Here is a 129,168-nt window from a genome sequence, read left to right as displayed (position 1 = left end):
ATATTTTTCTAAAAACAGAAAAAAATGCAATAAATTACAAAAATAATTCGTAGACCTGAAAATGGAAACATAACAAAATAAAGAAAAATTATGTAAATTTAATGCTCAATTCTGTCTCAGCCAATCATAATCGTGGAATATAATCGAGAAATTCCAAAGTGGGGAAATTGTTTCTCTTCTCAAAATCGTTTGTAGAGTTTTTTTTTGCATTTTTTCTATAAACAAGTGAGTATCAAGCTTTATCTACGCTACGTGCATGTGTAGAAGTTTTCATCTTCTCCTTTATGCATTCATTCTTATTTTATTACTAAAAAAATTGTTTCTGTGCGTGATTTTTCATTACAAACTTTTCTGGGTTTAAATTTGCATTTGAATAATTTTTTTGGGTGTAATTTAAGCAATCTTTTGGTAAAATAAGTAATTTTACTAATTTATTCGTGCCAAAAACAAGGTCCATTGGCACTTTCCAGCAAGAAATATTTAACAAACTCAAGATTCAATCTAGCAGTAATATTTGATTAATAATATATTCAACAGAAGTTTTCTAACCTCTGTACGATATGAGGAGATGAACAATAAACAAATAAGTTTGATGAAAGTAAACAACAAAACAGAAATTATGAAAATTTATTTTATCAAAAAAGTGGTAGAGAATAATAAAAGAAACTACTGAATAATTCAAACAAATTCAACACGTTGATTTCGAATGAAATTCAAATTTTTTTTACTTCATCTCGAAAATCAAACAATTGAGCATGCCTTAATGGAAGTATTTTTTGACTACAATATAATATTATATTCAGTTTTATTGATAGAGAGTCTTCATTATCAAGTTTATAAAAGACAGTAGCTCACTTTGGGTATATCTTAGTTCTTGATGCTTAGAATTGTCTCAAGAATCGGAAATTTTGTGATTTTACTCTAGTTGCTCATTTTAGCTGAATTTGTTGAATTCTGTACAATTTGCTGAACTTGCTGGATTCATCTAGATTGCTGAATTCAGCTGGTGTTGCTGAATTTAGGAAAACTTACTGAATTTTTCGATTTTAGCTTAATGTGCTGAATCTACTTTAATCTGCTGAATTTGCTAATTTCAACTTGATCTCCTGAATTCAGCTGGATTTGCTAAATTTGGTTAAGTTTGCTGTATTCAGCTAAATTTGCTGAATCTATTGATTTTAACTTAACTTGTTGAATTGACTACAATCAGCTGAATTGATTGAAATATCGATAAGCGCTTTTCTCTTCACATCCACAATCTGAGCATCTGCAACTTGATTCCTCCTTCATGCAATCGTCGTTGTCATCATCATCATCAGAGGAACGATTGTTGATTTTTTTGTATGTCGTGTTAATTGTAAATCAAAACATTACTTCACTTTATTTTTCATATTTCTTTTTATATTATTTTCATATCCAACCTTTTTCCGTCAGAGGAAGAGAAAAAGAAGTAGAAAAAAAAATTAATGAACATAAACTTATATTATATTGAATAATAAAAACAGTTATTGTTGTGTGAGGTGGCACTTTATTTTATGTCAATGACATAAGAAAAGAGAGTCTAACTTGCCCAAAAAATATGAAAATGAATTTTTTTTTATTTTAGCATTGTTAGTTGCCACTTATCCACACTACTGAATCATTAACTATAGTTAATAAATAATAAATTCATAAATTATGAAGGCGCATAAGTTGAATAAATTTCATTATATTCAAATACAGCAGTATTAAAATGGTGTGTTTGGTAGTGAAGACAATTGAAATTAATTTTGCCTATGTGCGCATAAGTAACTAATATTATTCTCCAGCTTACATATATATAATCATGTATACAGATATTTTTTATATTAATATTATAACTTGATGATGGTGTGACCCAGCATGTGTCGATTCAAACAGTAGGTGACTTGTTTTTTTTCGGTATTGTTATGTTTGTCTACATGTGCCACACACATAATAACTTTTTCATATAAAAGGAATTAATTTTTGCTACTATAGCGCATTTTTAAAGCCATAAAACTGGTATTTCATTTTAAACTTAGAACGGTTTTTTGAAATTCATATTTTTATCAAGGGGTTGAAAACAAAAAATTTTAAGCGTTGTAGTTTCTAGCCCTGCAAAAGTTATGACAATTAAATATTAAAATTAATTAAATTTTCTGTTAATTAAGCACGTTATCAACATGAATTATCAACTGTTAACTACAAAAAGATAAGAACAATAGATTAACAGCTAATGAACTTCTTCAGTCTTCAAGATTTCAAGCATTTAATCAACTATCAAGACAAATTGAATAATAAAGTGCATCAGACCATGAAAAGCAGTGATAAAAGCTCGCCTGTTTATGTGACGGTGAAATGAATGACTACTCTTTCAAGATCAGAACAAGATACATCGAGCACGAGGCAAAAATTTCATTAATTTGTTAATTTCTTTTATTTTTCATTTTTCGGATTCTTTAGAAGAATTTCATCTCATTTATTTAATCTCTGAATAAACTTTGTTGAAATGTAAAGAACTTGAGATGAGTAAGTAAGAAGAAGAAAAGTGGAGACATTAATAGCATTCTTTAAATTGCTAATGCACACTTGCTATTACTCGTGAGTAGACATGCTGCCTTCACTTATATTTACTGTTAAAATGCTTTTTCTTCTTCTTCATCTTCTCGACAAAAAAAAAGTATAAACAAAAACAGTTGGTGGATTCATGTACTAAATGTACATAGACCGAGTCTGTAAATAAGACGAGTTCAAGTTCATTGAAGTTAAAAATAGTTTTTAAACACATAAATTTTGTATATAAATATATTATATAACTTTTTTAGCTGTACATAAAGGAGTAAGACCCGCAATATTAGCTTGCTGTTTTGTGACTCACAGCGGCGTGTAAAAATCATGATTTATGCGCTTTCATTAAGTGATTTTTAAGAAAGAAAAAATAGTGAAGAAGAACCTATTTATTACTACAGTAGTAAATGTCTAAGCTATCGTACGAGACAGAGGGTCGGTGAAAAATTGCAAACAAAATTTACTAATTTCAAAAATACAAAGAACTCGACTTTTGAATGAAAAGGAAAAGTATATTTTTTGTGAAGCTACTCAGCCGGTAAATTGTCATAAAGTATTAACTGGGAGTTAAACATCTGTGAAATCAAGTGATAACTAGGCACTTGTCGTGAGACCTCACGTCTTGTGAAAGAGAAGCTCGAGCTAGACAATATCCTGACTACTACTGCTTATCACCCATTTTCGTGCATGTTTCTAACAAAAGATTGAAAAAATCAAAATTAAATTAAATCCACCGTTATATTCTAATGAAGATAATAGCTCAATTTATTCCTAGAACAACTTAGATTCATTAGCAAAAATACCAAAAAAATATTTTCGTAGAAGGCTTTGATTTTTTTTTTCACAGTTAAATTGGAGAAAAAGTTGACGTTCATTAATTTTTTGGTCGGGGCAAGGAACGATGAAGAAGTGAACTGAATTAATAGAAAAATAATAATGAAAGATGTTCCTTCAAGCATCACAGATGATCTCAATAAAATAGAAGAAGTAGCCTCAAGCATTCCTGATGGAATAATCAGCAGCTCATTTCAATTAATTGGAGATAAATACTACAAACTCAAATGTGTGGAAATTTAGAAGAGCTGATGATTAGAGCAATGAGGGAAGTAAAGTTTTTTTGTTGGCATGCCGCTTGCTTATGGCGACTTTTCAGAGCAAATTAGAGCTTTTGGGCATGAAAGTGAGTTTGGTATGCTTTTGGGGTTGTGTTAAATATGTCTTGGGCTTAAATATCCCTAATGCATTCACTAGACATACACTAGTCGATTTCGAAGTCTGCTCATAGGTAAGCTGTCTTAGTTAGAAGAACAGTCCATTTTCTAGTGCAAGCATATAACTAAGTCATCTCCTCCAAACGACATTCCATCAAAATTTATTATCCATAATCAATGAAAAAATACTCGAAATGAATGTTTGCATTAGATCTTGACGAAAAGCAATGTGACACTTGAAACCGTTATTAAGCATACATACACAGACTTATTATTTTAATTACTCTCATTGTGATTCATTTTTATGTTGGATGTACAAGCTTATTTTTCTTATAAATTTTAATATTTTTTTGGACTTAACCCGAGGGAGAAGAAAGGTAAAGCAAAGATTCAAAAGAAATATCACACATCGAGACGTGATATTGAAAGAAGAAATCAAAACACTTGTAAGAAGATCGGAGCACAGAAAAACAAAAGGGGATATGGTATAAAAAGAGAGAATTTATTTCAATATTTGCTTATAAAATATGAAATCAAGTCTCGAAAAAATATATGAAAAAAATTGTAGGCACATATAGGTATTTAATACCAAAGAAATTAATTTTGAATACACGAAAGAAAATATTAAAGATTTTGTTTAAATAAAACAACACATGAAAAATTTACATATTTTAATATTAAATAAAAGAAAAACTGGTTAACAAGGCACATCCATCTGTGATTTAGAAGCATATTTTTCTAGAATCAAATGCTTTTGTAAAAGTATATTTTCAACGGATTTTCAAATTTTGAATTTTATAGCAAATTTGAAAATTTAACGGATATTTGCTATAAAATTCAAATTATTTATGACCGTTAAATAGAAAATTTCCTAAAATTATGCTAAATTTATGTGGTCAAAGTGATCTAAATCTATCTCAATCGCATGATAAATACGCATCAAAAAATGAGAAAAGGATGGAGCGAGAAGCAATGGAATGAATTCAATAAATAAATAAATATTAAACCTGTGTCTGGACTGAAATTGATTATTAAAAATACAAATAAAACGAAATTAAGATTCGTATATCTTTATACATTAAAAATTTTCTTTCTTTCCTTTGGATTCTTGACTGAATTCATCTTGAACGTTATTTATGTTACTCATAGCTGATGAAATAATTTAAATGATGAGTAATGATTGTCATCGGACTGATTTGATTGATCAAATTAACATGTCATGAATATGGTATAACTAGGTGTGCAGTTTTGTCACTTGCCATGACTAGCTATCAAATTGTTTTGTAAATAATAAAATGTTATGGGTTATTAATAATAAAGTCAATATATTAAAAGGGTCAATAGCTTTGACGTAAGAAATGGGACATTTCCTGTCGAATCGACATTTTTTGAAGTTGTAATGCATTGCTTAGAGCTTAAAAGTATTGAAGGTGGCAAACTTTATCATCTATATCCAGTTATCGTGATGCTTTTGTCCAAAATGTTCTGATTTCTCTAAATTTTTATTCTTGTTTACAAAGTTCTAATTTTTGAACTTAAATTTTCAAATTTTGAACTTCCGTTAAACTTTAAAATCGCATAGTACTTTTACAAATTTCATCAAATGTAATGTCCTGGTCCAGAATAGTTTGAGGAGTACTGTATTTCAACATCAGAACCAAAGATGGTCTTCTTCCATAAACGAGTAGGCTTATTTAATTTCATAATTATCATCATCATCAAATAATTCTACTTCCAAACTAAATCTTGTGCTCGTTACATTACGATATGAAATCACTAATGAAGTGCTTAAAGACAAAGCTATTAAACCTTTTAAGATGATGATTTAATAAGCGACGAAAATAAGATGTCACCTGAGAGATAAAAATATAATTTAAGAGATATAAGTCATGTGGTCAAACACACAGAAATGTAAACAGCATGATATTTAATTATGAGTCATAAGCAACGAAATAATATTGAAATCACATAGAAATAACAAAAAATTTATCTCCCACATCATCAAGTATAGTTCACGAATATATAAAAATTCATCATTTTCATTCGAATCACTTGAAGTTTTTTAAATAAAGAAGACAAAATTAATTGCGACCAAGGAATCAGTAGTCAAAACATCGCACGTCAAAGATTAAATAAACACTTCATTCTCGATTACGTGATCAGCAGTGAATGATATCTTCTCTTTTTTTAATGAATTAATTGTGTTTTGATTAACACTGACTAATTGTTTATTTAATTTTTTATCTTTGGGATCTCATGTTGCTCCCTCTCCTACCTAATTTATTCACATTCTTATATTTTATTAAATGCTTTTCTGCTGTTAAAATGAAATAAGTCTATGAAATCATGGTGACTGATTGCAGGCAAGATTTTCTTTCCACAAAAAAAAAGATTTCGTTTTATATTAAAAGCAGTGCCAGTGTCTTAAAATGCTCACTGTATTTTCAGCTGTGGATAAAAATTAAATGAATTAATTTCCCTCAGTCGTTTTATTATATTCACATCCGACTGCACTGTGCTGACGATGTGTTGCATGCTTTGCACTTGAAACTCAAATTTGAAACCAGAAAATGCATGCCATCCTCATGTTAAGCTAAACCATTCAATTGGACAAGATTCTTACTTACTTACTTCGCTGGCCGTACAGATTAATTTTGATCCATGGTCTCTTTTAGATGTCTCCTGAAACTGGCTTTACTGCTGGATTCCACTTGCCATTTTCCTATTCCAAATGCAAAAATATCTCTATCAAAAGCTTCCTTAAATTAACTCTTTGGATGTCCTCATGATGACAACACTCAATATCTCAAAATCAATGTCAGTTCCTAGCGCAGTGTGAATATAATCACATCAACTTTCTAGCTTAAAAAACTAGTGTATTTTTTAATCTATTTTTTCTATAGAAATGAAAATAAACTTTCGTTGATGCGATGAACAGGAGGATTTTTTGATATAGAACTGAAAATTCATTTTCCTATATTTTTTATTAGCTTGACTCTTTCCTCTCTACTTTGAACAATCAAAACATTAATTAAAGACGATTATGTGGGATTTTTTAAGAGTTCATAAGTCAGTATTCACTGACTGTTTGTCTTTCTTGTAAGGGTTGATACTTATTGGGACACTGTTTTGACTTCTTGCGATTAATATTTGGTTTTTTAAGAATTTATCTAAGAAAATTGGATGATTTTTTATGCTGAATATTTTGAATTCACTTGATTTGCTGAATTCAGCCGAAGCTGCTGAATTGAACTAAACAAACTGCGTGAGCTGAATTATACATTTTTAGTTAATTCAGCAACCTAAGTTGAATTCAGCAAATCAAGTTTAATTCAGCAACTTTCGATAAATTCAACAAAAATTCAAATCTGTTCCTATTTATTCTGAAAAATACTAAGATTAATCAGACCTTTACCATCTAATGCCATAAATAATGCGCTCACTATTCCAACCACAACCACAGAAACTTCCCAACTCTAATTTGTTACTAATTTCCCTACAAAAACACAACAATCTCGAGAAAATCTTAATTAATGTGACTCAGATGCTCCTCTATATTGATATCGATATATATTTCTCTCACTTCAATTATCACAACATGATTTTTGTTGTTGATTTTATTATTGAATTAATCATGTTTCTCATGAACTAAAATGTCAAACGAATATATTTTGTTTTGCTGAATCAAAAAATAAAGCAAAACAAGAAACAAGACCAGGAGATAAATGATGACTTGTAGGAGGTTCACAACTGGAAGGAATTTAAAAGAAGATTTTCATCATCATCGTCGTTTAATTTTAAATGTCTGTGTATAGATCATTGATTTACATAAAAATACAACATTTTTTGGAGACACGGAGCGCTTTGTCAAATGTTTTCTTTACCAATTAATCAACGCCATTCTTCTTTAAATGTGTCTAATTTCATTTCTTTTCTTATTTCTACAGTTTCTTTTGATCCACGCGGCCGGAATAAAAAAGTTAGTTTTTTCGGTGTCATTAATAAATTAATTTTTCTTTCACTTAGTAAGCTGTTAGCGTAGAGGAGAAGCGGATTAGTGAGAATTTTCATTAAAATTTAACGAAATTTTAAGATTTGAAAATTAATTGTTTTTTAGAAATTCAAAAAAGATTTGATCAGTGAACAAAATTTTTCAATTCTTTTCTGATAATTTAGAATAAGATCTTAATTAAATTATGGTATAAGAAGCATTTGTGGATAATTCAGGAACTCATCTGACTTTTTTTTGACGAAGAAACAAATGAAATTGATAGAATTTTCACAGACATTGCTTGTTATAACGTTCATTTGAGATTTGAATAATATTTAATGTACATAGTTCAGAACCCCTTTTCGATATAAAATGCTCAGTTTATTTTTGAACTTCGATGAATAAACATCTCAATAGAAAATAGTTTTAATTAAACTACAGTCATCACAATTACTGAAGTATCGCTTAATAATCCTCATCATTCGTACTTTAATAAGTATTATCAATATTTCATCACCACCGAATTTGAAAAATGCTTCAAAATGTATTCATTTTTACAACAAATCATAAATAATTAATTTGAGTACGATACAAAATTCATAATTCAAATGATGAATGAAGAAAAGTCTCCTTAAGATCCACATAACTAAGCGTATAATTTGAATTATCTGTTTGTAAATAACAAATTCAATGTGTAACATTCAATAGAAAGTTTGAATACTATCCAACAAATATCTAATAGATGTATTGTTATATTATTTTCACATTTAATAATAATAACTCTGAATATTATATGAATTTTGTCGAAGATCAAAAGTCAGCGGAACTAAAAAATAAGATAAATGATTTTGGATTACGATTTTTGTCGTGTGTTTGACATAATTTTTTTGTCGTTGAACGAAACGTGAATGGCTTTTCATCGAGAATATTTTAAAATGATAAATTTTATTTGAGTTTACAATTTTAAAATAAACAAAAATGAAAATGTCGAAAATTAAGTTACAGGAAAGTATTTTCACATTTTTCAGGTTCCGATCCAACGATAAAGGCACATTATTGTCACAAAATTAGTATTCAATTAGCTATAATTCAAAATTATTTATCATTACATGGAGATTATTCCAATTCCCTCTGTGTGCGCACTTAATACATAATCTAAATTCATTTCTCTGAAGGTGTAAATTACTTCTAATCCAAAATTACAGTTTCGATCATCAATTAATCAAATTGCTACAATAATAGTAATAATATTATAGATATTTTTCTCTCTTTATGCCTACAATCTTCAATCAACAATCGGTGATCGTAGTTGATTTGTGTGTTGATCACTGATCACCATGACGTCTATGTAGTTGATGAATACAATTATTAATACAATAGATGAATCACGAAATTTATAAAATGATGAAATTACACGGTTCGATGTATTGCCTTTATATTTGTGCGTCTGTGGACTATTATTAATAATAATTTTTTTAATAAAAGTATCGAAAAATTTAGAATTTCTTTCACTGTTTATTGTTAAATTTGATGTGGAGAAGTAAGATCAATTTCAAATCGAAACTGTATAAGCAGTGAGGTAAGTACACAATCAGTCTATTCAGTAAGTTAATTTTATGTATGCTAACATTCATTTTACAATTTCAATTATTAGTTCAATGAATTTTTATTCTTTATTGTTATTGTGTTCAATTCTTTATACAGTTTTTATATCCATTTATCTTTAATGGAAGTAGTTATGAGGCGTTTTGTTTAACACGTATATGTATATCGCGTAATATTTAGACGACAATGAAAGTGATGAATTATTAATATTTTATAGGGAAATATTGTCACACCTAGATTTTTTAATGGATTGTCATACTGTGTAATTTAAATACTTTACAACAAACTGTGCAGTTACAAGGATTTAATTTTGCATCACCTAATAAAAATTATTAATTTTTAACGGCTTATCGAAATTCAAGTTCGCAGCTAACTTCAAGGGCAACAACATTTTAAAATTTCATAATTCGTTGGATTTTTTTAATGAATTATTAATTTTTTAACGGCTTATCAAATTTCAAATTTCTAAATCGTAGCCAACTTCAAGAGGAATATAATTTGAAATTTTCAAAGTTGTTGCATAATATTCACATACTAAAAATTAAACAATTGCAAATTAAAATCCATTTATGATAAAGAAAAATCCAATTTCATGCTCGCCTCATTCATCAAACCATGACAAACCCATATCTAATAAAGTAGCAATTGATTACTACTTGAAAAGGTTTTTTCCTTCATATTCTAAAAATATTTTTATGCAATAAACATTTAATGTGATAATAAAATTCACATGCACATATTCACTTAATTTTTTATTATTACTCTTTTTTTTGCACTATACTGTGTTTTTATATCGAAAGTCAGCTCATCATTTTTGCGGTTTTTCATTGTGTGTATCTATGGACAACATGATGGAATTGAGTGAAGCGAAAAAGTGTATTAAAGTTACTTTACATGTAAAAAATATGAAATTAACTTCAATGTTGTGTACAATGGACTATAAAAAAATTACAATTTTGAAATGAAGTTTGTTGAGCATTTAATTTTACTTTATATTTTATTTCGTAGCTGGATTTTTCAAAGATGATGAATGATTTCTTGCGTTTTTGTTTATTGTGTGATAAATTTATCAAAATTTTTAAAACTTGACGAAACTCAGCAAACTTAACGAAATTCAGCAAATTTGTCGAGATCAATTTAATTTATTGAAAGTCACCAAGCTTAACGAAACTCAACAAACTCACCAAACTTAACGAAACTCAACAAACTCACCAAACTTAATGAAACTAACCCAACTTCAAGAAATTCACCAAACTCAACAAAACTAAGCAAACTTGATCAAAATTGGCTTATTCAGCTGAATATGTGAAAAATTCGCTTTATGTCCGTTACTTATTATCAAAAGATTCTCAACTTTAATTCTCGTTTTCATCAACAATGTTGTTTTTTGGTCGTATTCGATATAAATATGAGCATTATTGTGCTGGCAATTTTGTTCGCGATATTTCTAAGAAATGAGATTTATTCTCTTATATTTTTTTTCTTTGCATTAATGCAACCAGTTTACAACAACAAAACGTGGCACAGGCAAAAGGAGATGAATATAAAAAGTATAGGTCACAATGAATAACAACAATTCGATTTGTGTGTGCATGAAATTGAAAGCGAAAAGCTTAAATCATATTGAAAATGATTCCTCGAAGGCGTATTGCTTCATAAAATTAATGAAATTCTTCTGTTCAGTTTGGTTTTTTTTCGGTGGATTCAAATTGCTGGACACAATTAAAATAATTGAAACGATGGCTAAATTTAGTTCGTGAGAGGATGTTAACAGTGCAGCTGCATTGGTAAATGAAGATATTTGAATTTTGCTAATTGGGCTTCCAATTTTGCAAGTCTTTTAGTGGTTTTTGCTGCTTTTGATTTACTGTAATGATGCTGTTTTGGAATTCAAATGTTGACTAGAAAAACTGATTCCAAAGCAAAATGACATGTGTTTTCCATCAAAAATCCTCAGATTAACTGCAAATTGACATACGCACATTGTTGCTTCTTATTCTCATTTTTATTTCCTTAAAACAGACAGAATGAAATTTATTGCAAACAGCCAAGCACGACAGAAGTCATCAAAGTAAAAATCTGTTCCTCACTTTCATAATTTAAATCACTTTTTAAGTACAAAATTACTCAAACTGTAAATGCACATTTGTATTATTCATAAAACAGTTCACAACATGTCGCACAAACTGAAAAATATCTACCGAGATTTTTACATGAATGTTTACATGATACTTTGAATTTTCATTATGTCATACATCAGCATCTTGTCTGTTACGCTTATATGTACTTGTATGGTTTGTTATTATGAGGATAAATGCCTTGTCTGTGCCTTGTTGTATTGTAAAGCACGTGGATTCTATAAGGCCATATCTACAGAAAAAGGGAACTGCAAAAAATCGACTTAAAACTTTTCTCAACTTGTTTTTTTCAAATTTTTTTCTAACTGCTGAAAATTCTAAAATTTGAAATTTGGTTTTATGAATTTAAATACAAACTTAACGTTCACCATAAAACTATAAATATGGATGTAAAAAATATCACAAAGATGTAATATCTTAAAAACGTGCTGTAAAATATCTTTTTGGGTTGGAAAAATTAAAATTCAAATGATTTTTTTGGAGAATTAATCTAACGGAAATTTAGATTTCAGAATATTTTGTATACTTTTTTCTGCTTTGAAAATTTGGACAGAAATTATAAAAAGTCAGAAACGCTATTTTTGTTAAATATCTTCTTAATTAGGAGCTTCATAAAATTAATGAAATAGTTTGGTTTTTTTTTCGGTGGATTTAAAGAGGATGTTAAGAGTGCAGCTGCATTGGTAAATGAAGATATTTGTATTTTGCTAATTGGGCTGCCAATTTTGCAAGTCTTTTAGTGGTTTTTGCTGCTTTTGATTTACTGTAATGATGCTGTTTTGGAATTCATTTGAATGTTGACTAGAAAAACTGATTCCAAAGCAAAGTGACATGTGTTTTCCATCAAAAATCCTCAGATTAACTGCAAATTGACATACGCACATTGTTGCTTCTTATTCTCATTTTTATTTCCTTAAAACAGACGGAATGAAATTTATTGCAAACAGCCAAGCACGACAGAAGTCATCAAAGTAAAAATCTGTTCCTCACTTTCATAATTTAAATCACTTTTTAAGTACAAAATTACTCAAACTGTAAATGCACATTTGTATTATTCATAAAACAGTTCACAACATGTCGCACAAACTGAAAAATATCTACCGAGATTTTTACATGAATGTTTACATGATACTTTGAATTTTCATTATGTCATACATCAGCATCTTGTCTGTTACGCTTATATGTACTTGTATGGTTTGTTATTATGAGGATAAATGCCTTGTCTGTGCCTTGTTGTATTGTAAAGCACGTGGATTCTATAATCACTTAGATTTGAATTTTCTTGCAAAATTTTCGAAGTTGTTTACATTTTTAAATATTCAAAAATATCCGTTTCTTAATAAGATCTACTGAAAGTAATCATGCATTCGTGTTTGCTCACAACTTTTATCCAATTTAAGTCATTTAAAGTACAGTAAGTTGTACGTATTAAGAGATTATTTTGCCTTTAAAAATCGCAAGTGTAAACAAAATTTTCGCATATTCGAAAAGTTCGATATTCGAAAAATTGAACATCAAGTCTCATTGAATTCAATTAAATGTGCTTATAATCTCATAACAAGAAATCCAGATGACATGTAATATCTTGGAGCAAATATCGAGGAAGAAAGAGAGTGAGAAAAGGAAGAGAAAGCAGTGTGAATTAATAATTTATTGGAATCAAAAATTATAACATCCAATAAATATCAATATGATTAAAATTCAATTTAAAATAACATAAAATCAATTTATATCGAGAATTTATTACAAATTGAAATCACATTCACACATAACTTTCCATGTGCAGCATTCAATTGCTGTATTGCAATATTGCGGGTAAATAAATGCAACTTTAGGATTATTGTTGTGGTTAAAGCAAGTAAAACAATTCAATATATTGGCATTCTTTTAATATTGAGAATATTTTATGGGATGATTATTCATGTCTTTATTGATTATCATAAAAATATATCCAATGAGGAAAATTTTTATGGCATTTTAATGTGAAAAAGGAGAGAATCGATTGAGAAGAAGAGGTACTTTATGTTTTATGTGACTGAAAACGTGATTTCTTCAGCATGCAGAGGAATTTATATGTGAAGTGATGATTGAGTCTTTGTGGTCATTATTGGGTCAAGAAAAATGCGATTCTTGCATGTATTTTATGACTTTTTGGTTTTGAACTTTAAAACTGTGAACTTTGAAGAACATAGTTTGATTTTTTAAAAACCGTTACTTTTTGATTGTTCAAAAATTGTCATAAACGTTGAACAAAATTTGAATTTTTGAAAACCGTTAAATTTTTAAATTTTGAAAAAACCGTTAAAACTTTCAAGTATTGATGTCGATTCCAACAGTTACGATTGAATGATGTAAACATTCGAAAGGAAAGTCAATTCCCAGGCATTAATAAAAGCTTATTACGTCTAATATAATAATTATTGAATGAAATTAAATTGATTTAAAATTTTCCATACTAAAATGTGAAACGTTCATTAAATTTAGAAGAAATGCTTTAGAAATAGAAATGAAAATGTACAAAGTATTAAAAATATCACGCATTAAGACAATTCGTTTGTGCTTGTTAATTACGGTTAATTAAAAGGCATTAATCTCATTGAAAATGAGTGAATATATTCAAAGCATCTTCATCACGCCCACTTCCTGCTCTATTTTGAATGAAATTTCCTGAGAGTGAAATTAGACAACACAAGAAGAATAAAAGAAAAGAAAGAGAATTTTTTTGATTATACATCACGCGCTCATGCTTGTGTCCGCTTAAGAAAAGCGTAATTAATATTGATTTTTTTGGTGGTTTTGTGATATAAATAAAATATAGAAAATAAAAGAGACTTTTCAATTTGTGGATTGACATGACACCTTCATAACGTTGATAGAAGACGAAAGAATTTTCTTCATTTTCAAATATCAAGAAATACTGAAAATTATTTATTCCAAGTAAGATGTCGTAACCTAATTGTTGAAGGGTATAAAGCGCATTTTCAGTGTTAGATGGCCTTGTTATGAAGCTTGAGCAAAAGCTGAATAGGGAAATATAGAACTTTATTCACAGTCATAGCTTACCTTGAAGTTGGGTCCTCGGGGTTTGGTATTTGAGGTCATTAGTCTTCAGTTTGCTGTTATTCGAGACATAACCTCAAACAAGACAATTCAAAAAAACACCTCAATCCTTACCCTCCTCATTACAGGACCAAATTGTTGCTGACTTCATTCAATAATAGCTTTAAAGCACTTAGCAACAGCAAGACCCACACAATGAATTCTTATGCCATAATGCTGCCCTCAATTCCTTTTTTTCCTACTCAAATTGGATAACATTTCGAAATAAGAAAATCATATCATCGGTGATAATTATCATCATGTGTCTACGTACACTTTACGACAATTCTACCTCCCTCTCTTTCCTTTCCCAATTTTCGTCTATCTTTTGCGCTTAAATACATTAAAAAATTAAATATAATTTCAAATAATCTTTCATGATTCACACTCAAATGTCTTCAAATGAGAAAAAGGGAAAAACAACAAAATAAAAATAGAGAAATCAAATTGACGAATAAAGCCAACATTTTTTTTCCATTGAATGATTGACGCGACTTACATCATCATCATCATCATTCTCAAATTTCACACAGTAAGATAGGAGAAAATAAAAAAAATGAAAAACCTTTTTTTTCTTCTATTTCTGTAAAAATTAATTAATTTTTTGGTCTTTTTTACTTTTTGAGTTGCTTCCACGTGCGCTCATTTTGCTTTTAAAATCATTTGATTCACATTCGATACATTTGAATGGGGTTAATTTACTAAAAGGAAATATTTTCTCGATATTTCCGATTGATTTTTTGTTGAAAATTGTTTTGTGTTTAGTAAGCTTTGGGAAAAATATTTAGCCAATCCACCTCAATTCAGTTTATTTGCCTCAATTTGAGTTACTCATTTCAATTCAGCTAATTCACCACACTTCAGCTTCATTCTCTTTAATGAAGCTTATTTGCTTCAATTCAACTTATTCACCTTAATTCAACTTATACACCACAGCGTTCATTCAGCTTACTCACCTCAATTCAACAAATTTACAACTATTCAGCATATTCCCCTCAATTCAGCTGTCCGGTCTGAATTCAAACTTTTCATCCTAATTCAGCAAAACATTGATTAAATCGCAATTTATTATTCAATTCAAAAACATCTTTCAAATCTGCAAAAAATACAACAAATCAAGTATTTGATTGATGTAATCAGCAAGGAGGAATAAAATTAATATTAAATCTCCTACTGAATAAATTAATAATTCCACATTTTTCATGGCACAAGACAAGATATAAAATATTTGCGAATTGATTGAAAAAAGTTTATATAATTTCATAATGATTAATGACGATCAGATTAATTCAACCTGATCATCGTATTACGGATGTAAAACTTTACAATTTCACGCTGTGGACTTTTTAAAATGCGAATTAATTCTATTTAATATAAGTTCTATAATATATTTAAATAATCTCATTAATCCGTCTCATATGTGTGTTTAATATTGAATTACACTTAATACAGCAGCAGCCTTGAAGCAATTCAACAATCACGGAAATTCATGTAGCTGAATTTATTGCAAGTCCACGTTTGCTTTTGTATACTTTCATCAAGTGCTGTGTTCCTTAATATAAAATTCATTAAACAACAAAAATAAATTAAAAATTAAAGTTAAAAAAATTAATTTGAAATATTTAATTAGGAGTTGGAATTATGAGGCACGAAATTCATGACAACAATCGAGGTGGTAAGGAACTGCTGTATTTATGAAATTAAATAAATAGGTGACGAATGAATCGAAAAGAACTTTTATTTTTCATAATTTGATACTAAAATCAATAATTAAGCCTTATAAAAGTCAATTTTGATTCATTTCATGGCTTCATTCATATAAAGGAAATGTTAGTCAAAACATGCATAAAATATTGTTTTTATGAATATGACGCGCAATTTTTTTATTACATTATGAATAAGAAACTTGATCCGAAATTTATACATGCAGAGGGAATTTAATTGAACAAATGAATTCAAAATAAAATTAAGGAACTTGACATCAAAATGTTTTGGATCAAATTTTGCTTTATTTTGACTTATTTGAGTCAAAATGAATATGCTGAATTGAGGTGAATAAGGTGAATTGATGTGAACAAACTGAATTGAGGTGAATATGTTGGATTGTGGTAAGTAAAATGAATTGAAGTGATTTAGCTGAATTGAGGTGAATTTGCTATTTTGAGTTGAATTGTGATGAGTTAGCTAAATTGAGGTGATTTAGCTGAAATGTGGTGAATTGGCTGAATTGAGGTGAATAAACTGAAAATATTGTTGTGCATTTTTGAAAGTAATAAAGTCCATAACACAATATCAAATAAAAATGTTTAAAAATCACATAAAATTTCATAATATTTCATTCTTTTGTTCTACTTCTTCTTATTTCATCATTTAAAACTCAAGAAACAGCACCAAAGAAGTGAAAATAAAAGTTTTTAATATCACATTATGTTTACATATAATATAAAAGAGAGAAATTCGTTTTGTTTGACTTCATCTCCTTGAAAATGAAATTTCGTGGTTTGATTGAAGAAGTACATTTATGAGTTATGGACGAGAATATGAAATATGAAATAAAAAAGGAGACGAGTCGGTAACTTTGATGCAACATAAACTGACGACAATGATGCATTCTTCAGACTTCTTTTTTTTTCGTAAGTTTTTATTTTTCCTCGTCTATTGTTGACCCTTCTGTCGAATCATCATCTTATGGTTTCTGTTTCCACTTTTGTTTGTTATTCTGGTTCCTTTTCATACATTTTACACCTTGTTAGTTAGCTAGGATGAATTGTAAAGGATGATGATTCTATTAGGGATGATGAAAATATACAAAAATATAAATTTTTTCGCCCTACCGCGCGATGTTTACATGCTTGGACACCCTTCAACAATAGTATTAAGGTTAATAATAAGGTAGTTAATATTAAGCAATTCAAAATCAACACTATAATGATTATTATTATAACAATAATTGTGGATTGAGATGAAACTTTTATACTTTTTAAATAATAATAATATTCTATAAATGATCAGATTGCACGCAGCATACAGCATATATGTTATACAGTTATTATGAATTTATCTATTATTGTTTAGGAACGGGAAACAGAAAGGGAAAATAGATCTACGTCAATTAGATGTGAAAAATGAAGATGAGCAAGTTTTTTTTTCTTTTCATTCTTTTTAGGTTCTAAAATTTATTTATTTTAGAAAATTTTCATTATTTCATTTCATTGCATGAACAACGAATGGATGGAAGGAGTGAGAGAAATTCAAGAATGTTGTCTAATCATTATGTCTTATCAATCAACTGAAAAATATATATCTGCAGAGTGCTTATGTGTGTGTGTAAATTTGCTATTTTAAAGGCATTAATATTATTTTGAGGAGGAAAATTATTTATGTTATGTTCAGTGCTTGGAAATTGAGGATTAATTATTAAAACCTGAATGGTAAAATAACGGTTTTTTGAATTTTGAAACTGAACTTCATCAAATTTTTTTTAATTTTTAACGAAAATTTTTGGTTTGAATTCATTTTGTCCGTTATTTTTCAAATTTTTCACGACCGTTATTTTTCAAAATTACCTTCCTGTATATAAATATTATAAGTTAAATATTGACTTTAAAAATTCCTTTTTCAATAGCTAAACTTCATTATCTTCATCAGAACTTGACATTAACTAGTAAATATTGTCGTCAAACATGACGAGCCAATTAATTTTACTGCTCATTGCTGAACCATTTTATTTTACAACCAAATAGTTTGCATATACTTAAATGACTTGCTGTTGGACATAAAAAGTATTTTTATAGAGGAAAAAGCAAATATTTTGCCTAAAAATCGATCGATATAAAATTTTTAATGACTTTTTAAAATGCATTTAAATGAAATAAAACTTTTCTCCTTTGCCATACTTTGGTTCCTCATCATTCAAGCAAATATCCATGTATATTATACTAAAGAGAAAAGCGAGTCAGCAATGAATGTTTATTGGTTTTCCATTTAACATCATTAATTATTCGATCAACTCAATGTTTTGTGTGAAAGAGTAAAATGAAAAGTTTTTCACGCTCTTTTTTTCCTCCTTCTCAGGGGTACCATACGTACATCCATCCATACATACATTCACAATGAGGAGAAGGAAAATAGAATAAAATTAATTTGAAACAAAATAACATTTTCCCATCATTAATTTTATTGACTTGACTACTCACAGCACTTACTCATTCTATTAAAATATATATAATAAGCAGAATTGGGGTTTGATGTAATTAATGGATTATGCGCATACTTAGTAATGCAGATATTCAGGTTGCTGTGCTGTATCAAGTTTTTGAATGAAATTTATATCAGAAATCAACAATTTGGAACAGTTTTTAACATTTTCGGACAGTTTTCGTAATTTTCAGTCAACATTTTACAATTTCGGCCAGTTTGGAAAAAATCAGATTCCTTTCGTTAATGTCGGACGATTTTTGAGATTTTCGGACAGTTTTGGTAAATTTCGTACACTTTTTGACAATTTCGGACAGTTTTGTTCATTTTGAAAAAGATTTGGTACATTTCGACAAGTTTTTATAATTTTAGACAAGTTTCATTAACTTCTGGTAATTTTGAGATTTTCGGATAGTTTCGGCAAATTTCGGTCAGTTTTTGACAAATCGATCAGTGTTCCAAATTTTCAAAAGAATCAGAAAGTCTGACAACTCAAATACTTTATTATTCCATAAAATCCAGTATGAAACGAGAAAAGAATAACAATCAGTATCCTTTATTGCTTCTAATTCTGCAGTTCTAATGCTATTCGTACTCTTAATAATAATAATAAACTGTTTAACTACCTAAATTTACCAATAAATTTAATTAAAGCAATTTTAAATAAATGTTTCTGCTTTTAGCCATCACATGATCCAGCTTTTTTTTTATTTTTGTCTAAAAAATTGCTATATATTAATGCTAATAAAAAGCATTTTAATATTTCATTCAAGAAATATCAGCAGCTCCGAAAAAAATTGCCGTTGCGTGATTATAATTCTCATTTTATTTCTACTCTTCATATACTTTTCACATCAAAGTCATGAAAGAATCTGATGATAAAAACAGGAGAAGATTTTAAATTCGGTAGCTGAATTCCTTCGAGGTGCATTTAAGAAAAATCATTATTTAGTTATTCAAATTAATGGAATATAAAACGAATGAGGGGATTTAATGATTCTGCTGCTGCTGTTAAATTGATCAACGGAAGAAGAGACAAAAATGAGGAATTTTTTGTCGTGTTTAAGAAGTGATGCAAATTTTTCTTTTTGGGACTTCGTGATGTCTTATTAAGTTATTGTAGTTAAACTTAAAGTGTTCTAAATTTTGTTGAATAAATTGTTATTAGCTGAATTCAGCATAATGATCTTGAACTTTCCGAATTCGAGAAGATTTGCTGAATTTTTTTGAACTTACTGAATTCAGCCAAATGGAAGAATTTTAGCTGAATGTAAAAATTTTAGCTGAATTCATCTGTTTTGGTTGAGTTTTGTTAAATTGACTAAATTTAGCTGAATTTATTGATTTTTGCTGAAATCAGCTGAATTTCATTAAACTTGCTGAATATTAGAAATCATGCTAAATTCATCTAAACTTACAAGATTATTGAAATTTCTTGAGTTTAGCTGAATTTGCTGAATAAATCTAAACAAATTTTACTTTGCTAAATTCAATTCAATTCAGCTGAACTTACTGAATTCAGCAGAATTTTCCAAATTAGATATTCTTGATAAAAACTTGATTCCTTTCGAAATTTCAACATTACTAAGTGATGATTTATGTTTAGTTCTAATCAAGTTCTACTAAAAATCCAGAATATTGCAAATTACCTTGACAAGTTCTATAAACGTACATAATTATTATCACATTCTCTATGATTATCTTACCTTCGTGATTCCCCTAATCTTCGGTCTCGAACATGCTTGTTTCTTGTTATTCCTTTTCCCCTATTGTACATGAATATACACAACAATATTCATATATCATCGAAGTAGAACCGAGAGAGTAAAAAGTTTTCAGGGGAAAATATCATTTTGTAGACTTTTTGTCGTTCTTCTTCATTCCACTCGATCACAGTTGCACAGTTGTGTAAGTGTCAGAGAAGCACAAAATTCTCTCAATACCACACATAACAACAATTATCATGAAAATAAAAATCCGATATGTAGATGTACAAAACTGTATGTAAAACACCAAAGTAGTCATGTATATGTGTGTTGTAGGAATAAGCAAATGAAGAGATGGAGAGCAATCGAAAAGTTTGAAACTAATAATTTTGCCTTTACACACTTCTTTTCATTCATACATTTCATTCGTTTGTGTATTGTTTATTATTTCTTTTGGTCGTCAATACGTCGTTGAAGTGGAAGCGAACAAATTCTTTTCTGTCCGTTTCGCGAATATCGTTCGTCGCGTTTAAAAAGAAATGAGAAAGAAAAAACAGGAGCAATTAATAGAATTATGATACAAATTAATGTTATTATTGCATAATAAAAATAAAAAGTGAATATAAAACAGAATTGACGATAATAAATAATTGTGTACAGAACAGTTAATAATATTTACAGTAGAGATAAATGCACTTGAATTTTTAAAGTGGAAGAAAAAGTGAAAAATCTGCAAGATTAACAAAAAAAGTTTTTGAGTGAATAATAAGTGACTATAAAAGACGTAAACAGAAGATAAATATATAATGAATTTTTAGTTCATGTTTGAATTGTGAATATAGAAATAAAGAATTGTGAAATGCTCATATTTGTGCTAATTTTTAATCAAAATATTATCAATCATCATAGCAATCATCGTCATTGAAACATTCTTTATTTTTGTATGTAAAGATACAGTTATATCAAATAATAGACAGTTTGCTATTCATATTTTCTGTACGTGAAATAAGAAGCAGCTACTCGAGCTACAATTCAGCTAATCGACTTAAAATTTCCTAGGTAAATATTTTTCAGAGAAATTATTCGCCAAACAATTGAATACAATTGATAATTTAATACTTTTTTTTTGGGGAAACACAAGCAGCACCTGCATAATTGTCATACAGTTTTCATTGAGCTGTTCGCGGTTTCGCAATTTAAGAGATATTTAAAATAATTTTTCATTCCTCTTTCAGTGAATAATATTTAATTTCATTGACTAATCTCGTGTGTGGTTAATGAACAGAACAGACTAACTGGAAAAAGAAAAGTTCTAAGACACAGTAAGAGGGAATTTGTGTTATGGATACAAGAGACTCAGACCTAGGAGACGATTCAATGGTGAGTTAAAATAACTTTTTTTTCATAGAAAATGTTTCAAATTTTACACATGCTGATTCGCTGCTGTTTCCACTCCTTCATACTTTTTCCTCTTACGTTGCTTTTTGCGACGGCTTTTATTTTTCGCCGATGTATGATTTAACACATTTGATGTGGAATTTGTTCATATTTACTTCATTATTTTAATGTCATTTCAATTTGACATGTCTTATTTCTCTCTTGTATATTTTTATTGAAATGCCGTTAAGAATTGTGAAGTTTTTCAATTTACGATTTTCTTGAAATAAATTTATATTTTTAATTGCTATTTTGGCACAAGTGATTGACGAAGAAACTTATTAATCATGTGTAAAACTGGGAATTATGTGGATTTTAGCTACTTTATTTGTTATTTAAATATTAGAACTTCAATTGATTCATATTTTCATAACTGTAACTTTGGATTTAAATTTGAATCTTGAAAGTTCAAAATTTTGAACTTTACAAATTAAAAGTTCAAAATTTTCAAGTTTTTTGTTTGCAAAAATTCAAATTTGCCAAATTAAAGTTTTGAGCAAATAATTAATTAAAACAAGACTTTTTCATGTCTCATTACTGATCCTTCAATATAAAAGTCCCTAAAAAAGGAAAATTGATAGATCCAGCTATGATAAAATGGACGAAAGTTAGAAAACTATAAATTCGGTAATAAATCATAGTTAAAAATTATAAAATTTAACATTATTTCCTAGACATATGCATATAACAATCCACATATGTACAGTTACACAAACTTCCTTCCAACTGCACCACAAACACATGCATATTCCTCAAATCCATAAAATAATTTAAATATTCATCAATAAAAATCTTTAACAAGTCATTCATTTCAATTTAATACAAAGACATCAAAATTTTAAACAAGGAAATTCTCTTTAAAGTCTGTCCCAGTAAAAATCAGTGACGAAAAATTGAGTCATACATGCTTAAATATACATAATAGAAAATTGTTCATAAACAAAAACAGTTGGTAGACTTAAAATCATGTATACAAGACATGAGAAGAAAATCATCGTCAATTTTTTTGGGGGTAAATAAGATTGAATAAGTTTAAATGAGAGAGACGATGAGTTCAAGTTCATCTGCAGTTAAAAATAACTTCAAATCTGTTATATAACAACAACTTCTTTATGTTGTACATAAAGGAACTAAACCCATAATAATATTGGCTCATAGAATGCAACTCTCAAATGTCGTGAATATGATTTATATACAGATGAACAGCTTTGTGGTGGTTCTTAATAGAATACTCTTTATATAATCATATCCAATAGTCAGTAGCTGGATGCCTACAGATACTTAATTATACAGTCAAAATAATTATACAGCAAAAGACAATGTAATATGATAATTATTAAATATAAAAAAAGGCACAATCACTTAGACTTTATCTTCCTTATAGCGCGTGCTTACTGTCAAAATAAAAGTGAAAGAAATCTCGAAACTAGTAATTTCCGTGTTAAGAAATTAATTCGTCTCAATAACAAGGTCATTTCCTTTTCTCTGTCTGCCTATATCCACACACAAAAGTATAAGGATCAAAATAATAATATAGAACCTTTTGGATATTAAGAGATATAAATGCTCTTTCTCGGTCCTTTTTCAACATCATAATTCACATTAGACGGAACCTGAAGAAGTCAGTGCATGTGAACTGACAAATGCCTTACCTACCTGTTTGAGTATTTTTTTTTTCGGTATTTCTACGATATCTCACATTCTACATTACAGAATGTTTCTTTTCTTGTGTGTTGTTGTTCCGGTAAACAACAGAGAAAAGCTAAAAAGGAGGCGCACGAGATTTTTGTCTTTTGTATATTTTGATAAAGTTGTTTTCTGGTTGTTCACACAATAAACTTGACATTTATTCAACTGAAACAGAAATCCTCGGAAATTTATTGTTATTTCATCTCCCTCTCCTCACGAATATACGTAATATATATTTGACAATGTTCCTAAGTAAGTTAGTCGCTTTAAAATCTTTTTTACAAGCACACAACAAAAGCATACAATGAAATGAAAATTAATAACCTTTTGACGGTTCTCTTATTGTTCTAAAATGATTTCTTGTGTGTTTTTATTAATGATTGATTGAAATTTGACAGTTTGTCCTGTTAATTGTTATGCAATTGATGCTTTCGATAGATTTTTCTGAAATTTGAGATTTTCTTGAATTTAGATTGAATTTTGACAAATTTTGAACTTTAGATCAAAACATTGAACTTTGATTTTTGATTCTCTCGATTTGAATTTTGAAAGCCCGTTAAATTGAAAACAATAAATATTTCAAATTTCAAGATAATCTTTTAAGTATTTTAGACTCAAAAATTTCCATTAAAAAGCGTCCAAGTCAAACACCGCAACATCTATCTAACCAGTTTTTATTATATTTATTTTTTATTTTATATACAAAACTCTTTGAAGGCCTCCCGAGAGATAGAAAGATTCAATCAATTTACACATCATTAAAAACTTCTTCGACTTTTTTTTTTGGATATTCTTTATTGTTCTTTACCTATCATACACATGTGTTTAAAACATCAAATTAATATCAAAAGATTCCATTAGATAAAAAAAAATCCCCAAAAATCAGAAGTGATAATTTAATCAAATTCAATTAAATCGATGGAAAGATTGAACAACAAAGAGTTATTCTTGTAGTGTTATTTCCAGTCCGGATCTCAATACTTGGTAAATATTGTGAAATTCTATAGTATCACAGATCTCTTAAGTATTTTTTTATCATGAACTATAAATTAATAGACGTTTCGCATGTGCGAATATAAATTAATAAAAGACTTGAATTCAAATTTTACTCACAAAATAAATTAATCGGCTAATTGACAAATCATGAACGACTCTAATTCTATTTTTATGACTTGGTTATTTTCTGAGTAATTAAAACAAATAAAAAGTATATTTTTGTAGTTCTGTGACTTTAAAATTAATTTTTGAAGAAGTGAGAATTAATGAAAATTTTAATTTAATCTTGTGATGGACGTAAATCATGTGAAGCATGAATTCTGTGTATATATGATCGCCTTTTTAAATCTAAATCACACTGAAGAATAGAACAGATATGATAATTATACTATTAAATTCTATTTTTGAGTCTGGAAAATTTTGGCCATTTGTGAAAATGTTTTTTTGGATCACAGAAATATGTGAATTGATTGATAAGTCCACTGAACTAAACAAACAAGTTATTTTGAATGAATAAACATAATTCTTGAGAATAATATCTATTTTTGGACATTTATACAACGATTTTTACTAATTTTGTTGTAAATTCAGTTAGATAGGCTTAATTTGTACAAAATAGACTAATTCTTCCATAATAATGAATTTTTTCCGAGAAGGTTCAATTTTTTGAACTTCCTTGCTCACTCTAGGGGAAGAAATTCAATTTAAGGGTCTAATTTGATCTAGCATGATCAATTTTATGCTTAGATGACCAATTTTATTACCAAGTTGACCAATTGATTTTTCATATTGATCGATTTCCCTTTAATGACAAACAATAATTGGTTCTGATTTCTACCTAGCAGACATAATCTATTTTTAATGGCAAAAATTCAAATTTATTCAAAAAATTAAAATTTTGTCTTAAATCCATTGCACTTTTTTCACAAAAATCCTTAATTCCCATTTCAAATTAGCTTCTGTCTTAAAAAAAAAAGTAATTAATGTACTCTCTATGTCATTACAAGAAATCTGCAAAAGGCGTATTAAATCATTTAAATGTCTAAAAATAAAAAAGAAGAAAAAAAGAAACAAAAAAATAAAAGAAATTATAAAAATATATTTTCAAGGTGATTTATGACATTTCTTTATAGAGTGATAAAACCGAAAGACTTATAGCTAGCCATAGTAAAAAAGAAGGGAAGGAATTTTTATATTTTTCTTAATCTGGATTATCTCAAAAGGAGCCAACTCATCATATTTACATATTTTTGCCTATTTTTATCATCCTCATTCTCTTGTTATTTAAATAACCATAAAAATTGGGTAGATATATTGTAAAATTCTAAGTCATCAATTTAAATGTATTTATATTTGGTGAGAATTTAATTTATGTCTCCATGACCAATTCTTTAATCAGATTGAGGAGATAAAACAGTATGATTAATACTGCTGGTAGATATTCATACCAATTTCATGAGAAAAACTGATTTAAAATAAAAAGAACTTTTTAATTGGCTATAAACTGGGCCATGCACTATGAATTATAAATAATATACACATATAAGTAGTTTCATCTATGATTGCTCATGTTTTGGGTCACCACAAAATAAATCTAGTTAATGCGGGTGATCGATTACAAAGGAGGCACAATTCAGCAATCAATTTTCAAAACAATAATCCTTTATCGCAAAATTTTGATCTCTTAATTGATTTTTCTGTTTTGAAGGGCATAAAATGAGCAGTTTTGTAAAATGTGTGGGAGAAATGAGGATAAGTGGGCATCATAAATTTTATTTAAGTAAAAATCTAACGGTTCTCAAAAACTATTCATTTCTCATTTCATCACATCACATGAATAGATAATCTCTTTAAGAGCTATTTAAAAAGAGAATTTGAATAGTTGAGGCTGATTCTACCAGGCTGACTAACCTGTTGATTGAAGAAGTTGAGGATGTGTTGATTACATTTTAGATTGCGTTGTACAAAGGCCTTCAGCTGCAAATAATTGACAATGATTGATTTTGAAGAGATTTTCAATTTGTCAAAAAATTTGAAATTTTGAAAACCGTTGAAATTTTGTCAAACCGGTAAATAATTCAAAATTTTGTATAAATGTATAAATCCGATTCAAAATTATGAAAACCGTTAATTAAACGCTTATGACATTAAGCATGTCAAAACACTTCAAAATGCGTTAAAATCACCACAGCATTCAAACTTTAGACCATTTATCAAACAATACCATTCAACATAGATCGTATTCATATTTAAATTCATATTAAAGAGTGTAATTCTCGATTATTGAAGGAACAATTAAAAAGTAAATTGAAAGCATTTTGTTGAAGAAAAAAAGAAAGGCATGGAATGAAAGAATAAATACCTCTGATACAAAAGGCAAATATCTATCCAATAAATATGAAGAGCTAGATAGAGAAATAAATAAAAGAGAGCCAGCGCCCATACGTAAAGCAACAACAATTGACGAACTGATACATAAATAATTATTTATGGTAAAAAATGAATATGGAATGGAATAAAGATATGTACATATAACGTGTAATAAATATTAATTTCGTAAAATAAGTAAAGAGAGACAGAGAGCGCAAAAAAAAGGAATATAAAAGCATATCTTATATAGAATATAGGCGGAGTTTAATTTTCATTTTTATATTAAAACGCGGCTACAATACGAAAATGAAGAAAAAAAGGCAACCAAGAGAATATAAAGATGATGATGAAGGAAAAAAAATTGTAAATTGAAAAGTTCGCTCGACCGCGCGATAAAAAACACTTTTTTTTGTTATTTTCTGCAAGCAACACACGAACATTTGTGCTTGCTTATTTTATGATGATCGCAGTGATGTGACTCTCTTTCGTCTGTACTGATGAAATGAAGCGTATCATTAATGGTAATATGTATGTTATATGATGATGATAAGTACGATACCATGATGTTGGTTGCTTGCTTGCCATATCATGAGACCATAAAAAAAAAATATTATAGAGGGGATGAATTTTCATTCCTTTATCATCGATCTTGAATGTTTTAAGGTATAAAGAGCAGAAAAAAAAATCATTATAGGCATTAACATTCAGCCAATCAAAATGAAACAATAGAGTGAGATTCTGTAGGCGAGTCAAATATCGAAAATGCGCATTTCCATTTATATTTTTCTTTTCTCTCTATCTCACTACTTCTGACTATGTGAAATGTATATTAAATTGGTATTTTTCTGTAGATATCGAGAGAAAATCACAATTAAAAAAATATATATATATTTTCTTCTCTGTTGTTCGGTCTTCAATCATGCGCATTCAAATGTTTTCCATAATTTTTGTTGTTACGACAACGATACGATTTTTAATGGGTTCAATAACGAAAGTCTAGAACTCAATTCATTTTATTAAAATTGCTAAACAATTATGTTTATGTCGTTTGCGTATTTACAAACAAGATTTTCTATAGTTTATGGCTATAAATAGATATTTAACTGTTCATTTTCACACTCGCTGTCACATAAAGGTAGCAAAGTGGCGTTTTGAGACTTAACTTGTGGAATTTTAACTACATGATTAGTTATTTGAAGGTTTTTTGAGAAAATATTGTAAATTAAAATTAGTTTGAAGGAACTTTGGATTGATATCGAGGAAAATGTGCAATTTATCAACAGTCTTGAGTCTTTTGCTAATAGTTTGAATCAGAATTTAATAAAATTAGTAGAATTAAGCTTGTAAACAATCAAAAAAATTTAAAAAATCTGAAGTTCAAAATTCTGGCGGGAAATTTTGTTTACAATTTAGGTTGTTTTCTAAAATTGCTCAACATAAATATTGAAATTAAGAACATCATATAAGCTTAAAAATACAATTTTGATGGACAATCTAGATATAACCATTCTCAAAATCCACAAAATAGGACATTTTGATAAGCATTTTCAAGTAAATATTCAAATTCTGCATTTCCATGAGCTGAGTAATAATTTCAAACAAAAAGTTCCGCTATATCCACCCCAAAGTAGCCATTAAAAGCAAGTAAAACCAACGTAATACTTTAATTAATTTACAATTTGATTTCATACCTTCCGCAATAAGAAAACAAATTATTTTAATTGTTTTTCCATTTTCAAATCCTCTTCTCTCTGCCTTTTTTCTTTCATTCTTAATTCATACAGAAAATTTTGCACTCATGTGTCGAATGTAATGCAGACTAATTCTCTTATTCTTACTTTTTGCAATGCAAGAAAATTTCTTTTTCTTTTAAATTTTTATATTTTTATGGATTGAAGATGTCTGAAAAAGAAAAGAACGACGAGAGTGAGGAATGAAAATAAATATGAAATGCATGATAATGCTGATGAAGAAAAGAAGAATGAAAAAAAAAAAAATTATGCTACGGAATTAAGGCAATTATTTTTATGAGTTTCGCTCATGTTTGCAGTAATATTCATGCTGTAGACTTTAAATAAATTATTTATTAAATATATTTAATTTTTATTGCATTGATTTTTCTTTGCCTCTTTCTTGAATGATGCCTCAACATGCTGCTTCATCGATCACTTGCATATTCATTGATAGACAAGACATTCAACATTTTTAAGATACGAAGATGATGATGATGATGTTGATGAGAAAATGGCTCCGAAATATGAGATTGGCATCCTATCTCTTCCATATCTAAAATGTTAAATGTGATCATAATTTATGCAACTCACACGATGATTCTTAAATGAAATACATCTGCATTTAGAAATAAACAACATTTTTATATTTTCTTTGAAGAGATTTTTCATGTTGAAATGTCTATAAATAAATTAACATTGAATGCTTGAGTGTCCTTTATGCCTGCCTACATCCTTCTTCTTTTCATTTAAGGCATTTGAAAAATACATAAATTAATGCTAGATAAAAATGTTTTATAGATTTTTGAATATACAAAAATTGGGCATTAAAATATTTTTTTTGGGTAAATTGTGCAGGCAAGGAATTTGTTATGTGATTAGTGATATTTCGTATGAAGGCGACAGTTGAACTTAAAAATGGAAAGGCAGTCTCATGAAGTTTTAAATTAATTGCTGATTTTAATTCGAAGTTCAAAATTTGAACTTATTACAAATTGAATACAAATTCAAAAAAATTTTAACCGATAAAATTTGAATTTTTAAAATTAAATTTAAATTTTTCACGACCGTTAAAAATTTAAATCATTTTTTGATGAATTCTATCTTCACAAAATGTCATTAATGATCCTTAAGTAAATATAAAATTAAACAAATTGCCAAATAAAGGATCGTGTCTTCTTATTCCAAGAAATTCTTGACATACTTAAACCAAATTGTAACATGAAACTTTCCATATGAATATCTAATCTCTTAAAAGTCAAATATTTCAATAAGTTTCATCATATAAAACAAAAAATAATGCTATGATGTCAAATAAGAGACGTGTGATGTACATTATCTTTTGTTGTCATAACGGACAACTTCTCCAAAAAAAAAATTATTTCTTGTTCGATTCTTTTGTTCATCAAGTCTATAAATTACCTGTTTTCACCAATCTATTAGCACCTCCACATCAAAACATGATTTTTGCTCTTAACATTGAAAAATTTCCGATTGAAAATATTTGATTCTTGATAAAATTAATTAAATTTGTATTATTTAATTGAAACATTCGTGTCATTTTGGTTTTGAACAAGTTATAATAAAAAAATGCCGACATTTTTTAATTGCTTTTCAATTTTTTCTGCCTTTTATTTTGTTATCAATCGATATATACCTTAATGTACCTCGACGTTAAATAATAATTGAAAATAATAATAGTCTGATTAAGGTATTTCTTCTTATACCCTAATTGTATTTGGTTTGGTATTTTGAATGCTTGTAATGAGGTTGGAGAGAAAAATTGGGAAATTATTTTTTAACGGTCAAAAATAATTTGAAATTTATTTAAGAAATTTCGTTAAAACTTTCGTTTAGATTTTTTTAAATTTTCAAATAACGGTCATTTGTCCAAGAATATCACTCAAACATACTTTTTGCTTTATAGACTGACTATTAAAGTTTGATGATGACTGATTCCGTATACAACTGTTAATTCCAACAGATCTAATCGATAAAATAAACATAAAGATTAATTCAAATGAAATAAGAAAAAACCCATAACCACTGACTAACGTACAATTTCCATCGAATCCAGGTTGTATATTTAGTTGATAAAGTCAAGTAATTTATCGTAAAATAAATTACATAATTTGTCATAATATATTTCATGTTCAATAATAATATTTTCAGGGAAATCCGTTTTCGATAGTAACATCGACATGTATTTAATAATATAAATAGACATTCAGGTATTACTTTTGGAAACAACCAATGAAAACAAATCGAAATATCAATAAATGTATTCAATTTCAATATAACATGGAAGAAAATGGAATGACAAATTCGATGAATATTTTATCTGTTAAAAAATAAATTAAAAATGGTCACCGGATGTTAAAACTATATAAGTAAATGCCATTTATAAATGTTTTTTTTGTGCCTGAAATCTCCAATAACATTTTGCGTCACCATTAAAATAAATTCTTCTTTATGTTCCTCATTTTCCCATTCATTCATTCATATGATAATTGTTTTAGTTTCTACAGAACATCCAGTCCTGTAAATATTGTGTATACAATATACAAGGGGTTAGTTTAGCTAATTTCTATTGAAAATCATTGTATATAAAGTCTTAATAATTCTATATAAGCACATTGAATATCAATGGAGGAAGGAAAATTTTTATTATTATTTATTCATAAAGATCAACGAGGGTAGAGTTAGAGATTTAAAAATGATAAAGACTGAGGAGGAAAAAATACGTTCCTAAATTGGGTAAAAATAGAAACTGTTTATGAGATGAAATTGGGTTAGTGTTCAATATTTCCAGTAAATAGCAATAATAAGGGTCTGATGTCGATGAAATCATCAACATGCATACGTTTAGCTGGGAATTATTGAGTTTAACAATCCATAACGAATATTTAATTACACAAGCCGGGTTGAACAAGAATTTTTGGCTAGTTAGTGTTTGATATTTAGAATCTGGGGATATAAATAGCTCAGCCAATCAGAATTTGATTTCGTCCTACAGTAAATACATGTCAAATTGAGTTAGAGATTGATTTTTGTGATTTGAAGATGGCTGAGGTTTAGGATTATATGATTCAGGCACTTATCAAAATATTATTAAGCTTCTTGTTTGATTCTCAAAACGTTAATTGATATTAAACACAAGAAATCATTGAAATAAATGACCGTGAACATCGCAATTTCCTTTAATCTCATGCAATAACCACGATTGACAATATATTCATACGTGAATGACTGTATAAAGATTAAATGCGAATTAATAATGTGTTGAATAATGGTAATAATAATTATTAAGTTAATAAATAAATACAAAAGATCTCAACGCACGTCTTTCAATGGAAAATAACAAGAAAAGAAGATTTTTTATGAGAATAACAAATAATGAAGCGAATAAAAAAGTAAATTAAACAGAAAAAGAGCTGAGAAATATGAAATCATCAACATATATAAATGGGAATTAAAAAGGGGAAGAGGAGTGCCCGTAATGTGTGATATTTATATTATTGTTGTCATAATCACAATAATATTCAATGAGAGACAATTTGATTATTAACATGACATAAATAAATTACCGACTTTGTTCTCATGGAGTTGGAAATTGTAGCTTGTCTTCAGGTTGTGATGAATTTCTTCATTTAGTGCTGTTGAGTTGTATTTTACTGAAGACAACTTTAATTTTAAGTCTTGAATGAAATGAAATGTAAACAATGATTTTGGCGCCAAAAATTTACTTTAAAAGAAAGAATTTTTTGGTAAATTTGTCATTTGATTTTTAGATTTCGAAGAATAAACAACTCAAAAGGGGTAGAAAACTACAAATTACTAAACATTTGATTTAAAATTCTACGAATCAATCTAAATTGAAGCTAATTTCAAACAAATGTTTATTTTTTTGTTGACGTGACAAAGTATAAAAAGAAGTTTATTGCATGTGCAAAAGAAATGAAATTTCTTAAAGAAGTTATTATTATTTTTTGTTGCGATTACAGTTCTAATTATAATTAAATATGAGAAATATGATTGATGCAGAAATTTGCATTTAATAAATCACGAAATTTCATGTCATTATTTAATTTTCATTTTATGCCTTTTGCACGTTTTCCATTAACAATATATTGTTTATAATATTAATAATGAAAGTATGTTTGTATAAAAATTCAATATTCAACTTATAGTGGCGATAAGGTTATTTCATTTAAATGAAAGAATTGACTTATTAAATGGTCAGTTACTTGTAAGCACAACTAATTTAATTGGATTACGAAATTTCAGTCTGCAATTTTTTAGTCCTTTGTTTCATGCAATAGATTACATTGTAAGGTGTCGTATACCTATAAAATTTATAAATGAATATAAAAAATCAATACAATTTCCTCTATAGTTGATTAAAAGAAATAATAAAAAAGTGAAAAAAAATTGACACTTTTAAGGCTTCAATGAGTCCTATTGATATCATATTAAATGTCTCAGACACAAATGAAGCAAATATCATAATTTAAGCTGTTTATAAACGGCAAACATGCAAAGGCGAATATCAAGCAGAGGGAAAGACGTCCCGCAAAGTTTTCATTTAAATAAATTCCACATAAAATGTAATAAGACACTTGAGAATTATACTTATGTCCTCATAATTTTTTTCTGCTCCCTGAGAAAGTAAATCGATTTTAATATTCAATTTATTTCTCATGTATATATGCAAGTCATACTGTACAATTCAATCTTAATCTAATTTAACTACGTAATTAATAACGATCAATAATGAAATATTATATTGCGTTTTATTCATAAACTTTCTACAATAACTACATTGCAGTCACATATCGATGAACAATCAGACAGAGAAGAAGATATGCGTGATTGTGATTCAAGTGATGAAGGTGTCAATGTAAACGGAATGAACGGAACATCAGTTATGGATTTCAACAATAGAGGAAGTCCCGAAAGGAATTCAGATATGACGTAGGTTTTTTAACGGTCTTCAAAAATTTAAATTTCTAACGGATTTTAATAATTTTGCAGCGACACTCCATTTCCACCAAATCATCCTTTGGGGATGCTAAGCAACTTATCAGCATTAAACATGAGCGTACCGACACTCCAATCCTTTCAACAGCACAATGACGTTTTGGAGAAAATAAAAATGCAAGTGCGCGACATGAAGGTCGGATTCATGAACTCAGACTTTTCAGCACTACATCCGTCATTCACAAGCACACTACAGAGCTCTTTAGGCTTTAATGCACATCAAGTATCGCAAGCACAAAATAATAATAATCAGAATTCATCTCATGGTAACAATGAGTCATCGAATGGCTTTCCATTTTCATCACCGACAGCAGCAGTTAATAAAGATGGTAAATGGACATTTAAGGAATTTAATTATTTAAGTGATTAATGAATTTATTTCTTCCTCTCTCGTCGTTTTTGTTACTCTTTTCGTTTTCATTGCAATTTCCGTAACAATTATAGCCTCAAACTCATCAACGTCAAGTGAAACGTCCAATTCGTCACAACAAAACAATGGATGGAGCTTTGAAGAGCAATTTAAGCAAGTGAGACAGGTATGTTGATCAACCATTTATGATTATTGATTGTTTTAGACTTAATTTTTTTGAGAAATGCATTAGACAAATATTTGCGAATATGCTCAGTACAGTCACTTGTCGACTCAATTATGCATCACAATTTGAATTTTCTGCAACATTCAAGTTTTCTCATCTGATTTGTAAATATTTGAATAAGTATTGACTACGTCAAGCTTGATGGAATTCCCTATTTGAAGACATATACATGAACTAACACTTGTAACTTAACTCTGCAAGTGAGTTGACAATTTTAATAATGATCCCCTGATGTGAACCCTAAATTGCCTCCTTTTACAACTGTTTCATATCAAATAACAATTTTTTATTTAATCGAAATTCATTTATTCACAAAAGTATAGGAATGTTTGAGGCAAGACGGAATGTAATAATGTCAATAGAAAGGGTAGGGTCGTGAAATTGCATAACTTGCTTTTGATTAACGAGGGATAAAGCAATTTTTTAGATTAATTGTATTGATTAATTGTTTCGACCATGAGTTGACATGAAATTCAATTATTTATCTGATAGATATAACCATTTACATGTTCAATTATAGTGGCGTAAAAAATTAATTTAATTTAATTTGTTTTCAATCACCTTAGTCTCAATTGTAGCATTGAGAAACTTCCTTTTCATATTTTAATAAGTTTCTGAGTATTGATCTGTGTGCAGTTAATATTTTACAAAACAAATGGCTTGTTTTACTGAGTTTGATTTACTTAATTATTATAGAATTAAGGAAATTCTCTATTTCCGATTTTTTTGTTTATTTTTATAAGACTGTTCAGTAATCCAATGTTTATTTCAGTTGAATTCAATTCAATTCAATATGAATTTCAAAAAGTCGTTAAATTTCAAAGTCTTTATTTGAATCATTAAGTATCATGATTCAATTTATTCATTATTTAGAATCTATTCATTATAACATTAGTTTCAAAGTTATGGAACAGATTATTGTTATTTTATGCAATAAAATATTAAACAGTTCTCAATTAGCCATCGACTTTTCAATGATATTAATTATCTATTTATTCTCATAATTATAATTATTTTTCATAAATGTACTTACATGCGTATGGTAAAATTGCAGTTAGTTTAGACTTAAATATGGCTCTTTCTTGTGTGTGAATTATATGCATTTTTCGCTTCCAATTAATGCATTATGCAATTCTTATGTTGCCACTATAATTGTGGTCGTTTTACCATATTTTTTTCTCAAATCATTACCATTAATTATGATTGCATACTATTATAGTGATTAATTTTCGCTAGCTGTTCATGAAATAAAATGAATCAAGATTCAGATACATTTGAAATTAAATGATAGGTGTTTTGAAATGCTACGTACCCTCATGTCGTCAGTATTTAGTAATTACAGGCATGGGAATGACTTTTGTGTAGTATAAATGTTTTCTTATGTCAATTTAAGTGATTTTCTATCTGAAAACTATAAAATTATTTATAAATTGATGTTGATGCTCAATCAAGAAGAGATAGAGTTGTGCCTTAACCCTTCCTTCCCTAACGTGCTTCCCTAGATCATCCTACATGGGCACACTAGCGTGCCGCCACACAGGTTGCTCACCCCTACGGTGCCCTAGCGCATGTTCCTATGAGGAGCTATAAAAGGCTTTTCATCTGACTCTGTTGGTGGCTCTGTCACCTAGTTTGTACGAATTATCATCTGATGTCTAAAAACATATTTGAGTGAATATTTCTCTTAAAACATCACATCGGAATCAACTTGAGTTAGTCAAAAAACACGTGTAAGACAACAATACGCGATTTTCATTCAAGTAACCACATGCTTCTTTTAATTAATTTAAACTTTTCAAGTTTTTTTCTTCTTCATCATCGAAATGGTTTTTCTATTTCTGATGTCTTTCGGATCATTTTTTGTTGTGCTTCTTTAATTGATTTTACTTGCCATACATATTTTGTGTCTGTATCAAGACACTTTGACTGTAAACGTGGGGTGGAGATCTATAAAAAATAATGAAATTAAATGAGATTTTTTTGTTTTGTGTTTTAAATGTCAGATGAAATGAAAATGTCTAGAGTTGAAAAAGTAAAGGAAATTACGTGTCATTGAATATCAATCATACATGTATACATGCGATGAATTAGATTACAGTAGAATTTTCCAACAATTTCCCGTCATTATTAAAAATAAGAAAAATTTCATCTTAGTTGATGAGGAAAAGATGATTATTAATTATGATTATTTTTTCGTTGGAAGTGAGAAATTCTTGTTGGATGTTACAACTTTTAATTTGACGACTTTAAAAGAAATGAGTTTTCAAAAATTATCAATTCATAGAGCTATAGCCAAAAAAAAAGTGTTGTACACGAAAACATCGCACGCTTATAATTGAAACATTATCTCAATTAATCAATGTCAACCAATGAGAAGATGAGCGAAAGACATTGTGTTGTGCTAGATATATAAATTCATATGTATATGTGACTTTTATATTTAAATAATGATGACAAACGGAATGAAAATGATGATGAAAAAATGACACCCCGGCTAGGATAGATATGTCTTGCTCATCTTTTATTCAAAATAAGCATTCAAATGAAAATTAGGAGAAAAAAATATAAATATGTGATCAAAATTTTAAAATAGATCTCTAATTCTATTATAATGATAATATGAATGTATTACAAACTGTAAAGATCATCATTACAGACCTCTAAAATAATTGTGGCCTTTTTATTCATACACAACGCGCATTTTAACTTCATTTGATTCCTTTTATGTCAATTTCTAAGTGATGAATGACTTTTGATGGTCACTTTGACTGGATGTTAAATTATTCTCGGACATAACGTGAATTTATTCATATTTATTCCATATATGCTTAATAATAGATGTTTAAAATGTAATGTCTTGTCAGGACAAGTTTCCTCTTTACTTTATGTGCCTTAAACGGCTTGAAATGTCCAAAATTAATGAAATTTCTAACAAAAACAAAGCTGAAAACTATTCAGTTGTTCAACATTTCAACTCAGTTCAGTTTTTGATTTTTTGAATTTAAAAAATCCGTTAGATTTTCACTTGCAAAAATGCGCATCTGTGGCAAACATTTGGACCTCCAATGACACTTTTACGCTTCTAAATGAACAGTTGTCGACTGTTTAGTTATTTATTCATACAAAATTTTTCTTTTATTATAATATATTTCATATATATTAATTTTGTTATTATGATGATATTGAATAGAGAGAAAAAATAGCTGAGACTGTCTATTCAAAAACTTCTTTATATCATCATAATCATCATCAGTATAAAAAAGGCACAAAAGAAGATTGTCGACAAATGGTTTGAAGAGATAATTGAAATAATACTACGTGTATTTCGATCATAAATAAATAATTAATGTCGTTTTTGTGTGACAAAGTCATGCAATTCATAACTGTGTGTAGATAGGTATTTGTGAATAATTTGAATAGATTGGCTGATGACATGTCTTTAAAAATATATATAAGAAATATAAAATGGACACAGGTAATTCAAACGAATTAAGAGGTATTCAAAATAATAACGACTTGTTAATTCAGCTCATTAGGACCATAAGTGCAGCCTACAAAAAAATTCCATTCACATTGCGAATATGAATCAATGATGATACATATTATTCCTCATTCCATTCCTACAACGTATATTTGTAGTGTAGAGATCAAAAAGATCAACGGAAATTAGAGTTAAGCATAACTATGTGGTATTTATTATACTCAAGAGAAGTTTTACAACTTTTTGAGTGCCGCAAATAAAAATTCTCTTTTCTGTTGTTTTTCTCTTCACACCGAGTGTGAATCAAAGTGATATTAAATGATGAAAATTCCTCAATTGGATACCACATGCTTATGTTGTGTGCTAGCTATATTAATAAACAGATTAATACTAATTTAATTAGTGTTGTGATCGTAAATTCTTCTGGATGCATTCCTGCTTCTTCGTTGGAGTCTATTTGCAATGAAATTCTTTTCATTTGTTTTACCTGCCATGCCTGCCTTGGTTAACATTAAAAAAGAAATATCAAATAATTTTAGCATGTACTGATATTAAGTACATCAAGTCTTAAAGCATAAATTTGAATTTCTTTTTTTTTGTTAACATCTACCTGTTACCATTAATCTCTATCTATATGTCTGTTTATAAATACATTATTATGCTATATTATGTGCACATTCACATTGTGTCGGTTTTATTACATTTTCTTGGAATTTATTTTAATTTTTGCCTTCGTCTAGAACTACTACAACTACGTACATGCTCATAATAATATGAATATAACTATTGATTTTGGGAATCACATTGCACGAACATAAAACATAAAGCAACATAATTTTGTAATAGTTTTTTTTTCAATTCCTCTTTTTATAAAAATATAAATAAAATTTCAGGTAATTTCCTTAGATATTTTACAATTCTAAAAAGGTAGACATTGATTGTAAGACAATAATCTTTCTTGCTTTACTTGGGTATTCGTATTCGTATTAGAATGTCATTAAAATTTTTATGCACAAATACAGTCTGCATTAATTGTTTTATATTTTTGGTTATTTTTTATTGGAATTTGGAAATTAAACAATTTTGAATTCAAAGTTCAAAGTTTTAAAACACTAATATTATCTTTCGAAATTCGAAAATTGAGTAATCAGTTTTTGAACCTTCTTCGAAATCAAATTCAACTTTTTCGAAATTAACTTCGACTTTTTTGATATTTGTTCGAAAATTTTTGTTTACTTAAAAATTCTAGATTGTTGAATTTGAAGACTGTTATTACTCATCAGTTCATCCTTTATGTCTTTTACAATTACCTGCAATTTACATTATCCTTTTTATTTACAAACTTGTTCTATCATGTTCTCAAAACTTCTTATCAGAATATTCTTCCAGAAGGTCTTTAAAGCAAGAATTAAAGATAATGATCCCTTCCAGAAATGATGAAATACGTGCAAGTGATCTGAAAGATTTGTTTTAAACAAATTTCTCATTCGTCTACAAATAGTTCTTATGATGAAACCTTAGTAACTCCAGATGCTTCCTTTTCGCGCACATTAGAATTCACAAAAAAATGTTCATCCATAACCATCCTCAACAAAGTCATAAAAACTTACGACATAACATATGAGACATAATCATCATCATCGTCATCATTTATTTCGAGGCAGATTCAAAGAAATAAAAGTCATGTCATACGGTAATGATTGACAAAAGCAAATGCTTTAAAAAAATTTTTTTTTGATATTTTTTGTATGCTTATTCACATGTTGTGGATAAATAGATAGTCGGTTATTAATGTATGCATACATAGTCAGAAAGAATTATCTTCCTTGAGCAAAAAAGAACATTTTGAATAGTATGAATAAGCCTTAAGTAGGATCGATAGGTTTCATTTGGCATATTTTACAGCAATATTAATGGCATAGAAATTATTAATGTATGTGTGATGCCATAAATTATTATTCATGTGCATTCTATGCTGCATTTTTTTAACTCCTAATTTCTTTCCTTTTTCTCATTATTTTATTTAATAATTCTTCATATTTTTGCTGCATTTCAATGTGCTGAATGCTCATTCTTACAGTGGTCTATGTTGCAAAAAGGAAGAGAAAGAGAAATTGAATATGAATGAGTAATTGATAGTTACAGTAGGCTCTGTCTAAATGAGTTCAATTTCTATCATTTTAAGAACATTTTGACAATCAAATTGAGTATTCGACAGTAAAGTTCAAATTTTGATCTCAAAGTTCAACTTTTGATCTTTAAGTTCAGAATTTGATCTCCAAGTTCCAATTTTGATCTTAAATATCTAAAGTTAAATTCATTCATATTTGTTTGACTTGTATAACTTACAGTAAGCGACCACAATTCCCAAAATCAAGAGAATTGACGGTAATGCATTAAGGATATTCTGAGTTTATTCTTTATGCCTTATTTTCGGACACAACAAATAGTAAACGAAGTTTCTACAAACAAACAACATAAATGTTGTCTCCTGTCTCTCACCAAAAAACACAAAATAAAGAATACCATTTTTTCGGTTTCTTTTGCTTCTTCTTTCTCAAAAAAATCTTATTTCACAATTTTTACAGTTTTTATGTCCAGTAGATTGTGGCTTGTTGCTAAGTTAAGAAGTGATATAATTGAAAAAATAAAATTATTTTCTGTGATAAAATTCTATGAAAAAATAAAACTTAAATGCTGCCATTTAATGACGGTCCAATGCAGGTGATTGAATCGGAGAATAATCTATAATAAAATGAAATTGATTTGGGACTAATAACCTTGTATGTGTGGTGTGGTGTCTGTGTATATGGGAAAATTAATCTGCAAAATAACATAAACATTTTAATGATATCAAGAAGAGATGAAAAGATATTAAAAGGAAAACGTTAGATAGATAGAATGAGATTAAATGAAAGGAGGATTATGGATGTTCGTCAATCAATTTGTTTTGCTCAAAAGATGTAAAGAGAAAGAAAAATTCTTGTTAATGACTCGATAAATGGATATTGCTCGTTCTCTTTTCATTTTGCCCTCGTATATCCATTCATTCAATCAATTCCACAAGACCATGTGAAGAAATCATTTAAAAAAAATAAGGAGATATTAAAGATTTATTTGTTTTATCGTGAAAGGTGCAGAATCTTAAAGTGTAGCAAGTTTTTCATGATTCCGAACATATTATATAAGGAAAAGTCTGTGAGACGTAAAGGGGTGTGAATATTTGATGCATTAGCTTGTGATTAAGTAATAGAAATGTCTTAGAACAGTTGCTTAAATGCTTTTCAAACATTAAACAAGACAAATGCTTCTTTAAACGAACTTTTAAAATTCAAATTCTTAATCAATTTTTGAACTTCAACGAATTTCTCAAATTTGAACTTGCCTAAACAAATTCAGAAATTTGAATTTTACAAATTCACAACTTTGGGGCATGATTTGCACCTCCTGGATTTAAAATCAACATTGTTGCCTGATATTCCTTTTAATTATATTTCATCATAAATTGCTCATTCTCTTTATTCAACTTTTGTTCACTTCCCATCATCATTAAATAAAATCAACCGCAAAATTCTCGCTCGATGTCTATTTCTGTTTGTTCATCAAAAAGAAATTCAGTCTCTTCTTTGCGATGAATCAAAGGCAAATATTATGAAAGTTTATGATGGCAGTATAAATGAATTTAATCTAAAACACACTCTACATGCATCATCATCATCATAATGCATCATATGTTTTTATGACTTTTGGCGAATCGCATTTCGACTTTTATTTTGCATCCACATTGCAGAATGAAAAGAACACAAGTAAAATCCGCCTATAAAAAACATAAATCATTTGATACGCGGAATTCATAAAAAAATTCATTTTATGTGAATTAATAATTTTCATTTTATTTAGATCCAGTTCGTTCTCATTCTTTTTGATTCTGAGAAATGATGAAGGAATCGATGATGGAAATGCAAACTACTTTGATGCGATTGACACTTCAATAATCAGCATTACTTTGCTAAATTGTTTATGCACGAGTTATTTTGTCATGTTTCTTGTTTGTTGCTGCTGTAGTAGCAGTGACGTTGCAAATAGAAGTAGTGACCCTTCATTTGCTACTCTATTGCTTAACAGGCTCAACAGAAGTTAAAAAAACGTGTTTTAAATGAACAAAGCGCATTAAAAACCACGAAATAAGGCTTAAAATCAATGAAGGCATTCAACATCCAAAAGCCTATTTTATTGGCACGGATCTAAAATTCCAATCATAACAATCAAGTCACATTCATTTAAATCAACTATAGCTTCTTAAATATTGCCAAAATATAAAACTTAAACCTTTATAAAATTGATAAAAATTTAATTCCTTTATTATAAGGCAATAAAGTTGGAAACTTGATTCCAATAAACAGGAAATCAAGATTCAAACTGCGTAGAATTCGAGAAAAGCAACTGGAGTTTTTGGCAATGGAATGTGAAGAATTTTCCGGTTCTTATTCAATAAAAAGAAATTTTTGAAAATAGTAACAAATAAAATTGCTGGCTCATTGCTTCCCTAAAGAAGAGCAACATCAATATAATATTAAATAACTTAAAGATTTTTTTTCTCTTCTTCACTCCATCACATGGATATATAAAGTGAGAAGTCATGCCGCATCTCATTCAGTACAACCAGCCACTCGTGGGTTCAGTGGCTGTAAATTAATTTACATATTCAAACATTCAATTATGATATTTCATCGTCATAAAATGTTTATTGTGCCACTTCTCAGATGCTGCTGTTGTTCACTTATTTATGGAACCGTGAAAGCTAAATCAAGTAGCACTTTTCAATCAAATCTCTTTATTCGAAAATTTTATTTTTATTGACGTTCAATATAAATTTCTTGAATCGTAAAAGATGACGACGAGACCAACGCAACATACGGACATAGTATAGGTATGGATGAAAGAGAGATGGGGAAAACAGTCTCATTGTGTGTTAGTTACTGCTTGATGATGCTTTATATGATTGGTGATATCATCAAATTTTGTGTTTTTTTTTCTTGTCGAGGATGATTTTCATCTTCTTCATTCATTTACACATTAAAAAGCTTCTTCTTCTGTTTGTTTTTTAATTCTCAACGATATATCTTTTTTATTGATATCAAATATATTGTTATAAAAAATTCAGGAGCTGCTATTCATTAATATTGAACTTGAGATGATATCACCAACTTGAATCTGGTTTTTTGAGCTGTTTTGAACAAACAAATTGAACCGGAAGATTTTAAATTTTTAATAGTCGTTAAAATTTGAATTTCGAAGAACCGTTGAATTTTGTATTTTCAACAACAGCTCAATTCAGCTTGAATTTAGAAATGCTTTAAAAATTCAATTATAAAAATGCTTGAGTCATCAAATCTACAGCTATAATCTCATCACCTTTACGTGATATATCAAAACTTATTCTTATTTGTCATTTAAATGAGTATGAGCAAATCAATTTAGTTTGTAGAGATAAAAAAAGCTGAATAATTAAAGTCGTTTTTTTCTAAAAGCGTTATAATTTATGAGATGCCGCACACTTTATTGTTGATTGGTTGAAGTTTATTGTTGGATTGTAATTAAAATGTTTAACATGAGATTTAAAGATTTTTCTCTTTCGAGTGATAAATCATGTGAGCTTGACAACTTATTTTGTCGATTTATATAACGTGAAACTTAATTAATTAGAAAATTAAAGTTAAAATTTTCCATTAAATTTATTGCAAAGTATTATGCTTTGGTTTCAGTCATTCCGCTCAAGCATTTTGGTGCGTCCATCAGGAATCATAAAGAGGCACCTTCATGCATAATTTATCGTATTCGTTTAGGTTCATAAACAACTAATAATAAAAATGAAAATATAAGAAATATGAAAGGATAATTCTTAATTTCATTACGGGCGTGTCAAATTCAAATCAATCAAAAAATTGCAACGCGAGAGAAATTTAATGCATTTAACATGTATGAATGTGTTTAAATTATAAAGGAAAGAAAAATCATAAAACATAAATTTTTATAGCACATTTGTGACTTACCTTCGTACCTTATTTTCTACAAGAAATATTTCGATTACTTTAATGTTGACTGTGCCGCCTGTTAGTTTTATTTCTAGTGCATGTGTGTTTATGCTACATATTTTTATGATCACAACTTTACTGAGCGACTTTTGATACTCGAATGAATTAATTTCTCATTTTATACAAATATTTTGGCGCGAAAAAGGATCAAGTTCAAAATTTGAACTTCACAATTCAATTTTCAAATTCTCAATTACCGTTGAACAACTTGAGAATCCCTAAATTATTCATAATCAAGACAATAGTCAGAATAACTTGATACTCAACTATTTACATTTGTCGGAACTCACCTTTGTGATGTTGAAAAGGCTGAGAGCTAAATGTAATCCCATAATAGAACTGTCTGTGTGCAATTGCAAATAGGTAGATTGATGCTAATGAAATCAATAATTACATTTTCGCGCAGAGCTAGCTGTTAATGATTCCAAGTGCGAACATCAGCAATACATTATCTATGATTAATATCGTCGATTTATTATTTTAATCAAGAATTATTTTAACGAGCTCAAAAAATATTTGAGATAATCAAGATTTTATTGCGAAAATTTTTAATAATATTTCTTTTTGTATAAGTAACTAAGTACATATTTCTAAACAGTTAAAGGTGAAAAAAAATTATTTCAATACGCAATAATTCGTAAAACGTGTGTAGCAATGTTCCTCTCATGATCATTAATATTTCTCTCACTCAATTGTATGTTCAAGTAGATTTCTTCACACACGGCAAAAAATATAAAAATGAAATTCTATTCAACGAAAATTCATCATTTAATTTCAAAATAAAGAGTATGGAGAAAATGGGAAAGAGTTCGATTGGTTAAATTGATGAATTTATCTGGCGCCTGTATATTCTCATAAAAATTATTATTGTTGTTAACTCTTTGTGCTTGTGCTTAAGCATAATCATAAAAAATTCAAATGAAGTGAAATGTAGCCAAAAAAATTAAAATAATATAGAGTCTTAATAACTATTAAAAATTTGTAAAGAAATCTAATTTGTATGAATAATCATCAACATCCAAATATACACAATTTTAATGGTCAATAAATACAATGGATGATACTGGATAGACATCATAATCCATTTAAATTTTTTTTTGTATAATCGTATCTCCAAGTCATTAATTTATATCATGTATATCAAAATATATTCTTCTATTGAATGCGATTATTACACAACGCCTTTGGCCTGATCGCCTTTTTATAATATTTTTCCATAAGCGAACGAAATGGATTTAATAATAATCGTAATGAGCAATAAAAATTAAAACCATACACAAACATTGAAATATTTGTCATAATTAATCATTTGACTTGGCGATGGATGAACGTCGTTTATGTATATCTGATGTTGATACATAAACAGAGTGAAAAGGAATAAAAAGACTCAGAAAAGAAACGATTAATTTCATTTCAAGATTTTTCTTCTTTCTCTCTCACTCACAATTTACCTTGATTTGATGGTACACAACGAATAATTTCATACACGCTAACTAATGTGTATCAAATAAATCTTATTATTGCTTCTCTACGACTTGATATTAAGTCTATCTCCTTTTGTCTCTAAAAATTCATAAAAATAATGAAACGAGTGTAACTAATCATTGAGAATTGAGCTGTACTGAAGCGCTTTTTATAACTTTAAACGGTTTTCCAATTTTTAGAAGATTTTTGATTGCAAACATTGAACATTGAAAACATTTTTGTTAAAAATCGTTATTTGAAGACATAATTCTAACATAATTGAAACAAAAACACCTTTGCTCACATGCATTAAAGCTCATCCTACTATTTAAGCAACAATTAACCAATAAAGAAAGCAAATATTTGAGTTTAAACTTCTAATGTGAGAAAAATTTCAACAGAATTATGATTTTCCCGCCAAAATACAAATAATCAAATTGTATTTGAGGACAGAAGTACATTCAATAATCAAAACCATTCTTTTACCATAAAAACGCTCAAAAGAAAACTTTTAATGTTTCCCCACTCATTTTCATTTTATTTCATGAAAAGAGGTTAATTCTTTTTAGTTGTTGATTAAGTTCAAAAGTCATTTTTAAGAAATCTCAAATGAAAACTATCAAAAAAGTTGCGCGAGCATTCAATGTTCCATACTTAAAAGAGAAAGAAAGGAAAAAAAATTAATTTAACTTTTATTGCTTTTTTGTTTCTTTCTCTTGTTGCTCGATTGACTGACTTCGAAAGAGCATGAACACATTTTGAATATGAAAAGGAATTCATCATATGAGTTTATTACTTTTATGTGAGATGTGAACGGTGATATTGGGTGCGATATACTGAGATGGAATTAATCTCTTTTTTTCTCCTCATCGCTTTTTTTTGCCTTTTCGTTCAACAATAAAGTTCATCAATCAAAATCTCTTCTGACCCGTACTTCTCACATTGATTGTGGGCATGTGTGTACCACTCATTGCAAGGTCTCATATATGAGTACTATAAGTGATACTTGTAATCACAGATAGGTATGAAATTATCGTAATCCAGCATCAACCATCTTTTTTTTGTTTCATTTGCAATTCATAGAAGGACTAATTACAATAACCACATAAAATTGATTTTTTAATTGATTTTTTCCTCGTTTCCATTAATATTGTAGTTTCTTGTGATTTGCATGGCTGTCTTCTTTATCTCTAATGAGTAAATGACAGCTATTTCTCTAGATGGAGCTTAAATTATTTGATTAAGTGAATTTTAAAGACCAGATTTGATTTGAATTCGAATTTTGGCGGGAAATCTAGTTTTCTATGAAAAAGCAACTGTCTTCATCAGTTATGAGCTAAAACCTTCATCACGTCTCCACTTCAATGCAAAAATTGAATCTTCTTCAAGAATTTCATGCCTACAGCTACTTCTTATTCTTGCACAACTATTTTCTTAATATAATTCATGCTTTTTCTTTCCATTATTACACCATTATACAGAGCGTTAAAAGCACAGCATGCAAACTTTGCTATCACTTAAAGGCAATGAAAATTAATTCTTTTGCGATATTAAAGCTAAATTAGGAATATGATAGCTTTCGTTTTATCCATAAATACAATAATTTTTTCAATTCTCATTTTGAAGCACGTGTTTGCATCTAAGATAAGTGGGCAATTGAAAAATCTCTTCTTTCTGTCTTTCTCTTTTGTACATCAACTATATGGATGTATATACAATGTAAAATGAAATGATTTTTTTTAGCAAGAAAGGAAACAACACCTTGAGTTCCATTGAAAAAAGTATTAAATGAGAGGAGGGCAGAGAGCCTTTTGTGGAACATTGTTACCTACAATGAAGATCTCTTTCATTTTACATTTTTTCAATCGAGTTGCGAACAATGTCGGCAATTTATTACATTCTTATTTTTTATTTTTTCATGTTTCTTCCTTGTGATATTGAATTGATTTGCCAGGTATTTTTTGTGAATGAATGTGTCGTTTTTGGGTTCAGTTCCTTCTGGAAAATTGGGATACTTCCGAAATGAACATTTTTAATGGTTTAATTTGGGTTTTGTATGTTATGGATACATTTTAATGTGGAAAGATAACAAATAAGTTTTAATATTTACAAAATTGTTGCTCAATTCAGTAAAATTGTTGCTGAATTCAGCAAAGTTGAAGCTAACTTCAGTTGAATTGTAACTGAATTCGACAAAATTGGAGCTGAATTCAGATGTTTTTAAGATAGAATTTAATAGTCAAAATGTTAGCTGAATTCGTCAATTCTAATATCAATCAAATGTACAATGTTTGAATTCAGCAAAGCATTGTGCTAAATTCGACAATGTTTGCTTAGTATTCCATATTTTTAAAAAATAAATACAACCAAAAAATGTAGTCAATCCCCAAAAAATATTCACTCCAAATTCCACAATCGACAACACACACAAATTTAGCCTCATCAGCAAGCCAATTTTTAATGGCAAAAATGAAACACGTCTATCGTTTCTTTAATTTCTGCTTTAAATAACTATTCAAATTAAAATTGAGCTGTAAAGTGAATGAGTCGTTTTAGTGAAAAAATTAATATCTATTATTTGCATTTCTCACTCTTCAATTCTTCTTGTTAATAACTGTAATTTAGACACCGCAAAAATATTAATATTTTTTTCTTTGTTAAACAATTTTTATTCAACCCGCATTGGAATTTTGAAAATATAAAAAAATTTCTATTTGTACAAAATAATAAAAAAATTAAATTCGTAAAAATATTTATCACAAATTCATAAATTAAACTTTCTATACATTACAGTACGCACATACGAGTGTGTAATGATTTTTTGTGGTTTTGATGAATTTATATGATGATAATTTATGTTCTTCATATTTTAACCCTTATAAATATGCCAATGTAATTAAAATACAAATTATATTTTGTCTCATTACAGTTATACGAAATCAACGATGATCCAAAGCGTAAATTATTCCTCGATGATCTCTTTTTGTTCATGCAAAAGCGAGGTAAGTTGTTATGAATTGAGAAATTTACATTGACGTGCAATGCGCATTTAATTTGCAATTAATGTAACATGAGATATAATGAAAACATGAAGGGGGAAAGAAAATGTGAAAATTCAGGGTGTGCTAATGAGTCAGCTACACACAGACAGTGCAACCTACTGTTAAATGTTATTAACTAGCAACTATAAATTAATTTGAATTTTAACGAATTTTTTCATTTTAAAAATTAACGGACTATTAAAATTTGAATGTTTTAAATTTTTTTGAAATTTTCACACTTGCACACCCCTCAAGTTAATGAAGAATATTTATGTGAGAGATCGCACTACTGGCATGAAATAAGAGAAATTAATTGCACTAAATTAATACAATTTTCATCAAGATGGAACATATAAATGGTGTACATGTGAAAAATTTAAATATTTAATGCTGACTGATCGCACATCACATCACTCAGACAGTAGTAAGAAAATACTCAACGAATTAATTACAAATTATCTCATACATTCTAAATAAATGGTGATTTACTTCAATGATATTAATAGACATTTGCTGCACATATGCGATATGTCTCATGTATATTGAATATTTTATAAAAATAATATTAAACACCAGCTAAAATCAATCTAATGATTTTTATTTTAAAGAAATATAAGGAAAAATCGATCGAGATTTTTTAAATGGATTTTCAATATACCTCAACGTAAATACATCCACGATTCTATATAAAATAATTTAAAATCTAAATGCATGAGTAACATCAGACATATTTCAGCGAGAAAATGATGATTAAAACTAAAACATATGTTTGACATCAAATGTCGTTCGCTTTAGAAGAATAACAAAGTCGTGAATACATTTAGTGAAAGAATTACTTCATTTTTATTCGATTAAAGATTGAAGTCAATCGTCATTAAAATAATAATAATAATAGTCGTTGAGATGTGACTTAAAATAACAACAGTATTGCGAATATGCATTTAAATATTAATTGCAGAAGCTTGATGAGAGATTTCATGCATATTACAGTCGATTAAGTAGTGTTTTGATTGAAATATGAGGATTGTTTTAATTTCTAAATATAACGGCTGGAAAATATTCAAATTTCAAGGAAGGCATTTCAAAATTGGAAAATACGTTAAACAATGAATTTTTGAAAATGTCAGCTCCTCACTTACAAGGAAGGTCTGTAAATGTCACGTTGAATTCGTGACAGGATGCAAATAAGAAGTTCATGAATATCATTCAAATTAATAAAAGCAAACAGTTGAAAATTTCAAAATGTCTAGAAAAAAGCATTTAAAAATTGAATTTATGATTCATTTATAGTCTGTCCATGCCCTTCATTTACAATAATTTTTGTATTCTCACTCTAGTTTTTTACCACTTAGTACACCCATTTTTACTATTTATTTCCTGACTTTCATGTCATAAATAAATCTGTCTGCTAGCGGTGCAAAACAAATGAAATGAAAATGCTATTAATTTGCTTTTAACTGACATCTTATGCGCTGTGACATGGATACTTTGTAGCTTAAAAACTGCACTTCTCTTAATTCAAAAATATATGAAAATTGTTGTTCAATTTATGGCGACATCGTGAATGAAATGAAATAAAATTTCGTTCGTGAGAAATATTTAAATATTTGTTTGCTAACTTATTGGATATTGCCTTTGTCGCTGCCTTGTTTATACACAGAAATATTAAAAATTCTTAGAAAATCGCCTTTAAACTTAATTAAATATCCGTCAAATGGTAGTTGAATGCATTGAATTTTTTTGGGATCGTGCGTATTTGATAATTTTTCATATTTCATGCTTTGTTCCCGTCTCAATGTGCTGTGTTTCGAATTATAAATGGTAATTAATTGGAACATTGATTTTCTGTTCGATTTAATTGAATTTTATCAGCAAAATATAGTTTTAATTTAAAATTTTCATCGACTATAGTGCTGTATATTATTAACGTTCCATATCGGGTGAATTAATTCTTGAGAAAATGATTTCATAAGGCGAATAATTTTCCATAAAATTGACATTGAAATTGTTTCTATAGAATTTCTCAGTAAGCCTTGAAACTGATTTTTAAATCCTTTCTAGTACACTTTAGTGTGCTGTGCTATAATTTCTACTTTATGGGATTTTATTCTTACGCCAAGCAATTATTTTAATTACTCTTATATCACGCTAAGGTGTCAGTCCTTTTTATATATAGAGAGACATGCGACACCTTTTATTACTCAATAAATTAGGTGCTTGATGTGACATATTTAAGATATTCTAGTAGATTGTGTTTTAACGGTCATTTAAAATTTAAATATTATTTATTACACATAGTTGAAAACCCCTTTTCATACAAAATGTCAGTCTGTTTTAGAACTTCAAACAATAAACATCTTTAAAATTAAATAAAGCCTTGTGGCCTTATTTTGGATCTAGAAATTATAGTTAAATATCAATCCTAAGACTCAAAGCTATCAAAGTTCAGCATTAAATGAATCATTCATTCTTAATACTGAATTTTCTGAATTTTATTGCTTGTAAACAAAGAAAACTTTTGTTTATCAGCATTCAATCCTATTTTCGCTTCTGTAAAGTCATTGAAGGCTTCTGTTCCTTAAATGAATATTTGCTAATAATTGCATAAGCTATGCATAGCATCCACAGTCATTTGACATTCATTCCTTTTGACAGAAAGACACTCTCAATTACAAGTATTTTTTATGAAGCCATCCTAAGGCATCACACGACGAAAGAAATGTAAAACAAGAGAAAGAGAAAATACAATAAATAATAAATTATCGGAATCACACACATAACGATCGCACCTAATAAATATCAATATGATTAAAATTCAATTTAAAGTAACATAAAATCAATTTACGTTATGAATTTATTACAAATGGAAAATCACACAAGCAGTGCAGGCAACCTGATGCATATCTGCGTTTTGTGGCGAGAATAGAAGGGAATTTTCTTGCGGCTTTATCTTCCATGAACGATCTTGATATGAAGATCGAGTTTGTAATTTCTCATGTCCATTGCAAATAATAACATTGGATAATTCAATAACAGGATTATTGAAGATAAAGAAAATGTAACATGACACCGCAATTTAATTCCGCTTGGTTATATGGACATGCGTACATAAGAAACACATGTGTGCTTCTGCTTCTTTAATATTCATCTCTAATTGCGTTTGAAATGTAATTTGACTTTTATTTTACACATTTCATTTCGGCTACTTAAATTATACCTTAAAAGTTTATGTTTGAAAATTTCTCAGCTGTTTTGTAAATAAATTCAAAAAATAAAAAGGGGGGCAAGATAGAGGAAAATTTTTTATAAATAAAAAATGAAGTTAAAGAGGAAAACAGATAGAAACAAATCATCAAATTTCAATAATTTTTTTTGATGAATTCTCAATCTATTGAAGAGATCAATCAACACCGTTTGAATTGAAACACATGAGAGCAATCGTTTGATATTAATTCCTATATGTATATGTATACATACTTTTTTTTTCGGCATGTGTATAAACGAACATATCATTTCTCGATTTAAAGCAATTATTTTATTGTGTTTACTGATTTTTTATTCCATTCTCCTCTCTCACTCAATCCTTTTCATTTCTGGATGATTTTTAAACATAGTTAAGAAGACTCAGTGTTTGGAGATGATGATGATTGCCCAGCGGCGTAGCATACTTTTATTCCATCACTTAAACATATTGCTATCAATCAACTACAACAATGGATATGTTCTTCACTGAACATTTCGATTTATTGCATCATATTTTTAGCATCAAACGCGCGATTAATTTATGACTTCTCTTTTATTTCTTTAATTTTTAATTTCTTTCTCTGTTGTTTTGAATTAAGAGTCAAGAAGAAGACACAACAGAATGAGATGAAAATGTGTTTTACAATATGAATGATGTGTCAGTGCCTTTTGGGTATACTAAGCGCATTTAATGTCTTTTTTCCATCTCATCAATTCCATTTTCCCTCAATCACTCACTCATTTAGTTACTCATTTGGTTCTTTATATTAAATTTCATACCACATCAAAGGGATGCATAGTATGGATTAATTATGGGCTGATTGGGCTTTTAGAACGTATTTTATAGACTTAGCTTTATTTTGGAATTCTTAGAAATTGGTGAATTCAAATCTCTCAATTGCCTTCTTTTATGTTTCTTAGCAAACTTAGAATTTGTGAGTATTTGTTAGACTCAAAATGATCAACCACTTAGTTCCTTAATTAAGTGTTGCATCTAAAGTTTATATTTATGTTGTTAAATCAAGAATTTGCAGAATTCATCAAATTCACACATCTTTATTCTTTGAAGATCAAAAACAGAAGAGTTCTATAGAGGGGACTAACTCCCATGAAAGGGGAAAGTCAACCAATTCGATACGAAATGTAAACCCACATTTTCCAAAGAAACTCAATATGGAAAAGAAGAAGAAATGACTTGATGAAAACTTTATTCCATTTATAAACTAAACATCATCAAATTTTTCGTAAATTATCATAATTAAATTTAACAGTTTATCTCTCAAAAACAATATTTTGTTCAAAAATAAAATTGTTCTGTTTAAAACTTGTTGCTTTTATGACTTTTTAATTTAGTTTAGATCAATTTTTATATCCATGAATTTTTTCATCTATCTTTCACTGTGTCCATCAAGTAGAACGGTGACCTAACGAGTTTAGTGAAACACTATATATGGGTTTTTTGTGCTAATTTGTGAAAACAAGAAAACAACTTTTAAAAATTTTGTGAAGGTTCCTGCACCGAGATACGTTGAATATTAAATCCAACCAGTTGACAAATCTTAAGCAAAAAAATTTTTTCAAAAAAGTTCCGCTAAACATTTTTCGATTTAAGTGCCGAAAAAGTAAAAAAACTCGAAAAATTTTCACAAATCTGACTTTGTTTTTTGTGCAAAGACCATAAATCAACTAAGTAATTGACTAAATAACTATGATTATTACGTCCGAATGTTATGTCAGATCAGTCCAATCAAGTCGATACGAAATGTAAACCCACATTTTCCAAAGAAACTCAATCTCTGATGAATGGAAAAGAAGAAGAAATGACTTGATGAAAACTTTATTCCATTTATAAACTAAACATCATCAAATTTTTCGTAAATTATCATAATTAAATTTAACAGTTTATCTCTCAAAAACAATATTTTGTTCAAAAATAAAATTTTTCGAGTTTTTTACTACTTTTTCGGCACTTCGAAAAATGTTCTGTTTAAAACTTGTTGCTTTTATGACTTTTTAATTTAGTTTAGATCAATTTTTATATCCATGAATTTTTTCATCTATCTTTCACTTTGCTCATTACTTCTTTAAATGTTTTTGCAATGAAAATTGCCGGGAAATAAACAAACTGGAAGATTTTGTAATCAATTTATTGATTTAAACATTTCTTTCCACCTTCTTTTAATTGCTGGGATGATTGAGATGTTATAGGAAGATATTAAAAAAGATTTCAAACTTTAATTAACTTACCTGCCTGCGAATTAGATGGAAATTAAATTAATTTATCTGTAATGAAGAGGAGTTGAGGTGGGGTGAAAACTAGTTAGGATGAAAATGTTGATATTTTAAATTTGCAAGTTTAATTTTCCAAGATTTTAAATATAATTCATCAAATGAATTTATGTGCGTTTATTGAGTCCTGTCGAATAGTGAGATTTGGAATTATTGAATTTCGCAAGATGGTTTCGAATAGCATCGAAATCTACCTATGGATTCAGATTATCACTTAAATCAATTAACCTGCACATTACTCAATCTCTTAGAATCTTAAATATCTTTAATTACAAAATTGTTGCAAAATTATAAATAAAATCTCCAAAATATAATTCCTGACCATCCCAAAAAGTAATAAGCATTCCTCAGAGCAGCATGCTGAAAGTAACATTCACGACTCTATTATAAAAATTTGTTTTTTGTTGTTTGTTATGAAGAACATTTTCACAACATTGAATGTTTATTCGTAAACTTCAAAAACATTATCTTTGAGTTCAGAAAATTATCACAAACATTTAAGAAGAAAACTTAAAAAATTTAAATACAAATAGACAATAAATCAAAAGTTTACCAAAAGATAAATTTTTGAAACAAATAAAAAATTATACAAACATTTACTGCAAGTTTTGCTGCTTCCATTAAATAATACACAAAAAATACCTGAAATCTATTTATTGCACAAGGAATTGAATATCTTTTCTTTTTTCGGTAAAAAAAGAAAGAAAGGAAATGAGGGAGAAAATTGAAATTTCTCTTTTTATAACATGTTTATTCTTAGAAGGATCATATCATATTTATGATGGATTGTGAAATACTTGGTGCAATAAAACAATTATTTTGAATGCAACAATGAGTAATTTGGGTATGAGCAATTTCTTGCAATTCTTTATTGTCTATATTAGTTCTAGACTTTTTGTTATTTATGTCACGTAAGATATGCATGCATATTTTGTTAAGGAAATACAACATGAACAAACGATTCAGATTTTCTTCAATTTTTTCTGAATTCAGCGCTGAATATAAACTGAACAATTTGAATTTTGCTGAATTATTCACTTTAAAACTTGTAAATTTTGCTGAATTCAGCTTAAAAGAGTTGATGAATTCATAGCTGAATAAATAAATAATTGCTAAGTTCACTGCTGAATAAGACAAATTCAAGCTGAATTCAGCGTTTTCTGTCCTCAATTGCTTAACCTTTACATAATTAGTTTAACTCACCACATTGTGTAATGATTCTTTTATCATCATTAATGCACATCATGAACTTGTTGAAATCACACAATTCATCAATATATGAATAATCTGTGTAAAAATATCATAGCAGAAAGTCTTAATGAAATGCTGTTTAGACACATAAAAAGAAGAAGTTGAGCGTGATGAATTTTTTTCAAGATACTGTAAATCTCTTTAGAAATACTTGATTTAATGGATTATATCTAAGTAATAATATAAAAATATGAGAATTAATCAACAACAATCCCTACAATCAATTACTCACTTGATCGATCGAATTGTGTTGATCTGTGATCAGCATGAAGCAAAAGATTAATGAATAATGATGCAGAATCCAATTATTACTTTTTTGATATACAAATGTACATATTTATGAATAATGTTATGAAGCATGATTAAATTTTAATTTTAATTCTCTTTTCTTCTCATTCCAGGAACTCCAATAAATCGACTTCCAATCATGGCAAAATCAGTTCTTGATTTATATGAACTTTATAACTTGGTGATAGCTAGAGGTGGTCTTGTTGATGTAATTAATAAGAAATTATGGCAGGAAATAATTAAAGGACTACATTTACCCTCAAGCATCACTAGTGCTGCATTTACTTTGAGAACACAGTAAGTATACATTTTAATTTCCTAGATTTTTATTATTTTTATCCGCGACTCATCATAAAGTTAATTGATAAATTGTTTTCAACTATAAAATGCCGCCTGCAAGCGCATGCAATATACTTGAAAATATATAATTAATAATTTATGGCGAATTGTGCTTGTTCACAATAAATCATAATACTTCTTCCATTACTTTTTACCTAGATATAACTAAAATACAATGTTGATACTTAATGAAATAATTAAACGTGACATCGAATATTGAAATTTGTGGCTCATTGTTTGTACTTTATATTTTATAAATACTTACTCAAATCAGAGGAATTTTACATTACATTTTCTTTCAAATGCGTTGCCTAGAAAGCTGGGTTCTTTGAGTTGTGCATGATGTCTTGTAATAATAGGGCTTATTTCACATGCACCATTGCTAATATTTTAGAGAATTTCTAAGATTATTAACAAGCTATACTTTGCGACACAGCAACTAATAAGTTTGAGGGTAAGCTGGATTCAAGCTATAGTTTTGAAATTCAGCTGTCTTCACACTAGAGTTTCGAGGTTCAGGTGCCCTCACACTAGTTCCGAGATTCAGGTGCTTTCACATTAGAGTTCAGGAGTCTTCACAATAGTTTCAAAATTCTGACGCTTTCACATTAGAGTTCCCAAATTCAGGTGCCTTCACACTAGAGCTTTGGTTTCAGATGCAATCACATTTGATGTTTAAGCTATTGCTTAAATATAGGAACAAGCTTTTAGAATAAAATTTTCGTGAAATTCTAGTGGGACTTTCCTACTTGTCACATTTTACTTGCCATTGTGCTAGCAAAGGTCGCAAAAAAGTAATTTTTTTAATATTTACTCATTTCAATTCAACATTGTGGTTTGCATCACACACAGGGAGAAGTGAGAGTGAGAAAGAGAGAGAGAGAGCATTGCAATGCGGAGGATCATTAATTGAAAAACAAGAATTACTGAAACGTGTAGCATCGCTGAAGCAATAAAATTGTGCTCAAGCTTTTAAAATGATTGAATTGTGTAAATATAAAAATAAACTATACAGTCAGGAGATGCGCAAGTGCAATTGATTTTCTTTCGTCTGCATAAGGGCGGTCAATGTTGCTTCTCTTCCATTTCTTCATCCATAAAATCATTATTCTTATTGTTATTATATTGCGAAATATTTTTTTTTATTGATCACTGTCTATAATGCCACAATGTTGATGTCCATTTATGCTTTCGTTTCACCATTTGTTTCAGACCAGCCCTTTTCCTCCTTCTTTATATTCATCTCTCTTTTTTATACCTATCAATTTAATCACGTAAACATAAATTTTTAATTACAAATGTTTATATACAACAGCATATTCAATCTATTGAGGCATTCATTAGACATGAGAGAATAAAAAAATTTGTAAAACATAATAAAATGATGAAGTTCATCGTTGATTGCTCTTGAATGAAAATGAATGAATGAAGCTTGCACAGGTTTTCCTTAGGTCTCTTATAGATATTCTCATGATGCATTTCCATCCAATGAAAAGATATAAAAACATAAAATAATATTATTTTTATGAATGATTTATTGACCAAATACCGCCCATACATCAAAGGCATTTAATTTTGTATTCCTTCATTTCATTCTGACGTTGCCTTTTTTTTTGCGGACTGATTCAGAATTGAGCTCTTTTTTTATTGCTACACCACCGATGCAAAAATGATGAATTTCATGATCATTTTTTTAATGCTTTAAGATTTCATGTTGGCTACAACAAAATGCGCATAAATTTGATTGGAAAATGCAAATCAAAATCACATAAAATTCGTCTGAATATTAAAATTAAAAGACTCTCTTCTTGTTTTTCCATCTTTTCGTCCATCAGCCGCAAAAGACTAAGGAATTTATTTTTTATTGCTCACTTATTCGATTGTTATGATGAACAAAAAATAATACAGGAGAAGGAATGAAGAAGGGAAAAAAAATTCATGCTTATAAATGCGGTGTATCGAATGATAAAATGTTAAAGAGAGTTAATGCTTTCTGTACACAAAAATTTAAACATTAATGTACCTACATGTAAGAATTTTTTTTTTTCGATCCTGTAGCTGCTTTCGAGTTTATTTTTATTTGAGACTTGTTTGCTTGATCATTTTGGAAGTTGTCGATTGCATAATCCAGTGATGTCCAAATTATGCATTGGCGTGTCTCTTGAAGTGTATCATTCTAAATGTTCCTAGATTCTTATCCTTAAGAAACGGCTCAACAGAGCACGTATTGAGTCACTTGATGATTTGGTGGAACAAAATGACATTGTTGTTCTGGACATTATGTTACTCGTATACTGACTAATTCGTCTAAGTACTAGAAATGAAGAAGAATCTATAGTTATGTGACAAATATGAATGAAAGCCTTTTGGTGCACCTTTCCTTAAAATTATCATCATCTTCTCAAATAACTTAAAATGATACCGAAATTCCACATCCACTTGCAATAATCTCATTCTTAAGTTGTTATTTCATTCATGAAAAATTTTTCTCTTATTCATTATGTAATGTCTGATATTAATATCTTGATGATTATCGTCATTGTTTATTTCTATTTACATAAATTCATGAATAAATCACTCACTCGACTTTTCTCATCTTCCGACACATTTCAATTCAAATTTTTATTCTTCTTTCATGTAATTCCGATTCTTTGTGATGCCAATTTGTCTGGCGATGCGAAATGCGAGTTGAAGATCAAAGAATTCTTTCACCCACGTGCGTGTAGATTATATTAATTTTATTAATAATTCTTTCTTTTATTTCTAGATACATGAAGTATTTGTATCCATATGAATGTGAGAAAAAAAGTTTAAGTACACCGTCTGAATTGCAAGCTGCAATTGATGGAAACAGACGTGAGGGCCGTCGAACAAGTTATGGACAATATGAATCACAAATGCAACAGCAGTTACAATTGGTAATTTTAACTTAATAACTTCTGAAATTTTCCATAATTTCTTAATAGTTTAATTCTATTGTACAGCCTCAGCTACAAAGGTCGCCAATACCTAATAGTCTGCAACAAATGTCACCATTATCACTTGTGACACATGCAAGTCAACAGAATCCTCACCACAGACTGATGGGAGCACCAGGTGTTGGTCAACTTCCAAGCATAGTTCCACATGATATTGAGCAGCGAATGCTTGAATACATTAAATTATTCCAACCAAAAGATATAAAACGTAAGTCACAGTGTCTTTATTGATAATCTAGTCTGTAAAATTGTTAGATTTTTGAAATCAGACTAAATGTAAACATGAAAAAGGGGAATTCAACTAAATGTAGTTGATGAATGAATAATTTAAATATAAAATGACCGTTGATATATCTTTTTCTATTCAATTTAGGCCCTCAAAGCCCAGATGTTTCAAGGGAAGCATTAAATGCTTTGGAAATGTCTCGAATGGCATTTTGGAATATGTATAATAATACAAGTCCACATAATCAGCACAATAATAACCCTAGTCCACCAGAAGTACAACAAGAAGCACTGAATTTACATCAACGTGAATCTCCATCTCCAATTCCAACAGCTCCATCACCAATTTCCATCAAACGTGAACGCGATCTTAATGAAATTAATGATTATCCACCACCAAAACGAGGCTTAATTCGATCAAATAGTGATCTCAATAGGAAATCATCAATCACTAATAACAACAATAATAAATATGATCATCACATTGGCACCAACAATAATAATTCTCAAATGACACCTATAAAAGACAATAGCAATAAGAAACGTTCAGAATCACCTTCACAGCAAATGCAAAGCAATGAAAATGGAAATCATCACCTTCAGTCGCCTGCAAGACATCACAATAAACAGAATGGACTTGATTCTATTGGCACGACAATATTGAATGGAATGCAATTTAAAATTGTTAGTAAAGGTATGTATTCACAGCAATATAAATGTCCAATGCCATTCCTAACAATCCTTTCCTCATTCTAGAAAACTCATCGACTGGAGAACCACAGCTGGTTGTAAAATTGGAAGTAAATGGAATATTATTTGAAGGTGTACTCTTTCCAAATCCTTCAAACTCATCACCAGCATCTGCATCAACAACTCTTTCAACTGAACCAATGATATCGCCAGTCAAACATTCATCACCGAATCGGAACTCATTAAATGATGACCATAAGTTAACACAACAAATGGTTTCGTCATCATAAGCATTAGTTTGATTCCAATTAGATCAGATTTAACACAAAATTAAAATATTTAAGCTGAATTTTTTTAGATTTAAGTTTTGCTTTTTATTCTCTATAAAAAAAATTATAAACTAAAATTATGGACAAAGGATTTTTAGATAGTGATTTATAAAGCATGGAATAGAATCACATAAAAATTGTTCCAATTAAGTGCAAGATATAACATAAAAATTTATGTAACAAAACACTTTTTAAGACATTTAAAGAAATATAAATGATAGAACATAATTAATTAGATTCACTGAATTTATTTGTTGATAGATGGACACACACACACATAATAAGGATTAAATAGCATAAATTAAATGTCATATTGTAGGCAATTAAGAGCATAAATTACATAATCTAATATAAATGTGCATAAAACAGTGTTTAAAGCTTCCTCAGAATTTTAAATCGTCACAAATTCCTTTTTCATGTATAACGCACTAAATTTTATGCATAAACGTCGCATTAGTATACAGAATGCTGTAACAGTATTTCCACCAACTTCTCATTAAAATGCTTGAATTGCAATGAATTTTTTGAAAGATTAAATTTAATGAAAACCCATTCATTATTGTTATGTTTTTTTAATAACTTTAAATAATAAGGATTGAATAATTTAAATGATAAGAAATATTGTAATTAAATCAATAATAAAATAGTGAAATTCACATTTTCTTCCCTCTACTCCCACGTGTTTGACTCTATTTTTGTAACGTATTTTATTATTTCAAAAATTTACAGCAAATTCAAATTCAATTTGCAGCGAATTTAAAAAATTCAAAATAAAACGTTGAAATTTCAGAGCCTACTTCATTCTAATCTATTTATTTGAAGTGAAAACAAGCGTGGATTTTTTTCTGTGATAAAAAATTATTTAATTAAATTAAACTTGATCATCAATTGTAATAATTGTGTTCGTGGATCGTGTAAGATGTCACAAATACAGAATTTGAAGGAAGGCGTTCTAAAAAGACTTGAAGCTGAGAAAAATGATCTCAAAGCTGATATTAAGAAAAAATTGGATTTAATCATTGAGAGTATTAGCTTAAACAAAAAGAAAGAGCTTATTAAGTTACGGACAAGTGAAACAAGCGTCAAAAATAAGAATATTGAAGAACAAATTGACCTAAAAGAATCGGAAAAAATTGAGTATGAGGAAGGTGATTTGAAATCATCAATTGAGTATCTTGATCAAATTAAGAGAGAAAATAGGAAGTTTGAACATCAAATTAAAAGTAAACAAGCTGAAATAATTAATATGTGTTCTCAATCGGAAGCAATCATCAGTCAATTATTAAAATATAAGAAGAAGCTAGATGAAATTCCAGCAATTAAGCAAGCTGATCGAATCAAGGCTGAAACAATATTAGAAAATAAAACATTTAAGTTAAATGCAGTCAGGCAAGCAATAAAGGACTCTAATGAACAAGAAGCAAATTCAATGAGTAAAATAGCACAAATTGAGATAAAAAGCAACAAAATATTGGCAAAATCTGAAGAACTGGCAGATTTAATTAATGCCAAAAGGACATTGGCTGATAAAATCGTCCAATATCAGAACCAAATTATTCCAGAAATCGCCAATGAAATTGAAAAGATCAAAATGAATATTGTGAACGTTGAAGATATTATTGAGGAAAAGAAGGTAAGCAAGAATAATGCCACAAAGGAATATGATGATTTATATGCAAAATATCAAAATGAGCAGGAAAAGTACAAAGCTTTGCATGAAAAGTTGCAAAGCATATCGAAATTGAAAAATGATATAATCAATAAGAAATTCTCATCAAAAGACATTGAAGGGAATCCAATTTTGAAGAAATTGGCACTAACGAAGCAATGCAAGAAGCAACTCGAAAGGATTCATAAATTGACAAAAGATAAATCTCAAATTTCTAAAGATTCTCAAACAGCAAAAAACAATAAGGATGAATCAGTAAAAGCCCTGAAAAAATTAAAGGAAGAGATGAAGAGAAACAAGGAATTATCACGAATTAAAAAAGATGAAATTATGTCACTCGAAAAGGATATTGACGGAAAGAAGGATGAAATTCAATTGCTGAATAACGAAAAATTGGAACTGAACAAAGTTATAAGAACGAATGAAAAGAAAAAGGAATTAATTAAATCAACTATTGCTGAACTAAATGCAACTTACAAGAAAGTAAGCAAGAAGATATATTTGGAACAGACTAGATATCGTGATTCTGATTTAACAGAATCTCAATTGAGAGCAGTCGATATGAACGCATCGACTAATAATAAGAATAACGTCCATAAATGGCTCAACGATTTACCTCAAAAATTCACCAACAAATCTATTAGACCAGGCATTTTGTCTCAAAACAGCACAGTCAATTTGGATGACTCAAAATTAAATAATGGAACTATTCGTCATAACCAGACAAATGATTTCATTAAAATGTTTAACTTGGACATCGATGATCCAGAAGTTATCGATGCAAATGTAAGTAACAAGATTTTAATTGCTAGTTCTGTATGATTACTAATTTACTATTTTTAGATGGAGTGTACATTCTCGGATATTAATGGTAGCGAAGTTTGTTTGGAAGATTCATTCTTAACTCATGATTTGCAGAACCTTTAATTCACTTAAAATCTCTTTAATCTTGTAAGGGAACTAGTCACAAATGATTTATTAGATTTAATTTATGTATAACTCAATATTAAAAGAAAATTTATAATAAACTTTATGTTGGAAATATTTAGCGGAAGCAATAAAGCCTACAGATACTATTTACGTACCTGTATAATAGACTCAAAAATTAATTTTTAACGACTTTTAAATTTTTGAATATTTTAGGAAAAGTTTCTTCATCATTTACTTTGGATTATTTGATCATTTGGCTTATTAAGCAATGTCACTCACATTTCTCACTTTAATAATGGCAAAATCTTATTAGGTTATCAATTTAAATACTCAGTAACCTTCAGAAATTCTATTATAATTAAGAATTTTTTTAAAAATAATTCTGTAATTTTTCCCAGATTATACTTCAATAGCCACTAACCCATAAGAAAAATAAACAAATTTGCCGAATACTCAAAACAATATCATTAGTTATGGCCGATTGGAATGAACCAATTAGGAAGAAAGGATTTATTCTTAATTTTCAAACAAAGAAGCTCCAGGAAGTTCACGATAAACATATTGTAAGTCACAAGAATCCACAAATATTATAGAATATTGATTTTTAAAATAATTTTTTCAGATAGAGGCACCAAGATCAGTCGATTCCTATGAAAAGCTTAATACTCTCGGACAAGGAACATATGGAATCGTGTATAGAGTTCGTGATAAATCGACATTAAAGGAGTATGCATTGAAAAAAGTTAAAGTTGATAAAGATTTGTTCAGAGATGGATTTCCTGTAAGCTGTTTACGAGAAATATCAATTTTAAAGACCTGCTGCCATGATAATATTGTCAAACTGAAGGAAGTAGTTGTTGGAAGTCAACTAGAAAAAATATATCTAGTCATGGAATACTGCGAACAAGATTTAGCTAGTTTACTTGACAATCTAGAGAAGCCATTCACAGAATCTGAAGTTAAATGCATTATTATTCAGCTCCTTCGAGGTCTTCAATATTTACATGACAATTTCATCATTCATCGTGACATAAAAGTTAGTAATTTATTATTAACCGACGAAGGATGTCTCAAGATTGCTGATTTTGGACTCGCACGAACATTCTCTGTTCCTTCAAAATCAATGACTCCAAATTTAGTCACTTTATGGTATCGTCCACCTGAATTACTTCTTGGATCAACATATCAAACCACTGCTGTTGATATGTGGGCTGCTGGATGTAAGAATCTTGTCTTAATACTTCATTGTGAATAATATATATTGAAGATTTTTATATTTTTCAGGCATTTTGGGAGAGCTTTTATTGAATAAGCCACTACTTCCAGGAAAAGGAGAAATAGCACAGCTAGAACTAATAATAGACTTGTTAGGAACTCCATCAGAGAACATTTGGCCAGGTTTCTCACAACTTCCAGCAATACAAAATTTCACATTGAGAACACAACCATACAACAATCTGAAGACTAAATTTCCATCACTGTCACAAGCTGGATTAAGACTACTTAACTTGCTATTTATGTATGATCCAAAAAAGAGAGCTACTGCTTCAGAAAGTCTTGATTCAAATTACTTTAAGGAACCACCATTACCTTGTAATCCTAAATTTATTCCATCATTTCCTCAGCATAGAAATTTAAAAAATGCTCCGTCGTCCTCAAAAAAAGAGGAAAGCAGTCGCAGTTCATCAAAGCATAAAATATCTGAAATGCTAGAGAATTTAAAAAGGAAGCGATACGACTAAATTCTGTATTCTAAGTTTATTTAAGCACTCTATTACAAATAAACATAATTATTTTACAAATATGGTCTATCCATTATGGTTTTCTTAGCCTTCTTGTCTCTTGATCTTGGGAACCAGCGATGCTTAGTTGTAAATGTCATTTTACTCAAATTCTCTCTTACTAAATCTGGATATGAATGTTTATGGGCCTTCATTGCATGTTCCAATATTTCATCCTTAACTAATGAGCTGCTTAATTCCTTTTCAAAAGTCGGCAGAGGTCTTGTGCATTCATATGGAATTTCCTTTTTCGGATGCCATGCAATATACGATTGTTGATCCTTTGATTCTGCAATTGACTCGACTAATGCTCTACATCTTACTGGTGTTTCTGATGGATATACCTTGAAATTAGATAGTTTTGTCGAGAAACTTCTTCGAATTATTTGAAACATTTTTCAATTTTCTTAAATGCTAACTTTTTACTGTGAAAATGAGTTTTGTTTATGTCATATTGTCCATTTTTTAAATTATAAAAATCCGTTTTCAAAGAAAACTGTTGTACGGTTTTCAAACACTATTTTAAGCCTCTCATGAATTAATTAAATATAAAACAGTCTGAAATGTGCGTCATATCAATCAACATTCACAATAGATAATTTGTTACTAGTTGCGCGATATCTGGCGAAGGAAATGGGAAGTAAAATTGTTTACCTTAAATTTTATTATAAACAATAAGCAATATTCCGAAAACATTTTTCTCAAATTCTAAAACTTAAATTAATGTAGGAAATAATACGAAAGTTGACTGTTAAATAGAATGGGACTAGTTGCTGTACATACAGGAGCTGGAAACTTTGTGAATGAAGATAATTACAAGATCCTATGCAAGAGATCTTCAAAAAAGGCATGCGACCTTCTGGATTCAGGAAATGGCACCGTAATGGATGCAGTGGAACTAGCAATAAAAATTTTGGAAGATAATCCAAATACAAATGCTGGATATGGATCGAATCTTAGTTGGGAAGGTCGTATAGAATGTGAAGCTGGAATAATGGACAGCATCACCTCAAACTTTGGAGCTTGTACATGTGTGAATGATATTAAAAATCCAATCTCATTAGCCAGAAAAATCTGTGATAAGCAGTCGTCTCTTTTTCAATTCGGAAGATTACCACCTATGATCGTATCTAGTAACGGAGCTTCTGTTCTTGCCAAAGAATTTGGCCTCGAAATTATCAATGAGAGTGAACTGATCTCAAGAAAAGCTCTGAATACCTACAATTATTATCGACGGAAAATTACAGAATATGAGCAATCAAATGCAATTCAAGTTTCCCGATTAGATACTGTCGGTGCATTAGCTATAGATGATTACGGAAATGTTGCTTGTGGATGTTCATCTGGTGGCATACTCTTGAAATTACCTGGTAGGGTTGGTCAAACGGCTTCATTTGGCGCTGGATGTTGGAGTCAAAAAATCAACAACCAATCATTAGGATGTGTCACAACAGGAAATGGAGAATATATCATGAAAACACTTTTAGCTAGAGAAATTTGTGTGAATTTAATCGACAACGAATGTCCAACAACAAAACTATACCAAGTATTTAACGATAAATTTCTAAAATCTCCAATGTTACCCAGAAATCAGGAAAAGTATGCAGGATGCTTAGTTGTTGACTATAATTCTGACATGAAACGCGGTGAACTTTTATGGGCACATACGACAAAAATGCTCTGTCTTGGCTATAAAGCATCAAAACAAAAATCTAAATTTATATCCTCATCCTTACCAGATCAGTCAAGTGCTGGACACAAAGTTATTGTTGGCGGAATATCTTTTTAATTATAATTTTTTAGTATTCATGATTTCATGACAACCAACGACTAATAACGAAAAAGTATTAATTTAATTTACCATTTGATCTAAGAGTGTTTCTATGTAGTCAATAAAATAATGAACTCATTTTAAAAAGCTCGCATTTCATAACAATAAATTGATGCCATTTTATTTTATTTTTATTTTACAAAAAAAACTTAATTAAACTGTATTTTTGCTTCAAATTAGAAAATAATAACTTTTAAATTAATTAGACAGATTTTTTATTTCTTTCCTCGTCGTTGTCTCTCCGTTGTTGACTTTTCTGATACTTCAGAATCTAAAAGAAGAATGAAAAATTTAATTAATTTGCTAAAATTGTAACGGAAAATTCAAATTTTATGTCAAGTTCAATTTTTGAACTTCAGATTCCAATGAATTGTTTAAAATTTGAATTTCAAATGTCCGTTAAAATATGAATTTCAAGACTTACCTCCTTCCTCTTGAATCACCGATAATAAAAGCTTCTTCACTGGGCTCTTCGATTTCCTTGACTGTTTTGATGTAATACTGGATGTTTCAGAATCTTGAGTTACACGTTTCGGTAGTTTACGTTTTCGACTTGATTTCGATATCGTACTGTCACTCTTTATGCTGTCATTATCTGAATCATCTTCCCGTGTTTTATTCAGATCTGATTTTGTAGAACGAAGTCTTGCAGGCGATTGACTTATTTCACTTGACATTTTCTCAGCTAAAAGACGTGATTTTTCAAGAACTCCCAATTGTGATCGTGTCAAACGACGATTGCTTGTATTAAGTTCATCAATTGGACTAGTTTCATTTGGCGAAATTTTACTAGCTGATAATAAACTGTCCCTTTTCCTTGATGATGTTGATCTTGTCGATTTAGCTTCACTTTTTGTTGACTTTCCATCATCATGTTCATCATCTGAACCCAAAGATGTTTTTTTGCGTCCTTTTCCTTTTTTTGGTTTTTCTTCTGGTGTTTTTTCATCAGCTTGAGATGTTGACACATCATGATCACCTCCTAAACTATTTCGAGACGCTGCTCGTGTGTATAATCTACGTGGCGTTGTTGGAGTTGCTGTCGAACGTCTACGTGGTGTCTTTTTAACTGATTCAACTTCTTCTGATGGAGCTCTTGATACAGGTGTTGTCTCGCGACTTTGTTGCTCATTTAATAATCTTGATTTTGTCCTTGTTATCATTCCACTGCTTGGACTTTCCTCAATTCTTTCCAGCATTTTTTCCTTCAATAATACTTTTGGATTGTGTCGATTTTCCGATGATGCACGTGATGATCGTGAAATTGGCGAAGAATTTCCACTGCTTGGAACTGAAACTGCTCGTTTATATCTAGTAGGTTCTTCTGTTACTTCTATAGACCTCAAACGCACTGAACGTCTTTTTGGTGTCGATAAATCAACTGGAGCGCTTTGTGACTGTTCGGGACTTTTGTTTGCAGTCATTATTTCCTCAATTTCTCTATCATTATCATCCTGCTGACTCTTATTGAAACTTGTTTGCTGTTCAACTTGAGCTTCTTCTGTTTTATCGTCAGTTTTTGTAACATTTTCATCATTTTGTGTCTCATCGATTCTTGCAACTTCCAAAACATTCTCTGTGACATTACTTTCTGTCTGTTCAAGTGTCTCTTCAGCTGTTATCATTTTCTCTGAAATGTCATCTTCCATTTGAGCTACTTCCAATGGATTTGTTACTTCCTGTTCGGGAATTTGTGAAATTTCACCCATTGTTTCATCTTCAATTACGACTGCTTTGTCAAGAACATTGCTGCTTTCTGTAACTTCCAGGTTGTCATTGGATACTTCTAGTTTCTCATTAGAAGCTTCCAGCTTATCAGTTTCAATATTTTCATTGGCAACTTCTAATGTTTCTTGATTTTCAAAAGTTTCCATGTCTTGCTTTTCAACAATAGCTAAATTGTGCTCGTCTTCATCGATATTTTCAATATTGGATTGTTCATCTTCAACAACTTCCATATTTTCGCCCATTTCCTGTTCCTCGACAATCACAAGTTCTTGTTCCTCATCATCTACTAAAGTATCATCAACTGTTGTGATTATTGCTGCATCATTTAGTTCATTTTGAGCACTTGCAAATGAATAATCTTCGGACATTTCAGAAACATCTTGTTTGTTGTCTGTTGTTTCCATTACCTCAATTTTCTCAGCTTCTATTTCAATCGGGATTATTCTTTCTACTGGCTGTTCTTGTTGTATAACGTGTTGCTCCTCATTTTCAGTTTGTGGTGCTTCAGACTCTACAACTTGAACAACTTCGATTATTGGCACATCAGTTACTGGATTTGAAACTTCTTCGACCAACTGATTGTCCTCTTGAATTTCAGCAGCAATTTCAACATTTTCACTTTCAGCTTCCACATTCTCTGATGATTTTTGAGGAGAAATTTGTTCAAATGGAGGGGACCTAATGTCATCAGTTGCAATGTTTTCATCATTTTGTTGCTCAATGTTTTCATACAATATGTCAATCATTTGTTCTTGACTAGCCGCCGGTTGTGACTCTTCATTTATTTCAGCTGTAGCTAGTTCCAAAATTTCTCTTCGTTCCTCATTAGATGATTCAATGATTGTTTCAACTCGCACTGTTTGCATGATCATTTGAGATTGTTGGATGTTTTCTGATTGTTGTTGACTGTTTACTAGATTTCTTGTATGACTGAATGATGGAATTTTAGGTGAGTTACTTTCGATTTGGACATCATCATCATCAGAGTCAGGAATTTCAATGATTTCATTTGCGTTCGGCATTTTTTGTCTTTGATCACTTTCGTCTGACTCATCAGAATCATCTAGATCAATATTTCCATATTCACTGCTATTTTTCTCTGATTCGTCGTCATAATCGCTATGTTCAGGTAGTTCTTCTTCCTCAAAATGTTCGTCTTCTGCTATATCCTCTTCATCCTCGTCACTTGATTTCAAAATGCTTTTTCTTGGCGGTTCCACAACAACTTCACTTGAATCACTTGATTCATAACCAGGAAAACTTGGTAGAGTTGATTTTCTCACAAATTTATAAATGGAACCTTCTTCCTCACTTTCACTGCTGTCTAAATCATATGCTGATTTTAAGACACTTTCTCTCTTGAAAGGATCAGCTTCTACTGACTCTTCTAATTCAGAAGATTCATTCATAACAATTGTGTCAACATTTTTATTTCCATGCTGCTCAAATCCAGTTGATTGTGCTGTAATTCCAGCATCTTTAATTATTTCATCTTCATCACTTCCAACATCCATTTTTTCTTGTATTGGTTCCATTGTAACTTCAAGTTTTTCTTGCGAAGTTTTACTTTCTTGTGATGGCTGTTCATTAGGTGTTGTCGATCTTGATCTAATTGGTGGACGTGCCTTTGGTCCACTAGAAACTGATGATGTTGATGATATAGCAATAACATCTGTTGATTTTGTGGAAGCTATATTCGAAGTTGGAATAACTGAAGCACTCTTGGGTGACTTTTCAGGTGAGAAAAATTCAGCAGACGATTCAAGTTGCTGTTCACCTCCAAATGACTCATCTAAGTATGATGAATCTTGTAAACTCGATTCATTAGTTCCTGGTAAAGCTGCAAAAGTAATCGATTTTACAGACTTATTGTCATCAAATTCACTAAATCGACTTGGAGAGACGGAACTGCGACATGAACGTGTTTTGAGAATTGATGCAGGTGTTGTAGCACGTTCTTGAATTATTTTTTGTGGAGTTCTCTTTTCAATTATTGGAGTTTTTAATAAATCACCAAAAAGTGCAACACGATCAGGAGTTACTCTTGAGGATGAATTTGGCGTTCTGGATGTGAAATTCAATTTTGGTCGTCGATTACGGAAGTTTGTCAATAAAGTAATTCTCTTATCGACATAACTTTTAGGTTTCTTTGTGTCCATCACATCCTCAAGTCGTCGACGTTTCTTCCTTGGACCTTCAAAATCTTCTAGTGTGAATATTCCACTGCTATTTTCTTTAATCCTCTTTCCATTATCATTAAATTCTAATGGATATGAAGCTTCTTGCATTTCAACTGTTGGCTGTCTATATTCAAAGATTCCCAATTTTGGACTTCCAATAAATGGCATTTCTTTAATTTCTTGAACTGAATCATAAGTTGCTTCTGTTATCGACTGAACGCATCTTTTGTAGATATCATTTGAAGCATTGCATCTTGATTTAATTAAATTGACACTTAATGGCAATGGCACATCTTTAACTTGCACTTGATTATCAGAATATACCATTGATGTTAATTTCCTTGTTGTTGGTTCCATTGTTGAATAATAGGCATTAAGGACTTGTTTTGGTGGCTCTAAATTGATGGTTGTGCTGATATCAAATGAATCCATTAATTGTGCTGCATCTATGAATTTAGAGCGTTGTAAAAGATAGACGAAATGTAAATTTACACAATTTGACAAGTCTGTATTTTGGAGATAATCTCTGAGCACTTTTCCTTCATCATCAGTCAATGCTAGATCCAATAGCTGTTCATAATTTGATGAATGAAGAATTTTATGGAACAACTTTTCAAGTAAATTTCTATCGCCACTAGCTCGTTGAATTTTCAATGCCTCACTTATTAAATTATTTGCTAATAATGTCGAAACTTCTAATTCAGATGAAATTGGATTTCCTGGACAACGTAAAGCCCTCAATGCCAAACTATTTGCATTTTGCTTCAATAATGCTCCAATTAACAATTCTCGTTGCCATTTCGGAAGATATCGGTCATGAGTTAATGGAGAAATAAGTTCCTCAACAGCAGTTTCCAGTTGTCCATTATCAAGATTCCAAAATGCTTGTGTCCTTTTTATGACTGATGGATTCATCTTAAATACTGCAGGAAATTTAATTAAATTCCTTACAATACTAGAATAGGAAGTTTCATTCAGCACACTTGTTATGTCCATAAAAAGATAGATGAAAATGACATATTTATTCTCAATTGGTATGTCAGGAACGAGCAATGAACGAAGAAGTGATTGAATTGATTTTGGTGGATAAAAGGAACTCCATTCAAGTAAATCATATCCACTACATTGATTTTCAATAAATGCATCAATAAATAAATATTTTGCAGGCTTTTCTTCTTCGTTACTTTCATCTGTTAACTTTGCTCTCTGATTAGCATAGTGCGAATGGATTGCTCGATAAGGATAAGGAACAATAACAAAATCATTTTCATCATCATTTTCCTTTTTCTTATTTTGATGTCCTTCAGGCAATAGACCAACATTAAGCAGCCATTGAAGTACTTCTTGATAATCTGATGCCATTTTTACTGTATTTGCTTGTGTATTAATTTGTGTAAGTATATCTGCAGGTATATATTTTTGATAATCCTTTGCAATCATTTGAAGTAATTCTGATAAAATTTTCAATTGTTTGCAACACAAAGACAATTGTTTTTGAGTTCCACAGTCAATCCTTTGTTCACTAAAATCAAAGAGTGGCTGACACAATTGATTACAAACTTCTTTTATAGCTCGTACACGATTCCAAATCCATTCTGTTAACGTTGATAATCCAATTCCAACATTTCCATCTTTTCCTAAATAACTGCCATCAGCCCATGCCCAAGCACACTTTTTCAAAAATCCAGTAAAGTTATATTCCAGTGCGATTGACAAAAGAAATTCACGTTTTAAGTCCTGCAAAGAAATAAAAAAATATTTATTTAAAAATTAAACGGATTTTAGACATTTAAAAATGAACTGAACTCATTTGAAATTGAATAACTGAACGATTATTTTTCAAAATAAAAATGATCGTTAATAATTTTCTCAAAACTCACTATTGGGGTTGCGATTCCAAAATTAACATCATAAAATTGTGGAGTAACAGCAACTTGAATTAATTCATTAAAATAGAAACTTGGTTCCAAAATCATCTGAGGTCCAATAATGTTGAATTGTTGCAATACTAAATTCTGAATTCCGTTCCATCGGTAATGTGCAAATTTATCAGATTCCAGTACAACGACATCAAAATGCAATGAATTTGGATAAAAATGCTCTTCTGGCCGCATTATAGAATTAAATGGCATTAACGATTTCTCGTTAAGCATCACGTCTAATGATATGTTAGGTAATTCAAAGACTACTGTATATTTCAATGGAGTTCTCCAGTCACCAACACTCGGCATTTCCTCTTTATACCATTGATTTAAATCAAAAACCATAATATGAGTACGATTCTTTGTTGGTGATGTCCATGCAAGTAGACTTATTGTTAGAACATCCTCTTCATCTTGTGACAAGGTTTTTGCAATTGATCGACAACATATTGGAAAAGTGTCTTTATAAAATATTGGCATAGTTAGTCGTACACTGCATGATCGAAAGTTTTCATAGAATCCATTAACTTTATTGTCAAACATAATCGAATGCATAACTGCAATTCCACCATCTTTTGACGTATGAAATGTCCAAACATAAACAGCACTTCTTGGATCATCTGCTGGTTCTATATAGCTCATATGTGTTAATGGCGAACGATTTGCTGGTGGATACGCCAAATGAAAAGCTTGAAGATCAATTAAATCGTATAAAATCATTCGTCCGTCATCTAATCCAACAGCAAGCATATTCAAGTTTGGCATGCAGAGCATTGTAATTATTGCTCCAGTTTCTTCGAGTACTTGCTTTATTTGAATGGAAAAGAAGCATCTTTCTCCAGTTTCTCTATTACCGACCATTTTCTTATGATGATGAATTATTTGCATTTGATCCAGTTCAGCTGGTACATTTGTCATTGGAAATATTTCAGAATCATAACTTGGTGATAATATTATTTCTGTAAATTAATTAAATTCATCAGAAACTGATTTTAATACAATTAAATAAGATTTATTCACCTTTAATATCTTTCGGTATCATTAAATCAACAAGGAATAATTTTCCTTGGTCAGTTCCAATTGCTAGAGTTCCATGAAATTGTCTCAAGACGCTTCGTCGGCAGGCATCACGGCTTATGTATTTACAGCAAGTAATTCTTTCGCACATATCCATTGAGCCTAAAAGTTTGCATCCTTGTACGCAAAACAAACAAACCATTCCAGCTCTTGCTGAACTATTTGTGAATTCTATACTGACTGCTAATATACAAATGCCGGGCAAGTAGTTGACTTCCTCCACATAATTAATTATGCATCCTTCGATCCTGTAAATCAAAATGAGGTTAAATATTGTTATATGAAATTTAATTAAACTATAATTACCCATGGTGTTTTGCAAAATTATAATATGCTATTTCTACGCCTGTGTCTGTTGAGACTACTCGAAGAATTGCGTCAAATGCTATCCATGAGAACTTTCCATCTTGCAAGAAGCCCGCAAGTTTATCTGAAAATTTCACAAAATAACAAAATTACAGCTTGTTTGATGATTATTCTAATATATAATTATATATACCTGTATCTTGATCTTTGAACGACTCATTAAGACTACTTCTAATATTAATATTCTTAAATAAAGTGAGTTTTTCTGAATTTATATTTGCCGTCATTTTATTGTTGTTGATATTTTTTGAGCGGACAGATTTCGACTGAAATTAAGTAAGAAATCAAGATGCTCAAAATGTCTACAGCGCTTCTGTTGTGCAATTCTTTTATCTTTAGATTATTCACTTTCTTACTTAGAATGTTAAGTTAATTAAATGATTTTTTTAATTAAAATGTTTGAAAACCGTACAACAGTTTAATTGTTAACGGTCATCTGTTTTTCAAAATTTTCAATTAATAACGGTTTTGAAAATTCGAATTTTTGTCTCATTCAATTAGTCGCCGACAACGCTCGTCGCAAAAAATATTATATTTAATTAAATATAGACTATTTATTCACCAGTGCATCATAATACTGACAAAAATGGTTCTCTCAAAGGTAGTTTCATCAATAAACCAAGCTTCAACTATTAAAATGGACAATAAATTACGAAATTACCAAACAAAAGTTGTCGAACGAGATTGGCGATATTTTACATGGAAAGGAATGAAGAAGAATTATGCTGTATTACCTCTAGTCTTCATTATTTTTGGATCTATAACTGGAATGTGTGCATTTATTGCTTATTCATCAAAAACCCGCGTAGACGTAAGCTTCAAGAGATCAACGCCTCAATTATGCGAATCGATGGATGTAATGAATCCGGACGTCAACAAAATGCACGTCGTCAATCAAAAATACGAAGCCAATCCAGCATTACAAGCTGCCCTAGATGCAATCAAAGACTATTGAAGAGAACGATTTTAATAATATTCATAATTGTCTAAATTAAGCATTACTAACCGAACATTAGTCAGATCTAACTATAATTTTATATGCTTAGTGAAAATAAACTAACAATTAAAGACTAAGATTTTGTTAATTAAATCAATTTAAAAAGCCTACTATTTCAGATACGAAATTTTAGAAAATTTTAAAACATCCAGTGATTTGGTCAGTCGGTCAAGAAAAATCTACTACTCATCCAATTTTTGTTACTTTGTTTTCGACACTCGACTACAAAAACATCAAAACATCGGAATTTCATTAATTTAGTTAAATTAAATATTTTGCGTGTTTAGTTAGATTAAAAAGCAAACAAAATGGGTAAGGGATTTAATAACTATATGAGCAAGAAGTTCTTCCATCCTGCATCTCGAGATAATCTCAAAAGAGTAAGTAAATTGTTAAAATAATTAAACGTTTATCAAATTTCATGAAATGCTAACAAATTTCCTTTAATTAACTATATTCTATAGGTATGGATGGCAGAACAGCAAGAAGAGGCATACAAAAAGAAGCAGGAAGAGTTAAGAGCACAGTATGAAAAGGAACAGAACTTGCATGAAAATAAACTGATGTTGAGCAAGGAGTCGAAGGACAAATTGGCACTAAACTTTATGTATGAGCCACCGCCTGGTACCAAAAAGGAACGAGAGAAGGAAACAAATGAACCAGAATATAAATTTGAATGGCAAAGGAAATACAATGCACCAAGAGAAAGTTACTGTAAAGGAAATGAAGAAATTCGTGATCAGCCTTTTGGAATCCAAGTCCGAAATGTTAGATGCATTAAGTGTCACAAATATGGACATATAAATACAGACAAGGAATGTGCACTATTTAGCATGTCGATGAGTGAGGCCAAAAAATATCATTCAGAACAAGAGGCACAGCAATTATTAGCAAAAGGCGGTTTTGAAGAGGAACTAAAGGAAGGCATGAAAGAAGATGGATTAGCACTAAAGAGAAATGCATTAAGTCTTGAACAACAACAAATTCCATTAAGTCGTCATCAATTGATTCCAGAAGAAGAAGACGTTATTCCAGAAGCTGAATTTATTAAAAATCTTAGTAAAAAACAAAAGAAGGAACTGCTTAAACGCCTTGAATTGATTGAAATGACACATAAGAAAAAATCTGATAGCTCCAATGACGAATCATCATCACATAAAAAGAAGAAATCCTCAAAAAAGAAGAAGCATCGCGATGAAAGTTCCAGTGATGATGATAGAAAGAAGCACAAAAAACATAAACGAGAAAAAGAAAAGGTTACTTATGTTCCAGTGCCTGTACCTGTAGCCGTTCCAGTTAGTTTTGATCGATATTCAGATAATAATCATAGACACGAACGAAGACGTTCAAGATCCAGAGATCGCAATTATAAGCACAGAGATGAACGAAAGAGATCTAGAAGTAGGAGTCGTGAAAAAGACAGGAAAAGACGAAGTCGTTCCAAGGAAGAAAGGCGTAAAAGAAGCAGGTCAAAGGAATACAAGAAGCGTTATAGCCGATCCAGATCATAAATTTATCTACCTAGATTTATATTTTTGAAAATTATTTTAACGGTCAATAAAAATTTGAAAAATGAAAAAGTACCAAATTCGTGCAGCATCGACTATGAATAAAAAATAATATTTTGATATAAATTTTGATTTTAACTTTTTTACGAATTATTCGTCAGAAAACATTGTAAATGTATTATAATTAAGAAAAATCAACAGCTGGATAGATAAGTGACTAATAATAGAAGGAAAACAAATCAAATGAGACCTAAAAATGAATTCAAACGCTGATCAAATCTATTCAAATAATCTAGTGAATCAATATCAAGCACATCTTACAGAGAATACAGTAAGTATAATTAATATTAATATCATTCGGATGTCACATATGAGTACTTAATTTCAGCAGCTTGTAAATGTAATACCGTCATCAGCAAATCGAATTATTCACCAGACAACAAATAGTATTAATGGAGAGGCAAATGAGTTGAACGAAAGATCACTTGATTTATCCACGGATTATATGTCCAATGCAAACCTAAGTTCAAATGTAAATATAGTAAATTACTTGCCAAACTTGCCCGTCACAATAATTAATACTAGCTCGGATCATCTTCACCACCAAAATCATCATTATATTAAAAAGTGCGATAGTAATTTTATACATCAACAATCTAAGGAACAATCACATATGATACACATCTATGGAGACAGCAATATTATACAATCAGCAGATTTGCCTGTCCTTACTCCACTTAAGTACATGGAGTATCAAAATAATCTTAATAGTATTGTCTCGTCTGCTGGAACTGATGAGCAACAAATGTTAATGACGAATGAAGATGTCATGTCTGAAAAAAGTGATTGTGAGAGTATTCATGAACTTCCGCTAAAGAATTCTAAACAAAGTCTACCACATAAGAAACGAATAGCCAAGAAATTAAATTCCGATGAATTTTCAATCATCCTGACTGATCCAGACGCAAATATTCGTACACTTCAAGCGACAAATGTAGATTGATTATTTACCTAGCACCTTTAGACTCATTTTAATTAATTATTTATTTTCTTTTAGCCTCAATTTGAATGTATTGAATGCGGTTTATCGTTTATTGGACAGTTGGAATTTTATATGCACCTAAAAGAACATTATGAAGGTCAATCGACATTAATACGACATACAAAACGAAAGAGACTTGCTCAACATGAAGAGTTGGAAATTCATGTACATGATGAAGATGATCCAAATTCAGTTCCTGAAAATTTAATAATTGAATCATTAGAGGATTCGCAAGATAATATTAAGTCAGAAGAGATTGAAGGTGATGCTTTTGGTTTTAGTGAACCCGAAGACATGGAAGATTTTCGAAAGGAAGTGGAGAAAGTCGTTGAAACAATTGGCGATACCGAATGTCTTCCAGATGCTTCGTGGAATTATCAAGTATCGGATGAGATTGATGAAAGCCATGCAAATGTAGGAATTATGGAAAGCTATTCAGAAAAAATGGATAGTTCAAGTATCGATCATTCTAATTATTCAAATCCACAAGAGCTCAAATGTGATTCATATCTGTGTACGCAAGACATTAAGGATGATAATGATGTCGATGATCACACAATTCTACATTTTACAAATAATAGCAATGAACTAATTGACATTAAGCATGAAACAATGAATGATCCAGCGATAATTCATAAAAGTGTTTTAGAAACCGACGATGAGGATGAGAAACCTCTTGAAGAAGTAAGATTATTGTTAAAGAAAACAAAGAGATATCAAAAACAAAAAGTTCAAAACGATGCCGAAGTTGAATTTAATGAGTGCCTGAAGAAAATTCAAAATTTTAAATGTAATGATTGCAATAAATGCTTCAACTCAAGGACTGCACTAGGATATCACTTAAAAACTCACAGTAGTGAAAGGAGATATGTCTGTGATCAGGTAGCAATTTGTGCTATAATTCATTATTTTCACATGCCTTATGTCTTACTTAATTTATTTTAGTGTGGGAAAAAATTCCTAACAAATGGAGCATTAAAAGTTCATCTTAGACTGCATACAAATGATCGACCTTATAAGTGTAATTTTCCTGATTGTGGAAAGTCGTTTAGACAATGGGGCGATTTGAAATATCATGAGACTAGTTTACATTCAGATAAAAAGGATCACATTTGTGAATTTTGTGCTAAAGCTTTTGCCCGAAAATACTCGTTAGTCATTCATAGGAGAATTCATACTGGTGAAAAGACCTACAAGTAAGTTTAATATTATTATGATATATTCATTTAATTAACTTATTTTTTATGAATTTTTTATAGATGCACAGAATGTGACAAGAGTTTCCGAGCCTCTTCTTATCTTCTAAATCACAAGTAAATATTTTTCATAAAAATTATAGTGTGATAATTCTCTGCTACATATATGGCATTGTTCACATTTTCATGGCTATACGGTTGAATAATTTTGAAAAGCAACTTCTACGGCTGTTAATTTAAACATTTAGCTTCAATTGAGTGAGCTGCATCGATTTGTTATATTTGATTTAAAAATTAACGACGATTTTAATTTTAAATTTACTTAAGCTTTCGCTTTTCTAGTTCATTTTCGTTCAGTTCAACAAATTATCTCGAATCAGTTTATTTAAATTTTAAAAAACCGTTAAATGTCGTTGAATTTATTCAGTTCATGTTTTTGAACTTAAATATTTAAAATATTGATAGTCGTTAAATTTTGAACTTCAAAAATTAATTAATAATCTTTTCAGACGTATTCATTCTGGCGAACGTCCATTCTCGTGCCCAACCTGTGGGAAAAAGTTTCGAGTTCAAGGCGATCTTAAAAGACATACAGTGAGTTCAAAAAAGTAAAATTTTCAGACATAAAATAATTAATAATGATTATCCATTAGAAAATTCATGATCGTGTTAAGAATGGAGTGGTGAAAGAGAAGAAAAAACATATTGAGCCTCAAGTTATATCCAACAATCAAGATATTAACAATATAGCGGTGAGAAAATCATTAAAATTGCATTAAGAAAATGTTTTGATTATTTATGGAATTTTAGGGCAACGAATGTGTGGACTTAAGTAAAGAGAAAAAAGCAATGGAAAATACTGATAGCAACTATATAGAAAACCTGACTAAGAAAGGAATCGACAATAATGAATCGACGAAAAAGATTAAGAAAAGTCAGAAAAAGAAAAATGTCAAATAGGAAGTATGAAAATTGTAAATAATAATAAAAAATCAATTAAAAAAAGTTCTGTGACTATTTATATAACGTGACGGAAGCCATTTATTGCTTCAAAAAAAAAAGATTCACCTTACATTATTATCGATGTAATCAACAAAAAAAAAGTTTCTACAAATGAATATTCATACTCTTCATTTTGGGCATAGATTTTTTAGCATCTTTACGCTTCATCTTCTTTTCCATTCGGAGCTGCTTTTCAACATTATCTTCATTCATAAGTTTTTCCTTGTCGGCCTTCCTCTTTTCTTCCTTCTTCAATGCTGCTGCTTCCATTCTCGATTGATGTGTATTTTTCAAATATTCCTCCTCGACGCGTTGACGATTTTTATCAGCTTTCATTTTGCCCTACACATAATGGAACAAAGATAAGCTAGCCGTTCAAACATGTTTCTTTATCTACAAAACTTACCTCTCTTGATAGCTTGTATCGCTTTAATTTTTCGATCAAATATATGACTAGTTGCATTATTGGCTTCAATTCTTCCATGTCAGTCTTATCCGTAAAAGTATATGTAATAATAAGCATTTTCTTCATTTCGGGCTTTACAGCTTGTTGAGTATCTTGATCCTGAATGGCTAGACCAGAATACTGATCAGAAATATGAATAGATTCAATGGAGTTACTATATTTTGATAATATAGCAAGTACACGTGAGTCAATGATGGCAGAAGTAGCTTCTGCAATCTCAGATAGTACGGAAAATCCATTTGGCAAGTTATATTTATCTTCGCTTTTCGCAACACTAACACAAAATTGTTTCAAGTCAGTCAGTTCTTTAAAAAGGCGGCTAGCGCTTTTCTTCGAACAGATTGCCATTACGAATGTGTCCATTGAATCTTTGCTGAGTTCAACTTTGATTTGGGCTTGATCTGCATTCTTTTTGCCGAATAAGAGGTGTCCCATTGTTATCGATAAGAGATCCTGACGCTTGATCAGCCTAAAATAAAAATAAATCAGTGCTGGAACTAACAAAATATTAAATAAAATCAAGCTTACTTAAGTTCAACGAGCATTCCTTCAACTAAAGTACGACCCGAGCACCACAAGCTATAAATAGAATCAGACTCTTTGATGAATCCGGGCGTTGATTCATCTTTTTTCGTATCATCACCAACTAATGCGAAATTATCTTCCAAAAATGAACGATGTGACAAAAGCCATGCATTAGCAATTTTAATATTCTTGTTCTTTCCCATTGTGTAATTTATGAAATATACGACAAGACCACAAATGAATAAAAGCTCTATCCAATAGTTGTGCCATAATACACGATTATATGGAACTTTGTTAACTATGTTCAATTTTGGCTCGGCTTGTTTTTTGGAATTGAAATTTTTGTTGTCATCCATATCAACCTCCCCTCCAAATCCTTCAAATTCGTCTTGATCAAATTCATCCTCAACTATACCGTCGTCATCCAAGTCGTTAAATGATTCAGTATTTTCAACAACCACTACTTTTTCAACTTTCTGTGGCTCAGTTTTTGTTTGTTCATCTTTAATTTCAAGCTGATCTTCCTCAAATTCGAAATCAGCGAATTCATTGTCCTCCTCGAAACAATAACTAACACTTGCGATACATGATATCAGCAGCGTAACACACAGAATTGATGAAAATCTCATGACCTAAAAAAATTTATTAAAATTAATTAGTAGGGTTATTGGTGATTTTACATTGTAATACAGTGATTTATGCCGATACCTGACTATATTTCTATAGAGTGTAGTCTAGACTAATAGATACTTACGTTTTTAGTTATAAATTGTTCTTCTTTTTAATTTAATTAAGCTTTCTTTTGATCACGAATTTCTGGAGAATCTCCTATTTTTTCACGTCTCACTTATCTTTTTTGCTAATGATAATGAGCAACATTTCAAGTTTGTCTAGGTGGCTGATTACTTTGGTAAAATAGATTAGCTATTTGTTATTGCTTTTGATGTCTTAATGTTAAATGTGGATACTGAAATAAATTATGCTTTTTTTTATTTAAAAACAGATTTCTTGGATTTAAAAATTCGTTCAGTAGTTCACAAATTCAATTCTTTTCAGTTTATTTGAATATTTAAAATCCGTTAAATTCTCCAAATTATTTTAAAATTTATCATTCTAGATCGCTCTTCACTGCTGTTAATGAAATTACTTTATGCGCTCCATAAACAGTCTCAGGAACTAAGTAGTTATCTTAACTTTTAACGAAAAAAATTTTAACGAATGAATTTTTTATCGAAGTTTGCGGGTATTTACACTAGTTAGCAAATATTTGTAAATAACACATCCAATAAATCCAATAATATTAAAATTGATTTTGTAAAGTAACTAACAAGATAATCTAATTAAATTACACAATGTTTAAAAGTAAAAGCTCTGAGCCAAGTGTGGAAATAAGCATTCAAGCGATTCAAGAAGATATGATGACGTTTGCACATTCAAATTTATGTAATTCAAGTAACAAGCAACGACTGGTTGAGGATATAAAGAACAACAGTGCAACTAATGACATCGACACTAATTTATGGTTTAATTTCTTCAATGTATTCCAATCACAAAATACAGATCTTGAAAATAATTTAAGCAGTCTCCAAAATCATCGAAATGAGCTAGAGTCTAAAAGATCTGAAATAGAGACCGACCAATTAATTCTGAAAAAAGACATCGAAAAGTGCTTAAATGATGTACGAAAAGCTAAAACTCCTGAATAAAATAACTTTTATTGTTAAAATATTAAAATACTGTTTAACAAAATATTGCTTAGTACGGATATAAATGGTTTTCATTCGAGAAACTTGGAATACAGCCACCACAAAAAGTAGTTGGCTTATATTTGAGGTGATTTTCAATGAACTGGCAAGGACAAATTACTTCTGTCATATGACGTGCTGGATCATTTGCTGTAACTTGTAAATAGCCTCTCATTCGAGCTTTTGCCCATCTTGAAACATATCTTAAGATGATTTGTTCTCCACGATTCTGTAAATTTTCTAGATCCAGTAACTATTTTCTAGAACTCATGACAAATGAAAGTGTTCATACTAATCATGTTTATTATGTTGATAATTAACAAAAAATAGACTTTAAAATACTTTTTAAAAGTTTTGTGACTCAATATTCTCAAAATTAACAGCATTTAAATCCAACTCTTTCCATTCTGCTATTAAGTGAAGCACAGCATGATGCTGAAGTTTCCTTTTTTGATGATTCTTTAATCAAAAATATCTCTTCAACATATTGGCAGGGACAGTATGCTTTACTTAGATGTCTCGGAGCTGGATTAGTTCTATCATCATCACTTCTCATCCAATCAAGTCGATGTCTCAAGTAATCCTTTCCCCACAATTGTAAATATCTCAAAAGAATTGGTTCAGACATGACCTAATTGTTAAAATTGGATATTCTTACAATTTTGTAATTGATATCTAATCGTAAATCTAATGTTTATGTAAACATGTAATGCTTTAATGTTTTTTTAGTAACAAGTAGTCACAGCGTACGACACACTTTCATTTGATATGAATTTTGAAATATTAGATGATTAATACATGAAATACGAACCTGTTTACGCGATAGTCGTGTGCTACTATTTCCCTGAATGATGATATCGTTTGCCTCAATATCAAGGCGAGATTCCCAACCGGGCTCAACTGTCTGTCCATTTACTTCTCTTCTTTCCAAGAAATTGTTGATATAACTACAAGAATTTAAATAATTTATTAAATTTGAATAATGAAGAAGAAGTGGATGACTCAAATGACTCATATCAAATATTTGATCATAAAATTTGACTTAATTTGCAGTTCAATCATCATCTGGATGACTGATAAATGTAGGCAATTTGTGAGCAAATATAGTTTTAAAATGGAATATAATTGAAAACAAGGAAATGATCTAGAAAACTAGATTCCAATATTCTAACCTGATTTGAGTCATTCAGAATCATCCACTCATGAGTTTACATCGAATAACAAGTTATACCTGATACATTGTGCAGCATCAAAGTAAATGAAACATAAATGAACCTTATGACATGAGATATTGCCTCTGTCGTCTAGTGCAATAATAATTTTATGCCTTAGCAATAATTTATTGACTCTTGCTAAGCACTTTTCGAGTCCTCTAGCCAGTTGAAGCTTCAACCACATACATAAGAATATTGCCATTGCATTTAAAAACAACCATGCAACACCAAGCGAAAATAGAAGGATTCCGGTTATTCCAGAAAACAGAAGCGCAAGCAATACAACAAATGCTATCATAATCCATAGCATTAGAATTCTTTTATAACAAACATTGTACAGTGTAAACCTGTAATCATTCACTAACATCTCCAAAGCATGCACATATTCCTCAACAGTTAACTAAGTAATAAGAAGAAAAAGCAGACATGTGACTTACATGATAGATTGATTTATAATATATGTACAATAAATGTAGCACTTAATTTAATTACCGTTAAACCTTGTGCCATTAGTTCTTCAGGCACTAATTCTGGTCTGAATTTGGCAGGAATCACCCATGGAAAACTTTCATTCACTGGCAATAAGGTAACGATTATGTCGCCATTATCTACAAATGCAAATTTGGAAAGTCATTAATATTTTTGTGGTATGTCCACGTAGAAGTGCAATTTTGGATGTTTAAATCAAAACTGAATTTAAAAAATTAAATTTTTAACGGTTTTTGTATGAAAAATTCTTTAGAAAATCAGCACTGCTGAGTTCATTGTCAATCAACACAATTTATGCATGACTCACAAGAAATTTGCTACATTTAATCATAGTTCTCAGAATTTACGGTCACAAAAACAACGTCCATAAAATTCAATTGAGAACTCGTAAAGTAAATCTCGAACATTTATCGATTCCCTCGTGACATTCAGTCTGTCAAAATGAATGTGATTTCGCAAAATTGCACTTATTGTTATTATCAGCTACTATTGTTATGTAAATACGTACTAAATCCCTCATTTTGCTGGTGTTCCCTCCTTTTTGGTAACTCAACATTACTCAACACATTGTTTACAGGCACCTCAATAATTGCTGGCTGTGAAATTTCACCAGTTGATTTAAAACTTTTAGTCTCATTATATCTAATATCTGAGTTCTTAGAAGCACCATTTTCAATACCGTGAGATGACTCATTTGGTAATACTGTAGAAGTTTTTATTATATTCTCCTGTAAATAAATTGTTATTCAGTCATTGTAAATTTTATAAATTCCATGAGAGCTTGTGCAAACAGCACGCATTATTCCTATTTACCTTTTCATTTTGTACATCACTTTTAACTTTTTCTTCATCGTCAAATTTAACCCATTCTTTTTTGTTATTATCTGGAACACTTGACTTGCTTAATGGGTCATCTGTGACTCTAGTCAGTTTCGACTCTTGTGCACTTTCATCCATTACTTTTTAATAAAACTTTATTATCTTACAGCATTGAGGTTTATTATTTTAACATAAAATATTAATTAAAACTGAATTGTCAGGCAAATAATAATCAGAAATACCAATTTACTATGCCTATATTACGACTAAAATGAAAATATGAACAAAAAGTATGTGTTTACGTGGATGAAGATCAAACAATACTATTTCGAGGTAGTAAGGTAAAGTTAAAAAAAATATATGAATGGTATGAGTTGAGTTAGTGTGTAGAGTGTAGCGGTCGGTGTGGCAACAAATACAAATAGAACTACGACATCAATTAATGTGCTATGAATGGCATTCCAAAATATTAACTTCTTAATCATTTTCATTAAGCATTTAAATCGTATTTCATATACGATTAGGGAGATCTAAAATAAATAAACAGAAGAAATAATGCAACAAGTGGGTGTGTGAGCATGCACACTCATACATGAAATTTTAAATATAAGCTTTTAGTATATTATTATTATAATATCTTTATGTGTATAAATTTTAAAGCATACATTTGCGTGTTCTTTATTGCCTCTTTCTAAACACCTATACTTATGATCATCTCATGTAGAAAAAAAGCTCATGCCTGCAATGTGGCTTACTTACATTGACAATTTGCTATAAATTAACACCCTTTGACATTTTATTGTATGAATAGGCCAGACAAGATATCAAGTAAAAACTAATAACCATTTTATTAAAAGTTCATCAATGCCGAAAAACCAGATTATTCACAGTGACACTAGTCATCGCGCTTTACATTTTCCTTCGAAGATTCTCCATGGTCAAGAATGTCGCAATTATGCGAGGTGATACATATTATCATGCAGCAGCGTTTTATTATCGACGATCAGTTTGTCAGTCTGACTTGCTTAATATTCATCTAATTATTTCATAATATTTTATTTCTCTTAAAATGTCGTGCATATCACATTTGCATTGATTTTTTGATTCTTATGACATTGTTTTGAAAAAACCGTTATTTTTAAATTTTGAATTTTTTAGCAGATTTTAGCATAATTTGGACCTTTTAGCACTCATATTGGACAAAAACAATTAACAATAAAATAAAGAAATTTCAGTATTTTGGACAAATAGATGAATTAAATGAATTATTTATAGTTCAGTGTATATTATCAAAGTGTACTGAGTTTCTAGAAATAGAAGTAAGATTGAAAAACCCAGAAAAATAGAAATATAACAAGAAAATAAAATTCTGGTTACAAAATTCCCACCAAAAATCTTTTAAAATTAGACATCATTAAGTTATGCATAATAATTAATTCTTAAGAAAAGACTATAAAAGAATTTGCAACACAAACCAAACGAAAGTGAAAAGAAGTAACAAAAAAAAAAAAAAAAACAGGAATGAATATGATACAGGAGGATTCTTTGAAACACTTCTTAACCCATTCAATAAATATTATTCATCATAGGTTACATAGACGCTTTTATACTTGTCTTTGACTCGTTCGTTTATTGAAAAAAAAACTTTTTTTGCTGACATTAAAATTTTTTAAGATGTTCAAATCATTTGTAATCGAGATTTGGTGAAGTGAAGTTGTTAAATAAATATCAGGAGAATGCGGGTACTTGAAGCAGTTGCTGTTTGTGTGAAAGTGAAAATATTACATAATAATTTTTATTTCTTGCAGTTCCTTCATTTGCTGTTAATTTTAATAATCAGTTATGTTAGTGCAGGTCCAAACGATCGTTACTTAGTAAATCCAAATCCTGAAAAATGCAAGACGCGTAAGAAATGATTTATTAAGTGTTTGGCATTTAGATATGTCTTCAAGTTTATTTATAGGTTTTAAGGAATTTCAATATGATGGACGTAATTATTTCTACAGCGGGCATGATAAAGAATTGAAAGACCAGAAAACGGATTGGCTTGATTCCCGAAATACTTGTAGAGAACGTTGTATGGAAACTGTCTCGTTTGAAACACAAGCTGAATTTGATTTCATCAAGAAATATATTGAAGATAATAATGTTAAATTTATATGGACATCCGGAAGATTATGCGGTATTTTATCTATGAATATTAATTAAATCGATAAAAAATCTTTACCTTATTATTAAAAATTAGATTTTGCCGGCTGCGAAGGTAGATGGGATTTACTTCCAAAAATCGTTAAGGGGTGGCTTTGGTCTGCTAATCAAAAACAACTTGATGACACAGACAAAATTCCAAAAGGCTGGGATTACACTCCTTGGTCTCGTAATGGAACATTAAAAAGAAAGCAACCAGACAATGCAGGTAACTACTCGAAAATGTCAAATTAAATGCCAATATGTTATTGTCTATTTTTTCTGTTAGAGTTTTTCATCAATCAAGCTACCGAGAGTTGTTTAGGAGTTTTAAATAACCAATATAATGATTCAGTCGCATGGCATGACATTGGTAAATTTTATGGTGAAATTTAACTATAATATGCTCATCTTTTTTTGAATATTTAAATTTTTATTAGCTTGCTATCATAGAACCGGATTTATTTGTGAAGATTCACCTGAATTGTTGAGTGAAGCTCAAGAAATTAAATCTCAAAGTGAAAATCGTGAAGAAGTTGTTGAAGTAGCTCCACAAAGAATTATCACTGAACCTAGACCCACTACAACTTCTGTTCCCAGAACTACAAGAGCTCCAGAAATTACTAGTGCAAAAACTACGACTGAGAGAAGAACAACCCAAGCATCGACAACTGTTAAATCCACAACAGAAAGAAAGACTTCAACTTCTCTAGCAACAGAAGAAGAAAAGACAACAGAAGCATCAACAATCCCACTTGAGACTACAAAAGGACCTAAGTTTGGAGGACGACGAACGAGGACCAGAACTACACCAAGTTCAACCACAACTTTCGAAGCTACAACTTCACAATCTACAACCACCTCACAATCAACAACAACAATCAAAGAAGTGAAATTCGAAGAAGAAATTGTACAGGAACCAAGAAAGTTAACCTTAGATACAGAAGTGGATCTAGTTGACAAAGTTCAGACAGAAATTCCAGTCGTTGCCGTTAAATTAGAAGACGAACCTGAAATTGCAGTTAAAATCGAAGATGAGCCAATTATTAAAGCCAAAATAGAAGAAGAGGTCAAGGTTACTGAAGCACCTATCGTTGAAGAAATCGCCATAATTGAAACAACCACCACAGAAGAGCCAAAAACCTCAACAAAGAAAGTCTTTTTAAAGCGTAAGAAGATTTTTGACAAATTCAAAACTCGACCAGCTGCTGCCACTGAAGAGACCGATTCTGTCAGTCAAGTTCCAGAACAATTAGTTCCAGTATCGGAAGTAAAAAAGAATTTTAGAAAGATTAAACCCCGACCAATCACATCAACAGAGCAACCTAAAGAGACCGATTCTGTCAGTCAAGTTCCAGAACCATTAGCTCCAGTGTCGGAAGTAAAAAAGAATTTTAGAAAGATTAAACCCCGACCAATCACATCAACAGAGCAACCTAAAGAAACCGATTCTGTCAGTCAAGTTCCAGAACCACTAGCTCCAGTGTCGGAAGTAAAAAGGAATTTGATAAAGATTAAACCTCGACCAATCACATCAACAGAGCAACCTAAGGAGACCGATTCTGTCACTCAAGTTCCAGAGCCATTAGCTCCAGTGTCGGAAGTAAAAAAGAATTTGATAAAGATTAAACCTCGACCCATCACATCAACAGAGCAACCTGATGTAATTGTATCTACAACTGAGCAAGAATCACCTTCAGTACCAATTGCGAGAAAAAGCTTTAGAAAACTAGTCACTAGAACAACAACTACTGCATTGCCTGAGACTACCCGTGCATCAGATCCGGGTATCAGACCGAAAAAGATTCTTGGAAAATTAAAATTCCAAACAACCAAAACAGAGGAACCTGAAACCACTTCAGTCGCCGTTGAACAAATACCTGAAGAAATTTCAACGGAACCAAGTGTTCTTCAAAAAACTGACGACCTGGTAGAACTTCAAAAAATTGAGGAATCAGCGTTGGTTTTAGAAACAACAACGACCGAAGAGCCCGAATCAGAAGAGCGACGTGCAATTCCTATTAGACGAAAACAAGTGAAACTGTATCGTAAAGGTAGAAGAAATATTTTGCGCCAGTAGTTGCTTTTTTTGACACCTGTTGCTTCCTTGCTATTTTTGTCTATATATACTCTATGCACTCTATACATTCTGCTATGCTTTGTTTGTTTCTATTTTTAAACATTCCACAAATGCGTGCCATTTGAGATTATTTTAACTTTAACCTTTTAACGCAGTTTTTAAAACTACAACGGCAGCATATGACGGGCCATCACAAAGTATTGAATTTAACGATGAAACATCAAAATCATCACCAATTCCCATTAGAAGGAAGATATTTAAGCAAAGATTGAGAGCAAGATCAAACCAATCATAAAATAAGTAAATAAGTCAGGACCATTCAAGGACCAGGAACATTTTGATATTCTTTTTATTTCATTTTTTGTATGGAATATATACATCAATAAATTTTGATACTGTTATGTTAATAAACTTTAGTCTGGTTTAAATTTAATCGCTATCATATTCGTTGGCCTTTCCATTTAAAGGTCTTCGGGAATCTTCCTCTGAAGCATAGACTACTTCTTCATCGGAATCGTTTATCATTGAAAATGCCGGATTATCTTTCCGAACTGGTTCTAAAGGAAGGAGGAATCGGGAATATTTGATAATGTTAAAAGTCATCAAAATTTAAACAAAATTTAGTATCTTACCACTAGATGTTAAAATCGGACTATATACGTAGGTTATGGTAATGACATAAAAATTTAGCATTCCATAAAAACACATAAAATGAGCAGAGCTTTTATAATTCGTTGCTAGCTGCCCAACAAAATTGTCCTCGACGATTCCAAAACCAAATCTCGACATCGTAGATATGACAGTTATTGTTATGACAAATATCATCAATAAAGATAGGAATTTAAGTCTCATATCAAAATAGTGCATTGACCGTAAATCGCTGTATGCACTAAACATCAAAAATATTAAGTATAATGCATAAAGTATTATTGACACATAAAAGCTCGTTATAAATCCAGAATAGTTTCCATCTGTAAGGTAATATGGTGAAATATTAATAAGGATGATATGCAAATTAATTGTTTTTTTGTAGACATAAGTTCGGGTTAGGTAATTTTGTAAACAAAAAAAAGGTTGTTAATTAAGAATCTTGTATTAAACAAGCAGAGATAAGAAGAGATGTTTTGGCATTAACAGGAAAGTATTGCATAAATTAGTCTGTTCACGATTTCTTGTTAACAAAATGATACAGAAAACCTTGAAAAATTATGAAAGTAGAAGAGTGCATCTCATAAAAAACCATAACAGATATGCAAGATTAATCGATTTACATCCAAACAGACTGCAATGATCTAGTTCAGGGAGAAGACAAAAACCTTGAAAATTACCATAAAAATGAATCCACGTCGGATCTCTCAATTCGTCAAGTTTCTCCCAAATAGCAAGGACAACAGCACACAACCATATTGGAAAGAGAATTAATAATTTAGGAAAGTAGAATGTCAAGAACTTCCTTTCATTCTGTCTGAGTGCATGATAAATTGAGATCCTATAAATAAATAAAATTTGACCACAATTAACAGCAATGTCATTATTATGAAAATGTCTGTATTTACCAAAATAATAACAGTGTACAGATAAATGTCGATTGGAATAATGCATCGAGCATACCGACGAACCACGAATCAACCAAAAACATTAACGGGAACAATGGATCTGTGAAAGAGATGTTGAATAAATTATATCTTGTCATTATCATACTAATTTGTCACTGCCTTACTATCATAAAATATTAGTAATGGTAGGAGATAGTATGTAAATTTCTGTTCGATAGACCAATTCGTTGATGGATGCTTCCTCAACAATGTATAATACCAAATCGTCACAATAAACGCGAAGAACAAGAATATTAGTCTAAAACTTATTTCCAATGACGTAAATGCTGGATTGAATGTCTTAATCTGTGAATGAATAAAAATATATATTTTTAGAGTTTTGCATCCGAAGATATTTCAGGCATTAATCACTCCAGTCGTGCAGTCTCACAAAGAAGCATCTCATATGAAATCGATATTGGCGCAAATGTTTTTTGTTTGTCACACAACATGAAGATGATCTCCTTGACACAATATAACAGCAAAATTTACTGCACAACTGTTGCTCGATTTAGGATATGTCACTAAGTTTTACTACTCACATAAAACGTTAATTTTGTTATGCTGTATCGATTACTATTTAATCCATAAAAATTGATTAAAAATTGATAATGCGAATAGTCAAGCCATCCTAGATGAACTACTGTAAATTCTTCGCAATTATTTCCTTTGCACTTTAAATGTCGTGTGCGATTTTTAGGCTGATACTTGTTAATATTCTTAAATTTTAAATTATCTAATCCTTTAAGTTGTACGCTCACCAAAAATGATGTGTCGAAAATTTCATCTGAAAGGATACATATTAAGGTCAGTTGTTGACTTTTAAGCGGCTAGTCAAGTCATAATGTTTGAAGTTTATAAATAGAGACGTAAACAAATTATTCCCCATAGCTGTTTTGAAAACTATTCAAAATTGAATCGTAGTATTCATCGAAAATTTTGAATTAGTAAACAAAAATTCAAAATTTTTCAGCAGTGATCGCAATTAAAATTTCAGTGAAAATAGTCAACAATTCATGCGTAATATCAATGATATTTAGATTCGCAATCGTAAGTACAAATATTCCGACTTTAAAGGAATCGATCAAAATTTAGTTTCCCGCGTCTTTTTATCCACCACCAAACTATCTAACACTATGAATTTTCCTTCACATTTTCACAATTTTCTCACACAGACAAAAACTTACTTTCCGTATTTTCTATTTGATACTTTGAAAATAGCCAAAGTTGCCTCGCATAAGTACTAAGATATCCCGATTGGATCTTAAATGGTCCATGTGTAAGAAAATTATCTTGTGTAATATTCGAGTCTGCTAATTTCATTGCATCGATTTCTTTGACTAGAGTTATTTCGGGACCAGCTGAAAATACCCAAAGAGATTTGTTAAGGAAGAAAACATACAAAAAAAAATCGATAAATTCTAATGTTTACCAATTCCAATGAAAACTGCTAAAAGGAAGCATACAAAGAATGCCATTATCACGAGAAAGAATGATCTCTTATTAAGCGAATATAATCGCATGTGAAGAGACCTTTCAGGCCTGCAATGTGATTAAGTGGGAAAATTGGGATGAAGTTAGTTGCACATAATTTGATGAATTTACCTATCATGCTGAACTGCTGGTGATAAAGGACCAAATTCACTAAAAAAGTCACTAATTTGTGTAAGAGAATTCTTAAATCTATTATGCGGAAGGTTTAACTTAATATTAGGAAAGTCTGTCATTATTTTTCTATTAAATATGCTTCAACTGTGTCAACTAAATTGAAAAATCGATAATTATAAGGGGTATGAAAAATCATTGAAAATGACCGTTAAGTGCTCATATTTGAATTTGGTGTAGTTGTATTGTGCAATATAATACGGCGTAGACTGTACGTACAATATTTTATTGTTATTTTCACTCACAGTACAGTTAGTCAGATAAACACAATGGAAAAACATTAGTTAATAATATTATATCAGGCTTGAAACTATAGCAGATAAACTTTTGGTGTTACTCAAGATACCTGAATTTAGTTTTTTAATCAAATCTTAATAGTTTAATCGATTAATTTAGAATTTTCGTGTCGTGTCAGAAGGATTCTCAACATAAATAGAAAAGAAAATTTTAGGTGAGTTGTGATTTCTTATTTTGACAAAGCCTGCTTTATTTACTACTTAAATTGCTCAATCAGTAATTTATTTTCCTCCATTTTATTTATATTGTGTACATCTTGTTCCGTATGTGTTTTACAATTTATTTTAATCTATAACATTCTTAATGAACTCATAAATGCTTAAAGTAATTTACTTTATCATCAAGTGAATTCATTTTTATTTGATTGTTTAATGTGTGATAATTCTGAAGTGTTGTTCAATTTATTTTTCATTCATTTGTTGCCAAGTCTACTCACTTTTTTTTTCTTGACTGCCAAATAAATTTATTTAAAGTATCTTAACACGACATTTGGTTCCTTATTGTGCAATTTTATTAATTTACAGTGCCTGAAAAATGCAGCGATGGTGGTATTCAGATGACAAATCAAACGTCAAAGACAAAGTTCAAAGAGAAAAGAAACGGAATGGCCGTCAAGAGGAATCCAATTTTAAAGAATGGACTTTCAAAGTGTTTGTAAATACGGATTTAAATTTGCATGGTATTGCCATATTTTCATTCATAAATGCGTAATAGTAATTCCCAATCTTTTGTTTTCATACAGAAAAAGTCGCAGTAACTGGAAGTTGCGATGAATTGGGCAATTGGGATCCAGATCACTGTGTCTTGTTGAGCGATGATGGTAAGTGATTGATTTAAACACGTTTTAGTCACATTTAACACTTTCATTCAGTTGTCAAGTCGATAACATGAAAATTAAATAATTGTTTGGAATTTAGCGCATCCAATGAAGTTGTGCGTAGTAAATCGGGAATTTTCAAAAAATTTAGGAACCGTTTTTATTCACAATTTACAAGATTTTCTCAAAAACACAGTTTATTTTTATATCGAGCTATCCCGGATTGGGATTGAATCCCTATAATTAAGCGTGAGAGTTTCCTTATTGCCTTTTTTTCGTATATACATCTTTCACTTTGTATATCTTGTTATGGGTTGTTGCTATTAGCGAAATACGCAAAACGTGTTCATTTTTCTCTGAGATATTTACATCATGTGATTTTTTTCTGGGCGAGACACTCTAAATAAAAAATATATAAAATCAAAACAAAAAGTTGTGCACGTTTCGCTGCAAAAATAATGACACGTTGATTCGCGATCGGGTTAATCCGATGACAAATGGACGATAATAAAACAACTAATTAAAAAAATAGGATTGTCTTCAAATGTGACATTTGAGAGCAATAAATTTGATACGCAATTTATTGATTTTTGGCTCAACGTCTTTTTTGGACTTGATACCCGAATCAAATTTATTTAATTAATTAAATCACTTGTTAAATAATAATATTATGAAGCTCAGATGAATATTTTAAATGACGAATGTTTTTGTTGATGATGAAAACAGCTGACATGCAAGCTAATTTTAGTAGATTAACACAATTTTCTTTAATTAAGCAATTCGTAGTTAACAACTTGTTAGTGAGCATCTATGCAATAGCTTCGAAACTAAACATATTTAAAATAATTGAAATGCTCCAGTTTGGCCATGACCATGTATTATTTAGTTGACTAGTCATAGTAATTGTAATGACCTGTATATGCTTCTTGATACTTCTGCGTGTAAAAACACACTTGCTTCTAAAATAATCTATTAATATAATTATTATTGATTATTGACCATTTGACTGAACAATTATTTATATGTCATAATTTTTTATAGGAAGTAACACCTGGACCTTGAAACTGAATGTTCCTAGCAAAATTGAAATAAATTATCGCTATTTCATCGCTTCCATTGACCCCTCAAATTCATCAAATGTTCATGTGAGAAAATGGGAGACTCATTTAAAAGCAAGATGCATTCCAGCAGAGGAAACGTTGACATCTGACAATAACCTTGAAACATTTGGTGTTGTTGATGGTATTGAAAAGGTCGACAAAGGATGGCTGACTAATGAAACAATTTTACAATTCAAGTTCTTCAACAATCCATTCATGCTGAAAGAGCGAATTAAGAATCGCTTATTGTATGTGAAAATGACTCCAATGAATTTGCGTATTAACGCCGAATCATCTAATTTAAATGCAATTATGGATGAGTCATTGTCCAATGATACGCGCGAAAATGCCACTGATACACCGGCTTATGCATTTACTGAAGTCGCTACAATCAATGGCGATGAATATATGTACACTAAACAAGAACAATTTGGTCGTGCATATAAGAATGATGACGTACTAACTTTTCACGTAACCGTAACTGAGCCAGAAAATATTGCATATTTAATTGATTTATATACGTACAGTAAAAAATCGATGTTGGATCATGATCCACCATACCATTTGGGCTATCATTATTTATTGCCTAACATGTTGAGAAAATCTGAAGGATGTTTGGAACTTCCAATCACATGTTCATCAAAGCATCGACCATTGGGAATGATGAGAGTTGAATACGTAAAAATAACTCCAATCAATGATCCAAAATGCGATTTATCCATTACTTATGAACGTCATTGGAATGAAAAGCATAAAGGATTAGACGTTGGTCATCGTGGAGCTGGAACTTCATTTAAATCTTCAAGTGGAAATACAATTCGTGAAAATACAATTGCATCGCTAAAGAAGGCTGCATCGTCTGGTGCGAAATTTGTTGAATTTGATGTTCAGTTATCCAAGGATTTACATCCAGTAATTTATCATGATTTCCATGTTTATGTGTCATTGAAGAAGAAGGGAACTTTCGATGCTAATGATTTGCTTGAGTTACCAATGAAAGAATTGACGCTTGAGCAATTAAAGAATTTAAAAGTCTATCATACAGTTGAAGGACGTAGTAGAGAACCAAAGTTTTTCGATGAAGATTTAGCTGAACATCAACCTTTCCCAGAGCTTGCAGAGGCTTTAGAAATGATTGATGAAGATGTCGGCTTCAATATTGAGATTAAATCTGCTCAGGAACTTGAGGATGGAACTTTAGAATCCACTTCATCATCAATTGATAAGAATTTATATGTTGATTGCATTTTAGAAGTTGTGCTTGCCAAAGCAGGCAAAAGACGTATTGTCTTTTCAAGTTTTGATCCAGACATATGCATTATGCTCAGAAATAAACAAAATGTTTATCCAACAATGTTCCTAACGTTGGGAAAGACAACAAGATACAAGCAATATCGATTTCCTCTCTGCAATACAATCCAAAATGCTGTCAAATTTTCGGTTGCAAATGAACTTTTGGGTATTGTTGCTCACAGCGAGGATCTTCTCAGGGATATAAGTCAAGTGAATTTGGTGAAAGATCACGGTCTTGCCATATTTTGTTGGGGCGATGACAATAATTGCAAGGATAATATTAAATTTCTAAAAGACAAAGGCTTACATGCCATCATTTACGATAAGGTCGATGTTCTCATTGATAAGGTAAGTTGTTTACTATTTTGCTACATACTTTTAAAACATAAAACATCCAGCTTAACCGGAATGATTCAATTCATAGTTTTCATTTGTAAATATTTATCAGTTTACCCCAGCTCTGTATTTCCTGAATTTGCATATTATCAATAGAAGATTTTTGCGATAGCTTTTCAACATATTTTCGAGAACACAGATGAGTCTTCCTTAATCAGGCGATATAAATTCGCAACATACTTATGTCATCGCTATTCCTTAGTTGTTTATTTAATTAGAAGTCTAGACAATAGAATTGGATGATAAACATGTCTTTTTTTGACTATTTTATCTGAATCTATTTGGCTTCCAATGATGACTCAGGCGCCTAGCTGAATAAATTTTAATTTTAATTTTGCAAAAATGCGTTAAAAATGGCTCTAAAAATAGCAAATTCTTCAACATTTGGAACGTATCCTTGACTGCATGTATTCCGGTTATTTCACTATTTTAGCTTCTAGAGATATCTACAGTTATGCTTTGTTATTCTTTATTGGACATAGTTTATAGTTCCAATAAGCTTCTTCTCTACCTCAACTATTATTATTTCATTCCATTCCTTAATTTTTTAATGCTCCACAAGTCACTCACTGATTATTTTCAATACTAAAACGCATCTAGTCCTTGACTCATTACATTCGAATGTCGCATCGCCAATTGTTAAATGTCTGCAACTTTTGATAATGACTAGCAAATATTTTTTTGAATTCTTTCTCATCAGGTTGAAGATGACGTTGTTGGATTATAGATTAGTTTATGTAATTTTATGTTATCTTTATGTTTTATGTTTTAATAGCTAGGTTCCATATCTCCAACACCTACTTGTTTTTTAATTTTTTATTTTAATTTAATTACTTGTCAACATTCACATCATTTTTCACTAATAAAATAGGAAGTTTATTATGTTGGAACTGAGAGCAAGACAGAATCGGACATTTTAGCGCAAATTGGCATCGAGCATCCATTCACACCGAGCACATCAGTAAAGCTGGCAGGTTAAATTGAAAATTATGATATTATATAAAGAAATTTAGCTTTAAATTATATTTACACAACATTATTCACTTTACTATACATATATCAAATATATGTCATATTTTTGTTTGTTCTTTTTTTATTAACTTTCAAATTCCCCCCAAAAATGGTTTTTGAGCTTTTGCCAAAGTTCTTCCGAAATAATGAATAATGTTATGATAGACAAAATACATTTTTTTCTCTACATTTTAAGCTTGCAGACTACACAATAAATAGAATTTTTAAAAATTTCAAATCATTTGTGTATTATTTGCTCTTCCTTACAGCTCTATACTCAACTAAGTAAGATTATAGTAAGGGTGTGCCAATAGTCCTAATATATTAGAATTTATGCTTACAGAATGGCATTAGATCTTAGAAGATGATGCAAAGATATGAGTTGTAAGTACTGATCATGAATGAAGTTGTTAGAAATTGGAAATAAACGAGAGCTGTAAATTCGCCGTGGTGGGTTTTTACTAGATCGAACTTGGTTATATTGTAAATCACTGAATAATTGGAACGAGAGCTTGCATTAATACTGAACCTGAGACCCAAAAGTTTGCAATTGGCTGCTGTACATCAATAACAGAAAACAGATTATGTATTGTATACTTGAGCTTATATATACATAAGATTTATTGTTAAGGATAAAATCGTTGCGCTTTAAAGTTTCAGAAACACTGTCGCTTGATTTAAGCGTAGAAAGATGAACAGATTCATCTTGAACAATAGCCATTGGCGCACCCCACACTAAAACAAGTGAGTAAATTGGGAATTATCTTTATTATAAAATTGGATCATGTTCTCTCCAATAGTCTATGCTTTTTTCATTTGTATAAACTCTCCTTTGAAGATGAACTTACTTTTGTTTTATACGTCGATATTATTTATCTTTCTTATTCATGGAAGCACAGCCAAATTACGTAAGTATCTTAGAATTTCCGACAACAAGCTCATTAAACATTCTTGGACATCTTTTTCAGCAAGTATTATCAAACCGTGTTCAAGAAATTTGCAGAATATTAATAGTTGCATTATAGATTCCATCAACATGCTACGGCCGAATCTCATATCGGGGAATTTAGGTGAAGGATTTGAAATTCCCAAATTAGATCCACTAATAATTGATGAAATTAAGATATCCAATGGAAATGACTTACAAGCAAACTTCAAGAATTTGTCAGTGTTCGGACCGAGTAACTTCAAAGTATTAAACCTTGAGTATGATCACTTTGATTTCCACAAATAATATAATTTAACACTTAAATTTGTTATGTGTTTCTACTTCCATAGAACAAATATTAATCAAATGAGCTTCAGTTTCGATCTGGAACTTCCTAATTTAGAGTTTATTGGAGATTATTCGATTGCTTTGAGAATTCTAATAAAATTGTCGGGAAATGGAAAGTTGCAAGGAATGTTTAGTAAGAATTTTACGTAATAATAGTGGCTGGCCTTGATGAAAAAAGTTAGAATTGCTAATATTGTGTATTAAGAATGAACTCCTCTAAATGTCCACAAACATTTTCATAAATAACAAGCATAAACGTTTCATCGAGGCTCAAGGACTTCCGAAAATTTAGAATTAATTTTATCTTAAAAATATTTTTCAGAGAACTGCTTCACGCATGTATCAGCAACAGGGAAGCTAACTGATGAATTTGACCACGTGGAATTTCAATTGGTAATTTACACAGAAATAAAAGTTTATTGCCACTAATAACTGAATTTAAATTGCTAGAAAGTGAAAATGAAAGTATCATATGCGCAGTTCCAACTCGAGAATCTTTTTGACAATGATTCGTTCCTCAATAAGATTGGAAATAGAGTAATAAATGACAATTATGAAGTATTTCTAAATGAGTTAGTGCCGGGACTTGAAGACTCTTTAGGAACTATATTTTCAAGTACGTAGCATATTTACCATGTGATTGATTCACATAATTTATAGAAATTATTTACAGGAATTGTAAACAACATATTAAAGAACTCAACGTACAACGAAATGTTTCCTGAAAATTAGTAATTATTTGCTTATTATGCTTATATTTCATACTTTATTTTACCACAAGTAATTCAGTGCCAAATAAAATTTGTTAATTTATCCAACGTGCATGTCTGACATCTTTCTTCTTTTGTTTCATCTACTTCCGATTCACAAGTAACCAACAATTGAGTAAATTACCCAAAAGAGAGTAATGACAATCCAACCAGAGATCTAAGTAGCATTAGCTAAAGTTGCAATATCAAGTTTCAATAACCTTACTAGAAGCAACTTTTCATTAGCAAAGAGGAAGTAATCATGTATCTCTCAGAGCGACGTATCGTCGTGAGCAATGAGTCATATCATCATCGTTCATGATTCGTAGCTATTAGACATATATTTTGGCCGAAAAAAAATAGTAAATAGTCTTATGGGCGCCAAAATTTACTTGATAACTTGTTGCCATTATAACTGCTAATTATTACAGATTTTCATGTATGTATTGACAATTAACATACACACAACTTCTTCTAAGAACAAAAAAAACTTGAGTATGAGATTGATGTGTAGTTTTTGTTTATACTGCTCAGTGAGAATTTCAAATTAAGCCTTTTCATATTCAACCTTTTTGTGGTGTTGGTGTTGAATATAAAACAGAATTCGTCGTTTTAAAGCGTTAGTTATTATTTTGGAATCAATTCGTCAGTTGATCAGTCGGAGTGCGAACTAACTAGGATTATTCAATATTTGTGTTTTTTGTTTTAAGACTAGGACCTCAATAAGTAGCACCAAAAAGCAATCACAATGAAGAATTTCGGAATAATACTCGGATTGATTACAATTGGATTAATAAAAAATAATGAGGCGAAACTTCGTAAGTTCATCATTTATGATAAACAGCATGTTCAGTAGTGGGAGAGTTGATAGTGTAAATTACCATGCATACTCAGTTTTTAATGTTCTTTTAATGTGAAAAATAAACAATTTTAATGGTTTAAAATATATAAAAATCAGTTTATGTGTGCATGCTAAAATACCTGAATAGTACTTATTCAATGTGATTTCAAGTACATTTGAATGAAATGTCATACGAGATTTGTGAAAAAAAAAATCAGGAAGAGGAATTTTTGTCATTTGCATCGCAAAAAAATAGATTGAATCAAGTGCAAAAATTGTGGAATTTTAAAAATGTGTTAACAATTTCAAGTACGGATTGCTATGTTTAGTGCCTAATTTGTCTTAAAATCACGTGTAGATATTAATAAAGTAAATTTGCAACTAATCTCTTGTCCTTATAAAAGCCTAAATAGCTGAAATTTTCATCTAATGCTTGACAAAGTCCTCAATCTAGTTATCATGGAACATTTAATTGACAGATCAAATTAAAGTCAAACTTGATAAGATTCAAATCTATTATAAAAATCAGCATTAGTTTCATAACTGAACGTGCTACGATAAAGGAACATACATAACGAGTCGCTGCTGACACATAACATATACGGAAATTCTTTTAATATCCTCAATATACTTTTTTTTTGTTTTCAGCCAAAAATATTCAAATTTGCTCAAGACATGAGCCTAAGCTTAGTGAATGTATTTTAAATTCTGTTAAACAATTACAACCGAGATTAGCATCAGGAAGGCTTGACGATGAATTTATTGTGCCAGTAAGATAAAGGCTCTCTATTATCTTTGTTCTTTTGTGTGCTGAAAAAATCACAAATTCGTATTTTAATTTTCTATTTTTTTGTTGCTTTATAATGTAGGCACTCGAGCCGCTCGCACTTGACAAGTAAGTTTAATAGAAGAACATTGTTCATTTATTTTATTTTTTATATTGAAATTCCGCAAATCAATGTAGAAAAATTACATATGTGAAGCTTCAATGTCATTCTTTTTTCTTAAAGAAGATATTTCATGAATAAACATTGTTCGCTGAAATATTTCAAGAATTTTAACATGCGAATGAGGTCGTCCATAAATGACGTCAATCATTGTTGTTTCAACTGTCGTTTTTTATTCAAATTATATTTGCAACTGCAATTAGTTGATTACCCTTTTCATGGTTGTTAGTCCCCTTCATATAAATATTTAGAACTGTTTCTGATCACTGAAGAATAAACATCGTTGTTATTGAATTAAATCCACGTGGAATCTTTAATTAAACTCATTAATGAATAAGCATTGCTAATTTACACTCCAATAATCATAAAATTAGGTTTTATAGACGTGGAAATTCCTTTCGATACAAAAAATTAAAACTTCCAGAAAATTCAATAATAAAATGTTACAGAGCTCTAATGCTTAAACAGATCCACTTTATTTACTTCCGACTCCAACAACAGTGATTTACCTCATTAAACATGCAGAAACAAAACCCAAAATAATTCTTAGAATTAAATGTAAACATTGTTGATGATTTAGCCAAATAAGCACTAACTAATGTTTACAGACTGAATGACAGTAACCATGACTGTTTATCTTTCTTTTCTTTAGCATCAAAATGGAAAGTGGACAAGAGTTTAAGGCGCACTTTACGAATTTATTAGTTCGAGGTCCTAGCAAATTCAATGTTGAAAAACTAAGGTGAGTTAATAGGCAATAACAATGCAACAAATAAGTGTGAATAGAATAATATTATCGTAAATACTTACTTTGTCGTATTGATTTTGAATTGGAAAAGGTTGTTTACATTCTGACTGTCATATTAATGTTGTGTTCTTTCTTTTTTGCATTTTTCGTATGTCCTCTAGAGTTAATTTGGATAACGCCACATTTGAATTTATCATCTCGATTCCACGATTGGACTTTGTTGGAAAATACGGAATGAAATTGAAGATTTTACGTAAGTCTTTTATGCATTCTAATTTGTAGAACAGCTGGATTTGTCACATTTCACCTTTTAAAGCATCAGCATTGCTTAATTATTATAATATTCATACAATGACCCTCAAATTTAAATTCTCAGGTGACTCCAGTGTTATCATGTGATTAAGTAATAACTGAGAATGGCATCTCGTGCCATCGAAACTATAATTAACATTTTAATCAATATCTATAAGCACAAAATACCTAGCTAATTGTTATAAATTAATATTTTTAATGACAATTGTCTGTTGTTTTCAGTTCTCGAAATTGCTGGCAAAGGTGATATGTTAGGCCATATGGAGAATTCAAGAGCTCGTGTTAAATTGCAAGCAAATAAATACCAAAAGAATGGACAAACATACATGAAGTTTGAGAAACTACAAATTAAGATTCAAATAGGAAAGAACTATATTGAACTTAAGAACTTGTTCAATGGTAAACCAGTCTATTGATTTAGCATATTTAAGCACATACTAATCTATCCGTTATTTTTTATTTTGTCAATGCAGGAGATCCAAACTTAGGAAGAATTGGAAATCAATTCATCAATGATAACAGCGATCTGTTCCTACAGCAAATTATTCCTGGTCTAGAAAAAAATCTTGCGGAAATTTTCACAAGCACCGCTAATGATATCGTCGAGGATGCCAGTTTTGACGAAATGTTTCCTGATATACCTGTATAAAAATATCAACAGTTATGCATTCTGACTATTAATCTTCTTTATTTTTGTGATATTCAATATTTGAATTTGACGTCCATTTAATTCGGTTCTGCCTGATCGTTTAAATTTTATGTTCAAATATGACAAATGCAGTTCAATCTTGTTGTTGTATCTTGTAATTGAGGTTCAGTGTTTTCATATAAATACATAGGAGACAGTTTTAAGGAAATTAATTAATTAAGGTGTGAATTTTTTCATAAAAATAAAAACAAGGCAATAAAAATGTTTTCTTATTCTTTTAATGTTGACCTTTTGGGGTCGTTCACCTATTACGTAACCTTTGTTCAGTCGCAGTTCTCCAAATTCATCAACAATGCTACATGAACGACTTATCAATCAGATTAATTAACTTGAAATTTATCCCGATCAGCACAAATTATTCATGACAGTCAATTGGTTCCCATTTGGCGTCCAAGTGGGAATTTTCATCTTAGCTGCCATTTGAATGTCATGAATCAGGTAGGTATATGATCTTAGTTTTGTTTTCAAATCTTAAGCATGTCGATCATTCAAGAAATCAATTTTGGATGGATGTTTGTTAGATAATACCTAACTTTAAGGAATGGACTTTAGATTATAAATTCAAAAATAAATGTATTTGAATTAATTGACATAAATTAATAAAATGCTGAATTTAATAAATTTTAATTAATTATTAGATTGATCAGTAAACATGTACTTTATATTCTGTATGATTAGCATTTTCACTGGTTTTGTATGCATATAAATAATGACAGTTTAACAAGTGTTGATTCGCTAAGCAACGACTCTCAAATTTATTATTTAAGTACAGTTTAAAAAGCAATCTAAATTACGCATTTGTTGACATTATTCCCGATCGACATAGCAGTTGCTCAGATGTTTCAATTAACGAGGAAGTTCAATATATGTGAATCTTTGGACAGTAAATCTTCAGCATCAATGTAACTAGCACATGCCAAAACTGTTTGACCTTTTGATTCGATTTTGTCCGACCAAAAATGCACCATGAAAACGGAAGAACTTATATAAATCAATCATACTTAGTTGGAAGTAGCATGACAGAATAATGCGGAATAGATTTAGTATAATTAAAATTAATTGAGATCATAAACATTGTATTATTGAAATTTTTAATTACACCATCATTTTAAGTGATTAAGTCAGTGATGGACAACCGGTGTACCGCGGGACAGCTTAGTGAAAACCCTCGACTAGACTCAAACACATCAAACGGTTAATGAGATTTCTGAAAAAATTCACATTAGTGTGCCGCGGCACACAGTTTGGACATCACTGGCGTAAATGCATCAACTTTTAGATTTAATGGATCTTGTTAAGGCTTTATATGTATAATAAATCAAAATATATCTTAATAAAGCTTATTTTCAGCTAATGATTACTTAAAATCTTCCAGTCCATGCTTTGCAAAAGATAAAAAATTGAATTTGTTTTTAACCGGCAAATACATGCACATCCAATTTGGACTGTAATGGTATTCAGGTTTTTACTCAATTTCGTATCATTTAAGTTTGAGACTTTGAGAGTTAAAGAGTTCAAAAAAACCTTTTTTCTTGATTTTTTCGCGAATATTTTTTGTTATCGACGGATTAGCACAGTGCAATGTCTATAGTCAATGAAAAAGACAAACATCCTTATATAGATTTGGGTCAAGACTATAAAATTAGTTTAAATTATGCAGATATTTTAGATGAAAAACATTTGGCTATGGCCAAAGAAGATTTGCGAGAAACGCCAGAAATAAGAGAGCAAGCATTGAAAGAACTGAGAGAATTAATTGAAGGTCAGTGATACGATTGATGCCGAAAATAAAATTATATGTATGCGATGGCTAAAATTACAGACAAAAATTTTTTACTTCCTCTATATGTCAGGTGAAAAAAACTTTGTGCATGCGACAGATGACTTCTTCTTATTATCTTATCTACGACCATGCAAATTCTATGCAAAAAGTGCACTTGAAAGGATGCAAACATATTATAGTTTTAAGCTTAAGTACAAGAAGTATATTGACAACATAACTGTCGAGTCTGTCCGTAATATCATTGAGGATGGCATTTTCAAGTACTCACCATTATGTGACAAAAATGGAAGGAGAATTGTGTTCATTCAATGTGGAAGTAAGTCTACTAATTGTCTTAAAATCATGCTTATTTTTCAAATTTGGAACTGAAATCTTTAGAGAGTTGGAAGCTTGATCGTGGCAACAAGTATGAATTATTCCGATGCATTCAAATCATTTTTCAAGCTGTAGCATTAGAACCTTTGACACAGGTGATAATTAGTACTTCCAATATATATTCAATTACTTATATCCATTTCTTTACATATCGATCTTAGATCTATGGAGTTAGGTAAGAGCAGTGCTGCACTTTTGATTCTACTAGCTATCACTACCTTCAATTCCAGTATGGTTCTTGATATGGGTGGATTGTCAATGGATCAAGTCCTTACTTTTACACCATCATTTGCATCAATGTGTCTAAAATGGGCACATGACTGCTTGCCACTCCGGCTTAAAAAGATTTACATTGTAAACAACTCAAAAATTTTCAACATCTTTTGGGCACTCTTTGGACCATTTATGTCAGCAAAATTGAAAGAGAGGGTTTGTAATCTGGATAGACTTTAGTTATTTATAATACAAACTTAATTCTTTTACTAGGTACACTTTATAAATCAAAATTATGATGTCTTAGCAGAGTATATGGGAAAAGAATGCTTAGGAAAAGAGTATGATGGAAGCTTACCGGTTGAACATGCTGACGGGAAGGTTTTCGTAGAATTTCTGAAGCTATATGAAAAGCAATTTGAATGTAATATTTTGATAGATCCAGTAGTATAGTAAGGATTGTATGAAAGTTTACTAGCCTACTATGCTACTGCATTCATTTGTTTTTGAATGACTTAAAATCTTTTATTCTTAATTTCCAGTGTTGAATGCTTCTGGATTTGTTGAAGAGAATGATGACATCGGAGATAGAAGGAATAAAGTCAATACACTGGCAAAAGAAATACTAAGGACAATCAAGGTCAAATAATAATTTTTTGCAAGATTTTCGATAAAATTAATCAGAGAATAAAAATCTTAAAATGCATCTTATCAAACCGGATTGGAATAAAAGTCGCAATCGGCAAACTTTGTTTACTCTCTTTTTTTGCAAATGAAATAAAAATTTAGTCTGTTTTGAGACATTGCGTGAAGGAGACGGTAGTTAGTTTTGATTGTAATTGTAAGCACCTGATTATTGCAATGTCGATAAAATTTGATAATGATAAGCAGCCGTACATAGATCTTGGTCAAAGTTACAAAATTTGCTTTGATTATAAAAAAATTGATGACGCAAAATGCTTGGCAAAAGCAAGAGAAGAATTGCGAGAAACTCCAGAAATAAGAGAGCAAGCATTGACAGAATTGAGAGAGTTGATAAAAGGTCAGAAATGTTGAAATATTGCTGATCATTTTAAAATATCAAAATAATCTTTAAAGGTGAAAAGAATCTTGTGTTTCCAACTGATGACTTCTTCTTGGACACTTATCTCCGGCCATGCAAATTTTATGCCAAAAGTGCATTTGAGAAGATCGTAGCTGATTCAAAATTTAAAATCAAATACAAGAAATTCTATGAGAATATTGATCTTGAAACTACTCGTGAACTTTTTGAGGATAATTTGTACAAATATATGCCTTTAAATGACAAAGAAGGAAGAAGAATTGTCATGATAAAATGTGGAGGTAATTAATGTGGTTTAAAGCTTAAATACTAACGATAATTAACGTGAATGAGATGTTTATTTATCCGAGTTCAAAAACAGACTGAACTTTTGTACGAAAAAGTGGTTTCAACTAAGTACCATAAATATTATTCAAATCTCAAATGAACGTTATGAGGTCGAGTTAAATTGAGTCAATTTTTCCTTACAAAATCTAAGTCGACTTGGATCTCTGTTTTATGCAAAATAATCTAAATTTCATTCTGTCATTAGAAAAATGGAAACTTACCCGAAACAACCACAAAGAATTTTTTGCTGCAATGAGAATAATTTTCCAAACTATGGCAATGGAACCATCAACACAGGTTAATTAGGAATATATTTTTTGTGAGCTTCTATTTTTATATACTTCTCTTTTGTTTAGGTTAACGGAGTTAGGTAAGACAAATTTAAGAGACCAGACATTAATCCCAATCTACTGTCCATATATATTCCTCATTGTAGTATGATCATTGACATGAAAACATTAGATATGTCTCAAGTGACAGCACTTACGCCATCATTTGTTTCTATGCTAGTGAAATGGAACCAAGATTGCATTCCAATTCGATTCAAGAGATTTTTCGTCGTCAACAACTCAAAATTGATCAATGTTTTTTGGGCTCTAATTGCACCATTCATTTCCAAAAAGTATAAGGATAGGGTATGTGCTTTGAAGACAGTTTAATAAATTGGCTAATTCTAATTTCACAGTTTTATATCGTGAATGAAAAATATGAAATTCTGGCTGATCATATGGGAAAAGACTGCTTGGATAAAGACTATGAAGGAAACATTCCAGTTGATAAAGTTGAAGGAAAAGTCATGCTGGATTATATGAAGCTATTTCAGAAGCAATTTGAATGTAACATTTTGATAAATCTAGCAGTATAGTAAGGATTACTAAAGTTATTTTATTCTACATTTCTAGTGTTGAACGTTTCTGGATTTGTTGAAGAAAATGAGGACATTGAAGATAAAAGGAACAAAGTTAATGCTTTGGCTAAAGAAATATTAAGCACAATCAAGGTCTAGTTATTTCTATTTTTGAACTAGACGTGATAAGATATCCAAAAATAAACATTTATTTTTAAAATGTGTTTATCAAATTTAAAGTTTTTTAATAGAGATCGCAGTCAGCAATGTTCGATGACTCTCTGTTTATTTTTTGTGTCTGTTTTCCGAAAAGAATAAAAATTTGTATTAAAATATTATTTATTAGTCTTATTTAAGCTGTTGTTTGTAATACAAGTATCTGATCAGTGAAATGTCGATAAAATTTGATAATGACAAGCGTCCGTACATAGATTTGGGTCAAAATTATAAAATTAACTTAAACTATGATGGAATTGTTGATGAAAAATATTTGGCTAAATCAAGAGAAGAGTTGAGAGAAACGCCAGAAATTAGAGAGCAAGCATTGAAAGAGTTGAGAGAGTTGATAAAAAGTTTGTATTTTGGAAATATTCTCAAAAATTTGAAGTGTTTCAAACAATTTTTATTACAGGTGAAAAGAATCTCGCATTTCCAACTGATGACTTTTTCTTGGAAACTTATCTTCGGCCTTGCAAATTCTATGCCAAAAGTGCATTTGAAAAAATCCAAACGGAATCAAAATTTAAACTAAAATATGAGAAGTTTTATGAAAATATTGATGTTGAAGCTACTCGGCCAATTTTTGAAGATGGGGTATTTAGGCTCACGCCTTTGACTGATAAAGAAGGGAGAAGAAATCTTATCGTGCATTGTGGAGGTAAGTTGTATGCAGGAGAGTATTCAGGATGTGGGGGTGAACGCCATAATCCCCTCCTTTTCTGACCTCCTACTCCCCTTATTCAACCCAAAAATTCTGACCAAATTCTATTTCTTATTTAGATAAATGGAAAATGAGCCGAAGTAATCAAAAAGAAGTATTTAATGCACTGCAAATACTCTTTTTATCCGCGGCAGCAGAACCATTGACACAGGTGAACTTTTATTTACTCAGCATGTCTTTCAATCTATTATTATTACTTAATATTCATACTTTTCATCTATTTTTAAGGTTAATGGAATTAAGTAAGTGAACTTCAAATTTTTGAATGATTTGGAAAGAGAAAGAGTATGATTCTTAATTTCAGTATAATATTGGATATGAGCCGATTATCATTAAGACATTTGACATCAGTAACTCCATCATTTGCAGCTATGCTAATGAAATGGTCTCAGGAATGCATTCCACTTCGAATTAAAAATATATTTATTGTCAATAACTCGAAAATGTTCAATTTATTTTGGGCTATACTTACACCATTTCTATCTGCGAAACTTACTGAAAGGGTTTGTGCCTTAAAAATTCTTAAAAGCATGTAGAGAGCTTTAATAATTTTTTTATCTTAAAGGTTCACTTCGTAAATCAAAAATATGAAATTTTAGCCGAGTATATGGGAAAGGACTGCTTGTTTAAAGAGTATGATGGAAATATACCAGTTGAAAATGCCGATGGAAGTGTTCTCACGGACTTCTTCAAGCTTTATGAAAAGCAATTCGAATGTAAGAAATGATTCACAAAAAATAAGGTTTCCCGAAGCCTTGGTCTCGAAAAAATCTCGAAGAAACTTTTCGGTAGTCTCGATCTTGGTCTCAGAATCGGGAAACCTTATCACAAATGTCGTGCCTTCTTAGCTTCAGATTTGCTGGACATTAGAAGTGAACGACCGATTAATTAATAAAATTATGAATTAAATTCCTATTTTTCAAAACAATTTCAGTGATAAGCATATGCGGCTATGTAGACCAAAACGAAAACATTGAGGAACGAAGGAGCAAAGTCAATTCATGTGCAGAAAAAATACTAAACTTCATCAAAGTGTAATACTTTGTAATCCATAAGGATTTCCACCTAAGCGCAATTTTTATTATCAGTTCCTTTATCTCAGAATCAAAAACGTGTTTGCTGATTTTTAATGATAAAGATATCTTTTATGTGAAAATTTATGGAATCTATTTTCAGTTTTATTTGAGCAATTGCAATAAAGAGTCAAAGACTTGTGAAGGCAGAAAATAGATTTTTATTTTTAGAAATGTCTGTAGCTTACAATGATAAGAAGCACCCTTACTTAGATTTAGGTCAAAATTTTAAAATCAATTTCGACTATGTAAGCGATTTGGATGAAAAGCATTTAAATAAAGCTAAAGAAGAGTTACGGGAAACGCCAGAAATACGAGATCAAGGATTAAAGGAACTGAGAGAATTGATAAACAGTTTGTATCGAAATTCCAGCATGAAATGACAATTTAAATTGAATGAAATTATCCTCACCAGGTGAAAAGAATTTGGTATATCCAACTGATGACTTCTTTCTATATCCATATCTTCGGCCATGTAAATTTTATGCAAAAAGTGCATTTAAAAAGTTACAAAAGGATTTAAAGTTTAAGGCAAAACACAGTGAAATATTTGACAACATAACTGTGGAATCAGTCCGCAATGTCTTTGAGGATGGCATTTTCAAGTACACACCTTTATGTGACAAAGATGGACAGAGGATCCTTTTCGTACAATGTGGAAGTAAGTTGGTTAATTTTGAGGGTTCGGCCAAGAATCAAAGGCCTGGATTTTTTGGTCTGAGAGTTTTCCGCTGTACATTATAGTTCATCCAAGACTGCAGACATGGAGTTTTGGACGAACCCTAATAATTTTGAACTTTAATGTCAATTACTAGAAAATTGGAACCTGGAAAAAAACTCTAAGTATGATTTGTTTAGAGGTGTCGAAATATTTTTCCAAGCAATCGCAGCGGAACCGATGACACAGGTGATTTTTGAAACTAAATTTTTTTGACTACTGATGCTGATTTATGCTTATTTTAGATTAATGGAGTTACGTAAGTGTTTAAATAAGTTTAAGCTATAATTTTACTTCAATAAATTATTGAATAGCGTTCTATTGGATATGGAAGGACTGTCAATGAATCATGTCATGCAAATATCCCCATCATATGCAGCCACAATATTGAAATGGGCCCAAGAATGTCTACCGGTTCGGCTAAAGCAAGCTTATGTTGTAAACAATTCCAAAATCTTTAGCGTATTTTGGGCTCTATTTACGCCTTTTATTTCCTCTAAATTAAAGAATAGGGTTTGTGGAATCGAAGTTCATACTTAACTATGCAGATTAAATTAGCTTTAACTTCTTCTCAGGTTCACTTCGTAAATCAAGACTTTGAAGCTTTAGCCGGATTTATGGGAAAAGAAACTTTGATTAAAGAATATGGCGGCACCTTGCCTGTTGAATATGCTACTGGAAAAGGCTTGGTTGATTTCATGAAACTTCATGAGAAGCTCTTTGAAAGTAAATTCCTGAATTTTTGTTGATGTTTAGTTGATTAATTGTTATATTTTACAGTAAAAAACATTTCGGGTTACTATGATGAGAAGGACAATATTGATGAAAAGAGGAAAAAGATGAACGAAGTTGCAGAGGAAGTCTTAAATTTTGTCAAAACATCCAGCATATGAATTTTTGATATATTAATAAAGAATTGGAACTGTCTATTTGATTGACTACCTGTGTTAATTTAGAAAACTTTGAATGTTTCGAACTTAAGCTTTCAAAACCTTAGAAGCTACTCAAAACCTTTATACAGTTCTCAAAAAGCTTCAACTTCTTTCATATTTAAATCAACACATTGCAACTGTTGATTCCAAAAAAATATATTTCGCAAGAGTTTAACACTTCCAATATTCATTAACCGTAAATACCATGCTTTTCAAGTACACATTACAAGCATAACATTTTTACGCCGGCAAATACATTCAAGCTTTTAATTGTATGGCAATATTCAAGCTTTTACTATTTCCATTGTCAGTTTAGCTTCAACTGTCGTGTACACTAGACATAAAAAATTTAGTTTAATAAAAAAATCAATTCTGTGTTATCGAAATTTAAGGATTATTAATATTAAGTCGGTGCAATGTCTATTGTTTACGGTGATGATAAGATACCATACATAGACTTAGGAAAGGATTATAAAATTCGTCTCGAATATGAGGATGTTGTTGATGAAAAATATCTTGCTAAGGCAAAAGAGGAATTAAGGGAGACACCGGAGAATAAGGCTAAAGGATTGAAGGAATTAAAGGAATTAATAAGAAGTTAGTAACAATTTTATTTACTGCATTGTGATTAAGTGGACCAAGGCTATTTCCTAATGCAATAGATTAATTGTATTAATGGTAAGCAAGCCATGAGTCTTGCATCGTCAACTTGAACAAAAGAAAGATTTAGATTAAATCACGTTACATTTTCAAGGTCCAATTGAACTAGTGTCTCAACCTTAATGTCTGTTTTAAATAATATTGTTCCACATGTGCACAAAAATAGAATTAACATATGTACAGGCTTATCAGCAATTGAAAGTGAATGTGCACAGCTGATGTGAATCTTCATTATGTTTACATTTCAATGAAGATAAACTTGACCTATTGTTGTAAGCGAAGAAGAAATTGTATTTACACTAGACGTAATGCAAACCAGTTTTCTTGAAAAATATTACCTCATTTATCCGTCCGAGTAAGTGCATGTTTAAGACATGACATTGGAAACGTGAAATTTCAGTTTTCCTACAATTCAGCTGTTTTCCGATTGGACTTAACCTTTTTCAACTTTTTTATTTATTTGTAAAAGAAATTAAACCACCTAGCTTAATTAATTAGGAACGAAGAATATATAGTCACTAATATTAAAAATTCATGACTTAGCTAAGGTCACACATATTTAACAATCTTGAAAATTAATTCATTTTAATTAACAGTTCTTTTTTTGTTACTGTTTATGTGAATTAGGTGAGAAAAATTTTGTACATCCAATAGAAGATCCATTCCTTGAAACTTACTTAAGACCATGCAAATACTATGCCGAGAGTGCTCATCAGAAAATGCAAAAATACTTCAAGTTTAAGCTTAAGCACAAGAAGCTGTATGATAACATAACAGTTGATTCCATTCGTAATGTTCTTGAGGATGATTTGCTGAAGTATATGCCGTTACGTGACAAGGAAGGAAGGAGAATTCTTTATATCCATGCCGGAAGTAAGTTCATTAAACTTTACCTTTGAAAATTTCTAATTTGATGCTTTCGACAGAAAAATGGAATCCACAACGAGCTACCACACATGACTTGTTCCGTGCTATGCAGTTAAGTCTTCAAGCGGCAATGGCTGAACCAATGACTCAGGTAAAGTATTACAATCATTTAAATCTTGTGTATTTTTTTGAGTCATTTGTTTTGAGATAAGTCAATAGAGAAATATTTGGTATTTGTTGGAAGTACACAAATTTGCATTTTACATGTTTGAGTTATAGGAAACAAAGAGTTCTTAGGGGTCGTCCGATTATTACGTAACACTATTAGGGGGTTTAGATTTACGGCCCTCTCCTTATTCTTCCTTAATAACTTGAGCAGCTAAATTGGTTTCTTTTGCGACAAAAACAGGCTGGCAAGCACTTCCACGTCATTTTGACGTTATGTTGATGTCATTTGAAAACCACGAAATACTTGAAGTCATCAAATGGCTTTGGTATGGATTACTTTTGCCAACTTTGTGTCACTTGAATATGATGCACAATTTAGTCATCTTTCTGTATTTAGACAACAATGACTTCTCAAATTTATACAATAAAAACCCCAAAATTATCTTATCAATTAACACCTTAAATCCTTTATAGACTTAAAGATGATTTGCAACCCAAAATAATGATTTTCATTTTTTTACTTCTTCTTATTTCTTTTTCAACATGATCGATTTTTTGCTGCTACCAGGTCAACGGCGTTTGGTAAGAAAACTTAATTATCGATTTTGTAATTCCCAAATTTTTTTTATGTTCTTTGTTACTTATGTAGTAATGCGTGAAGTAATTGATTTCTTTTTGGCAATGACTTGATAATTTTCATTTAATTTACATATTGCCCAATTAGAATTAATGAATTGGATTTGGATAATTGTTGTTTATTTTGTATTGACGTCAGGTATATGGAATAAACACCAAAATTCACTTCCGGAATGGAATAATTCACAAAAATCACATCAAGTCATTTCACTATCTGTCTTTACTTCAGTGGTGTGCAACATGTGTTCCGCGGCACACTACAAAGTTATGAACCATACGCTGCATGCAGTTTCGGTCGAAGCTTACTAACAAAGTGTGTCACGAAAAAAGGTTGCCCACCACTGTCTTAGTCTATTGAATCTAATCTGATGTCATAATAATCAACAATCTTCCATAATTTACAGTGCAATCGTAGATGTAGAAGGATTATCAATTGGTCAAATCATGCACTTCACACCGTCATATGCGGCCTCGGTGTTAGAATGGACACAAGAATGTATACCGATTAGACTGAAGCAAATTTATATTGTCAACAATTCGTACATTTTCAACATGCTTTTTGCAATTTTCAAGCCATTCATTTCGGCAAAGTTGAGAAAGAGGGTAAGCATCATGAAAACGACAACAATTGTGAATTATAGTTATTAATTATATGCGTTGCATCATCTTTTGGCAGATTCATTTCATCAACAAGAAATACGATGTTTTGGCAGAAGAGCTTGGCAAATTCTGCTTGAATGAGGAATTGGGAGGTGATTTGCCTGTTGACTTAGTTGATGGAAAGCTCTTGGCTGACTTTTTGAAGCTCTTTGACAAGCAATTCGAATGTAATTTGGACATTTTAATGATTTGCAATTTATTGTGCATTAATATTATGAAATCTTTTTCAGTAATTGGCGATTCTGGTTATGTGGATGAAGACGAATATGAGGAGAGGAAAGCGAAGATAGATGAAGGAACAAAGGATGTGCTAAGTTACCTCACACCAGAGTAACATCTGAAATTTCAACTTGAATTAATTATTTTTATAAAACGCAAATTCTATCATTCAATAAATGTGCAATTAATTATAATCATGTTGTTTTCATGTTACTGCTGTACAGACTATTCATCAGCTGTTATAATTAAACAAACAATAGCGGCTTGGAAATTACTAGATATATTTTAAAAGGCAATTAACCACTTTTAATCCCAAAAAATTAAAGCTAGCATCAAATTAACATTAATTTATAATATACTTAACATCCACGACCTATCTCAATTGATTCTTAGTTGCATTCTTTGTGGAATTGTACAGATGTTGGATTAAATACAAAATTTTGCATGATTCAGCGAAAAGAATCATTCTTTATGGATTTTGAGTCTAAAGACCAATTGTATAGCCACACTTACGTCATTAGATCTCTATTGGATATTGCTGTTTTCATTAATTAATTAACATGAATTACTAAATGAGCTTCAAAAACACTTATAGGATTTCATCAATTCACATGGATATTACCGATTTCTGTTCCAAAGTTCGAGTTTATTCATTAATGAATCATTATTTAATGTTCCTATACTGTTTGGATTATTAATTCATAATTTTTGCTACCAACGTGAATTTGACAAAAAAATAGATTTTTCATACACAACAAATTAAAAATTGATAGAATTATCAGCTGTGATTGCAAATAAAATCACAATCAAGGCTTTTAAAAATCATGAATAATTTAAAAATGATGTTTTATTTTGCAGCAAGTCAGGGTAGTACTGTTTATTAGGTTTTAAGTTGTTATATGGAAAATCCTTCATATGGCTGGAGTAGGCTTTGAACCTTTCCATAAAAAGTTAATTGAAAAATTCCAAGTTTCCTTTCTAAACTTCAAATTTCTATCGAAATTCTTGAATATGACTATAAAAATATTATTCATTAATTGAATGTCCTTTGCATAATCTCCAGGGCTAACTATAAATTTATATTGAGTAAACTCTGATCCTTATGAGTATAAACAATAAAGTATAAAGATCAGACATTTCAATAACTAAAAAAACATTAATTTTGAGGCTTAACAAAACATTTGTGTTTGCTCATATTTTTGCAACATTTTAACAAATTCAATAATGAGATCGATGCCTGCTGTGTAGAAATTAAAATTTCATAAATACGCGTTTCAATTCATTTGAATAAATATATGATCACTTCTGTTTTTAATTGAAGTCTCGGATATATCTAGAACTATTGCATAACACTTTAAATTATTTGCTAATTTACTTTAATTAAAGATGTTTATGATAACAAGTTTTATATGGAAACTCAAATCTATTTCATGTGGGAGGTTTGAATAGTCAATAAAGTTTGAAAAGCTCTCAAAAAGCTTTGAAAAGCTAATTCAAATTTCAAAAAACCGTTAATTTTATTTCAAATTCCAAAATTTAATCTTTAATGATCTTCAACATATTTCTACAGAACCATTTCATGCCTGAGTTTCCAAATGTACAATTAACAAATCAATTTTGATATTTAAGATAGGATCGACCGACCCGAATGATTTTCAAAAAATCCAAAATAAATTACCAATACACCCACATGAGAAATCATTTAAAAGGAACTAAATGTGAAAAAGGATATCGTAATGTCAAAAAATGTGAAACAATAGAAGTACTTTTGGAAACAGCAAGAGATTTATGACCCTCATATACTCAAGAAATACAACAATTTTTCTTTTATTTTATACAATATTTGACTCAGGTTGAAAAATAAAAAAAAGAGAACTTTACAGGACAAACAAAATTGTGATTCAATGCTGTCGATTTTCCACATACAATATTGTCTATCTTTATGAAGTATAACTTGGCACTTCATCAATAACAAAGACGAACGAATAGAATTAAGGTGAAAAATTCTTTTTGTGAATAAACAGGATGTTCCATTGTGTATACTTGTCTTAGTAATTTCTTTTGCCGTACTCTTCTATCCCATTCTTCTATTCTGCTCTTCTACTTTTTACCTTCTCTATTTTTCAAAATTGTTCTTTTGATTTTGATTTTATTTCTTTTTTTGATACTTTTTTATTCTTCATGTTAACAAGATTCGATGCCCTTCTTTATGAATGTCCGCATAATAGATTAGAATCATCATTTTTAGCCATCACTTGAGGTTATTTGAGGTTTTTGGCTTCGAAACAAGAAGAGCTGCTACTTAAGAATTAAGTAATCGTCGAGTAAATCTTCGGTACATAATCGAGGCACAGAAATGATATCGATAAAATCTACCGTTACATGTTCTAACGTCGCTTTTAAAAGGCATCATAATTAAATATTAATTATCTTCTTTTATTAACCTATCGCATTGAAAACAAAAGAAGTGATTAAGCAAAGATGGAAGGTACGAACAATAAAGCTTAGTAAGAAAGGCCCTGTTCAATTGGAAAGAAGTAGTTAGAGAGCATTTCTAGAGGATACTAATTGAATATTATGGAATTATTGATAAATTTTGTTATTTTCATTTATTAAGATCCAGTGATTGATATTCTGTAATATTCATAGACAATCACTGCTAATTCCATCATCCAGCCAACCAATTAAGCATCAGTTAGTACAACTTTTAATAAAATAACACTTCCAGTAAAGAATTTCAATGAACAACGGATGATTTTTAAGATTTGGATGAAATTTACGTTTCTTTTTGTTCCACATTACTTTTTAATGTGTCATAAATGACGAGTATATACTTAAATGCGAAATCTATGTACGGTGTGTGCTAACAAGTTTTAAAGGAACTGTCATGATTTACGTATTTCTTCAAAGAATAATTTAATATGCTGTGATTTAATGGCTATTATTATTATTATGCACTCAGTTGTACCTTGGACAGGATTTCGAATGAAAATTGATACGTGAAAGCATTCCGAACTTGACGCTTAGAATTTTTAAAATGTTCCTTTAAGAAATTAAACAACAAATAAATATAAATATACACACATAGTCTCTGCATACGAAAACATAGTTGGGTATCATCAAATATGTAAATTTTTTATATATATTTTTTTATAAAAGAAAGAGACGAGAATGGAAATTTGAAAAGCTGAAAGAGTCATTTTAATTATCGTATTCATGTGTTTAAGCGCTTCTTAGAATTTCTTGGATCATTTTAGGAGCTTCTTATCTCATCTCGAAATTATTTTTATACATATAAAAATTCGAGAAATGAGGCAACGACAATGCTGACTGTGTTGGTTAAATTATTTTAATAAGATTCGCGGTGCAAGAAGTTTATGTAATAACTCGTGACTGTATCTGAATTATTTCATTTATTTTACCTCTTCCTGTAGAAATATGAAATGTTTCTTTTTCTTGAATATGATTATGTGAATGCATTATATGTGATACTTTTTTGAAAGCTGAATCATGCCTTGATACTTATGAATTACTATAGTAAGTACAATAGAATCTATTATTCAATTTTACAGATTAAAAGAGTGAGTTGGAACCATTTAATGTTAATACTCTCTGTCGACTCATTTCTGATGGCTCATCAGGGCTACTTACTGTAGATTTTGAGTCTGATTCTGCTTATTGAAATTATGTTCCTGTGTGGAGCTTAGGTTGTTTCATCGGACTCTGATGCTGCTTCTGTCATCTAGTTTGTATAAATTCTCTGTCCGCACATTGAGCTGACATTATTTCACCACTTTTCTAGCCACCGTTTCCTTTGGGGATTATATCATGTGATTAGTAGAATCACTAACATATCAATAAGCAGTAACATTACTAAATGGTACTACATATCTTCAATTACTGAGTTCAGGAAGTGGTTTTTAAATCTCGACCATATATTGTAATGTAGCACATTCCATGCGCAAGCCCTAAAAAGCCACAAAATGAGATAACATGATTTAATTCGACGGTTCTATCAATGACAATTACAGGATTCATCGGAATTTCAAATTTCATTGGAATGTCGTTGACAAGGCAAGACATAGATTTAACGGATCGAGTAATATGGAAGTTCAAACAAGTTCAACAAAGGAATCAAAAAAAGAGGCATGAAATCGTCACAACAATAATTCCTAATTGATGATCCTTTTACAATGTCGAGCGGCATTCCTGAGAAATGCTTTAAAAGAGCTTGTAAGGAAATGGTAAAAAAAGAAAAAATATGTATGCTTTCGATTCGTCATTCTTCTCTAAGATACTAACTTTAACACTCAAGAGAGATACGTATATAATAGGAAGTAAAATCCATAAACAGTAATGCAAACACAAAAAGTTCTATCAACAATAGTAAAGATGAAGAAGTACGAGAAAAATGTCAATAAGTATATTTGCTGTTTAACGATGAATCTCGACATAGTCACCTACAAAAACTGCACTGTAAATGTCTCATGCCTCGAAAATAAAATGTCACAATTATAAAATATAATTGTTACATGACTAAACATTATAAAAGCGCGACTGAACTCCGGGGTCATTTGTAGATGATGTCTAGCAGTTAATATCCACGCGACACTTTAAACAAAAGACACAGTAGCAGAAGATGTGACTAAAAATACCATGAACGTCACTTACGAACGATCCCTAGACTATCGCATAGCTCACTTTACATTTCAGACAATAAAACTTAAGACGATTGAGTTCGTGTGATAAAAAAATCTCATTTAAAAAACCAGAAGTGTGATGATAACGGAAGCGTCATTAGTTAGCGACCCGACAGATTGCTTTTCGTGTTATTTCTCCGAAGATGACTTCATCGTATTTATAAAAAAAAAATAAGAGGCAGAAAAATCTGCACAAAAATTTATTGTACACACAAATGGCAGCAATGAAGGGTTACACATACACATAACGGAAGTAGAAATAATTGACGATGATGAAAATCTACGCATATGTTCAGAGATTACTTGCTCATGTTGTTCTTTGGCGAAACAGTAAATGAAAGACATGCATTAATTACAATTTTTTTTTTACTTTACAGCAGCAAGCAACAAGAAAAGAAATAAAATCATTTTCGTTACGATTGAGGAATTAAATGAAGGAAATGATAATTTAAATATTATTTTTTTTAGTTCGGTTACACTTGAAGAAGACTTTTTTTAGCGTGACCATCATGTGAAATTATTTTTTCTTTATTTTCTTACATGTCCATCAGTTTCCGACAATTCATGAATAAGCTTGTATGTTAGATTGAGTATAGAACCGCATCAACATCATAAAAATATCTCATATTATTATTAGGAGGAGATGAAAATGTGAAACATTTACTTGCAAGTATTACATCAACAAGGAAATAACAAGAACTATCGTTTATTATAAATCTTCATGTAGAGGTTTCGTTAGATGCGGTGCATGTAATAGTTATAAAACATTTCGCTCAAACTGTTTCATAATAGCATTGCCGTTTTTTTTTCTTTTCTAACATATATTTCTCTTAAGCGCAATGAAAAAAAAAATGTTTGATCAATCACACTAACCTAGTTTTTAAAAAGTGGAAGAAAAAGCCACTCTCCTCTCTTTTTTTTCTTTTTCGCGCTCGTCAGTAAAGGTAAGATGTTATGCAATCTGAAGTGTTGTGTGAAATAGTAACAGTAATAACGAAATGCAGAAAGACTCACTGTCACAATTAAATTTCATGAAATAATACTCTATACTCTTTCAGACGGTTGTGATGAAATCGGTTCCATAATTTGAAGAAGTTGCAGCAGCGCAAAATTTAATAAAAATGTAATATTTTTTTGTTTTTTGCTTTAAAAGCGCGCGAGATAGAAAGAAAAAGAAAGAGAGAGAATGGAAATGCACAGAAATCTAAAAAGCACACGGCGTTACACAGAAAATGTGCTACAAAAATCCTAAGACGAAAAATTACTCAATGCGGAAGGGAGCATTCAGACAGCTTAGTCACAATCGTACCTGCATTAAAAATTGTGAATTTTTTTTGTAGAGGCTACGTCGTCTCGCGCTTTTGTTTTATTGATGAAGACCGGAAAGAAGGATTGAGGAACTTTTTGCAATAATGATGATTTATGAGTAAAGATTTCGGATTGCTGATATGTTTTTATCGTCTTGCAGCTGCTTTGTGTTGATTAAAAACTGATCACGCATTCTGCAAAATTGTATCTTGAGTAGAATTTTTGGAAAAAATTCAATATGATCACTAGATGGTTAAAATTAGCTTTGATAATTGTTTGTTTATCTTTTGTTGCTTCTGTTCCTTGTCTGCTGCTTTAGGTTATTTTTTCCTAAAATTAATATTACTTTATAACTAAAAATTCAACTTTCGCGTACAAAATTTGGTTTGAAAATGAAATGTAAACAAAAGGGTGTGCAACAGTCAAAATAATTGAAGCTAAATTCAAATTTGGAAAATTCGTTAAAAATTTAAAATTGAGAAAACTGTTACATTTGAAATCAGTTGAAGTTACTAGTAATAATCATTGTATCCTGAGTATACCGATGCCTTTCAAATGAATACTCTACTCAACAGTCTCTGTACAATGAAATATCATTTCATAAAAATCCCAAGTTACGTGAAAGGTGAAAGTTTTTTTTTGCGCTGACTTAGTAAGAAACTGTGCCACAATTCAACAAATACATAATATTTTTCATGTTCAGAGACTCCGAGCATTGACATATATACATTTATAAAATTATGCAATTTTTTTTTTCGTACGTCTGTACTACTGATATAAATAAATAACAAATGATGACGTCATCATCTTTTTATTCGTTGCAGCCAGCACTTATATTAGTATTATTAGACTGAATTGGTTGCTTAATTGAAAAGACAACGACCGTATGTGTAATAAATTTGTGATTTAATTGATTCCGCTGGAATTTCTTTTATTTCCCTTGATTAGTTGAATTGATGTCATTTGACCTAATGTGATCTTGACAAATTATTTTTGTCGCAACTTCATGCATTTGAATCTGAAGCGATAAATTGTTCTCCACACACATTTGTAATAATGAATCTTTTTTTTTCCTTTTCATTCTTCTCTCTTTTATGAAATAATGAAATGTTTTTTAAATGAAGCATATGTTCTTCCTTTAAAATAGGATTCATAGAAAAACGATCGTTACCTAAAAAGGATCAAACGTTCCCACGCTTTCTCAAAAGAACTCAAGAAAGGAAAAAAAATATAAAATCGTTTTGAACAACAACAAAAAGAGAAGCATCACAACATTACATAAAAAAATTGTAGTCGAGATATGTGGATAGATTCTTTTTTTAAATGACTTAGGGGAAAACACAAAAAAATAAAGATTTTGGATCCTTAAGATCAGAGTTGATGTCAATGTATCCGAGGAAATGGACAGATCTTTTGTTCTGATTTGATCTGTATTGGTTGATAGATTTAAGCTTGTAATAGATAAATCTATAGCTGCATAGACATTTTGGTGTCCGTATTTGATCAATTTTAAATAACATGTTAATTCAACTGCCTAAGGCAGTGTCCTTCACAGTGTTTCTTGGTCGTCGATCTTTAGGGTCAATGAATTGTACGTGACGCACCGGACTTTGTTTTTTGTTTAAAATTTATCGTAAAATTGTTTTAAATTTAAGTTGACTAATTTTTTAAACCAAGTCAGCAAATACTTGACACTAATGGATATATAGCTATTTTGTAGTGCATTACTAAATAGTAATACAAAGTATGAAGTACACTCATTTAAGGGAGGTCAGTAACTTGTTGTAGCAAAACATGAAATATTTAAATCCTGTTTTCTCTCTTGAAGCTTAGCATGAGACCCTACATCCTGGATTTTGAGAAAACGACTTGATTTCATACCAAATTCGAGTCGACTTCGAGTTCTGTGGCCATGACAAAAGTAATGAGCCTAACCTGAACCTACAATATGTCGTTACTGCGGCACTGCGTTCATTATGAACAGTATTTGCTTCAATTTTAAATTTACATCCATACTAAGCCGATTGGCATTAGCTTTTCATGGCTGGAAAATGGGGACCACATGGCGTCTACGTGGCAAATTTTAGGGCAGTTAACATGAAACTTGGATGCCGGATATCAGCCAATTAGTTGCCATGAATAATTTGTGCCGATCCGTTAACTCAATAGAACAACAAAAAATTCATACCGAAAATATATTGGATGCCAAAATTTGAAAGATCAGCTGAATTCCAAATTTTTTGCTCATATACTAATTTACTCACATCAATATACATGATCAAACAGGAATTTATAGAGGTAGAGTTTCTTGTGAATAAAAAATATGAACATAAATAAAAAGGAATTCCTTAAATTTTGAGCATATTGCGCAAAAAACCTCACCATCTGGCAATCGAAAATCATTTGAATATAAAAAAAATTTGTAATGCGAGTATTATCCTTTCCTCTTCTGCAATCGTTAACGAAAAATGTCAACAATATGGAGTGCATTAACTTGTATCTACCGATCACTTGTTAACCAAACAATGCTTTTGATTTTATGGAATTAAAATTTAAATCGTGTTTTTTACTGTTTTTATCAGTTCTGGACAACCTTTTATTCGCGGCACTTTGGTAAGCCACGAACACGACAAATGGTTCAGGCATTTTCAGATAAATTTGGCACTAGTGTGCCGCGGCACATAGGTTGCCCACCACTGATTTATAGGAACAAGGCTTCATTCCCCTTCATCATGATCGCAATAGCAGCTAACAGGTGATGTGCAATAAGTTTAACATTTAAATGAGGCATAACACCGCAGAAAATAAGTAAAACGGAAACGATAATAATCTCATGATAGGTAGATGAGGATATTATCATTATCATCGCTAACAGAAGAACTTGTTCATCAACTCTGTGTCTTCTTATTATTAGTCTTCCTCTCCAATAAGAGGACCAATCATGAAGAATACTTCTCCTATGAAGCATAAAAGAAAAATGAGCATCACATATTTGTTCTCGTTCTCCTTTTTTAAAGGAAGTGGATTTATTAGTGTGAGTCTTTAAAATAATCATTTCTCGATTCACAGACCGTTTTTAATGAAGTCTTAAAGATTAAAACTGTTTTCATGATATAAATTAAAAATGAATTAAGAGAATGATGAGATATAGGCTGAAGATGATACGATCGTGTTTTATGAAATGGAATGGAGAAAAATATGCACTAGTTTACAGGAAGACGTAAAAACGCATTTTTTGGTTTCGTTTGTGTGAAGTGCAGAGATATATATTTTTTTCAGGTAAAGATTTTTACATGTATATGGTCGTTAATACCCTCTGAACGCCTCAATAATTTTTTGTGTTCTTTATAGATGAAAAGCATTATTAATGAATAAGACCCTGAAACCGAAACTCTTAAAGAAATTTGAGACAATTTCTGAAGTTCATATATTTTAAAGAGCGATCAAGTAGAATGAAATTTCCCAAAAAATATTATCTTGTCCTATGGCATTGCATGTGGATGCTTTTAAAGGAGCTACACCGGTGGTCCGTATGCGATACTTGTATTAGCATTACGGATTTTTTACTCTGACCGGATGTACAGCAAACTGCAATTTTAATGCTATATTAAATCCTTAATATCACGTAATCTATCCCTATTGAGGTTTTTCCCTCTCGTCCTCATCTTCATCCTCAACTTCGTTTTCACCGTAATGTGGAAAGTAAAAAATTACAGCATATTTTTAAGCAATTCATCTGAATTAAATCAATTGTTTTCGGCTGCTCAAGTGGGTTTATGTGCACACTGCAATATATACATGACTCTTTCTGTTCAACTTTTATATTTTCGCAATTGGGAAATAACAATTATTCAATTTTATCTTTCTCCCTTCATTTTAATAAAAAAATAAGCAGTAGCTGCTGTATAAAGTGAAATACACGAGAGACAACACATGGCAAACTTAATGTTCTAAACTATTTTATTTTCTTCCGATGATAAATAAAATCATGGTGAGGGGTAAGGGAAATATAAATTGTAATCATGTAGCAAAAAAATGTTGTTATGCCGAGGGTTCTATTATATTGAGCGGCTCAACACTTTCAATTGAACAAGTGTGCAAGTTTAAATTTTTGTTTTTCTATGTGCTGCATTTTCGTTGTATACATGCGCTTATCAGTTCACTTTGTATTTGTGAATGTCAAATTTTAATTCCTATTGAAACTCAACAATTATCACTATTGAGCTGATTTTGTAGCTATCAGGAAAGCCATCGACCTTCTTGCCGAATTTTTATCGTTAAACTTCAAAAAGTAGCCTTTAAAGATTTGTTTTAGTGCTTAAAATTTGGCTGTCAAAAACTTTCGAATTTCGAAAATTGACAACAAAAATTTTGAATTTCTAATTTTAGCGGTCAAAAACTTTCGAAATTTGTTTCAAACTTTGAATTTCAACTGTCAAAAAGATTTGAATTTTGAACTTCAACACTCGAAATTCAAAATTTTGTGTTTTAACATTCGAAATTCAAAATTTTGAACTTCAAAATTCGAAATTCAAATTTGTTCAATTTTTGAAACCAAAAAATTTTAAAAAAGAGTTCAAGTTTAAATCAACCGTTCAAATGTTTTGACAAATATTTTAGTTCCTTTTAAAACTGGATTTGAAAACTTCTACTAATGTCATGCGGAACCAATGCGCTTACAAATTATTCACCCAAATGGCGATCGTTTTGCTAATTTCCCTCTTTGTATTATCTATGCTTCATATATATATTTCCTAAACCCCGAAACTGCAAGTGCAATCTGGCTAGAATAGGGTTGACATTCTCTTGATGAATGATGAAGTGGTCCCTTATGTAATTTAATTTTATTATTATTTGTACTATTCTTCCTAAATATGTTGATTTTTTGGTTTCACTGTCAGGATGGGTTCGGTCAAAATGGAAGTTAAGTTCCTTATTGCGTCTCGAATCAAAAAATGTTAAAAAATCCACATAAAATTAATAAAAAGAAATGAAGTGAAAGAGAGAAGATTAAGAAAGTACTGAAAAGAATAACTAATGAAGCTTTCAACTTTTTTTTTTAATTTGAAGACGAGGAAGAAAGGAGTGAGAAGAAGAATATCAAAAAAAAAGAGTTAATATGAAGATCATTTTAGTCAAAGTCATTTTCTTCAAACATTGTACTTTAATAAAATATGTATACATGGTGAGAATGTGTATGTGTACGGTTGGTAATATCTATCTAGCATACTAATGAAATGAGATTCAAAAGATTTGTTGTTATGCTTAGAGAGAAAAAAAGGTTGTTGAACTAAAAAAAAACTGAGGAAAGAAAAGACTAAGAATCGTTTCGCATTAAAATTCCACTCAAAAGTGATGGAGATTTGGAAAGGTACAAATAACATAAGAAGCCTTTTGTAACTCAAACTAATCATTATCTTTCGGTAGTTGTTCAGTTCAGCTATTTAATGATGATGACGAAGTAGAAAAGTTCTAAATAAACCTTCAAAAATCAAGACTAAGACTTTTATTTCACTTGCTAGACTTTTGCATTTCACCAGCACATTTCACAAAAAATAAGGAAATGAAAATTGTTCTATTTTTGTTGATTATTTTTTTCATAACGAGACATTTATGCGAAAATATACACGGAAAATAGAGAGTTGCATGAAACGTGCTATATTTTTAAAATGCACATTCTTCATAAATTTCTGTGCATTTTCTTCAATTTTCCTTTTTTTTTATTTTTATATATGAAAAAATTTAATTTAATTTGAGTTGAGCGAACAAATGTCGATGTCTGTTCTTACTTCCTAATTGTTACGATCGCTTCCTATTGCATATTTTATTTCACGGAATCAATAATATATTCAAATTGACAAATGAATGAATTGAATTAAATAAACCGTGCTTTATTCATATTGAAATTAACTGACTATGTGAAAAATTGCTTTATTATAGCCTAGGCCATAAAATGTATGTTCAAAAAGGCACAAAGAATATAAGTAATAAAAAAAAGAAGAAGGAATATTTAAGCAATAATAATTTTTTTAAGAATTCTTGATTCAGGAAGTAAAAACACATCTCGTCAGAAGCTACATATGATTGAAATTCAAAATCACAACTCAATTAGCATCATTCTGTATTATTTAAACATATTTTAGAGTTGTGACTTTTTGGGGAAAAACAATTTTGAATCAGACTCTAGTTGGACATATACTCTGAATATTGACTTATTTTTGAATCATGGTCCATTTTATAGCCTTGTTTTAATCCTTATCTAGAATTCTTACAATATTTCCGAGTGGTACAATGCTGCGAACTGCGAAAATGAATCGAAATCAGTCGTCATGGTGCCACGAGTCAGGGCAACCTTGGCTTCTTTCGGAGACGTAGCGGTACTCAATTAAACATGCTATGCTCTTCGGGATTGTCTCTAGTGGACATTCACTTATTACGTAACGCTCTAGGTCAGTAGTGGGCAACCTGTGTACTGCGATACTCTAGTGAGCTCTAGGGTGTGCTCTAGGGTAAGGGGGAGGGGTGATCTTGTCAATCAACATCCTTCTTCGAAATCATCAACATTCACACAAAATCACCGCAAAGACTCAACATCCAAATATTCAAATTTCAATTCCAGACCTTTAGTTTACACTCATGTTAACCAAAAAAAAAAAAATAATAAAAAAGAATATTCTGAAAGTTTGCGCATACCAGAATGAATTGAAATTTATGTAAATCATATTTAAATAACGCAAAAAAACGTGTGATGTACACGAGTATTGCAAATAAGGCAACAATAGTCAAACAGACAAGAGTACGGTAAATATCTCACGAGACAGATTCAATTATGATGATAAAAAATTATCTAAAAAATAAAGGATCAAGTTATGTCTCAGATTTTTCAACACTTGAGAATTATGAGATAGTGAAGCCTGTTATAGCTCCTGAGAGGAAGCAAATGGTTAAGCATGTATGGTAATGCACTTAGTGATGATGAAAATGATCCATCAAAAATGAAAAAGAGATTCTTATTCCTTATGTGAAGCCTTTAATGTGTGTCGACCATAAACATGAAAAAAGGAGAATATTCTATACTACGAATAAGAAGTGGAAAACAGAAGAATAAGGAATGTGAAAAATATTAAATGATGGTATTTTATAAATTCATTTTCATCTCGTATAAACATTATGCCAGATGACAAAAAGTGTATGTAGAAGTAAAGTAAAAAAAAAACTTGCAGAGATTCTTATTTAGTTTTCGCTTTTCAACGACGGCCAAAGCAGAGCGGAATTCATAAAAATGAGGATGTTTTTCTTCAATAGAATGGTTTCTGTCATATGATATTTTTTGGTAAGAATCTTTTCAGATTTTTCTGAAAGGAATTCATTTATGTATACGCATCAGACTGTGATATCTCATTTCAACAAAATATTGAGAAGCATAAAAAAGAGAAGTTCTGGAGTTTATGAAAAGAAAAGTGCCTTGAATATATTTTTACGAGTTAATATTTATTATCTTAATAGACTGTGATTTAATAATCAGAAGCTATTATGTCTCATCATTATGGAATTTAACAGCTACGATGTACTTTATTTGCCTTTATTGATTTGACAAATATATCTGAGAATTCGAACAACAAAGTCAACATTTACATACATTTTCATTAATTTCCAGAAATTCTTAAACTCAAATAAGACAAAAACAAAATAAAAAAATTGAAATTATTTTAACGCGATCTTCTCTTCCTTTTCAAACCGGTTTCGGAAATATTTATAACATCAAGTGTAGCAGTGAAGTTTTCATTTCTTTTTAACTTTTTTCTTCTTGTTGTTTTATTTTTTAAAGTTCTTCATAGACTTTGATTTTTCTTCTCTTTCTTTCCATTTTTTTTTTTCAAATTTGAAAACAAATCTGTTACTTATATACGTGTCCGAATTCTTCACAGCTACTGCTTCGCCTTTTTTTTCTTTCTTTTACTCTGTTCATTTGGAAAGGTAGTAATAAAAAAAATTTGAAAAGACTCGTGTTAGAAACGATCGTCTTAATTTCTTTTCAAATCACTGCCTTATTCAGCTCTTTTTTTTGTCTTATGACTTATGTATAAAATTCCACAAAAAAAGTGTTATCACAACATGAAATAACTTTTTTATACTGGAATTTTGTACACTTCATACGAATTTTTAATTATCGCAAAGTTGGAGTGGTCCAAGAGTCAGAAAAGTCTTCAAAATTAACTCTTTTTTGAAATTTGATTGAATTTTTAAATCTTTTGCGAATAACGGAAATTGTCAATTTGAATTTTATCAATTCAGCAGTATTCAGCAAAATTTTGTTTTGAATTCTAGAATTTCTATAAAAATTTAATTATTTTAGATCAATTGAAGGCAAAGTTCGATGAATTTGATTTTTTGGAGTGTAAATCAACAATGCCTATCTATTAATGAGTTTAATTAAAGCCTCCAAACGGATTTAATTTAATAACAACGGTGTTTATTCTTCAGTGATCAGAAACAGACTAAATATTTACAAAGAGGGGACTAACAACTGTAAAAGGGGAGTTCAACTAATTGAAATTGCACATATAATTTGAATATTAAACGACAGTTGACATATTCTCAAGATTTTCAAGATAAATTTTCTCATAGCAATCTTCGATATTTTAACAAATGATCCTTATTTTTGAAAATGAGACGTAACAAGTTTGTAACAAGATCCAGAGGTTTCAAGAACTTCCGTCCATAAATAAATCAGTACGTAAATAGCCATTTTGGCACCACATACTTAAAGATAAGACGCAATTATTTCGGTATCAAGAAAAATCAGATAAGCATTTTCCATTCTTTTTTCGAATTTGAAGTACTGTTTTGCTACCTATTACAGAACTGCTGTTTTAATACTAATATCATTAATTTTGTGAAGTCACGGGTTTAAATTGACTATAATTTGAGATTTATTCATCCTAATGATCCATTTTTCCATCTTTAGATCACTTAAATAAGTGTAATACAAAATAACAACAATTTTGTCATAGCGCGCGCGACGACTAAGCTGATGAATCCTAATTCCTGTTTAAAACCACAAACAGATACGCAATGGAATG

General features: G+C 30.1%; 18 protein-coding genes and 1 long non-coding RNA gene across 24 annotated transcripts; 14 read left to right on the top strand and 5 right to left on the bottom strand.

Annotated features, from left to right (window-relative positions):
- Nucleotides 1-17,011: 17,011 nt before the first annotated feature.
- Nucleotides 17,012-20,590, bottom strand: LOC139094751 (uncharacterized). Its single transcript, XR_011544793.1, has 2 exons — nt 20,516-20,590; nt 17,012-17,397 (listed from the first exon to the last, which is right to left on the bottom strand). It is a non-coding gene; the product is annotated as an uncharacterized lncRNA (long non-coding RNA).
- Nucleotides 20,591-20,960: 370 nt separating this feature from the next.
- Nucleotides 20,961-60,676, top strand: retn (retained). 3 transcript variants are annotated; one of them, XM_070645541.1, is made up of 11 exons: nt 20,961-21,574; nt 21,751-21,895; nt 33,566-33,711; nt 33,772-34,106; nt 34,222-34,313; nt 48,343-48,415; nt 55,639-55,822; nt 58,632-58,782; nt 58,849-59,050; nt 59,216-59,761; nt 59,824-60,676. In XM_070645541.1, exons 2-11 carry the CDS (start codon nt 21,857-21,859, stop codon nt 60,045-60,047), a joined length of 1,992 nt encoding a protein of 663 aa, XP_070501642.1. In that variant the 5' UTR covers nt 20,961-21,574; nt 21,751-21,856; the 3' UTR covers nt 60,048-60,676. The 3 variants fall into 3 exon arrangements, with proteins under 3 accessions (XP_070501642.1, XP_070501641.1, XP_070501643.1); XM_070645540.1 differs by having other exon boundaries at nt 58,831-59,050; XM_070645542.1 differs by lacking the exons at nt 20,961-21,574; nt 21,751-21,895 and adding an exon at nt 33,280-33,344 and having other exon boundaries at nt 58,831-59,050.
- A 238-nt stretch (nt 60,677-60,914) lies between these two features.
- LOC139094686 (uncharacterized protein MCAP_0864-like) lies at nt 60,915-62,749 on the top strand. The gene is made up of 2 exons (XM_070645821.1): nt 60,915-62,541; nt 62,599-62,749. Exons 1-2 carry the CDS (start codon nt 61,006-61,008, stop codon nt 62,680-62,682), a joined length of 1,620 nt encoding a protein of 539 aa, XP_070501922.1. The 5' UTR covers nt 60,915-61,005; the 3' UTR covers nt 62,683-62,749.
- Nucleotides 62,750-63,110: 361 nt separating this feature from the next.
- Nucleotides 63,111-64,509, top strand: LOC139094534 (cyclin-dependent kinase 10-like). Its single transcript, XM_070645602.1, has 3 exons — nt 63,111-63,248; nt 63,308-63,905; nt 63,970-64,509. Exons 1-3 carry the CDS (start codon nt 63,159-63,161, stop codon nt 64,425-64,427), a joined length of 1,146 nt encoding a protein of 381 aa, XP_070501703.1. The 5' UTR covers nt 63,111-63,158; the 3' UTR covers nt 64,428-64,509.
- Nucleotides 64,510-65,226: 717 nt separating this feature from the next.
- Nucleotides 65,227-66,255, top strand: Tasp1 (Taspase 1). The gene has a single exon (XM_070645444.1). It carries the CDS (start codon nt 65,227-65,229, stop codon nt 66,253-66,255), a length of 1,029 nt encoding a protein of 342 aa, XP_070501545.1.
- Nucleotides 66,256-66,391: 136 nt separating this feature from the next.
- On the bottom strand, nt 66,392-73,828 carry Elys (AT hook containing transcription factor 1 homolog). Its single transcript, XM_070645297.1, has 6 exons — nt 73,704-73,828; nt 73,511-73,634; nt 73,148-73,452; nt 72,086-73,086; nt 66,722-71,942; nt 66,392-66,568 (listed from the first exon to the last, which is right to left on the bottom strand). The coding sequence occupies exons 1-6, from the start codon at nt 73,795-73,797 to the stop codon at nt 66,513-66,515; spliced, it is 6,801 nt and encodes a 2,266-aa protein (XP_070501398.1). The 5' UTR covers nt 73,798-73,828; the 3' UTR covers nt 66,392-66,512.
- A 960-nt stretch (nt 73,829-74,788) lies between these two features.
- Nucleotides 74,789-76,155, top strand: LOC139094775 (corepressor interacting with RBPJ 1). The gene is made up of 2 exons (XM_070645959.1): nt 74,789-74,947; nt 75,032-76,155. Exons 1-2 carry the CDS (start codon nt 74,876-74,878, stop codon nt 76,076-76,078), a joined length of 1,119 nt encoding a protein of 372 aa, XP_070502060.1. The 5' UTR covers nt 74,789-74,875; the 3' UTR covers nt 76,079-76,155.
- Nucleotides 76,156-76,177: 22 nt separating this feature from the next.
- Nucleotides 76,178-79,314, top strand: LOC139094771 (zinc finger protein 271-like). 2 transcript variants are annotated; one of them, XM_070645955.1, is made up of 8 exons: nt 76,178-76,406; nt 76,467-77,069; nt 77,133-77,999; nt 78,063-78,313; nt 78,377-78,430; nt 78,823-78,907; nt 78,967-79,065; nt 79,124-79,314. In XM_070645955.1, exons 1-8 carry the CDS (start codon nt 76,332-76,334, stop codon nt 79,271-79,273), a joined length of 2,184 nt encoding a protein of 727 aa, XP_070502056.1. In that variant the 5' UTR covers nt 76,178-76,331; the 3' UTR covers nt 79,274-79,314. The 2 variants fall into 2 exon arrangements, with proteins under 2 accessions (XP_070502056.1, XP_070502055.1); XM_070645954.1 differs by having other exon boundaries at nt 76,464-77,069.
- Nucleotide 79,315: 1 nt separating this feature from the next.
- Nucleotides 79,316-81,191, bottom strand: LOC139094772 (PAT complex subunit CCDC47). Its single transcript, XM_070645956.1, has 4 exons — nt 81,061-81,191; nt 80,310-80,938; nt 79,722-80,250; nt 79,316-79,657 (listed from the first exon to the last, which is right to left on the bottom strand). The coding sequence occupies exons 2-4, from the start codon at nt 80,933-80,935 to the stop codon at nt 79,421-79,423; spliced, it is 1,392 nt and encodes a 463-aa protein (XP_070502057.1). The 5' UTR covers nt 80,936-80,938; nt 81,061-81,191; the 3' UTR covers nt 79,316-79,420.
- An 811-nt stretch (nt 81,192-82,002) lies between these two features.
- On the bottom strand, nt 82,003-84,898 carry LOC139094773 (transmembrane protein 268). 2 transcript variants are annotated; one of them, XM_070645958.1, is made up of 6 exons: nt 84,568-84,898; nt 84,263-84,482; nt 83,758-83,873; nt 83,283-83,665; nt 82,863-82,998; nt 82,003-82,280 (listed from the first exon to the last, which is right to left on the bottom strand). In XM_070645958.1, exons 1-6 carry the CDS (start codon nt 84,709-84,711, stop codon nt 82,062-82,064), a joined length of 1,218 nt encoding a protein of 405 aa, XP_070502059.1. In that variant the 5' UTR covers nt 84,712-84,898; the 3' UTR covers nt 82,003-82,061. The 2 variants fall into 2 exon arrangements, with proteins under 2 accessions (XP_070502059.1, XP_070502058.1); XM_070645957.1 differs by lacking the exon at nt 82,003-82,280 and adding an exon at nt 82,329-82,682 and having other exon boundaries at nt 84,568-84,897.
- A 1,275-nt stretch (nt 84,899-86,173) lies between these two features.
- Nucleotides 86,174-89,251, top strand: LOC139094730 (probable serine/threonine-protein kinase kinX). Its single transcript, XM_070645891.1, has 7 exons — nt 86,174-86,315; nt 86,382-86,478; nt 86,537-86,755; nt 86,819-86,989; nt 87,050-87,133; nt 87,201-88,814; nt 88,996-89,251. Exons 1-7 carry the CDS (start codon nt 86,310-86,312, stop codon nt 89,133-89,135), a joined length of 2,331 nt encoding a protein of 776 aa, XP_070501992.1. The 5' UTR covers nt 86,174-86,309; the 3' UTR covers nt 89,136-89,251.
- LOC139094732 (transmembrane protein 181) lies at nt 89,138-95,528 on the bottom strand. The gene is made up of 9 exons (XM_070645895.1): nt 92,041-95,528; nt 91,868-91,977; nt 91,623-91,796; nt 90,978-91,222; nt 90,561-90,741; nt 90,397-90,496; nt 90,169-90,329; nt 89,473-89,811; nt 89,138-89,397 (listed from the first exon to the last, which is right to left on the bottom strand). The coding sequence occupies exons 1-9, from the start codon at nt 92,160-92,162 to the stop codon at nt 89,270-89,272; spliced, it is 1,560 nt and encodes a 519-aa protein (XP_070501996.1). The 5' UTR covers nt 92,163-95,528; the 3' UTR covers nt 89,138-89,269.
- Nucleotides 92,320-97,252, top strand: LOC139094731 (glycerophosphocholine phosphodiesterase GPCPD1-like). Of its 2 annotated transcripts, none has more exons than XM_070645893.1 (5): nt 92,320-92,551; nt 92,922-93,076; nt 93,140-93,217; nt 94,256-95,955; nt 96,875-97,252. In XM_070645893.1, exons 2-5 carry the CDS (start codon nt 92,932-92,934, stop codon nt 96,980-96,982), a joined length of 2,031 nt encoding a protein of 676 aa, XP_070501994.1. In that variant the 5' UTR covers nt 92,320-92,551; nt 92,922-92,931; the 3' UTR covers nt 96,983-97,252. The 2 variants fall into 2 exon arrangements, with proteins under 2 accessions (XP_070501994.1, XP_070501995.1); XM_070645894.1 differs by lacking the exon at nt 92,320-92,551 and adding an exon at nt 92,582-92,660.
- A 585-nt stretch (nt 97,253-97,837) lies between these two features.
- Nucleotides 97,838-102,802, top strand: LOC139094405 (uncharacterized). The gene is made up of 13 exons (XM_070645443.1): nt 97,838-97,922; nt 97,983-98,220; nt 98,293-98,423; nt 98,613-98,683; nt 98,741-98,906; nt 98,964-98,968; nt 99,770-99,857; nt 100,529-100,650; nt 100,750-100,775; nt 101,480-101,569; nt 101,737-101,828; nt 102,110-102,286; nt 102,361-102,802. The coding sequence occupies exons 1-13, from the start codon at nt 97,853-97,855 to the stop codon at nt 102,534-102,536; spliced, it is 1,452 nt and encodes a 483-aa protein (XP_070501544.1). The 5' UTR covers nt 97,838-97,852; the 3' UTR covers nt 102,537-102,802.
- Nucleotides 102,803-104,095: 1,293 nt separating this feature from the next.
- LOC139094526 (retinaldehyde-binding protein 1-like) lies at nt 104,096-105,779 on the top strand. The gene is made up of 7 exons (XM_070645594.1): nt 104,096-104,358; nt 104,450-104,695; nt 104,758-104,849; nt 104,916-104,929; nt 104,985-105,183; nt 105,241-105,391; nt 105,510-105,779. Exons 1-7 carry the CDS (start codon nt 104,178-104,180, stop codon nt 105,614-105,616), a joined length of 990 nt encoding a protein of 329 aa, XP_070501695.1. The 5' UTR covers nt 104,096-104,177; the 3' UTR covers nt 105,617-105,779.
- A 48-nt stretch (nt 105,780-105,827) lies between these two features.
- On the top strand, nt 105,828-107,542 carry LOC139094527 (retinaldehyde-binding protein 1-like). Its single transcript, XM_070645595.1, has 7 exons — nt 105,828-106,009; nt 106,066-106,311; nt 106,563-106,654; nt 106,714-106,727; nt 106,794-106,992; nt 107,043-107,193; nt 107,260-107,542. Exons 1-7 carry the CDS (start codon nt 105,829-105,831, stop codon nt 107,361-107,363), a joined length of 987 nt encoding a protein of 328 aa, XP_070501696.1. The 5' UTR covers nt 105,828; the 3' UTR covers nt 107,364-107,542.
- LOC139094529 (retinaldehyde-binding protein 1-like) lies at nt 107,450-109,371 on the top strand. Its single transcript, XM_070645598.1, has 7 exons — nt 107,450-107,776; nt 107,836-108,081; nt 108,204-108,295; nt 108,373-108,386; nt 108,449-108,647; nt 108,710-108,860; nt 109,079-109,371. Exons 1-7 carry the CDS (start codon nt 107,596-107,598, stop codon nt 109,180-109,182), a joined length of 987 nt encoding a protein of 328 aa, XP_070501699.1. The 5' UTR covers nt 107,450-107,595; the 3' UTR covers nt 109,183-109,371.
- Nucleotides 109,372-109,390: 19 nt separating this feature from the next.
- LOC139094525 (alpha-tocopherol transfer protein-like) lies at nt 109,391-110,864 on the top strand. Its single transcript, XM_070645593.1, has 7 exons — nt 109,391-109,571; nt 109,633-109,878; nt 110,033-110,124; nt 110,181-110,194; nt 110,250-110,448; nt 110,511-110,661; nt 110,716-110,864. The coding sequence occupies exons 1-7, from the start codon at nt 109,391-109,393 to the stop codon at nt 110,826-110,828; spliced, it is 996 nt and encodes a 331-aa protein (XP_070501694.1). The 3' UTR covers nt 110,829-110,864.
- Nucleotides 110,865-111,164: 300 nt separating this feature from the next.
- LOC139094528 (alpha-tocopherol transfer protein-like) lies at nt 111,165-114,271 on the top strand. The gene is made up of 7 exons (XM_070645597.1): nt 111,165-111,464; nt 112,155-112,400; nt 112,454-112,545; nt 113,131-113,144; nt 113,603-113,801; nt 113,875-114,025; nt 114,089-114,271. Exons 1-7 carry the CDS (start codon nt 111,284-111,286, stop codon nt 114,190-114,192), a joined length of 987 nt encoding a protein of 328 aa, XP_070501698.1. The 5' UTR covers nt 111,165-111,283; the 3' UTR covers nt 114,193-114,271.
- Nucleotides 114,272-129,168: the final 14,897 nt, after the last annotated feature.

This window comes from Chironomus tepperi, unplaced genomic scaffold (genome assembly GCF_022539635.2).
Source record: "Chironomus tepperi strain 1889 unplaced genomic scaffold, CSIRO-AGI_Ctep_v1 contig_354, whole genome shotgun sequence".
Classification (NCBI taxonomy): domain Eukaryota; kingdom Metazoa; phylum Arthropoda; class Insecta; order Diptera; family Chironomidae; genus Chironomus; species Chironomus tepperi.
The sequence above is the reverse complement of the archived record's forward strand: the minus strand, read 5'-3'. Positions and strand labels throughout refer to the sequence as shown.

Bases quoted from the DNA above. Each gene is read 5' to 3' on its own strand.
- retn (XM_070645540.1), top strand. From the start codon at position 21,857: ATGGATACAAGAGACTCAGACCTAGGAGACGATTCAATG. The intron at 55,823-58,631 runs GTAAGTATACAT...TTTTATTTCTAG, and splicing joins GCATTTACTTTGAGAACACA to ATACATGAAGTATTTGTATC. The intron at 58,783-58,830 runs GTAATTTTAACT...ATTTCTTAATAG, and splicing joins TGCAACAGCAGTTACAATTG to TTTAATTCTATTGTACAGCC.
- LOC139094686 (XM_070645821.1), top strand. From the start codon at position 61,006: ATGTCACAAATACAGAATTTGAAGGAAGGCGTTCTAAAAAGACTTGAA. The intron at 62,542-62,598 runs GTAAGTAACAAG...TACTATTTTTAG, and splicing joins CAGAAGTTATCGATGCAAAT to ATGGAGTGTACATTCTCGGA.
- LOC139094534 (XM_070645602.1), top strand. From the start codon at position 63,159: ATGGCCGATTGGAATGAACCAATTAGGAAGAAAGGATTTATTCTTAAT. The intron at 63,249-63,307 runs GTAAGTCACAAG...TAATTTTTTCAG, and splicing joins AAGTTCACGATAAACATATT to ATAGAGGCACCAAGATCAGT. The intron at 63,906-63,969 runs GTAAGAATCTTG...TATATTTTTCAG, and splicing joins TGATATGTGGGCTGCTGGAT to GCATTTTGGGAGAGCTTTTA.
- Tasp1 (XM_070645444.1), top strand. From the start codon at position 65,227: ATGGGACTAGTTGCTGTACATACAGGAGCTGGAAACTTTGTGAATGAA.
- Elys (XM_070645297.1), bottom strand. From the start codon at position 73,797: ATGACGGCAAATATAAATTCAGAAAAACTCACTTTATTTAAGAATATT. The intron at 71,943-72,085 runs GTGAGTTTTGAG...ATTTCTTTGCAG, and splicing joins TTGGAATCGCAACCCCAATA to GACTTAAAACGTGAATTTCT. The intron at 66,569-66,721 runs GTAAGTCTTGAA...TTCTTCTTTTAG, and splicing joins GGTGATTCAAGAGGAAGGAG to ATTCTGAAGTATCAGAAAAG.
- LOC139094775 (XM_070645959.1), top strand. From the start codon at position 74,876: ATGGGTAAGGGATTTAATAACTATATGAGCAAGAAGTTCTTCCATCCT. The intron at 74,948-75,031 runs GTAAGTAAATTG...TATATTCTATAG, and splicing joins CTCGAGATAATCTCAAAAGA to GTATGGATGGCAGAACAGCA.
- LOC139094771 (XM_070645954.1), top strand. From the start codon at position 76,332: ATGAATTCAAACGCTGATCAAATCTATTCAAATAATCTAGTGAATCAA. The intron at 78,000-78,062 runs GTAGCAATTTGT...AATTTATTTTAG, and splicing joins GGAGATATGTCTGTGATCAG to TGTGGGAAAAAATTCCTAAC. The intron at 79,066-79,123 runs GTGAGAAAATCA...ATGGAATTTTAG, and splicing joins AAGATATTAACAATATAGCG to GGCAACGAATGTGTGGACTT.
- LOC139094772 (XM_070645956.1), bottom strand. From the start codon at position 80,935: ATGAGATTTTCATCAATTCTGTGTGTTACGCTGCTGATATCATGTATC. The intron at 80,251-80,309 runs GTAAGCTTGATT...TTTTTATTTTAG, and splicing joins GGAATGCTCGTTGAACTTAA to GCTGATCAAGCGTCAGGATC. The intron at 79,658-79,721 runs GTAAGTTTTGTA...CATTATGTGTAG, and splicing joins GATACAAGCTATCAAGAGAG to GGCAAAATGAAAGCTGATAA.
- LOC139094773 (XM_070645957.1), bottom strand. From the start codon at position 84,711: ATGGATGAAAGTGCACAAGAGTCGAAACTGACTAGAGTCACAGATGAC. The intron at 83,874-84,262 runs GTACGTATTTAC...TTGCATTTGTAG, and splicing joins CCAGCAAAATGAGGGATTTA to ATAATGGCGACATAATCGTT. The intron at 82,999-83,282 runs GTATAACTTGTT...AAATTCTTGTAG, and splicing joins GATGCTGCACAATGTATCAG to TTATATCAACAATTTCTTGG.
- LOC139094730 (XM_070645891.1), top strand. The intron at 86,479-86,536 runs GTAAGAAATGAT...GTTTATTTATAG, and splicing joins TCCTGAAAAATGCAAGACGC to GTTTTAAGGAATTTCAATAT. The intron at 86,990-87,049 runs GTAACTACTCGA...TTTTTCTGTTAG, and splicing joins AAAGCAACCAGACAATGCAG to AGTTTTTCATCAATCAAGCT.
- LOC139094732 (XM_070645895.1), bottom strand. From the start codon at position 92,162: ATGACAGACTTTCCTAATATTAAGTTAAACCTTCCGCATAATAGATTT. The intron at 91,223-91,622 runs GTAAGTTTTTGT...GTATCCTTTCAG, and splicing joins TCAAATAGAAAATACGGAAA to ATGAAATTTTCGACACATCA. The intron at 90,497-90,560 runs GTAAGGCAGTGA...TCTCTTTCACAG, and splicing joins ATTACTAATATTTTATGATA to ATCCATTGTTCCCGTTAATG.
- LOC139094731 (XM_070645893.1), top strand. From the start codon at position 92,932: ATGCAGCGATGGTGGTATTCAGATGACAAATCAAACGTCAAAGACAAA. The intron at 93,077-93,139 runs GTATTGCCATAT...GTTTTCATACAG, and splicing joins TACGGATTTAAATTTGCATG to AAAAAGTCGCAGTAACTGGA. The intron at 95,956-96,874 runs GTAAGTTGTTTA...CTAATAAAATAG, and splicing joins TCGATGTTCTCATTGATAAG to GAAGTTTATTATGTTGGAAC.
- LOC139094405 (XM_070645443.1), top strand. From the start codon at position 97,853: ATGAACTTACTTTTGTTTTATACGTCGATATTATTTATCTTTCTTATT. The intron at 101,570-101,736 runs GTGAGTTAATAG...TATGTCCTCTAG, and splicing joins TTCAATGTTGAAAAACTAAG to AGTTAATTTGGATAACGCCA. The intron at 101,829-102,109 runs GTAAGTCTTTTA...TGTTGTTTTCAG, and splicing joins AATGAAATTGAAGATTTTAC to TTCTCGAAATTGCTGGCAAA.
- LOC139094526 (XM_070645594.1), top strand. From the start codon at position 104,178: ATGTCTATAGTCAATGAAAAAGACAAACATCCTTATATAGATTTGGGT. The intron at 104,359-104,449 runs GTCAGTGATACG...TCTATATGTCAG, and splicing joins ACTGAGAGAATTAATTGAAG to GTGAAAAAAACTTTGTGCAT. The intron at 104,696-104,757 runs GTAAGTCTACTA...TGAAATCTTTAG, and splicing joins TGTGTTCATTCAATGTGGAA to AGAGTTGGAAGCTTGATCGT.
- LOC139094527 (XM_070645595.1), top strand. From the start codon at position 105,829: ATGTCGATAAAATTTGATAATGATAAGCAGCCGTACATAGATCTTGGT. The intron at 106,993-107,042 runs GTATGTGCTTTG...CTAATTTCACAG, and splicing joins CCAAAAAGTATAAGGATAGG to TTTTATATCGTGAATGAAAA. The intron at 107,194-107,259 runs GTAACATTTTGA...CTACATTTCTAG, and splicing joins ATTTCAGAAGCAATTTGAAT to TGTTGAACGTTTCTGGATTT.
- LOC139094529 (XM_070645598.1), top strand. From the start codon at position 107,596: ATGTCGATAAAATTTGATAATGACAAGCGTCCGTACATAGATTTGGGT. The intron at 107,777-107,835 runs GTTTGTATTTTG...TTTTTATTACAG, and splicing joins GTTGAGAGAGTTGATAAAAA to GTGAAAAGAATCTCGCATTT. The intron at 108,648-108,709 runs GTTTGTGCCTTA...TTTATCTTAAAG, and splicing joins CTGCGAAACTTACTGAAAGG to GTTCACTTCGTAAATCAAAA.
- LOC139094525 (XM_070645593.1), top strand. From the start codon at position 109,391: ATGTCTGTAGCTTACAATGATAAGAAGCACCCTTACTTAGATTTAGGT. The intron at 109,879-110,032 runs GTAAGTTGGTTA...GTCAATTACTAG, and splicing joins CCTTTTCGTACAATGTGGAA to AAAATTGGAACCTGGAAAAA. The intron at 110,449-110,510 runs GTTTGTGGAATC...ACTTCTTCTCAG, and splicing joins CCTCTAAATTAAAGAATAGG to GTTCACTTCGTAAATCAAGA.
- LOC139094528 (XM_070645597.1), top strand. From the start codon at position 111,284: ATGTCTATTGTTTACGGTGATGATAAGATACCATACATAGACTTAGGA. The intron at 111,465-112,154 runs GTTAGTAACAAT...TATGTGAATTAG, and splicing joins ATTAAAGGAATTAATAAGAA to GTGAGAAAAATTTTGTACAT. The intron at 113,802-113,874 runs GTAAGCATCATG...ATCTTTTGGCAG, and splicing joins CGGCAAAGTTGAGAAAGAGG to ATTCATTTCATCAACAAGAA.